This window comes from Perognathus longimembris, chromosome 11 (assembly GCF_023159225.1).
Source record: "Perognathus longimembris pacificus isolate PPM17 chromosome 11, ASM2315922v1, whole genome shotgun sequence".
Lineage (NCBI taxonomy): Eukaryota > Metazoa > Chordata > Mammalia > Rodentia > Heteromyidae > Perognathus > Perognathus longimembris.
Genome location: NC_063171.1, coordinates 59,900,085 through 60,043,949, shown reverse-complemented (window position 1 = coordinate 60,043,949; position 143,865 = coordinate 59,900,085). Strand labels below are relative to the sequence as shown.

The 143,865-nt window shown below is 48.0% G+C and overlaps 1 protein-coding gene, 1 long non-coding RNA gene and 1 pseudogene across 2 annotated transcripts; 2 read left to right on the top strand and 1 right to left on the bottom strand.

Moving 5' to 3' along the window:
• Positions 1-35,865: 35,865 nt before the first annotated feature.
• LOC125359473 lies at positions 35,866-65,310 on the top strand. Its single transcript, XR_007212560.1, has 5 exons — positions 35,866-35,877; positions 39,333-39,347; positions 44,420-44,423; positions 44,783-44,788; positions 64,941-65,310. It is a non-coding gene; the product is annotated as an uncharacterized LOC125359473 (long non-coding RNA).
• Positions 46,303-119,680, bottom strand: Kdm5b (lysine demethylase 5B). The gene is made up of 27 exons (XM_048357229.1): positions 119,285-119,680; positions 95,084-95,161; positions 93,141-93,263; positions 91,307-91,477; positions 86,563-86,697; positions 84,990-85,086; positions 82,706-82,815; positions 79,033-79,191; positions 77,730-77,849; positions 75,592-75,750; positions 73,426-73,607; positions 72,334-72,496; positions 69,653-69,772; positions 67,877-68,071; positions 65,878-66,059; positions 65,619-65,743; positions 64,312-64,462; positions 64,052-64,166; positions 63,293-63,648; positions 60,486-60,624; positions 58,606-58,785; positions 57,716-57,874; positions 53,460-53,945; positions 51,623-51,734; positions 49,392-49,546; positions 47,847-48,167; positions 46,303-47,338 (listed from the first exon to the last, which is right to left on the bottom strand). Exons 1-27 carry the CDS (start codon positions 119,486-119,488, stop codon positions 47,201-47,203), a joined length of 4,635 nt encoding a protein of 1,544 aa, XP_048213186.1. The 5' UTR covers positions 119,489-119,680; the 3' UTR covers positions 46,303-47,200.
• Positions 50,241-50,355, top strand: LOC125360298 (annotated as a pseudogene).
• Positions 119,681-143,865: the final 24,185 nt, after the last annotated feature.

Here is a 143,865-nt window from a genome sequence, read left to right as displayed (position 1 = left end):
GGCAAGAAGTCCAAGCTGGAGTTCGCCATCTACCCCGTCCCCCAGGTGTCCACAGCCCTACAGCTCCGTCCTCGCCACCCACACCACCCTGGAGCATTCTGATGCGCTTCCGTGGTGGACGATGAGGCCACCGATGACGCCACCGATGACACCTGTCGTCAAAACTTTGACATGGAGCGCCCAACCCACACTAGCCTGAACTGCTTTACCAGCCAGATCGTGTCTTCCATCACAGCTTCCCTGAGATTTGGTGGGGTCTGGGCTCCGCTGGACCACACGCGAGCCTTTGTCCACAGGTACATGGGTGAGGGGATGGAGGAAGGAGAGTCCTCGGAGGACATAGCTGCCCTAGAGAGGGATTACGAGGAGGTCGGAGCAGACAGCGCTGACGGGGAGGAGGAGGGCGGAGAGTACTAGCTGCTGCTGCTTTCCACTCCATGGCTTGTGATTGCGTGATTTCTGTCATTGTTTTACTTGTGTGTGACTTTTAATTCTGACCTGGCAATAAGACGTTTCCATAGAAAATGCACCCGCACTCCCTCTTCCTGCGGCCGCGTCCAGCGCCCACTGCTGACCGGTGGCCCCGCCATCTGACAGCCTGTCGCTGGCTCTCAGCCGCCCATCAGACCGCGCTTGCTGGGGTCCTCAGTGGCCTCCGGAGTGCCAAGGACCCATCTGCCTCTGCCCTGCCGGGTCACACGCACTGGACAAGAGTGGCGCCTCCCCTGGCCTCCCCGGCCTCCTGCGGTGGCTCCCCTCCCTCCAGCCCAGCCTTCTTCTTGCTGTCCTTTTATTACCAGCCCCGCTGCCTTTGTTACCCTCAGAACTCCGGGCCTGCTCTGCCTTTCCTCGGGCTCCTCTTCCCGCAACTCCCCAATAGGACAGCCTCGCCTTCTCTCTGCGCATCGGCCCCACAGCTGCAGGTGCTTACTGGTTAATTTCGATATAGACACTGCAAGAGTTTTATCCTCCAACGTGCCTGGGTTGGAAGCAATCCCCAGCGCAGACTCCGCCTGCATGAATGGGCTGATGGGGCTGCCAAGGGGTCGGGTTAGCCGTGGTGGGAGTGGGCTGTTCAGCCCCTTGGGCTCTCTTGCACTCAGCCTCCTCCCATCTTTCACCACAGGAAGCTGCAGCACAAAGGCCCTTACCACCTGCCTCCCTAGCCTCACAACTGTAAGCCAAATTGATTTCCATTCATTAGAAAGAACCCAGTCTCAGGTATTCTGTTACAGGAGTGGAAGCTGTCTGAAACAGCTGTCCCAGAGGCTCCTGGGCCTCGCCACACCCAGACGATACTCATTCTCATTACTCAGACTCCCCTCCTCCTCGTCCCTCTCTCGCTGACTGTGTCTGGCTCAGAGGCTTGGGAGCCAGCCCACTGCTTCCTTTTCCCTGGCCTCCCACTCATAATTGGTTACCACGTTTGGTGTGTGGTTCTTCCTAATTATCTCTCAGATGCAGACTCCATCCCCCAGGGGTCCAGGCCTTCATCATTTCTCACCTAGATTCCACAATTACCTCCGGACTGCTTCCCCACTGTCTGTGCCACTCCCCCCACCCCCCCACACTTCCCAACCAGGAGGGGCATCGCTGCTGGAGAAACTTCTAAAATGCACATCTGATCAGACCACAGCTCTGCTTTATAGCCCAAACCCCCTGCTCAACGTTCGAGATGCAGCCTCCAATGGCCTCCTCTTTTGGATCTAGCCCCGCCCAGCCCCTCCCAGGACCCATGCCCACCCACGCTTCTGTAAGTGCAATGTTGCGTCGTGCCCTGTATCCCTGGAATTTCCCGGGTCTCAAGTGATGGATAGTCCTGTGCAGGTCGCCACGCCCACTGTCTCCTCCCAAGCCCATCAGTCCTGGTCCTGCCTCCCGGCTACACACACACACACACACACACACACACACACACACACACACACACACACTGAATTTCCCCTCTCTATGTTGATTTTTGCCAGTCCTGGGGCTTGGACTCAGGGCCTGGGCATCGTCCCTGGCTTCTTTTTGCTCAAGGCTAGCACTCTGCCACTTGAGCCACAGCACCACTTCCAGCTTTTCTGTTTATGTGGTGCTGAGGAATCGAACCCAGGCCTTCATGCATGCTAGGCAAGCACTTTACCACTAGGCCACATTCCCAGACCCCCCTCTCTATGTTGAATTCACTTTCCCCAGGACGCCCACTTGGAGAACAGGGGCCATGGCTAGATGACTCTGCATTCCAGACCCCAGCGCCTGGCCTGCACTTGGCTGCAGCTAAACACACTTCCCGGGATCAAACCTGGAAATGCGGAGGCCCCACATCCATCTAGGACATTACACAACAGCCAGTCAGGGCAGGCAAGTCCATGAGACTCATTTCCAGGGAAGTAGCAAAAAGTCAGAAGTGGCTCAAGTGGCAGGGCACCAGCCTTGAGTAAAACAGCTACAAGACAGCACCCAGGCCCTGGGTACAAGCCCTAGTACTAGCATGCAAAGAAAGAAAACAGCCATCAGAGATGGGGCCCCAGCCTTGCTCTGGCACAGCTATCCAGCAGCAGTCCTGAAAGTGCACCAGGGCTGTGCAGGGGAAGGGAGGGCGGGCCCCAGCTCGCCCGAGCCTGGGGGTGATGCCCATGTCCCCACTGCCTGCTTTGGGCACTGGACACACAGGGCCGTGCTAAGCTGGAAGATGTCCTTATCAAAAGTGACGGTCTCCATGCCACTCGTGGGACCTGGGGGGTGAACACGGGCTGCCGGCCTCGGCACGGGGACCTGCTGAAGTCCTCACTCACGTGCCATCTGGATTCCGTCTTGGGGAAGTGCCAGACCCTGACCATTCAGCCTGCCTTCCATCTACATCCCACTTCTGTCCCAGCCAGGACACGGACTGCCCACCTTCCCCAAGGCCACTCAGCCCAACCCTGCTCGAAGGATGCCCAGGGATCCCCCCCACCCCCAGCCCCACGTGAGAGGCTGAAAGGAGAGGCGAGGGAGGAGTCCCCGGAGTGAAGGCCCGGGAAATGGTGGTGTGGAACTCCCCCGTGGCCCGCTGGTGTCTCGTCTTATTTAACTGGAGAATCCCCAGGGCAGGGTCCTTAACTCCTCCAGCCACGGCCAGCAGGCAGTGAGCACTCAGGAAACGTTAAGTGGAATCTCTAAGAGGCTTCCACAGAAAGCCCTTCATTCCCGGGCTGAGAGAAAGCTTTCAACCAAGCTCGGGATCTCCAGCCAGGAGGGGCAGGAGCCTGGGTTAGGCCTGGGCTCGGATGGGCAGAGGAGATGCACAGAGAGGGGACACCTCCAGAGTGAGGGCCGGCTGGGTGGAGCCAAGGGTGGCTCAGAGCATGAGATGCCAAAGGGATGGCCAAATACATCCACAGCAACAGGACTCACAACGGCCACGGTGTCACAGAACGGACGGATGGACTGAGGTGCACTGACTTCCATGAGAATCATTGATACGACTACAAGAAATGGCAAGGTGAGAATGTTGCGAGCACATTCGTCAGCTGGCCAAGAAGTCAGCCACATATACTGCGTGACCCCAGTTCAAAAACAGGCAAAACCAGGGCTGGGAATGTGGCTTAGCGGTAGAGTGCTTGCCTAGCATGCATGAAGCCCTGGGTTCGATTCCTCAGCACCACATAAACAGAAAAAGCTGGAAGTGGAGCTATGGCTCAAGTGGTAGAGTGCCAGCCTTGAGCAAAGAGAAGCCAGGGACAGTGCTCAGGCCCTGAGTCCCAAGCCCCAGGACTGGCAAGGAAAAAAAAAACAGGCAAAACCTACGGCCAGCGCTCTGTTCCCTGCTGGGGAACACTGCCCCTTCCTCACCCAAGGTCACTTTCTCCTTCTAGGGTGCTGGCGACCATGTTCTAGGTCCTGATCTGGCTGCAGGTGACACAAATGTGTGCAGTGGGTGACCATCCATCTCTTGGGGTTTTCTGTGCTTTTCTGTGTATGTTTTCAGTCATCTTTTAAAAACTCATCTTCACTGTATATATTTAAGATGTGCAGCATGGTGATTTGATAGACACCATGAACTGGTTACTCCAGTAAAGCAAATTATTGTATCCATCACCCCCGACAGTTAGCTCCTTAGGGGTGCAGTGGGAGCGCGTAAAAACTATCCTCTTCACAGAAGATCGGTCTACAGCAGAACGCCCGAATGATAGTTATCATGCTGTACATTAAACACCGGGACTTACTCCTCCTCACACCACCACTGTGGAGACCTATATCTCCCATTCCCTCCTCCCTCGTTCCTCATACCACTGGCCTACTATCTGTTCCTGAGTTTTCAGCTTGTTTTCGGGGGTGGGGGGGAGCCCAGATATGAAATAGTACTGTACAGAATTGCTCCCTCTGTATTCTGCATCATCTCTCTTAGCATAATGGCCTCCACACTTCACACGGTTGCAAATGGCAGTGTCTCCTTATTTCACAAGGGTGAATAATATCGCACTGCATATATATACATATATGTATATGTATATATGTACAACATCTAAATCAATTCACCTGTCAGTGAACACTTAGGATGATTCCACATCTTTATTATTGTAAATAGCACTTAAATGAACATGGGAGGGCAGATATCTCTAGTCATTAAAGATGGAACATTACTGGGCACCAGTGGCTCACACTTGTAATCCTAACTACTCTGAGTCTTTGGATCTGAGGGTCTGAGGATCACAGTTTGAATCCAGCCTAGGCAGGAAAGTCTGTGAGTCTCTTTTCTTCAATTAACCCCCCTCCCCCAAAAAAAGCCATTAGTCTTGAGCAAAAAAAGCTAAGGGACAGGGCCCAGGCCCTGAGTTCAAGCCTCAGAACCAGCAAACAAAAGAAGACAACACAGAAAGTCTGTGTAGGAATACAAACAGAGCCATGAGCTGGGGTGGATGGGGAAAGCCAGGGCACCCAGGACAAGAGCTGCTGACAAGGAGGTGAGCCCCCTGGGGAATCACAGCTCCTCAGGAGAGGAACAGAGCCTTTGTTGGGCTCTGGGAATTCAGTCCTGTCCTGGCAAATCAGCCTAGTGAGGAAATGATGCCTAAACAATGGTGCTTTTCCCTGCTAAGGAGAAAAACAAATGAAAACAGAGTCATTTCCCATTCACCTGGCTAGCGCTAAGCATTCTCTAGGGGAAAGTCTGTCGACAGATAATAGAAATCAACAGGGGATGGGATGGAGAAACCAGATCAGCTCCCTTCAGTCTGGCTCCCACCCAAACGCCACCCCTGCATGCGTCACCAGAATTCCATTAGCAGGATGGAGAATCGATGGAGTTTAATGATTCAAGTCAAGCTTTAGGGGCTTTAAATACACCCACTCTTCCTTCCACACTCCTAAATTCTCCCATGTTGTACAAACGTAAGGTCTGGGGTCTCCCTGTGTCTCTTCTGGCCAGTGGCCACCCTGGATCCATTGCTCCCTGGACCACCCCCACCCACTTCTTCCCCGGGGTTTTCCAGCATCTTTTCTCCTCAGCCCAGGAAGAGGCGCTTGGGTGAGGGAGAGGAGAAAGTTTTGGGGGTGGCACGCTCCTCTCAAAGGCTGGGGTCTGGGTGAGATGCTCACATGATTCCTCTTTGCTGTTCTGTTGCAAAATACACTGCATGTTTTATTTCGATCCATACCGAAGCATATTTCAGAGCAAATTTCCTATTGCCTGTCACAGCTCAGGGGAGAAATGAACGTACACTTCCCCGGCTCCATTAACTAGGGAAACAGGCTCACATTGCTAGCAGGCATGTTCTCTGCAAGCGAGATGAGGGATGAGGTCATCAGCAAACAGCCTCACAGGGTCCTGGGCATGCAGCCAGCAGGAGCAGAGAGATCCCACCTGCTACCCTCCCATGGGTGAGCGCAGGGGCCGGGGGCATAGGACACGGCCCCGGTGCCCTTGGGACTTTGGTCCACAGGTCCTCCCCACCTTCCCACCTCAGGCTGCCTCCTCCACGTCACCCCAAACTCCCATCCCAACCTTGGACAGACAGGAGGAAGCTCTCAGACAAATCCAGCTGGTGAGCTCCTGAGTTGGTGTCCGGCTGCCCGGGGCATTTAGAAATTCATGCCCTGCCCTAAGCTGGGCATGGACAAAGAACTAACTCCATCCTGACCAGTTCTATCTCCCGTCACCTCCTACAGCCATCCTCCTCATTCCAGATCTTTCCATCCTCCAAGCCATGCTCTGTGCCCTGAAAATACATCTCCTCCCACTCCCTTTCCTCTGCTCCTTCCCAGTGAACCAGACACTCCCGGGGCCTGGCCCTGCCCATCCCTGCCCCTCTGCTTTCCCTCCAGCCCTTCCAAGCAAAGCCTGCCCTGGCACCGCATGCCTCCGTCTTCGTTCTGGCGAATGCCTCTACTACATACAATTCTCTTCCCTTCGTCCATCTGGAAGGCACCTGCTCCTTCTCTGAGCATCAGCTCTACTTCCTTCCTGCCTAAGGCCCTGGAGCAGAACTGAGAGCTCCCCCCCACATCTCTGTACCCATACATCTGTCTTGCCAATGTGTGTGTGTGTGTGTGTGTGTGTGTGTGTGTGTGTGTGTGTGTGTGTGTGTGTGTGTGTGTGTGCTGTCCTGGAGCTTAAACTCAGGGCCAAGGCACTGTTCATTACCTTTTTTGCTCAGGACTGGCACTTGAGCCACAGCTCCACTTCCGGCTTTGTGTTGGTTAACTAGAGATAAGTCTAATGGACTTTCCTGCCCAGGCTGGTTTTAAACTGTGACCCTCAGATCTCAGCCTCCTGAGTGGCTAGGATGCCCAGCTTCATACAGTTGTCTTGGTATGTGTCCTACACTGAAATCATCCGCTAGTGCTTGCCCGTGAACTGATGGAAGGAGGGGCCATGCTGCACTTTCTCCCCCACTGCTCCTTGCTGTGGACTTGATACAATGCTTGCTATGATTAGAGGACCCTGGGAGGACAGACCTTGGATTAAGTGTCTCCTCTCTGAAGCTCCCTCAGCCCAGGCCTAGGTCTCCTTGCCCTTCCCTGAGGCAGGATTGTGTGGCCATCCCTTACCACCTCCCCATCTCCCTGTGAGTTTCTCCAAGCCTCAGTCATTGTCCAGGGGCAGAAAGGAGCTTTCCACTCGTGGCACAGCGCCCAGCACTGGGTTGGGGGTGCGCCTGTCCCTCTGCTGAGCTGGGTGGCTGAGTGGTTGACGGGCAGGAAAGAGAGCTCTGTGAGAAAGGAGCTCTTGACCAGATGCACGGCCTTGTGTCTGCCTGGCTGGTTCTAAGAATGAATCTGAGCTCAGACCTGTAATCCTAGCTACTCAGGTGGCTGAAATCTGAGGACCGTGGCTCAAAGCCAGCACAGGCAGGAACGTTCCTGAGACCCTTATCTCCGAATAATTATCAAAAAGCCAGAAGTGGAGCTGTGGCTCAAGGGGTAGAACACTATCCTTGAGCACAAAAGTTCAAAGACAGTGCCCAGGCCATGTGTTCAAGCCCCAGGACCAGCACAAAAAGGACAGATCTGGGCAGATCTGTGTAGTTGAGTATGGACTCTCTTCCAGAGGCTGGTGAAGGCCTGGCCCACTGATGATGGCATTATCAAGAAATGATACAGAGCATTGGGCCTCATCAGAAAAAGTAGATCACTAGAAGTGAGTGCATCCTAGAAAAGCATGTTGAGACCCCAGCCCCTTCCTTCCTCATGCTCCTCCAATTTCCTGGCTACCATGAGGAGACCAGTTTCCTCTGCCGCGTGGTCCCTAACACAACAAAACTGCCTCACTGCAGGCCCAAGACCACAGGGCCAAGCGGCCGTGGTTGGAAATGTCTGAGACCATGAGCCAAAACAAAGCTTTGCTTCAGGTATTTTGTCATAGTGACAGAAAGCTGACTAGCACATATGCCATTGCTTTTTCCTTGCATGAGACGTAAAATGCCACCCTTTTCTAACCTGTTTCTTCCTACCTGCCAAGTTCCTTGTACCTGACTGAACAACACTGAAATGAGCAAGACGTATAGGTCTTCTCAGTCAATTGCAACTCAGAAAACAGGGTCAGGTTGGGGTCCTTAGATGGCAGCATGGGCCTGGTCCACACCACAGCCCCCCCTCAGCCACAGCCCCTCCTGCTGCAGAGGCTGATCGCATCAAACCCCCACGGGAGTAAAGCCTGGTTTCCTGGTCACAGTTGCTCCTCAGGCAGAACCCAAAATAAGCATTCACACGCCATCCTGCGGGGTGGCAGGTCACTTAACTCTGAGTTTTAGTTTCCCCTTCTGTGAAATAGGATCCTATGGTGTCAGAGCTTCCTCAGACCTTCTCCTCCCCCACAAGCACAGGGGTAGAAGGAGAGGGTGTGGGGGGAGCTCCCTAAGGCCTTCCACATTGCTCATCATGGAGGCCCCTCACGGAAATCTCAGTCTGCCCCCGCAGGAAGGCATGGGCGGTCCAGACAGCGGCGCAGGTGGGGTCAGGCCGGGCTGTCCATGGCCAGCAGGCCCATGTTTCTCCCGCAGGCTGTCCTGATTCAGCACTCTGGACAGGGCCTGGGGATGGGAGCCGAGGAATGTGTCAAGTTGGAGATGAGAGATGGCTACAGAGGGAGTTGGCTCCAAACCCCAAATCCTGAATTGCATTTTCCTCCCCGTTAAGCCAGCATTACTCATCTGTCTCCCACACCCGCCGTGTTACATGAGACCTTGGAGGGAGAGATCTGCGGCCCAAAAAACAAAACGAAAGAATGTACTCGGCTGCAGCAGAAGGGCCTCCTATTAGACACCGGGGAGGCCTTGCTGCCGGTGGAAGGAACTTGGGGTGCTCAGAAGTTAGTTGGAGGATGGGCGGGAGAATCAGCTCTTCCAGGTGCCCTGCAGACCTGGCAAGAGGGGGCTGAGTTGTGGCGCTGGCCCCTCCAGGAGCTGTCCTCAGGTGGCTTCCTCCTCCACCTCCAACCTGGTGGAGACTAGCAGACAGGAGGGAGGATGGATGCACAGGTTCTACTTGTGGCCTGCTGCTCAGAGGAGCAGCTATGCAGGCCAAGCCCAGTAGGGGTGCAGGGGTGCAGGGTTAGGAACAGTAGGGGGGCAGGGGTGGGCATTTGGGCCCCTCCCCTCCCCTCTTTGATACCAGGAAGCTGGTCCCCACCTGTGGGGTCTGGCCAGGCCCCCTGGCCTGCAAGGCCAGGTCTAATCTCTCATTGTTCCCGTGATCAGCAGGAATGAGTGTGTTGGCACACTAGGAGTCTAGCTCTCACCCCCAGCACACCCAGGTGCAAGGGTGTGCCACATGTGCACACGCATAACCTTGTCCCTACCATCCCATCCCCCACCCCAGACGTGCCGGCCCTCCCAAGCACATGTCTGCTGTGGCTGTAATTCTATCCTGGGATCCCAGTGACATCATCTCCACAGGGGGAGGAGGGACAGGGGAGTGGGGCGGGGAGATGAGACCAAGGGACTATCTTTACACACACCACACGCAGAGGTGGAGGGGCCCCGCCGGAGGAGCTCAGCGCCAAGGCTGTCTAGCTGTGTGACCTCTCTGGGCACCACTTCCTCGAGAGCAGAGGCTGAGCCACAGGGTCTGACATACCCAAGGGGCAGCGCAGGATCCTCCAAGACTTGGTGGGAGGCACCGCCTCTTTGTTACCAGCAGGCGCTCCAGGCAGCCCCTCAACCTTCTGAATGTTGAGCAGTATGGATACCTCCTGAAAGCACCGCCCAGAAGCCGGGGACGAGCCTGCGCCCTTCTCACTCACGGGCACCCTGAGAATGCTGCCGCTCTCTGCACAGCCCTGCTCACATCTGGGGACAGGCCCCCCTCCTGCCCCGTGGCCCCGAGAGTCAGAGAAACCAGGAGCCCATGTCTACCAGGAGGGCAGCGCGAAACATCTGATTACACAGACCCGCCACGGTCCCTGCTGAATATTTCATACAGGAGCAACCTCCATTAATCACTATCAATTATTCATCCCGTCAGGGACAGAGCCAGTACATGGTAAGAGGGCAGCTGGAGCTGGGACTCACCTTCCTCTGCCCAGTCCCACCCAGCTAGGGTCTTCCCAGGTGTCCACTGCTGGAAAGGACGCACAGAGTCACACAGCTATCGCCCTGCTGGACAGATGGCCGGCTGGTCACAGGCCAGGCAGAGACTGGGGCACAGCCTCACGACAAGGACTTCCAAGAAAGGAGAAAGACACAAGTATGACAAGCATCTGTCTTGGTGACAGACTGAGACAGCAGAGGGACCGGGGCAGGAGTGGCTGGAATGTTCTTGGCCCCTTGCTTCCTAAGGAAGAAGAAAGGTCCAGCAGCAAAAAATCCACGCTGTGTGTCCTCTAGGGAGAAGCCTCCAGGGCTAACTTCCAGTCAGTTCCAGTACCTTCTTTCTTCAAAAGAGGTCACAGAAACATAGATTATTGGAGCTAGAGGGAATGAGCTCTCTGGACCAAGACTTCCCAAGTCCCACTTGCCACATAACAGCTGAGTGGCCACGCGGCCCATGTACAAAGAGCCCACACCCACAGGGGCAGCCACTGAGTCTGAACTGTTCTAATTCTTCAGCATTCACTCGGCAACCACTAACTGAACATCTACAAGACACTGGGTTTACAAGACACTCAGTTCTTGATGAAAGGGGTGACATGTTGAATTGAAATCCCTTTGTACAACTACTTAAAGATAATTGTTTTTAATTTTAAAGAAAGCCAGGCACCAGTGGCTCACACCTGTAATCCTAACTACTCAAGAGGCTGAGACCTGAGGATCATGGTTCAAAGACAGCCCAGGCAAGAAATTGCTTGAGATTCTTCTCTCCAAAGATCCACCAAAAAGCCAGAAGTGGAGCTGTGGCTCAAGTGGTTGAGTGCTAGCCTTGAGCACAAAAGCTCAAGAAGAGTCCAGGCCCTGATCAAGCCCCAGAACTGACAAAAAGAAAAAGAAAGAACAAACAATGAAACCTGTTGGAATTGCTTGAAGATGTCAGGGAGTGGGATAGGGAGCCTTGGGGGGGGGGGTGGGGATGATTGGCACACGTGGTTTGTAGGCCTGGAGGTATCATCATGAAATCCCCATTGTAAAACTGATCTATGCCAATAAAAAATAGAAACTAAAGAGAATAAATAAAAGATGAAGTTCATACCGTATCAGAATGTCTTTGCAAGAAGTTAGTCACCATCTCCAGGTAGTGTGTGCTCCCCGGGTCTGGGAGAGGGTCAGCCCTCCCATTCATGCTCTAACCGGCCTGGCCCTGCCGAGCTGCGGAGACCGGGCTTGCTCAGGGTGGCGTGGCTTGTGGATGAGGTGAGAAAACAATTCTCTTCATGACCCCCAAACCTTGGGCTCATGATAGTGAGACTGTGGGCCCCAGCTTGCTCCTCTCAGCTGGGCCTTGTCCCTTGAACTGCCCCCTGGTAATGATTCCCGGAGCTGGACCTGAGCAAGAGGCCACTCTGGTTTAAGTAATCTGCTCCCCTTCTCAAGGACACTGTGCCCATCCTTCCCACTGTGCCCATCCTGCCCACTGTACCCACGCTGCCGGGCATGGGTCTGCCTCCACCTTTCAGCCTCCACTCCATCCCCAAGTTTGGAGCGAGGTCAGCAGCAAGCCACCTGGTGCTGTAGATGACTTGGGGAAGCCCTGACAACCCCTACCATGCCCAAATCCCACCACTCCTGGGCCCCATGGGGGCGGCCTGACTGTCAGCTCCATGTATGGGCATCTTTTCCTGAGGAGGAGCAGAGGAGCAGCCTGAATCTGTGCCATGCCCTACAGAATAAGACACACCAGACTGTTGCCGGGCCTGGCAGGGGAAGAGGAAAAGCAAAGCACAGAGACAGCAGGTGCACTCACATCTCTGAGGGGAGCTCAAGGGCGGGAGCAGCAGTCCTGAGAGAGGCCTGGAGTTCTTTCTGGGGTTTGGTGGTGGTGGACCGGGGCAGGAGGGTGGCCAGAATCTCACTGGGCACTGAAGCATGGGCTGCCTTTCTTAGGCTAACAAGGGCCACGGGCTTGAATACTCAGTCTGGTGAGAGGTCTAGGGGTCACAGCAGAGATGTGGATGGAGAAGGGGAAGAGAAGGTCCTAGATGGTGGAGGAGAACCCCCCTCCCCCCACACACACACCATGGCATCCCGGGAGCAGAGTGAATCAGGAGCCCAGAAGCTTGCAGCCCTGCTCTAGGCACGTGGAAAAGCAACCAATGTGGCACTCGATCCTTTCCCTTCCCAAGGCCTGAGCCCTGGGGCTCTGCCAGTTCCTGCCCAGCCTGGCCCTGGTGTCTGGCCCGTGCCACTGAGTCAGCGTCCTTCCCCTCCTTCTCCTCCTCCCCCCGCAGCAGGTGGCCCCTCTGCACCCGGCTCTCACCAGGGCAGTGGGGTGGGGAGGGGCCCCTCTCTGCCAACATTGAGACCTGGGTCCTCCTTCCCCTTCCCCGAGGAGTTGCCCGCCCAGCACAGTCTCATTCTGGAGGCTGCATCGCACGGCCCTCCCCCTCATGCCAACCAAGGCTAGGTTTTGTCCATGGATGGAGTAGGCAAAGAGTGATCGGGTGTGTTTTCACAGGGGAGATGCGCTGCTCCCGACACTGGGGAAAGAAGCAAACCACTGGCTTTGGGAAACCACGGGCCTGAGGTCCTGTGTTCCTGACTCCTCTAGGTCACCTCCAAAATGGGAAGGAAGGACTTGTCTCTGTGTGAGGAAGGTGGTGCCAAACCTCCCATCCACCGCCTGGCAGGAGGCACCGGGCGAAAACGGATGACACAGCTGAGGGGCCATTTCTAAGAGAATCGACAGACACCCGGCAAGATGGCAAGACGGCAAGGAAGGACCCGTGCACCTTGCAGCCTGGCTGCGGGGTGAGCGCTGTCCGTGGTGCTGAACCTCAGTCCCCAGCTGCAAGGAAGGGCACCGCGCCCCTCACTTCCCCGTTGCTCTCACCAGGGCATGGACACGCAGCCCTAAGAAACTGAGACACAGACCCTAGTTAGCCAAAGGGGACATTTTCTTCAAAGGAAGCCGCTGGAAGGCAAGACCAAGAGGAATTTGGAGAACACATATACGACAGCATTGAGGTCTTGCACTGGAGCTGGAGTGCTGGTGTCCAGGGTCTACCCGAGACCCTTCTATGGGTACTTGGTGTCCAGTTGGGAAGATCACAAAAAATAAAAATAAAAATGTGCTGTCCATTCCTCCTCTATTGGAGGGAAATGGACTTCAGATGAGACTGATGCCCCTTGTCTCATCAGCCTTGAGACTGCCCTGGAAACATCTGGAATGACAGCAGAGTTAGGTTACAAGGGAAGGGGCTGAGTCTGTCCTGAGCCCCTCGCTGGAGTCCCAGCTGAATAAATCCAGAAGTTATATTATTCAGCAGCCCTGGGCTCTCCTCTCCCTCCCTTCAGGGGTGGGGATGAAGGGCTGGGGCTTGCTCGTCCAGCATGAGTGACCAGCACATGCAGAGGACTGAGGGAATGTGGACAGACACCCTACCCACAGAGGCAGGGTTCACTCTCACAGCTGAAGTGTCCTGACGCCTAAGGCACATGCATGCCGTACAATAACCTGACCCCAAAGATGACATCATGACAGATTAAAAAAAAAAAAAAGCTCTGCTATGGCTAGTAGCTTCCTCTTTCCTCTCTTCCCTTTCCCTTTGCACTCTCGTTTTCTTCCCCTCCCCTTTCCCCTCTTCCTCTCCTCTCCCTCCCCCATGTTCTACAGTCACTGGATAGAGGTGTGCAGCCAGCCATTCAACACTCCCTCCTATAAGCTCTGGTGTGGGAGGAATCGTGAAGGTCAGTTTACCCTCTCCCAGTGCGGACACCCTTCCACCTGCTTCGCCTTGTTACAATGCCTAGGTTTAGTGTGTGTAAATTCCTCGACATCTACCTGGGACCTTTCATGCTATAGGCTAACCCCATTGCCTTTCTGACAAGATGAATCTTTTTTTTTAATTTTTTGATTCAGGGTCTCACTACATAGTCCAAGCTGAGCTTGAACTCCTGATCCTCCTGCCTTAGCCTTTCCAGGGCTGGGATCATACAAGTGGATCACCCTAAACAGTTATTAGGATCCTCTCTGAAAGATTCATAGAGCCTTCTTCAGTGGAAATCAGGACCTTCCGTCACAAAAAAGACTCGTGCACAAGTGCAGTCCTCAGCCCTCCCGTGCACACGAAGGCCTGGAACCACAAACAACAGTAATAGCCCACGCCTGGCACCAGCGGCCCATGCCTATAACCCCAGCCTCTTAGGAGGCTAAGATCTGAGGATTGTGGTTTAGAGCCAACCTAGACAGGAAAGGTCTATGGAGACTTTTATCACCAATTAATGACCAAAATAGAAGTGTGGCTCAAGTGGTACAGCACTAGCCTTGAGAGAGAAAAAAAAAAGCTCAGGGACAGTGCCCAGACCCTGAATTCAAGCCCCAGGACCAGCACACGCACACAAAAGAACTCAATGGACCCTCAGGAGAGCATCTGCCCCTCCCTGGGCCCCGGGGCAGAAGCCTGCATGGACGGCCCAAAGAGCCCCTACTATCTTGTTTCTTGGTCTGAAACATGGAGCCCTCTGGCCCAGTGTCACCCCCAAACCTGGCCTCCTAGGTCCTGTATTGCCAGCAACTAATACACATCTCTGAAGCCATATTTCTATTCCAGCAGGACAAGGGAGCAAAGGCGTACCCAGACTCGCTTTGATTGAGTGTGCCATGTGTGTCACCGCGAGACACGAACTAGACATGGTTTATGCTCAGAAGCTCATTTCCAGGGGGACCTGACATCTTCCTCTCGCAGACCCAGACAGCGCTGACATCAGCAGCCGCTCGGGAGAGATTCATGGGCCAGTCTGAGGAAGGGACCTTGGGAGGTCCTTCCTCGCCCTGCGTCCTGGCAATCACCTCCCTCAGAAAATCCTTCTCTTCTTTTGTAGAACATCTATATAGATAGGACTCTCCCTCACACCCCTGGACACGCCAGATGTCTGGGTGCTAGGAGCAAGTACTGCCTCACAGCTAACCTAACCCCGCTTGCTTTCAGCCATTGCTGTAGTCCCTTCTTGGGCCACCCACCCTGATCCTAGCTGCTCTGGGCCACACTTGCCAGGCCCACTCCCGGGCTGTGCTGTCAGAGGGTGAGGAGCCTGACTCTGCTCTCTCCTCTCTGCCCTCTCCCCTGCTCACTGGGGTCTGTGGCTGAGGACTCTGCTCCACAATCTCTTTCTCAGGCCCTGGGAACCTTCTGCTGTTTATCTGGAGCTCTGAAGACCTCCGTCAGGGGTTTTACAGCCAGGCCTCTTCATCTTACAAAGGAAGGAACAGACCCAAAGAGAAGTGACAACTCAAGGTCACCTGGGAACTCCCAGCAGAGGCAGAAATCCCAGCCTTCTCTCCTACCCAGATCCTGTCGCCAAGCTCGGAACTCGTCTCACTGACACACACACACACACACACACACACACACACACGTCAAGTGGGTGTGTTACCTGTGTGTTGTGTGTCCCAGGTCACACACCCTGACTGGCTCCCATAAGAAGCTTCAGGGATGCCGGTGCCTCCCCCACCCCCACCCCCAATAAAGGAGAGGAGTGGGTGTCCCCCACTCCTAGTTCCGGCTGTAGTTCTAGTTCTGCTCTGAATTGTTGTCTCGAGAGAACTTTGGGTAAGGGCTGGGAATGTGGCCTAGTGGCAAGAGTGCTCACCTCGTATACATGAAGCCCTGGGTTCGATTCCTCAGCACCACCTATATAGAAAAAGCCAGAAGTGGCGCTGTGGCTCAAGTGGTAGTGTGCTAGCCTTGAGCAAAAAGAAGCCAGGGACAGTGCTCAGGCCCTGAGGCCCTGGGACTGATTGAAAAAAAAAAAAGAACTTTGGGTAAGAGAATCATAGCACTATGGATGGAGCAGAGGGTAGATGAGTCCCAAACACTGGAGACAGAATTCAGAGGCTACACACTTTCTCATCTGCCCTTCTGCCCATCCTCTCCACCTGTCTGCCACATTCTGGCTATGAGACACTGGCCAGGCCTCCCACACCCCCAGGGCTATGCCGACAGAGGCCCCATTCATTCACCACCTCACTCACTCATCCACCTAGTCCTCCACTCACGCCTTTCAGCACCCGGTGCAACCTCAGTGGAGAGGAAGACAGAGCAGATGGTCCCTGTCCTTCAAGAGAGGGCCACCTCGGCCACCGGCGGCTCACTCCTGTGATTCGGCTAGTCAGGAGGATGAAATCTGAGGACCAGAGCTTGAAACCAGTCTGGAGAGAAAAGTCTGCAAGACTCTATCTTGCAGACTCTATTTTGCAGGTTGATTACCTGCAAAAAAAAAAAAGTGTGGCTGGAGGTGTGACTCAGTGCTAGAGCCTGAAAAAGTCTAGACATTGAGCCAGGCACTGGTGAAAGGATGGAGAGAGAGGGGGAAAGAGACAGAGACAGACAGGCAGAGTCAGAGGGAGGAAGGGAAAGAGGGCAGGAAGGAGAGAGGGAAGGAGGGAGGGAGCCAACGTGGGCGCTCCTGGCTTTGTTCTCAAATGCTCTGTCTTTCACTCCCCCTCCAGCCCCCTGCTTCTGAGCACCACAGCCCGCATCAATTCTGCTTCCAGAAAATGCCACCAAGTGAGAGCAATGTCACTGAGAGCACTAGCTCCTGGCGGCTTGGGGGGTGGGGGGCGGGGGTCAGGACAGCAATGGCTTGAGGGGAGCCAGAAGTCCAGAGTCTATCACACACCTGTCACACACACACACACACACACACACACACACACACACACGCCTAGGAGCCCACAGGCGCTGTGCTGAGCAGAGAGGGAGAGTGCCCTGAGGACAGGGACGGGGCCATATGCCATCCGAAGAGGCTCTTGTCCACTGAGGGTGCGGCCTCAGGCCCCACTTATCCTGCCCATGGCACTCCGTGCGTGCGTGCGTGCGTGCATGCGTGCGTGCGTGCGTGTGTGTGTGTGAAGTTGGGAATCTTTTCCACTCTGAGCCAAACACTGGCACATCCGCACGCCGTGGAAACGCAAAACACGCAGAAGCCGCTGTCTGACTGGGTGGTCAGCCGGGCCACAGGAGCAGCTATGCAGCTATGCAACTTGATATACAGGATACCAACACCTACGCAGCTTGTTTTTGTTTTGTTTTTGTTAGGAGAGCTGAGTGCAAGAGGAGAATAATTGGTCTCATTTTTAACACTGGGTAGTTTATTCTTTCTAACCACTTAGATTAGTGCATATGCTTGTTGAGGAAGGGGAAAAGTCTTTTTTTTTTGGCCAGTCCTGGGGCTTGGACTCAGGGCCTGAGCACTGTCCCTGGCTTCTTCCCGCTCAAGGCTAGCACTCTGCCACTTGAGTCACAGCACCACTTCTGGCCATTTTCTGTATATGTGGTGCTGGGGAATTGAACCCAGGGCCTCATGAATACGAGGCAGGCACTCTAGCCACTAGGCCATATCCCCAGCCGATATATAGGATTTTTATTTCTCAATTATACCTAACGAAGATGGCAACGTTCTAGACATGGTGACACCTACCTAGCACCTCAGGGTTTGGGAGGTGGCAAGAGGATCATGAGTTCAAGGCCAGCTTAGGCTACATACTAAGAGAAACAAACAAAAAAAAAAAAAAGGATCAAACAGAGAAATGTATTCGTTTATTCATTTTGTGCCAGTATTGGGGCTTGAACTCAGGGCCTCATTCACACTCTTATTTAGCTTTTCTGCTCAAGGCTGACGCTCTACCACTGAGACAGATTTCCACTGACAGCTTTGTGGTGGTTGGGTGGAGCTGAGTCTCACAGAGTTTCCTGTCCAGGCTGGCTTCAATCCTCAATCCTCAGTCCTCACGCCTCAGCCTCCGAGTGGCTGGGCTTCCAGGCTTGAGCTGCTGGAGCCTGGCACCAGACCTTGCTTTCAGCCTGGGCTGGCTGGACTGCCGCCCTCCTGCTTTGCTTCCCTGTGCTGCCATACCTGGCCATTGGTTGAGATTGAGTCTTGTGAATTTTTATGCCCAGATGGGCCTTGAACCTCAGTCTCCTGCTCTGCCATCCAAGCAGCCAGGATTGTAGGCATTCGCCAGCATACCCAAGTGAGAGGGCTAACAGCCAGATGTCCAGGTAGACACAGGCCCCGATTCTGCATCCAGCGCTTGGCATTTCTCTCTGCTAGCTACACTGACCCCAGATTCTCCTGGCAGGACAGAAAGGGTGTACAAGAAGAGGAAATGAGGGGTTACACAGAAGGCTAGACACAAGGAAGGACTTCCTCAGCATAATGAGTAACCAGCATTAAGGATTGATTTTGCTTCTTGGATTCATGTCAATATGCAGCCTTGGGTCTCCCATAAGATAGGCTAAAGGAAGTGTGTGTGTGTGTGTGTGTGTGTGTGTGTGTCCGTCCCCGTTTCTACACGCTTCCTCCTGAGAGGGGCTGACAGTCTCAGGTTTCCTCAGTACCCACAGAGCTGTGTCCCCTACAGAAACAGTCCCCAAACCGGGCCAACACGACAAACTCCCGGCACGGTGGTGATCTGCCTCAATCTCCCTTCCCTGCAGGGTGCAGCTGGGACAGAGAGTGGCAGGGGGGATGAACTTGCTTCTGAATGTCATTCTGCTGCCTGCTAGCAGGATGACCTTGGGCTGGGAGAATGACCTTGAGGACATCTACTTTAGCTGCCTGCACCCCTTCTATTTCCCTCGGCGAGTGGGAGTAAAGCATCGCGCGCTTTAACCCTGCACTGGAGTAACGGCTGTTCCGCGCCGTAAATTCCCTAACCACCGTTGAGCTGAACGCTTCGAGTGGGGGTGATCGTACCACCTATAAGCTCCCCTCGCGAGAGCTCGGGCTGGTGCCTGTGTGAGGAGGAAGTCAGAGATGCGGGAGGCGTGTGCGTCTGTGTTGAGACGCTGGCTGGGTCCCACTGCACCAGCCATGGGCTCGCCCTGTGGGCGGAGCCTCGGACCACATCCACCTGTCGGGGGGGAGCATTTGTCCCCATCTCTGCAGAGCCCACTGCTTACCAGGGAACCTTTGAGAGATCAGCTTCCCTTTCTGGGTCTTGTTTTTATTGATTGTTTGTTTGGCTGTCTGTGTGGTTTGAAGGGAATGAGATTTGAACTCAGGACCTCCCACTTTCTAGCCAAATGTTCTGTAGCTGGACCCACGCAGTCAGTCTTTTAGCTTTCGTTGTTTTTTTTTTTCAGATAGAGACGCCTGCTTTTTTGTCCAGGCCACCTCAGGTTTGATCCTCCTAGCTCTGCCCCCTAAGTAGCTCCGATGACAGGTGGAATTTCAAACTAAATTCTTCAAATAGGAGATTAAGTAAATTCCCAATATTTAGAATCCCAATTTGCTAGACAGATAAAATCAACTCTGATAAAAGCAGAATTGCTTACCTATCTAGCAGATCAAAGTTGGGTTGGCTGAGAGAGGATTTCCTTGGATATCCTTCCCTCCCAGCCCCAATAAAAGCCCAGTGTGATGGCTCATGCCTGTAACCTTAGCGACTCAGGAGGCTAAGGAGGGGAGGATCACAGCTGGAGGCCAGCCAGCCAGCCAGGGCATATCATTAGAGAGAGGGCATCTCAGCCAATGAAAAGCTGAGTGTGATAGCACTTCCCTACTGTCCTGGTGACTTGGGAGATGCGTGTGTAAGCGGATCACAGTCCAGGCTAGCCCGGGCAAAAAGAAAGACATCATCTGAAAAATAATTCAAACTAAAAGGAGCTAAAAGTGTGGTTCAAGAAGAAGAGCAGCACAAGGCCCTGAGTACAAACCCAAGTTCTATGAGGAAAGAACCATACCCCTGGAAAGAGCCCCGGCCCCAGAGGCCGCCTCAGGCCGGCGGGCGACTCCCTGAGCACGGCTTGCATCCCCAGCCCACCAGGCAGCCAGGTGACGGTAGGCAGGTGGGACTCGGAGAATGCCCACCGCTTCCGCCCTGGGGTACCAAATACTGGGGTGCTTGGACCTCTGGGAGAGTGTCCCTCCCCCAAAAGACAGAGTCCGAGTACACTCCCAGCAGAGCCGGATCTCACCCAGGATGGTGGCTCTCACACCTTCCGCCCTGGTTAGCTGGTTGTTTAGGAAACTTCCAGAAGGATGTGCTTATGTAGGTTATGGTCACCGTATTTACCATATTAGAAAATGAAGCTGAAAAAAATCTAAACTATTAGTTTTAAAATGGATTCAATATATGCTAACACATTTCAATATTTCGAAGTAACCATGTTTCCCAAGAAGATAAATCTAGCAGACACACGTTCAGTAAGAAGGCCGGCCAGGCCCCTGTGGCTCACGCCTGTAATTCTAACTATGCAGGAGACTGAGATCCGAGGATCGCCCTTCAAAGTCAGCCCAGGCCAGGGAAACAAAAAAAGTCTATGAGATTCTTATCTCCAATTAACTACCAAAAAATCTGTTAGTGGAGCTGTGGCTCAAGTGGTAGAGCACCAGCCTTGAGCAAAAAAGCTCAGGGACAACGCGCAGAACCCTGAGTTCAAGCACCAGAACCATGGTTACGGGGTTGGAACTCTGGGCCTGGGCACTGTCCCTGAGCTCTTTTGCTCAAGGCTAGTGCTCTACCACTTTGAGCCACAGCGCCACTTCCGGTTTTCTGGGGGTTGATTGGCGATAAGAGACTCATGGGCTTTTCTGCCCAGGCTGGTGTCAAGCCACAATCCTCAGATCTCAGCCTCCTGTGTAGCAAGGATTACAGGCATGAGCCATTTGTGCCTGGCTTTTGTTTCTTATGCCTTATCTTTGTAAACCTCCCCGGGGCCTGGCTTCCTAGTCAGGAGCTGCATTCTCAGATGGCAACCTCGATGTTCTGTGTGTAATACTAAGTCACTTCATGTGAAGAAATATAATTGGGAGAACAAGGAATATTTAATAAAAACCGTCTCAGATCAGTGACTATTCTTTGATATGACAACCTAACACGTGTTCGCTTGTTTTCTTTATTTTTTTTCTAGCACCACAAATTGCACACGGAGTTTCACACTTGCTCAGCTTTTTTGTTCGTGGCGAGTGCTCTACCACTGGACTCATGCCTCCAATCCAGCATTTTGCAGCTTAATTGGAGACGGAGTCTCTCAGCCTTTCCTGCCTAGGCTGGCTTTGAGCTGCAGTCCTCCAAGACTCAATGTTCTGAGTAGCTAGGATTGCAGGCGTGAGCACTGGTGCCCAGGTCTGTTTCTTAAAGACTAACCACAGTAGGGAATCTGAAACACTGAGCTTGGAATGGATCTTTCTAAAGTCTCAGCATCATTTTATAACACCATACATTTATCATTTTGAAACATTTGTTTTGCTCAGTTGTGCAGATCTTTCAAATATTGACAAATTTCACTAATATGAACAAGTCCACATCCATTCATATTCTCACTGATAGGATCAGAAACTCACTGGTGTATTTTTCAAAATTCTTATTTTTGCTTACAAACTTAGATTTTTACCATCGACAACAAATTGATTGTTTTTTTCTTCAGGTGACAGCTCAGTTGGTTCATTCATTTTAGCAGCCATGCCTGCCCAACACTCCAGTCCCGCGAACAGAGCTCTGTCAGCGGTAGGCAAGCATAGCGCTGCATGGGAATGTGGCCAGTTCGGCTGGTAACTCAGACAAGCCCTGAGCCGCTGGTGTTTATCATTTTTAGTTTTTGACAGATGGCGTTTTAGAATACAACAGAAGTGCTTTGTGTGTGCTTCTAACTTCATCCCAGTGAGCATGAAAGAGACAGAGCACCCCATAGTCATCTGTTTTCATTTTGCTGAGACAGCCTGGCCCGGAACTCACTTTGTATCTAGGTAGCCTCAGCCTGGAACTCAGGATCCCCCTGCCTCCACCTTCCAAGTGCCGGGATTCCAGGAGTGTGCCACTGCGCTCAGCATAAAGTCAGAATCTTTGTTGCTTCCTCGAAAACATTCTTTGTGTAGGTGTGTGGGTGTGGGTGTGGGTGTGGGTGTGGGTGTGTGCTCATGCCAATCCTCGGGCTTGAACTCAGGGCTTCTCACTCCTGCTTTGTCTTTTCACTCGTGGCTAGCACTCGACAACTTTAGCCACAGCTCCACGTCCAGCTTTTTGGTTGGAGATAAAGAGTTTCACAGATTCTCCTGCTCTGACCGGCTTTGAACCGGGATCCTCAGATCTCAGCTTCTGGGGTAGCTAGGATGACAGATGGGAGCCACCAGCACCCAGCGCAAAGATACTCTTTAAAAAGCGCTGGGCACGTGCACCGGGGAAGGGTGCAATGACGGGTCGGCGCCCTGGTCCTGGCTTGCACGGAGGGCCCAGCCCTCTCATCCACGTGTAAAAGTGGCAACAACTACTCCAACATGAAATCTGTTTTGATCTTAGGGATCCCGCTGAGAAGTTCTTGGGGGTCTCCCGGGGACTGGTGAGCACACCTTATGAACTGCTATTACAGGACCCCCCTCCTCCAATCTTCACGGGGGCCCCATTTCCTGCGGGTTACTGCGGGCTCCATGTTCAGAGGAGGGCTCCGTGACACGGACAGCGTGTGCCATTGGTTTATCCCAGGCCACCTGACTCCCGGCTTCACACGTGCACCCCTCTAAATGTGCAACTAAGAGGCGAGGACCCCCGCCGGCCAGGCATCTCCTCCCTTCCCCGCTGCCTCTCCTCCTGGGGGCTCTGGGGTTCCTCACACCGAGGAGGGGCCTTGGTTCCCATTACTGCCACCCCCCCACCCCACCCCGCCGCCCCTCCAGCAGCAGGAGAGCAGCGGGGGCGGGGCCTGCCAGCCTCCCCCACGCGAGATCTAATGGGATTTCCCATCTGCGCTTCTCCCTTGCTCGTCTCCTGCAATGCCAGAATTGATTTGGATCCAGGGTCCCCTTCTTAGCCTTATTAATGTGATGTTTTGTCCTCCTCTGGGAGACTCACACTGGGAGAGGGGGCCACCCCCTCCCCACCACCCATTAACTCCTTATCCCCTAACACCAAGCGAGCCGCGAGCTGCCCTTGAGTTCCTCAGGATTTACCTCTAGCTCTTCTTGGCTCCCAACAGAAATGCTAAGCTTTCCATCCCAAGTCTGCTTCCCTGAAGAGCCAGAACACCCAACCACAGGTTCCGATTGTTTGAATTTGTGTGTGTGTGTGTGTGTGTGTGCATGCACATATGTATGCGCACATGCATGTGTGCGCTGGTACTAGGACTTGAACTCGGGACACGGGCACTGTCTCTGAGCTTTTGCATTCCGGCCTGACACCCTACCACCTGAGCCACATCTCTACTTCCAGCTTTTTTCTGGCTAACTGGAGAGAAGGGTCTCATGGATTTGTGTGCCCTGGGCTGGCTGTGAACCTCAATTCTCAGATCTCAGCCTCTTGAATAGATAGGATTGCAGGCGTGAGCCACCAGCATCTGGATTTTTTTTTTTTTTTTAGTTTTGAGACTGGTCTCAGGTTGACCTGGAACTCCAGATCCTCCTGCTTTGGGACTTACTTGGTAGGTAGGTACACCACTCCTGGCTTAGCAACACAATTCCTGTTTCCCGCCTACTGGCCTCCTGTCTCAGGCCTCATTACTGAACTGGGACTTCTGTCTATGGTAGTCGGCTCCCTGAGGGACCCATGGTTGGCAGTGAGCCCCGAGGAGGATGGGGGAGCCAGGGGTTGGTGGTTCACACCTGTAATCCTAGCGACTCAGGAGGCAGAGGTCTGAGGATCACAGTTCAAAGCCAGCCTGGACAGAACAGTCTGTGGTACTCTTGTATATGAGGTGAGCACTTTACCACTTGCCATATTCCCAGCCCCAGTCTTAATCAACCACCAGAAAACTGGAAGTGGCGCTGTGGCTCAAAGTAGTAAGAGTGCTAGCCTTGAGCAGAAGAGCTCAGAGACAGCCTCCAGGCCCTGAGTTCAAGTTCCATGACTGACAAACAATAAGGAGGCTGGAGGGAAAGAGCAGTGTGCTGGCAGCCGTGTGTAGTGGCTTACAGCTATAACTCTAGGTACCTGGGAATTGGGGCCTGCGAGAGTCAAAGTTCAAGATTCGAGGCCTCATCTCAGTTAATAAGCTGGATGCAGTAGCATCCAATAGCAATTAGCAGCTAATAAGAGGCCTGAGACCTAGGCCAGACCCAATCTAAAGAAAATAAAGCAAAAGAGAAGATGGTTCAAATGGTAGAGTATCGGTCTACCAAGCATGAAGCCCTGAGTTCAAGCCTCCTGTCACCTCATCCCTAGGAAGCTAAGGCATGGCAGGAGGAGGTCAGACGACACATCAGGAAGGACAGGCTCACGCCTGTAAGCCTAGCTACTCAGGAGGCTAAGACCTGAGGACTGCAGTTCAAAGCCAGCCCAGGCAGGAAAGGCCAGTGAGAGTCTTATCTCCAATTAACACCCCCCACTCCGCAAAAAAAACGGACTTCCTTTCTATAAATGTATGAAAGCTCTTTCCCCAATCACCCTTCAAAGCAGGAAGTACGGGCCCAAGATGTCCAGCCCATCATCCAGACCACGCAGCCCTGCCTGCCCCGTCGTCAGCGGAGCCCTGTGCCTGGCCCCGCCGCCCAGGAAGCTGCACCTGCCCTGGCTGAGGACAGACTGGCCCCATCCCTGGACTCTGACTTCACACGCGTCCCTACGGGGCGTGGCCACGTCCTGCCCCGTCCTGCCCCGTCCTGCCTCCACTCACTTCAGCAGAAACCAGACGAGGACTGGGAGAGAGACGGGAGAAGGAAAAGATGGAGAGAAAGGGGCAGAGGGAAGGGGAGATGAGGCACGGGAAGGTACGCATCCTCACTCACACACACGCGTGCACACACACACACGTACACTCACTACAGTTGGTCGTAACTCTTGTCTCTGTCACGGGCCACCTTTCTTCCCACAGCCTCTCCCTCCTGGCCATCACTCCCACCCTCAATCTCTGACAAGCGATTGAGCTGAGGAAGGTGAAGAAGGCCCGGGGGGAGGAGGGAGGGAGGACTCAGAACACAGAACACAGAGCGGTAAATATCCATCCGATATGCCCATTACCACAATCAGATCACTACATTCTACACACACACACACCACTTCAGCCCATAAATATATGCAATTGTCTTCTTTCAGTGTGTGTGTGTGTGTGTGTGTGTGTGTGTGTGTGTGTGCGCGTGTGTCAGCCCAGGGGCTTAAACTCAGGGCCTGGGCGCTCAGTTCTCGAGCTTTTGTGCTCAAGGCTAACATTCCAGCCCCAAAGCCACAGCTCCGCTTCTGGCTGTTTAGTGGTTAATTCGAGATAAGAGTCTCGTGGGCTCTCTTGCCTGGGATGGCTTTAAACCAGAATCCTCAGCCCTCAACCTCAGTTAATATTTTAAAACATAGGAGGCCCAGGTCTGGGTACGGTGATGCATGCCTGTAATCCCAGCACTCAGAAGGCCACAGTAGCAGGATCTCACATTCACACCAGCCTTGACTACATAGTAAGACCCTATGTACACACACACACACACACGCGCACGCACGCACACGCACGCACACGCACAAAGAGGAGGCAGAAGAGGAGGCATCCGATCATTCCTCGGACGGCTTGGGTGTGGCAAGGGTTAAGCTTCTCTCAGCCCCACCCTCCTCCCGGGGTCGGAGCCCCTCCCTTCACTCTGTCCCTTCATTCATTCCTGGGCGCCCATCGAGACAGCCACTCACCCTGGATATTAAGATGCATGCCGCAGTCATGGGTACGCTCCACCTCTAATTGCAGCGTTCCCTAATTGCCAAGTCCTACAGCCCCCACATCAACCTAATTACGGGAAGCCCTGCCAGGGCTCTCCACGGCCGGGACTCCGTGCCCACGCGGGGGCACCTGTCTTCATCCCTGCCCACGAAGAGCACGCCCCCCCCCCCGTCAGTGCTGCCCTGGGGCTTCCAGTGGGAGGACCTGGGAGGCTGGGGGAAGGGGAGGCGAGGAGGCCCGTCACCTCACACTGGCCATGACAAATGTTTCCTCTGAGTCCTGGGTGTCCCCAGGGGAGGACACCCCATTCCCTGCCCTGGGGGCCCCCACGTGTTAGAGGAACCGGGGTGATTCCCTCCACAGCCCTGTGCCTTTCAGAGAGCGTGACTCGGCCAGCTCAATGGAAAGCAGAGGAGAAAGAGAAGAGCAGGGGCGCCGGGAAGGACCAGGCCCCAGCCCCTGGGCTCCGGCTGTCCCTTCCGGCGAGGGCGGCCTTGGGGCGGAGCTGCACGGGGACCGGACTTCCCAGGATGGAAGCCAGAGGGGAAGCAGAGCTGACTAACTCCCACTCTCTCTGCCTCTGCGAGAAAGCTCCCCCCAGCCCACCCTGCGGTCCCTCACACGTACACGCGCACACGCATGCATGCACACGTGCACACACATACACACACAAACATTCTGCTATAGGGCTGCCCAGGACCATTTCATCACCCACTTGGGAACTTACACACACACACATTCTCGGCACTGAGGGCACTCATTACTGATAAGGCTGCGGGGGGCGGGGGGGCGGCAGGTTCAGATGGCCAGATGCCACCTCATTCACCCTAGTCTTCCCACCATACCCCCACTCCTCCTTCAGAGCCGACACCCCTGAAGAAGTTGCCGGAAGCCTTATGGAAACGCCTGAGGAAACCTTATATCCCAAAGGGGAGCTCGTTCAATTTCTCCAAGGGATCCGTGCCTAAGATATACTTTAAAAAAAAAAAAATGCTGCTTGATTTGGATCTTCCTTTCCCCACTCAAAGCGTTAGTGACCGCACCCCCAAGAGTCCCCCAGGACCCCCAATCACGTTCTGTATGTCCATGATACAGGCAAAGCTGGGGGGGGGGGAGAGAGTGGAGGGGAGGGAAAGTTACACACACACACACACACACACACACACACACACACACACACGTGCTGTCACTCCTCTGGCCTTTGCTTTTTTCCTGTACTGTGATTTGAACTCAGAGTCTCATGCTTGCTTGGGAAGCATGCTAACACTTGAGCCATACTTCTAGCCCTTCTTGCTTTCGTTATTTCGGGGATCGTTCTCTCATTTATGCCCAGGCTGGAGGAGATTGTGAGTCTCGTACCTCATATTTATTCTTCCCACGTAGCTGGGATCACAGACAGGAACCTAGCTATTGGTAGAGATGAGATCTCGCTAGCTTTTTGCCCAGGTTAACTTCAAACTGTGATTTTTGTTTTTCCTCCCTCACTCTCTACCTCCCAAGTAGCCGAGATTGCAGGCAGTACCCACCATGCCTGGCCTTTGCTATATTGTAAAAATGGGGCCAGAGCTAGCTGCTTTGAGGTCCCATAGGGGTAACAGAGGACTGCAGCAATGGCTGACGTGAAGTCCTTTCTGAACTGCTGTCTCATGGGGCGGGGGGGGGGGGGGGCGGGCACCTACCATCGATAACCTACCCTGGCTAGGCCTTTTCTTTCCTGCTGGTCAGTGATGCCAATGGCAAAAGCTGAAGTCCTGGAGCCCTCAGATAACACAGCCAGAGAAGGGCTTCTCCTGAGGGCAAGATAAATACCACCCCTCTTTCTCCTTCCCTCCCTTCCTTCTATTCTTCCTTCCTTTCTTCTTCCTTCTCTCCCTCCTTCCTCTCATTCTTGGCACTGGCCTCCTCAGATGCGGGGGCTGCTTGGAGGATCAAATATCCTGGGTTCCACGTTCCATTTTAATGGGGTCTGCAATGCACATCCTACTTTCCTAAGTGTACGGTTGGGAAGGGGCTCCAGTTTCCAGGCTCCTTATCCGGACACTAGATGGGGGTGGAGGGGGGGAACTCTGTCCTCCTTGGGAAAACAGCCAGGAAGGAAACTTCCACAGCCAGAGGGGAAACTTCCACAGCAGCTCCGGCTCACCCTGCCTTTGGGGAGCACACCCCAGTATTTGACCTTAGGGGCGGCCTCAAGGGGAACGGCTGGCAGGTGGGTGCTTGCAATCCTCACTCTCAAGACTGCTCAGGTCCCTCTGCCCGGTCCAGATTTCCCCCATCTGGCAACTTCTTTGAACTGTCTGTTCCTGGGATGAAGATGAAAGATTGCTGGGACAAAGCCTTCCCAGAAATGAAGCCTTGGCAGGAAATGGCTCATTAGGCATGGAGAAGCACCTGAAAGTTGGAGGCATGAAACACTGAAATGGTGGCCACGGTGGTTAGGGAAGCGCCTTCCTTTGGATTTTTAAGACTAACAGAGGCGGAACATGTTCCTTCCCGCCGGAGCCCAGCTGGAGCCCAGCAGGAGCTCTGCCTGCTGGCAGGCAGAGGCCGGTGAGGAGCCTGGACAGGACTAATTCTGCACAGGAACTAATTCACCTAATGAATGTCACCGACTGGAATTAGAGTTCTGTTCTACCTAGGGAAAGACTGAGACCCAAGAGTTGCTGATATGGAGTTGCCGAAAGTCCTATCAAGTGGCAGAACCAGGAGGAATTCAATATTTTCTTAGAAAAAAAAAATCTACGTACAGTATTTCTCCCCACGGAGCTATGTCACTGTCACAGGGTTGCCGGCCCAGCACCTGAGCAACCGGGACTGGTCAGCTGTACCGGACTCCACCCGGAGAATTTAGAGCTGCGTCTGTCCACTGAGCTGTGGACGATTTGAAAGACCACATTAGTAGCTGTTTGTACAACATCATCATCTTGTGAAGGAAGAATTGCTACTTCTTTTTCATAGAGGAAACTCTTCAGGTCTGGTCAGGCCAGGAACCCAACTGAATGTGTTCTCATCAGAATCTCTATCACCTGGTGTGGCTTTGGAGCATAGTAGACTGTCAAAAACGAATCGCTGAACCAGGAGATGGTAACTACCATCTGAAATCCTAGCTACTCAGGAGGCTGAGATCTAAGGATTGCAGTTCGAAGCCAGCTCAGGCAGAAAAGACTGTGAGATTCTTATCACAATTACACACACACACACACGTGCGCACGCATGCCAAAAGTGGAACTGAGCTGTGGCTTAAGTGGTAGAGCACTAGCCTTCAGCAAAAAGGTTAGGGACAGCGCCCAGGTCCTGAGTTCAAACCCCAGCACAGGCACAATCACAAAAAGTAGTAGATGAATAAATGTGAAGGAAAAAGAAATCAAGGATGGGAGGAGTGTGATTGCAGGACCTCATGCATATCTATAAAAATAGAACGATAAAAACCCATTTAAAGGAGAGTAAGAAAGAACAGAGGGAGTGAGCATAATCTAAGTACAGTATACGCATGTTAGGAAATAGCACAGTGAAACTCCTTTGTGCAATTAATATATGCATGCTAATAAAAACTGAAAGAAAAGAATGAATAAGGAAGCCAGTGGCCAGTCAGAGTGGCTAAGCGAGGAGCCCTGGTCCCTTGGGCAGGCAAATGCAGATCATCCAAGGTTGCAGTTGTGGGGTCCCCTTCTGCACCCACAGAGCCTACAACAGTGGCGACCAAAAAGTGCTTGCTAATAATTAGCAGTAATTAACAGTGTCACTCTGAGCGATTAGAACCCACGCTTGCCTGCCCTCAGCCTTTCTCCCATCCAAGTACTAACCAGGCCCGACCCTGCTTAGCTTCTGAGATCAGACGAGATCGGGCGCGCTCAGGGTGGTATGGCCGTAGGCTGCCCTCAGCCTTTCTGATTTGCTGTTTCTTGTCCCGGCCCCTCGCTGTGCAAAGGCCCTGCCATTCCTGTCCTTTGAGGACCCTCCACCCCCTGGACCATCTATGGTGTCTCACTCAAGACAAGCAAACCTGGCTCTGGCCAGAGCCTGCCCACATCGGGGAAAGTCCACACAGCAAACCCCAAAGCCACGTGCAACAGCGTTTCTACTCAGCCCCAGCCTTCCATCAGCCCTGAAGGGGGACATCTCAGTGCGGGGAAGGGCATTCCTCACCATCCTTCCAGCTACAGACCCAAGCTGCCCTCCCCAGCCCACCAGCCTTCCCCACCGCATGCTTCCAGCCCACCCACTGCCTCCCAGTCCACCCTCCCCGGAAACATCGCATGGGCTTCGCAAGGAAGAAAAAGGAGACCCAGCTGGGAGAGGCCACTCAAGGTCAGGCCTGCCCAGGTCTGGGAAGGACTAGGGAGGTGTGATGGCGAAGAGGCTCCTCCAGACATCCCAAAGCCCTCCCAGCCCCGCTCTGTGGTCCAGGACGGCTTGACCACACCTGCTGGGAGCTGTCTGAGGGTGACGGCCCCAGCTGCCCTGCGGCTGGGAGGCCCAGGCCCACCTCTAGCTCCGGAAAGGCCCACTGCTGGCCTTGCTGGTCTTGGGCACTTGCCTGTTTACCCAGGGATGACAGCAACGCCAGTCACAGACTCCCGGGCAGGCAAGGATCCCATCCACAAAAGCCAACCCCTTTCTCCTACCCTAGTGCCTGGTGATCAGGCCCCAAAAGCTAAAAGAACAAATGCGTTTGCCTAACCACATCAAAAAAAATTGTTTCAAGGACCCCAATGTGTTTGTGGATGGCTGGACAAAGCTGGCTCACCACGCTCCTCCAAGGGAGACGGGCAGGTCTGCAAGAAGCTGCAACTGGACCCCGTAGGGCTGCCTCCCCCCCCCCCCCCCTGGCTCCTCTGGAGGCCAGGTGCAGAGGGGACAGCCTAAGCGGTCCCCAGAAGAAGACGGGGCTCCTGGGGAATCCTAGAAGACGAGGCCGGGCAGAGGAGCGCAGCACATAATGGGGCACAGGCGATTCCTTGGGGCCACAGCGACCAAGGCCAGGGCCGCACCTCCTCGGCCTGCACCGTGGCCCTGAGGATGGTTCACCCCGGGATCTGACACAAGCTGCCACCGCGGGGCAGGAGGACGCTGGCCACGTCCTGCTGCATCAGCCACCCCGCCCCCTCCCACCTGCCCCGCTGGCCCAGCCTTAGGGCCCGGCTCTGTTTGGCAGCACCTCTGATGACCAGCAGGCTGGACTTAGACTACAGTGGGGAGATGGCTGAAGGGATCAGGGGTCACTCTGCCTCTCATTGTCCACCCCCCCCCCAAGAACCAAGAATGAGAGAGACTGAACTGCACCCAGAGGCGCCCCCTCCACAGGCCAGCAGCGGGGGGGGGGGGGGGGGTGCACACGCCAAGCCCCCTGGGGCTCCCACATGCTAAAGATGTCCTCCTCTCCACTGCGCACCCCACTCCCCCCCGCGGCTCCCCACCCCACCCCGTGGGCTCTGCCAGCTCCATACCGCAGCGGCCTCCCTGGCCCTGAGCCGCCCGTCCTTGGGCTGACTGCTTCCTCTCCTCTCCCTCCACAGGGAAGGGGAGACCCCCCCACACTCGGTGGGTGGGGGTCTGGGGCACCTGTGGAGTGGAACGAGGGGGAGCAGGAGGGACACCCCGCTCCGCGGGATGGAGAAAGGATTCAACTCCTCTTTTACTTAGAAGGGAACATCTGAGGGCCCCGGCCCAGCCCGCCCGAGGGAGGAGGAGGAGGAGGAAGGCCGGATGGAGGAGCCCGGAGCCTTCCAGTGGGGACACCTGGGGGCAGGGCTGAGGAGGGACAAGGCGTCCTCATCCTCGCCCGCCCGTGCTGAGTCATGAGATTTGGAGGGAGGCGAGGGGCGCTCCTCCCCGTCTGCATCGCGGGACCCCCACGTCCAGGCAGTCCCTGGGCTCTGCTCCCCACCCTCTCTCCAGTGTGTGTGTGTGGGGGGGGGAACGGAGAGATATGGGAATCCCAGCGCGGAAGGACCCTCCCCTCCCCTCCCCTCCCCTCCGCTCCCACGACGGCGGCACTGGGGGTCCCCGGGCTTCAGACGCGGGGGGGGGGGGGCGGGGAACCAGAAAGAGGGCGCGGGGCAGGGGCGCGGGACAGGGGGCGCGGGACAGGGGTGCGGGGCAGGGGTGTGGGGCAGGGGCGCGGGGCAGGGCAGGGGCACGGGGCAGGGCAGGGGCAGGGCAGGGGCGCGGGGCAGGGGCGCGGGGCAGGGGGTACGAGGCAGGGGGCGCGGGGCAGGAGGTACGAGGCAGGGGGCGCGGGGCAGGGCAGGGGCGCGGGGCAGGGGCGCGGGGCAGGGGTACGAGGCAGGGGGCGCGGGGCAGGGGGCACCTCATCGGCCTCCCACTCCTCCCGCGGAGACCGGGGAGGGGTCGCCCCGCCCGAGCCCCCTCCCCCGGAAGAACCCTCCTCCGGTCCGCAGGCCAACTCCGGCCGAGGACGGCGCGGGCTCCCGCGCCCCAAACTTCCCGCACCCCACCCGCGTCTCGGAGCCAGGGGCCCCCGCGAACCCCGGGCCGGGAAGGAGAAACTTTGGAGGGGGCGATCGGTGCCCCACGGGCGGGGATGCGGACTCACCCGGAGAGACCTGGCGCGGCCGGGGAGAGCCGGGGAGAGCCGGGGGCCCCGCGGCGAGGGGGCGCCGGGCTGCAGGGATGCGGCACTGGCGCGGATCCGAGGGGCGCGGAGTCCCCGCTCCGCCCCGGCCCCAACTCGGCTCCCAAGTGCGGTGCGGTGCCGCAAGACTTGCTGAGCTTAGCAGTCTGCGGCGCGGCGGAGGGCGGGGAAGGAGGGCGGGGGGGAGAGGAGATGGAGAGGGGAGGGGAGGGGGAGGGAGGGGAGGAGGGCGGGGGAGGGGGAGGGAGGAGGGCGGGGCTGACCGATGGGCGAGCGCCGCCCGCGCGCTGCAGTGAGGGGCGGAGACCGAGCGCGGAGGCGCGGGGGGGGGGGGCGGGGGGCCGCCCGGGACGGGGCCCCCAGAGGTGCGGGGGGAGGGGTCCCCGAGAAACCCGCAGCCCCCCACCCCCAAGGTCACCGCGAAGGCCGCCCCGGCGCGGGAAGGGCGGACGGGAGGGGCCGTGCTCCCCACCGGGCTGGCCCGCCTCCCCCCCCCATCTCCACCCGCCGCCCGCCGCAGAGCCCCGCGGTCCCGCCGGGCGCCTCCCCCGGCCGCCCGCCCGCACGTCGGGGGGGGGGAGCGGAGGGAGGGGGCCTCCGAGCCCGGAGGGTCCCCGGGGAGATGGAAGTGCCTGTGGACATTGTGGGGGGGGGGGGGGTGCCAGGTGACGGGATTCGCGCGAACCTCCGCCTCGGCGGCGGGGATGGCGGCGGCGGCGGCCGGTCTGCGGAACGGCCCGGGTCTCGGTGGGGCCCGCGGCCGCCGGGGCGCTCCCGCCCTCGCCCTCGCCCTCGCCCTCGCCCTCGCCCTCGCCCTCGCCCTCGCCCTCGCCCAGTTAACTTTGTGTCTCCGGCCCCCCTCCTGTCCTGCCGGTGCTCGGGAAGTGAGGCAGGGTGAACGTAACACGTGTGTGGGTGGGGGGGCCGGGGCCGGAGCTGGGGAGGGGGGGGCTCCCGGGTCCCTTTGCAGGTAAACCGGCTGCACCTGAAGCGCATCCCCAGCGTGCCGGCTGCAGTGGCTTCCGGGAAAGCAGTCATGAGCCCCCCTCCGTGTGTGTGTGTGTGCACACGCGCACGCACACACGTGCCAGTCCCGGGGTTTGCACTCAGGCCAAGGCTAGTGCTCTGCCTCAAGAGCTCCACTGCTGGCTGTTTCATGGTTAACCTGAACATAAGTGTCTAACGGACTCCCTGAGAAGCTAGGATCCCAAGGGTGAGCCCCCAGCGCCCACCCAGTCCCTTTGGGGGTCTTAAAGTGCATTAAAGCAATACCCCCCCACACACCCCATCTCCCCAGCAGCATCCGTAGAGGAGTCAAACGCCCGAGGTGCTCGAGGAGTTGCTGTGTACTCCCTCCCTCCTTCCCTGCACACACAGACAGCCGGGCCTACAGGACAAAGACACGGCCTGGAGGGCCAGCCTGGCCTAACGCACTCCAGCGCCCCTGCAGCAGCCGACCCAGCTGCCCACATCCGGTCTCGGCCTGTGTCAGCGATGCCCCAGCCTCTCCTAAGCATCCGGGAACCTCAGGTCCGAAGACTTCCCCGACTGTCAGGAGAGTCAATGCTGCCATCAATTTGGTTAAATGAAAACTGTGGTGTCCCTGGCTGCAGCCTTAATGTTCTTTTAATTCATCGGAACCAGCAGTGTCTGGGTTGTAAACCTAATCAGGAGCTTGGCATCCCTCTTGCTTATTTCCCTCGCCTTCAGGACCTGGAACAGACACTCTACACTCAGCCTAGTCGTGTGTGTGTGCATGCGTGCATGCACACGCACGGGGCTTGAACTCAGGGCCTGGGCACTGTTTTGTGCTCAAGGTTGGCACTAACCACCTGAGCCACAGCTCGACTTTCGGCTTTTTGGTGGTCAATTGGAGATACGAGCCGCACAGACTTTCCTACCCAGGCTGACTTCAAGTCTCAGTGCTCAGATCTCAGCCTCCTGAGTGGCGAGGATGACAGGTGAGAGCCCCCAGCACCTGACTGACCGGTTAGCCATTTTGGCTGTTTATAGAGCATCCCACCAAATGGCATGCATGTCTAGGGGCCCTCAGGGCGCTCTCTGCTTCTGTGTAAGATCACCACCGCCCGACACGGATCCGGGGAGAGTCTATCCATTCTCTATAGTGACTTGGACCTGTGACCACTACTTCCTTCCTGGAGGCTTCCTTCTCTGGGTTTTCCTAGGTAGGGGAGAGAAGACAGCAGAGCACTGCAGTGCCTTCCTTCCACACTGCTCGCCCTGAGGACCCAAGAGCCCCCGCGCCTCGCTCCTGCGGGCCACTCGAAGCCTGCGTTTTTGCACTTCCTCGGACAGCTTTCCCCTCTGTTCCAGGGAGGTTCTTATCCTCGTGCTGCTTTTCAAAGCCCTGTTGTTTTCTGTGCTTCCGGCACACAGAAAAAGACCCCCAGGAGGAGCAGGCTCCCCCCTGCAGGCCAGGCCAGCTCAGCTTTCCCGGCTTCTCTCCTCACCTTCAGGAACACAAACACTTCACAAGCAAACTGCAGCCCAGCCCTCCCACACCTGCACACAGATCCGTCCCTCTTCCTCTTGTGCCGGGGTTGGCATTGTTCCTGACAAATCAGCTCCAGCCAGGTGACCATCGAAAACATGCAATTCCTAATTGTCCCGCTTTTCTTCTTCTGACTTTTTTTTTTAGACATTCCAAGTTTAGATGTGTTTTATATTTGCTTTAAGACATTCATCTGATGAACTCATCAGCTGCAGGAGGGGAGATGTGGAAACGATTAAATTCAACATCGTACAATCCACATGGAGTCTTTGGTTTTATTTATTTTCGGTTGGTTGTAGGCCTTGAACCCAAGGCCTGGGTGCTGTCCCTGAGCTTTTTTTTTGCTCAAGGGCTAGCACTCTATCACTTTGAGCCACAATGCCACTTCCAGTTTTCTTGTGGTTACTCAGAAGTAAAGAGTCTCCGACTTTCCTGCCCAGGCTGGCTTTAAAGCACGACCCTCATATCTCAGCCTCCTGAGGAGCTAGGGTTATAGGTGTGAGCCACAAGCACCCAGCTTATTTTTCCTTTAAGTTTTGGTTAAAAATAAAAATTCTGTAGCTGGGAATGTGGCTTACTGGTAGAGTGCTTGCCTAACATACATGAAGCCTGGGTTCGATTCCTCAGTACCACCTAAACATAAAAAGCTGGAAGTGGCGCTGTGGCTCAAGTAGTAGAGTGCTAGCCGTGAGCAAAGGAAGCTCAGAGACAATGCTCAGGCCCTGAGTTCAAGCCCCAAGACTGGCTAAATAAATAAAATAAAAATTCTAACAGGTGGTAAAGGCTCTTCCAGGAGGCTGATTAAGTAGACTATAATTATGTATTCTCTGCACAGTGAATAAACAATGAAATCAACAACATCAAGCTCAAATAAAACTTCAATGAAACAAGATGAGGAGGGAGAACTGTATATCTGTTACTTTATGAGTCTTAAGGTGTCCAGAACTAAGCCAGATGCTGGTGGCTCGTGCCTGTAATCCTAACTAGGCAGGAGGCAGGGATAAGGATTGAGGTTTGAGGCCAACCAAGGTAGAAAAGTCCATGAGATTATTATCTCCAATTAGTCTCCAAAAAGCTAGACATGGAGCTGTGGCTCAAGTGCTAGAGCACCAGCCTTGACCAAAAAAGCTAAAGGACAGTAGCCAGGTCTAGAGTTCAATCCCCAGGATTGGAATGCACATGCACACGCATGCGCACAGGTGCACACACACACACACACTTGAGTTTTCAGAAGTACATCTTGCATATAAAGTTCAAACAATAGTGAAAATGTTTAATCCGATCCCAGGAAATAGAGAATGTCACAAGGTTTGGTCACTCCATATTTTTCAGCCCCCTGCAACTTGTGTCATAGTAAAAATGATTTGTTTTCCCTCCCAGATTCAAAAGAAATAACGCAGAATGCCAGAGCGCCCTCCCTCCTCAATGAAGTGCGGTCACCGGCCTTGATGCCCATGCTTGACTCTGTGCTGTGGTTTTCTCTGCCCTCATAGGCTCTGGATCATTCCACACCATGTCAAAACTGCCTCCTTAGTGGGTACTGGGGGCTCACGCCTGTAATCTTAGTGACTCAGGAGGCTGAAGTCTGAAGACTGAGGTTCAATGTCAGCCTGGGCAGACAAATCCATGAGATTCTAATTTCCATTTAACCAGCAAAAAGCCAGAAGTGGAGCTGTGGTTCAAGTGGGAGAGTACTAGCCCTAAACAGAAAAAGCTCAGGGATGGCGTCCAGGCCCTGAGTTCAAGCCCCAGTACTGGCACACACACGCGTGCATATGTGCACACACACTCGTGCCTCCTTGCCCAGCCATTCCCCGTAGCACTCATGAAGGATGGGAAAGGGCTAGCACACACAGGGAGGTGTGCACCGTCTGGAACGTGAAGAACAGCGGCTAGGACTCACCATCATGGATGATGTCTCCTGATTGCGGAGGGGAAGCCATGGGCGGTGAAGATGCCCATGGCAGAGACGAACAGCAAGCCAGCTGAGACACGGAATACTGAGCCCTGGCATCTTAATAACAGAGTGTCCATCAAACCCCTCCATAACCCGGGGTTTGCCTCCCAGAACTGCCCTTGGGAAGAGCCCTCAGAGAAGGCAAGCACCAGGAGCCACAGCTGTCGGTCCTGGGGTCCACCAGATCCAGGAGCCCCCCTCAGTGCTCCTTGGGAGCACCCATGGGGGTGAGCTCTGGCTTCATCTGCACGCTCATCGTCTGTGCGGCAGCCTGGGCTCCCCTCTGGGGATACTGTCTGTCGGGGGCCTTGCTGGAGCTGCACCCGTCCCGTTCACAAGCCTCCTGGAGGCAGGGGGTGCCCAGAAGGAAAAGAGAAGCCACTGGGGTGGGGGGGTGGGGCCTTGCCTTGTCTGATGGCAGGACTGCCCCGGGGAAGGACTGGATGTCCCAGCTGGTGGGAGGCTGCGGGGACGCCCGTGGGCACAGGGTCATGGCAGGATGAAAGTACATCCTGCGCACATCGGAGACCTGAGCACCGGAGCCAGAACGCCCGGTGGCCTCGGGCGCCTGCTTCCACCCCTCCGAAGCCTCCGTTTCCTTCTGGGTGCAGTGGACACTTCACCATCTCCCCCAAAGGACCCCGTAAAATGTTTGCCGACCCTTTGTAGGCCTGTAACAAAAGGTAGGTATGGCCGTGCACTGGTGGTCACACTTGTAATCCTAGCTACTTGGGAAGCTGAGATCTGAGGATCAGGGTTCAAAGCCAGCCCAGGCAGGAAAGTCCATGAGACTCCAGTTAACCACCAGAAAACCAGAAGCGGTGCTGTGGCTCCAAGTGGTAGATCACTAGCCTTGAACAAAAGAGCTCAGGGACAGGGCCCAGGACCTGAATTCAAGACCCAGGACTCACCTCCAGTTGGAGGTGAGTGCCCTGTCAGGCTGGAGTGCAGAGCGGGCTTGGGGCTGCAGTGGAAGGTCAGAGAAGCCAAGGCAAGCTCACACCGGGAGGCACAGAAATGGGTGGGCGGAGAGTGAACAGATGCAGCCGTGGGACTCACTGGACACTATGCTGAACATGAACTGTACAGCTTGGGGGGATGGGAGGGAAAAACCGGGAGAGAGCGAGGGAAGGGGTAACAGTATCCAAAAAGAAATGTGCTCTTTACCTGACCTGCGTAGCTGTAACCCCTCCGTACCTCACCTTTATAATAGCAATGCAAAAAAATGCTTAAAAAAGAAAAGGAAAAGCCACTCCCTTCTGGAGTTAGGCTGGAGGGCAGGAAGTCCCGTCCATCGTCCACCCTGCAGGACTGCGTCTGTGGCTTAGCAGGGCACCTGCCCACCGTGGGCCGGAAGCAGAGGGAAGAGTTGCAAAGCTGCAGCAGCGGTCCCTGGTTCGAATTCCGGAGCTGGCCGGCCTAGATTTGAATCTCATAGGCTGAGCCCTGGCGCTGGCCGGCCCGGGAGCCGCTGGGCTCCCAGGCCGGCACGCGCGGAGGAGGGGCCGTGGGCCTCGCAGGTCTAGCCACATCCCTACATCGCATCTCAGAGAAGCCAAGGGACTTTTCCCAGGGGAACCCAGCAAGTCTAGGAGCCAGGGATGGCTGCCTTCCTTCTCCTCCTCGATGGCTTGGCTGGTAGGAGGTTTGAAGAGGACTGAACGAGATCACTCACACTCAGGATGCTGTGTGGTGGACAGGCTTCCTTTTAGACAGCTCGCTCACTGTGTGTAGCTGAAACTCCTAAGCCCCACAGTCTTCCGGGTCTATGGCCTGGGTTTGGGGCCCTGAGTGTTCCCACCAGTCTGCAGATGCTGCAGGTCTCTGAGGCCTTCCTCGTTTCCTTGGGCTGACTCGCTCTCATCATGCCTGGCTCTGTCCCGCCCAGGGGACTTTGCTTGAGAATGGAGGTGTGCGCCGGACGTGGAATGCCGAAGTTAAGCTGCGACCCATCTGCCTGCAGGCCCCAGGGCAGAGACCCCCTCACGAAGCTACCCACCCCCCCAGGCAGGAGATTCCTGGGCCTTAGGTCGCTGGAGTGCATTTCCACTGCTGATTCACCTGCCGGGTTAGGGAGGGAACGTTCCCCTACTGGAGGCGTGGTTCAAATGGTAAAGTGCTTCCCTAGCAAGTTCGAGGACCTGAGTTCAAATCCCAGGACAAACAGAAAGACACACAGATAGTTGGATGGACGGGGCGCGGTAGGGTCGGGAAGCAGTTAACTAACATGCACAAAACTTTAAAAAAAAAAAAAAACTTAAAAAAATGGTAATGGTCTGATTCCAGCCTGGGAAGACAAATCTTAGAGACTCTTAGTTGGCACAAAGTAGAAGTAGACGCATGACCCAAGTGGTACAGAGACAGCCTTGAGTGAAAGAGCTAAGGGACAGCAACCCAGGCCTTGAGTTCAAGCCCCAGTATTGGTGCATGCATGCGTGTACATGCATACATGCGTGCGCGCGCGCGCGCGCGCACACACACACACACACACGCGAGCATGGCAGGTGGTGCCGGTGGCTCATACCCATAATCCAAGACACTATAAAATCCTATACCCAGGAGGCTGAGATCTGAGGATCATGGTTCAAGGCCAGCACAGGCAATAAAAGTTTCTCCAAAATAACCAGCAGAAGCAGGGCTGGAGAGGGTTGTGGCTCAAGTGGTAGAGCACCAGGTGAGCAAGCATCAAACCCTGGGTTCAAACCCCAGTCCCATTAAAAACCCCTTCACTTCTCTAAACTAAGGCTTTAAAGCTTTTATCAGCTACTGGGGGGTGGGGGAGACCACCACGGGCCTCAGCAGCTACCACTTTCCATGATCGTTTGGGGGAGACAATCTCGGGTGCTAGCCACAAGCAGTCAGGGACGTGCAGTCAGACTCTGGGCTTCTTCTGTCTTGCTTATTCCAGCCATTCCTGCAGGTGCTGAGCACCAACCCCCGGGGGCCATTTCTCTGGTTCTTATCTACCCACCAACGCAGAGTTTATACTCAGCCTCAATATCCAAGGGTTCTGCGGAGCCGAGGCCTGCCCCTACAACACATGGACTGCAGCCAATAACTCTGACAGACAGTGTTTACAGGGGACGCGCCAAGATTACAGGGGAAGGGGAAAGAGGCCAACGTGCCCCTAGGGATCTTGCACACCAGTCTGCCTTTAAGTGTGCCAGGCCACCATTCTCTGCAAGGCCACACAGACTGGCAATGACCTAGTTCAAGTCGCAATTCAAATTTCTCCCTCTGAAGCCTGCTCTTCCTTCTAGTTCCATTATAGCTATGCTTGCCCAGTGGAACGAGAAACGGACGAGAGCTAGTGGCATGGTCCCTCCTAGGCTACACCGTGTGCTCCCAGGATACAGCGTGGGTGCTCTGCAGGCCCATGGAGCAATAAAAGAATGGAGGACCGGTGTGCTCCGTGTGCCGGGGGCATGAGCAGGATCACCATTTGTTTAGGAACTGCTCTCCATCAGCCAATAGGGAATGAGGTCTTGAGCTTTTTGTCTTAAGCTTACGTCCCTCCCAAGCAGAAGTTTCACGATGAACTGGCATCGGCATAGGGCAAAGGAACTGAGTGTCTGGAGTGTCCTGGGTCTCTTCCTAATCCAGCCTCCCCCGGGGAGCCCAGCCTGGCTTTGAGACCTAGAACTGATCCCTGGCTCTCCGCTGCCCTCTTCTGTTACTTTTTAGAAGTACCCAGGCCAGTACCCACTCTTCTGGATTATCCCACCCTGTCTACCCCACCCCAAGGCTCCAGTGCATGAGATTATAATTAGAAGCAAAAAAAAAAAAAAAAAAAAAACCAAAACAGTAACTGTGATTGCCACTAACACATACCTGGAAACACCCCCCCCCCTGAGCAAAAAGCAGTAGCCCTGGGCAGAGCCTTCACTTTGTGGCGAAGGCCGGGACAGGGATGGAGAGATGAGGTAGGGTCACTGATCTCAGGGATAATAGTCTTGATTTGAATTTATTTAAAACTCTAAACCAAAAAGGTGGCTTATGTCTATAATCCTAACCTACTTAGGAAATTGGGATCTGAGGATTACAATTCCAAGCCAGCCAGGGCAGACAGATTTTCAACACTCCTATCTCTAACTAACTACTGGAGTCAGAAGTAGAAGTATAGCTCCAGTGATAAAGCCACAGACTGGAGCAAAAAGTTGAGAAAGAATGGGAGGCCCTGAGTTCAAGTCCCAGTACTGGGACATGCACTCCACCTTTGTCCACAAGGAAGTGTTACCTTGTTCTGGGAGAATTGTGTACATAAAGTCCTAAAATAATATTTGGCAGTTAGTGCTACAAAATCGTTTGGGCAGAGTGGAAAGACACAAAGGAGAAGGCAGTATGGGGACGTGGGCTTGGGGCCTGGCTCTGCCATTGGCTTAATGCCCTACACACAACCTACCTATGGCCCAGTTCCACTCACTCATCCTCTGTGACTCTGAGCTCAGTCTGCAGGCAGAGAATCCTGACCACTTCCAGTCTGCTTCTCTGAGACCTAGCCATTCTGGGGGCTGGGAATATGGCCTAGTGGTAGAGTGCTTGCTTCATATACATGAAGCCCTGGGTTCGATTCCTCAGCACCACATATATAGAAAAGGCCAGAGGTGGCACTGTGGCTCAAGTGGCAGAGTGCTAGCCTTAAGCAAAAAAAAGCCAAGGACAGTGCTCAGCCCCTGAGTCCAAGCCCCAGCACTGGCCAAAAAAAAAAAAAAAGTGAGACCTAGCCATTCTGGACCAGCAGGAAACCTTCCCTAGTTTCTGCCCCCAGACCTTCTCCTAGCTCTGAGGGAATTAACAAACCTCTGGCCAGGGATAGCTTGTTCCTATAGTCAACTCTTAAATTATAATGGCTGCACCAAAGGGCCTGTCTTTTCTATATTCCTTTGACTCTGTAAATAAATCCACTTAAAGACTGAAGTAAGTGGAAGACTATGTACAAGCACCCAAGGGCTTTCTCGTCCAGCAAGGACCAGAAGTTTTAACTCCTTAATAATTTTGTTGAAATTTTCCTAAAATCAATCTGTGGCCCTAGTTCTGGCAAACTTGAATAGGATGGTTGAACCTATATGAATTTATCAAGATCCATAGGCACTTTATGGAATGTGAATGGTGCCACCTGGCGTCTGAGGCTGGAATGGCAGCCAGAGTTCCCTTAAGCCTAGTTCAGAGGCGCGCTGAATAAAATGCATGGCGCAGACTGCTGAGCCCAGGACTTGGAAGTCTACAAGGCCTTATTCCTTCTCCAATTCCTCTTCAGCTTTGCCTTCAAAACATTATGCTTCTTTGACTTAACAGTGAGTTCACTTTTGCTCTTTGAAGTTTCTGTGGGTTCAGTAGAGCGCAGTGGACAAGTGGAACCCCAAAAGCAAACTGCAGGCCTCACATCCACCCTGATCTGTGCTGGTCTTCCAAGCAAGACCAAGACCAGAAGCCTGTGCCCAGGACCTGCTTCTGCTAAGCTGCTAAGCTGCACGATACAGAGGTCCGACCGGCATCGCCGTGGAACACAGAACCGCACTGGCGGCGTGCCCTGCCTCAGTAGGGAAGAGGGCGCTGATTGCTGAGGTATCTTGCCCACTGAGGGGTGGCCATCAACCCTAAGATTTCAAGGGCTCTCTAAAAAAAATAAAAGCATCTATATAACCAGGGCCAGACAACTGACTGGTGAGGGAAGGTTAAATCCTGGGCCACGTTCACTCATCCTAGTCTCTGCAGCCAGGAATCAAGGGGATGGGTGAGTGGGGAACAGAGGTGAAGCAGGTGCACCCACCTCGGGGGCAGTGCTGTTAGTTGTGAAGCCTGTAGAAACCCCCAACAGAGCAGCAGCTCCTTAGAATAAGGCCGATGCTCAGCTCACTCATGCCTAGTTCACCTCTTCCAGCACCAGCAAGCTATACCCTGGCTCTTTTTATTTGCTGTTTGTGTAGTGATTTGCTTCAGTCGTACTGGTCACAGGAGTGGCTCCCTCAGCACTGGAACACAACTCCAACTGGGCCACAACTGGCCGAGGATCAGGACAGTGCCGGTTTTGCCTCACTGAGTGGTACTGAGGTTCGAACTGGGGGCTTTGAACTTGCTAGGCAGGGACTCCACTGCTTCAGCCATGTTTCCAGCCCATGTCTCATCTTCTCCTGGGAGCTTAGAACACCTTCCAGCTAGACCACGTGGCCTTAAGCAGTAGACACTCCCTTACCTTACCCACCTCTGCCTGCCTTCCTAAGGATGTGCTTGTGAGCCCCACTGCTGAGCAAGTGTGTGCAGGGCTTGCTCTTGCCCTGCACCTGAGCCGTGAATACACAGGATGGAGGGCAAAGCCAAGGGGTTCTTCCAGATCACCCGTGCCCGTCATGCAAAGGAGCCAAGTGTGATACACCAACCATGGTTGGTGGGAAAGCAGCAGGCCAGGCAGGAAGCCCACCACTTGAAATGCTCTTCAGCTTGCCAAGCAGTACAATATTTGTTCTACTTTAAATAGGGCAAATAACACTTCCTCAGAAAGGTCATTTTAAAATTTGTTCCCACCAAAGGGAAAGTAGAAATAAGAGCCCAGGCCTTATTCAATGCCCAGATCACGGGATCTCACCATTCCATTCCTCCATGGCAAGGCAGGTTTAGCCACTACCAGCTTGCAGCCCAGCAGCCTGGGCAATTAGCCTAGAACCCGCGCAGGGAGCGGGCACTATTGTTGACTGGTTCAGAATGTCCCATTTACACTGATAAAAATGTAAAGGCATGTTTCCATGCAAGCATTTTTTTGGTTTTGGTCAGTTGTGGGGCTTGAACTCTGGGCTTGGGTGCTGCTCCTGAGCTTCTTTGGCTCAAGGTTGGCTCTACCACTTGAGCCACAGCACCACTTCCGGTTTTCTGGTGGTTAATTGGAATCTCACTTTCCTGCCCAGGCTGTCTTCCAAGTGTGGTCCTCAGATCTCAGCCTCTTACTGAGCAGCCAAATTACAGGTGTGAGCCATCCTGGCTTGTTCACATAAGTTTGGAGCAAGTGAACTATACATCCCACAAGTGAATTCTTTATGCCCTAAAGGAGAGTGTTACACAGTTACTCTTGAGGCAGCTTTTCGGTATCCTTACACATGAAGCCCCAGAGGAAGAAGCGGAGAAGACCTCGTGCAGAGGGCGGCCTTGGGGAAGGCGTTCCTCTGGGGCTTTGCAGCCAGTCGTTGAGGCAGAACCCTGCCCCTCGGGTCAGATCAGGTGAGATCACACAGGCCAACAGCGGCTCTTCACCGCTTTCCCCAGCTCTTCTAGCAGGCGCTTTCTTCAGATTCCATGTTTCTGCAGGGCTGCAAGAAATGCCCCTTTCTTTTTCTTCTGGCACTGCCAAGAGTTGAATTCAGGACTCCATGGTGCTAGGCAAGTGCTATACACCACTGAGCCCCATCCTCAGAGACGCATCTAGCACAGGCTAGCACATGCCTGTCGGCTATGGTTGACCAGATCTGGCTTAGTTTGTGGCAATAAGTTAATGTTCAATTTTACCCATGTCATATGTATTATATGTAGGCACCTGTGGTCCACCCCAGTCTGTTATATGGTGAGAAGGCCAGATGGGATTGAGCCCAGGAATCACCCATGGACAATAAATATATATCAAGGCCAAACACCCATCAGAACTACGGCGGGGGGGGGGGGGGTGCAGAGGCAGAAACCTCTGCAAAGGGAGTACCTTGCTTTCAGAGTATCACCCTATCAGGTGCTAAGGAAGCGGCTATCTAGTCCTGTCCAGATCTACTTACCAACAACTAATGCTCAATAAGCACACTGTGTCTCGTTTATTCACTCATCCATTAGCATTTAGAGATGTGGGAGTGTCACTGTATCTCAGGCTCAGCCTTCCCAGTGCTGGGATTACAGGCATACATGGCCAGCCTGGCTTTAGCTGATGGAGAATACTCAAAAGTACTGGGGGCTGAACTAATGCTTCAAGCATACTGGGCCAATGTCCTACCACTACTTGAGCTATGCCACCAGCCATTTTACTTTGGAGACAGGTTCTATTGTCTTTTTTGTTTTTTAACCTAGGCTGGACTCAAACTTAAGACCCACCTATCTTAAGTCCCCCAGATGTTGGGATTACAGGTGTAAGTCACCATACCCAGATCACATTGCTATTTATGGTGAGTAAAATGGCAAACTACATGCATCTCGGCCAATTCTGCCAATGTAGATCCAAAGCCTCAAGATCTCATTTTGTTTTTTTAAGCTCTATGTGACAGAAAAATCCAGAGTGAGTTATGTTTGTACCAACCTCCACCACAAGTGGCACTTCTGCTTGAGGTTCACCTTTAAATGTTAAAATGAGTTCCAATTTCCAGGATGTGACATTGATGCTACGAACATGTCAAGCTCCTTTACAGCTAGTGGAAGTCGCACAATCTTTCCCCTGCCTAGTGGCCAGGTACAGGAAAGCCAAAGTCTATGTATGAAGCCCTCGTCTGATCTGGAAGGAAACACAACAGTCCTCAGAGAGGACTGACTGCAAGCCGGCCGCAGCTAGCTGCAGGGCCGTGACGTGGAAACCCAAGTGGGATTCTGTGGGGCTCATCTGTTCCCACACTTCACAGCTCACACAACGAGATGCCATTTTTGGTCAACTACATAGGTCTACAGACATGGCTACCAAACAGACCTAAGATGGACAGCAAATGTTATTTGTTCATTTGCACTCGACTGTGTACAAGGGTAGGATGAGTCCAGAAGAAATGGAATAAAAAACCTAGGCTTTGTCATTCACCAGCACTGTAATTTTGAGCAACTCACTTCAACCCCAGCATCAACCCATGTAGAAAGGTGAGTACTTCCCAGCCAGGGAGGAGACGGTTCAAACGTGCACCTACCCGCTCCTGTCCCCTTGTGCTGCTACAACCAGGGACGAGGCACAACTCATGCAGGGAGGGGGAAAGCTGGGGTGGAGGAGAGGTTCTCACACTAGACAGGTGAGCTGAACATGCGCAATGGTGAGCTGCACCCACAGTCCCAAGGGGCCCCTTTCAAGCCTACGGAGGCTTCTGGATTTTTAAAGGCTTGCTTGTGCAAAGATAGTTCTTTTTCATCTGACCCCAGAGCCCCGATCAGCCAGGGCAAGATACCCCAACTACCACAGGTAGAAAGGACCTGACCTTGCAGCGCCCTCGTGAACCGCATGGGAAGGGGCTGCACAGTGAGGCTCTGGCACACCACTCCACTACTGTGTGTTGTTCGCTCTCCCACTGTCTGGGTTACAGCTGCAGAGTAAGCCTAGGAGCAAGTCTTCAGTCACCAAGACGGCTCCGCTGTGGAGCTGAAGAAAAGGAGGCAGCGCTCCTCCACAGCTCCATGGCTGTCCTCCAGCACTGGGTAAGGACGAGTTGGAGAGGCAGAGCCTGGAGCGGCTCCCGAGTTCTCCCTCACCCCAGACACTAAAACTGACCCCATGAAGAAGAAAGTGCCTCATAAACCAAGTTTCCTGGCATTTCAAAATGCAGGAATCACATCCACAGGACTGGCTGCAGGACCAGCAGAGATCGTGGTTCTAAGGCAGGCTCTCGGCTCTGAGCCCAGCGGGCCTTCCTCGGTGCGGCCCGTGGAAGGGCAGGCCTCAGAAGAACCGAGCCCTGGCCCCTGCGGCGCGTCCGCAGCCTGCCTGGGCAGAGGCAGGCCGGAAGTGACGAGGGCAGGGCAGCTGTGGTTTCTGGCTCTAAATAACCAACATTTAGTATTATATTAGGACCAAGGATTTATTCCACAATATAAATGCAACATTTGATACAAGCTACCAAAAAAGTAGGAGAGGAAGAAATGGGCAGGGCAAAAGCCAAAATACAGCCGTGGCCATTACTTACAGCGCAGTCCGTCCTCTTTGAGGTCACAGTGCGTCAGTGACACCAGAAACTAGACATCTGCTTTCTGTACATGAACCCATGCTAAAGCACCAACACACTGTTTGGGAGTTTGTTTTGTTTTTGTTTTAATTCCAGCCACTGAAACCAACATAGAAGTTATTGCTCAGATAAATAAACCTAAGTCTACCAGAGAAAAGAAAAGTGGATAAAGAAACAAACAAAACCCCCAAAAGTGAACAACTTAAAATCCCCCGATGTAGTAACAGAGTAAATGAGAAAGATTCCTCCAACGAGGGGTTACTGGAATTTCTGGGGCCCCTCTGGCGAGGTGGACTCGTGGGCCGGGGAGTCCCGGACGGAGGCACCCGTCAGCGCTGTACAGGAAAAGGTGCCAGCTCCAATGCCTTCCCAACTGGCGAGACCCTCCAAAAACACCTGCATCGCAACCTCAACACCACAAACAGCTCTCAAGGAAAAAAATACAAAAAGTGTCAAAAAATTTTTTAGTTGTTTTTTTCTTTTTTTCAAAGAGTTCTGGAAAAATGATCCCGTAGGAATAGAAATAGCACCGAATACAGGCTGGCCTGGCACCAGTCCTGTAGCTTTGCTGAGATTTGAGGAGATCTTCCTGGTTGGAGTCCTGAATTACAGACACTGGGGGGCATTTGTTTTGTTTTTACTTTCGGCTTGGGGCGTCCTTCCCAGTGCAGCGCGCACACACGTAGTCTTCCTTCTCTGCCATCTCTGGAGAAACACCAACACAGACCTGATGAAACCACTGATTGCAGCTGCCATCACACTGGACCCAGTCCACCTGGTTACAAAGAGCAGGGAGATGGGGGGTTCAGAGGAAACAATGCCATTCACACGTGGGCAGGCCGTTTGCCACTGCCGGCCGCGGGCCCACCTCTGGGAGCTCGGGCACTGCAGCTAGGCCACAGGAGCGTGGCTGGCCCACCAGCCAAAGCAGCCGAGTCAAAGTCATTCTTCAAGTCGCGACTGCTTTGGGCTGAGAGCTGCACAGTCAGCGGCAGTACGAAAACGGGCACTGCATCCGCATCCCTCCCACCTTCATAGCGCCGGGACGGTGAAAGCTGGAGGAGCAAGAGAAGGAAAAAGGGGAGAACGAGAGTTTCTTCAAGAGAAGGGATGAGACCCAGGAACGATGGTTAAGAGCAGAGACCAGTGGGGGGAGGCTGAGCAATCCGCTCAGATCGGCTCAAAGCAGACAAGCAGAAGAGAAAGACCCAGCGAGGTGAGGCCTAGCTTACAGGGTGTCAGTTAAGGGAAAGCATGTCCTCTACGGCCCAAACCTCACTGACCTCGTCTCCTTCTGGCTGCAGGCAGCTCTCGGCTGGGCAGATGGCATCTTCGTCCTCAGAGTCCTCCTGCTCAGAATAGGATGTGTCTGAGGGCAGGGAATGAGTTTCGGTAGAACGGACTAATTCATAACTACGCTCTCTCTCTAATTTGAAATTGTTCATGTCCTTGGGGTGGCTCAGTTTCATTTTCTTCTTTTTGGGGGTCCGCATTTTTTTAACTCGCTCCCAGGGCTCACTGGAGAGATCTTCTCTTTCCAGGCGTCTCTTCAGTTTCCTCTCGAGACTGGTGGTTCCCTCACGTTTCCCTCGGCAGCAGTCATTCTGGGGGGAAGATGAACAAACTCCATGTCAGCCTAGTGTTTGCCTCCTGCTAACCTAGCCAAACTAAAGAAATTCTGTCAATGAGAAGAGGCCCACAGTGCCAACAACCCTGCCCCCAGGTACTACAACTACAGGCAAGTGTAACCAACTCTCCTGAGATTCACCGACCAGCACATGAAACATGCTTAGAGATCTTCTCACGATATCTGTGAGTAAATGCAGAGTTTCAACCTAACTGTTTATGTCTCTCTGCAACCTAGAGTCCTGTGCTACGATGCTCCTTATAGGATGCCCAGCCACTACTCTGTAGAAGTATGTTGCTGAACACAGGTACAGTCAGTCGCCTCCTGCATGATACCATTTGGGATTGCAACGGAAAACATTGTAAATGCTGTACCACCTTTCGTGAGCATTTTCTCTGACATGGCTTCAGCCTTTTTTCTAGAGTTCTATCCTGGCTATATATTCTCAGGGGTGTTCAAGGGGATGGATGGGTAGCTCATTAGGAGGAGGTGGGCCCAGTACCCTTAGCTGTGCTAAGGACTTGTACATAGCACCCATCAATAAGATCAGCTTTAAGACAGGCATTCTCAACCCTTACACACACTGGCTGTCCTCTTCTTAGGTGCAGAATAACATGCACTTATTTGCTCAATATAGAGTATGTTCAATTTTTTTTAACATTTTTTTTGACATTTGTTTTTTAACAATAGAAGGTCCTTTCAGATAAAATTATATTTTTTCTTTTAGATATACGAAGGTTTTAATTCAGGGCTAATGCTCTGCTAATTGAGCCACACTTCCAACCCCGCCCTGGTTCTGCTGGTTACTTGTGAGATATGAGTTCACAAGCTCATCTACCCAGACTGGCCTCAAAGTTCAATCCTTCTGCTCTGAGCCTTCCAAGTAGTTAGAACTATAGGCATGAAGCACCAGCAAGCATCCAGCTATTATTTTCATCTGCTCAGTGTTTCTCTTACAGACACAACTAATACTGCATCTCACTATTATCCTGTGGGAATGTGAAGTCTACCTGGCTAACCAAAAAACAAAGAAAAATCCATGTAACAGGACTCAAACCCAGGCTATGAACCCAACCTTCTGCAGTGATGTCCAATTTGGCACCTTTGTGGATTAAGGACACCAAACCACTGAGATGAAGGACACGGCAAAGTCTGGCCCAGCCGCAGGCTCCGCCTCCTCCCAAACCTGGGGGCCACTCACCTTCTCATTGCTGGATCGAACAGGTGAGCTGCGGTCAGCTTGCTGAGCAGGGCTTGGCTTTGCAAGTAAAGTCTGGTAAAGTTCCTGAATTTCAGGAAGGGATACCTGGAGTAGCTGGGCTTCCATCAACAGCTCATTCACTTCTGGACTGATGCCTGTAGAAGAGCAGACCCATCAAAGTGTTTCCACATGCACATCAGTGTGTGAAATGCCTGGGGCACACACAGAAGGAGTGCCCCTCAGACCACTTCCACCCAGTCCTTCTTAAACTGTGCTCAGTTCAAGTTAGGTTCATTCAATGTGCCTAGAGCCACAATACAACCCATACACCCAAACTGCAACTCCTAAGACCCCTGGTTACTGGGGAGGTATTTACTGCAGCAGAATTTCTCCCTGCATGTTGTTAGTGCAGGAGAGCGCGCCTGCTGCCATGACAACTTTTACTTGAATACACAGAATGAGGCTGGCAGCCCAGGCAGGAGTTCTGACCATATGGGTAGGGCCAGGCTGAGAGGGAATGCTTGAGGATCAGGCATGTTGAAGCTTTAGGCAAAATTCAGAGTGTCGTTTACTGCTGAGAAAAAAGGAGGTAGGCTTCAAATGTGGATGATCGCCAAAGTCCTTTACAAGACTCTTGTTTTGTGTGTTTTTGGTAGCACTGGGGGGGTTGAACTCAGGGCTTGGTGCTTGGCTGGGCAGATGCTTCACCAGTTAAGCGATTCCCCAGCCCTTTCTATCTTCATTTTAAAAATAGGATCTCAAGTGTATGTCTAGGTGGGCCTGGTCATGGTCCACCAATTTATACTTCCTACGTAGCCAGGAAAAATGCCACTTAAAAACTGAAACAACAGTCTTTGCTTAGTTTTCTAACAAAATCTTACAGACAAGTGCAAACAGTATATCCTCTTTTGCAACACAGAACTCATTGTTGAATGAGATTCTGGTACATGTAAGAAGGAATATGATTCCTACAACAGTTGGCTATGTTGGGGTTTGTTAACTCACACAGGTTGGCTTTATGAATAAAGCTATTAAAAAAAAAAAAACCCGGGCTGGGGATATAGCCTAGTGGCAAGAGTGCCTGCCTCGGATACACGAGGCCCTAGGTTCGATTCCCCAGCACCACATATACAGAAAACGGCCAGAAGCGGCGCTGTGGCTCAAGTGGCAGAGTGCTAGCCTTGAGCGGGAAGAAGCCAGGGACAGTGCTCAGGCCCTGAGTCCAAGGCCCAGGACTGGCCAAAAAAAAAACCCGAAGGGCTGGGAATATGGCCTAGTGGCAAAAGTGCTTGCCACGTATACATGAAGTCCTAGGTTTGATTCCTCAGCACCCATATATAGAAAATGGCCAGAAGTGGCGCTGTGGCTCAAGTGGCAGAGTGCTAGCCTTGAGCAAAAAGAAGCCAGGGACAGTGCTCAGGCCCTGAGTCCAAGACCCAGGACTGAAGGAAGGAAGGAAGGAAGGAAGGAAGGAAGGAAGGAAGGAAGGAAGGAAGGAAGGAAGGAAGGAAGGAAGGAAAGAAGGAAAGAAGGAAAGAAGGAAAGAAGGAAAGAAGGAAAGAAGGAAAGAAGGAAAGAAGGAAGGAAAGAAGGAAAGAAGGAAAGAAGGAAAGAAGGAAAGAAGGAAAGAAAGAAGGAAAGAAGGAAAGAAGGAAAGAAAGAAAGAAAGAAAGAAAGAAAGAAAGAAAGAAAGAAAGAAAGAAAGAAAGAAAGAAAGAAAGAAAGAAAGAAGGAAGTCAGGCACCAATAGTCGATAGCTGTAATCCTAGCTATTTGGGAAGCCGAGATCTGAAGATTCTGGTTCACAGCCAGCCTAGGCAGGAAAGTCCCAGGACTCTATCTCCAACTAACCACAAAAAAAGCCAGAAGTGAATTTGTGGCTCAAGTGGTACTTGAGCAAAAAAGCTCAGCAGAGACAGTGCCAGGCCCTGAGTTCAAGAGCCAGGACTGCCACCAAAAACAGGAAGAAAAATTGGAACAAGGGAGCCCATGACTTAGTATCAGACTAGATATACAGTGTTCATTAGTTGCCATAGATGACTCCTCTCATCCCTGAAAGCAATGGACAAGGCTTTCCTCTTTTCTTTTGCATTTGCAAACCTTCAAATATGACCACAAGTACCACTGTACAGCAAGTGCACAGTGACCCATGTCCTGCCTTTAAGGATAAAGGACAGAGATAACCTGTGTCTACCTGGCCCTCAAGACAGCAGTACTGATGAAATACAAACCGTGGAGGGGGACACAACTCTGACCAGTGGAGAAGGGAGAGTGTAAGTATGAGGTTCTGTTGTCCCAATCTTCAGGCAAGGAAAAGGATGTTGTGCCAGGAGGTTGAGAAACCTAATGGAAAAAAAAAAAAAAAGCACATTTTCTAACAAGGCTATTTTTTTTAAAGGACTGAACAGGCTCCTTGACAGCCCACCAAAAGTAATTTATCTAACAAGCAACTAGAAAATAGATACTTGCTTTCCCCAATGGAAGTAAGTCCCCTGGCATCTGAGAACTGGCCCAATTTACACCAAGCTTTTAATCCTCCCAAGCTTTACTTGGATTGACTTCAGAGAGACCACTAAGAAATGAGCCATTTTTCTTTGAGTGCTAACAGATCACAACCTTTTCATCCTTATTGAAGATTATGAGGTTCCAGGTAGGTACCCCTTTGAGTAAACCAAACAAGAAGCTATCAGAAATCATACAAACTCCTCCCACCCATTTCCTTGGTGTTTTATTAAAGGAAGCAGAGGCATACTTCTCTGACCCTGAATTGTTTAATTGTATCCTTTCCCTTTATTTATAAGGTTTCCCTGGGTAAAGATGATAATGACTTGGTGTCATCTGCCCAAATAGCCACAGCTCATCTATGCAGTAAATATTTAGTTGATCACCTGAAAAGCATTCTATTTCCACAAGCCTGACAGGAAATGTGACAGAGGCCACTGCTTGGTCCTTTTCTCTAATCTGCTGAACATTTAATTCCTATGTCTGTGTTCATATGGCACAAGAGCTGTGATTCTGTTTCTCCCCCCCCCCCACCCCTTTCTAAATAGGGCTGTTTAGAACAAGGGGCACATACTAGTTAAGTGTGCTCCCACTGAAGTAAATATCCAGGGCTTGTCTTTTGTTTTGTTTTGTTTGCCAGTCCTGAGGCTTGAACTCAGGGCCTGAGCACTGTCCCTGGCTTCTTTTTGCTCAAGGCTAGCACTCTGCCACTTGAACCGCAGCGCCACTTCTGGCTTTTTCTCTATATATGTGGTGCTGAGAAATCGAACCCAGGGCTTCATGTATATGAGGCGAGCACTTTACTACGAGGCCATGTTCCCAGCCCCTTGTCTTTACTTTTGAGATAGATCTTCTTCTGTGATGACCAGCCTAAGCTCAAGTGATCCTACTACCAATGCCTCCTGTGTTGCTGGGACTATAGATGTGGTAGAATGTTAGCCCTGAGCAGAAAAGCAGGCAGCAGCACCCATGTCCTGAGTTCAAACTTCAGGTCTGGAAAACAACAACTGAGTATCAATATAAAAAGACTGAGTATTCCATTCTCAATGTGCTTGCTTCACATCCATTTCCCACAGCCATGGACAGAAGACACAAACGCTGCTGTCCCAGCAGTAGGACCACAGATGGCTTTGGAACCCAAACTCTTTGCTCTGAAGAAACACAGGACTTCAATGCCCACAAAGACTATTCTTCTCCAAAGGCTAAAAACACAGAAGGCAAGAAGCTGTGTCCCTTTAGTAACTTACACGAGAGCAAAAAAGGGAAAAAGAGGTTCCGTTCAGTGTAACTTTAAAAGACATATATAGTATAACACACATATAAGTGAAAAAATTATCGGTATACATCAAAAGCTGAGCATGTGCTCTGTAGAGGCAGAACCTAAGGAACTGCTCCTGACTACCAGGAGCAAAGGAAGGTAACGAGGCCATGACAGCTATACACGGCTGCAGGCGGGAAGTGAGACAGGTGATGGGGTCATCAGCAGTACCACCCAGGGAACAGCTACAGGTCAAGAGAAAGGCTCAGAGCTGTGCAGGCGCCAAGGGCGGCCAAGTCCAGGCTCACCTTGTTGGTCTCTGATCCCTGTCCTGCGGAGGCCTGCCATCTGCTGTACAACAGTCCTGAGCCCGCGCGGTCGGGCACAAATCTGAGATTCCCTGACGAGAGCAGCTGCTGGGCTCTGCGCTGCCAGTTCACGGTTCTTTCAATCATGTACCGGAGTGCATCTCCCTCCGGGAGGCGGACTCGGATGCGCTGCAGGGAGGCCAGCAGGGGCAGGATTTTCTCTAACGGGGGCTTCTCGGACCTCCGACAGTGGGGACAAAGCCAGATGCGGGGGCTTTGCAGGATGCTGGACGCTGCCACACAACTTGTGTGGAAAGCATCTCGGCAGAGTTCACACTGGATCATTGGAGTGGCCGGGGCCTTCTGACACAGACACACTTTCACCTCCACGTCTTGGACGGGCGAGAGCAGTTTCCCTTCGTTGGCAAGCCTGAGCGACTGCAGAGCTTCCATTTCCTTCAGGCGAGCTTCGCCGAGTGCTGCCATCTAGAAGAGAGGTGACCATCAAGAACTGTGCCACGGAGATCTCAGCTTCCCCCAAACTCGGAGCCAGTGCTTCAGATCCAGCTCCCGCTCACACTAAGCTGTGCGGGTAAACCACAGCTAAATCTCCACATGCACACACCAGAGCATGCACTGCGAGGCCTACCATGACAACCAACGAGGCAGAGGCAGAACTCGCTCTGCCTGGCTCAGGAACAGTGTGAGTGCCTGCCTGGCCTACACCCCTGCACACACAGTCAGCTCCTAGCTAGGAAATTTACAGGCATTTTGTACTTTGCTTTTGCCTCTCCACTTGTTTTCAGTTCCATTAGCATCTGCATTCTTCTACAAAGTATTTGAGATAGAAAAGGTATTTCTCTTAAGAGTAGGCTCCTGGTGTGCTGCAAGCACATGTGCATGCCTTAAGGCCTGGAATTCATGCTCCAGTACCCTCTCCCTCTCCCCTCTCCCCCCCCCCCCCCATTCACACACAATAGGACCATTAGTGCAAAGGCAAAGAGGCAAATCCTCTTCTGGGCGGCCTTCCTGTGCACAGCTGCAATGTACTCATAGATAAAAGCATTTATTTCTTCTTCATTAAAGACAGACAAGTCCCGGGAAAGTACTGAGCTCAGTAACCTGTACAAATAACTTGAAAACACCTATAGATACCCATAAGCAGAATCAAGAATGTAGTTGTAATCTTGAGTGATACTGAACTTATTTCTCTAGACACCATTTGCAAACAGTGCACAAATGGAACTTTGACAGAGAAGACTAAGCACCTACTACTGCCCGTACAAGACAGGCAGTAAACAAGCAGGCCAACATTTCTTTCTTATTCACTATGTGCCATGAAGTAGAAGTATTTTAAAGGTGGCAGTACTCTAAAGCCCTGTCAGAGATGGCCTTGACCACCTAAACTTAATACCCAGTGCAACTGGACATCCAGCAAAGAGCTGGACCAATAAAGCCTTCCTAACATATGTCACTGAGAGGAGGAGGAAACAGATTTTTCAGAATTGTTTTCTCCAAAAATAAACATTACAGGTTTGTAGAACTTCTTTTCCTTTTCTAAATGCTCAAAACATTAATTTGCCAGTTTTAAAAAATAGACAGGTGCTGGGAATATGGCCTAGTGGTAGAGTGCTTGTCTCGTATACATGAAGCCCTGGGTTCGATTCCTCAGCACCACATATGTAGAAAAAAGCCAGAAGTGGCACTGTGGCTCAAGTGGTAGAGTGCTAGCCTTGAGCAAAAAGAAGCCAGGGACAGTGCTCAGGCCCTGAGTTTGAGTCCCAGAACTGGCAAAAAAAAAAAACAAAAAACACCCCAATCAATCATATTTGCCACCTTCAGAACCACTTTACCCTGTGTTAAGGCCAAAATGAATTTTCCATTATCTGTTTGTTTGTTTTTAATTGGGGGAGAAAAATGTATAAATAAGGGATTTGAAAACAACCAGAAAGATCTACAAGTAAATCAGTAACAAATCTTTGGTACATTAAAATAAAATATACTGGTTTCTAGTAGATGACTATCATCTTCAGTAATATATAGGTTGTTGATAACAAGACTTCCCCATAGCTTAGAAATAGAAAACAAATAACAGACCTACGACTGTTTATGGTTCTACCATAATCAAGGTCAAGTTCTTAAACCAGAGGTCCATGAACTAAGTGGGCATAGACTAGAACCTATGAAAGATATGACATGCAAGGTTTCAGACAGACATATGTGTATTTTTTTTTTTTTTGTCAGTCCTAGGCCTTGAACTCAGGGCCTGAGCACTGTCCCTGGCTTCCTTTTTGCTCAAGGCTAACACTCTGCCACTTGAGCCACAGCGCCACTTCTGGCCATTTTCTATATATGGGTTCTGAGGAATCAAACCTAGGACTTCATGTATATATGACAAGCACTTTTGCCACTAGGCCATATTCCCAGCCCTTTGGGTTTTTTTTTTTAATAGCTTTATTCATAAAGCCAACCTGTGTGAGTTAACAAACCCCAACATAGCCAATTGTTGTAGGAATCATATTCCTTCTTACATGTACCAGAATCTAAGGGAAAGTATAACTCACAATTTGTCTTTACAAAAGTGAGCCACAGATACAGTAATAAACTAAAATCGATACATTAAAAATTCCAGAATGAAGCCAGGCACACCTGTAATCCTAGCTACTCAGGAGGCTGAGATCTGAGGCTTTCAATTCAAAGCCAGACTTGCCAGGAAAGTCCATGAGGCTCTTAACCTCCAATTAACCACCAAAAAGCCAGAAGTAGAGCTGTAACTCAAGTGGCAGAGAGCTAGTTTTGAGCACAAAAGCTCAGGGGAAGGCTATCCAGGCTCCAAGTTCAAGCCCCAGGACCAGCACAAAAAAATAATTAAAAAAAAAAATCCCCAAATGATGTACACCTCAGCTAGAGATATACAAATGTACTTCAAAAGGGACCAAAAAAGTTACAAATACATGCATAAATCAAAGCAAGTCCATGTCAATGACAAGAGGGCAGGCAGCTGTAAAAGAACAGATGGGGGAAAGGTACCCAGCCCAAGAGTGAAACCATTCACTCTAGTTCTCCTCACGGGCATGTATTGTGTTTTGACATTCTGGACAAACTACCCACAGGCACATACTGTGCTATGACATCCTGGCCAACAACAGATCAGGCATACAACTACCATTGTGTTGGGATTACACCATCTACTATGCTGTGTCCCTGTCAACTGTGCAAGTGCATTCCATGATGCTGGTATGGGCTTATCCTGTCATTACATACCACAGACTGCATTCTTACTCTACAACAAGCAACAATTTGTGTCATTAAAAACATTCAAGGGGCTGGGGATATAGCCTAGTGGCAAGAGCGCCTGCCTCGGATACACGAGGCCCTAGGTTCGATTCCCCAGCACCACATATACAGAAAATGGCCAGAAGCGGCGCTGTGGCTCAAGAGGCAGAGTGCTAGCCTCGAGCGGGAAGAAGCCAGGGACAGTGCTCAGGCCCTGAGTCCAAGGCCCAGAACTGGCCAAAAAAAAAAACATTCAAAACTGGGCTGGGAATATGGCCTAGTGGTAGAGTGCTTGCCTCATATACATGAAGCCCTGGGTTCGATTCCCCAGCACCACATATATAGGAAAAGGCCAGAAGTGACGCTGTGGCTCAAGTGGTAGAGTACTAGCCTTAAGCAAAAAGAAGCCAGGGACAGTGCTCAGGCCCTGAGTCCAAAGACCAGGACTAGCCAAAAAAAAAAAAAATCTAAGTACATAACAATTGCTGTTATTATCTTCCCTGACACTGCTCACTAAGGCATTAGCTACATGCCTCACTTCTGGAACATGGTACATTCAAACAACAGTGTTACCACTCATAAGAATCAGTATACTTACAGGGCTTTTCTGCTTGTATTTTGGTGGAACCCCCCTTTTACCCCTGTATAAAGTCTCACATTATAACCTCCTGCTGAAGACTCCAAGCACTTGGGATTATAGATGTGTGCCACCACATCCAGTACTAAGGGTATCATTCATTCGTTTCAATTTCGCAATGCTGGAGACTGAACCCAGGGCCCAAGGGCCTTATGAATGCAATTCAAGTGTTCTTTCTATACCACTGCGCTACACACCCCACTAGTTCTAGCATCTCTCATTTAGATCTATTACACTGTCAAAAGCTATTCTATTTTCCTTTTCATTATATCTGTAAAGCCAAAGGATTAGAAATTCTTCCCCAACAAAAGAGAAATGAGAAGAAAAACTTCCTACTACGCACAGCTGAAGCAGTCTCTTTGCTTTCAGTTAAAGCTCTCTCCAGGTCACTCAAACTCTCTAATTTGGTGCTTTTCTTCTTCCCATTTGGCAAGGGCTCTTTCAACTTTCTCTGCTTCCTTTTCAATCCCAAAAAGCCAATATCACAACGAGGACACAGCACCTAATGTGGGGCAAAGCACAACCATTAGTAAAGTCAATTTCAGATAAAACAGAACAAAAGCCTAAGGGCAGGACAGATGTATGTGTCTGAACAACTGTTTTTCTAAAACACGCAGCCTTGAGGCCAGAAGACTTGGAAGGAGGGTGGAAGGAAAAGAGGAAGGATGGAAAGCCAGCAGGCATAGTTTCCAGTGATAAAAATGCTTAAGAACCAACTTTGTTTATAGGAAAGACAAAAAGTGCAGAGTTGCTATAATAGTGCAGGCCTGTAATCCTAGATATGGAGGAGGCAAGAACATGAGACTACTTGGAAAACCTAAAGCAAAAAGGGCTGAGATTGTGGCTCAACGGATAGAATGATTGCCTAGCAAGTACACAAGGCCTGACTTCAAACCCCAGTACCACAACGGCCCACACACACACACAAGAAAAGGTACAGCTAAAGCATTTTATCAAAGGTGGGTGGGACCTTGTATCAATCAGGCTAAATTCTGGTAGTGAAACAGGGATAAGCATTAATACAATTTTAATAGAAAACTTCACCCAATAGGAAAGTTTTTTTCTTTCAATAGTGTATGTATCCTGAAATGTATCAAGCAAACATTTAAAGGTTGCTGTAACAACTCACAGAACATGGAAAGACCCAGCAAGATACCACCTGCGTGATGATGGCCTACACGTTTCCAAGCTAGGAGATCTAACTTCTTGCAGAAGAGCTGGTGGTAAACTTACCTCTAAGAGAGAATATGGAGAATTCTCAGTCAAGAATGTATTCACAGCACATTCTTTCCAAACCTGGACTTCAGCTACCAATAATTCCAGCCTTGGTAGAGAATTCAGATGTACTGGGATTGCTCGGCCTCTTGCAACTAGTTCCACGAGTGTATCTAGCACTGGCACTCGTCCTCCAGCCTGAAAAATTAAACCATTTAGAATAAAAATAATTCCATGAGCAATGGATCAATTCAGATTGCAAAATTGTTCCCCTTACAGCAAGAAAGCCTGGTCCTCTTAGACTCACAAGGTACGTATGCTATGGTCCATAAATCCATTCATCACACTCATAAAAAATCCCAGAAGCTAAGGCAGGAGGACCAAAAGGTCTAGAACATGTGGAACTACATATCAAGCTCCCATCTCCTCCCACCAAAAGATTGCTTTTACTCCAGCACGTTCATCAATAAAAAAATAACAGTATAAGTTATTCAGGAGACTGAACTGAGAAAACTCAGTGGTCCTTAAGGTTAACCACACTGAAGAACCACCCAAAAAGCTTTAAAACAGTTCCCAGGTTCTATCTTCAGATACTCTGATTCAGTAGGTCAGGGAACCGGTCCATAAATGTACAACTTGTACTAAGGGGAGGTCATCCAGAACTGTCTCCAGAGTGTGATGCGGTCACAAAGTAAACAATACTGCCCAACACTTAGATCTATATTCATCCACATATGAATCCACTACGAACTACTGAATTCATGTTTTTTTTTAAGTTTTTATTATATAACTGATGTACAGAGAGGTTACAGTTTCACACGTTAGGCATTGGATACATTTCTTGTACTGTTTGTTACCTTGTCCCTCATACCCACCTCCCCCCTGAATTCATGTTTAACTACTGAATCTAACTATTGAAATCAATGCGAGAAACTCTAACCAGACAATCTCAAAAGGTAGAACATAGAAGGAGGAAAAGAGAAGAGCAGTTTAAGAGACTTTTTAAAGATATACTAATTATATACTAGATTAGAAAAACAACTAAGGGTGGGGGGACTGGAGGCTTGCACCTATAATCCTAGCTAGCTATTTAGGAGTCTGAGATCTAAGGATCCTGGTTCGAAGCCAGCCCCAACCAGAAAAGTCCATGAGACTTTTTATCTCCAATTAACCACCAAACAAAAAGCCAGAACTAGAGCTATGGCTCAACTGGCAGAGTGTCAGCCTTGAGTGAAAAAGCTAAGGGACAACACACTAACGCCGAGTTCAAGGCCCAGTACCAACATTTTAAAAAAGAAGACTTTCTCTAAATAATGCTACAAGTAAATTTAATTCTCTTTCTAAACTTATATGCAGGTCAGTAAGTATAACATCAGGCAAAAGGCCACAAATATTGCATGACAAATCACACTGGATATTATTATAAAACTTGCTAAGTTTCATTTTCTTATACAGTTGGGAGGTTGCTTTTAGGTCACAAACTTAATGAAAAGCCTGGGACTTGTATAAGGCCTGGTGTAGCCATGTTATCACACAATGGGATTTACTATGTCTACTACTCTTGATTTGACCTCCAATGCCAATCTACCAACAAAAAACAAAGAATCAAATTTTTAAAAGTACACCTTCTCTTACAACTTCAATTTTGGCTATTTTGCTCCAATGTGCAAACAAGACCTGCTTGCTATGGAAGAAAGGGAATGCTCAATGATCTACTGCTTTTAAATATCTGGGAAGCTGGTTAGGATACAGTTTCCAAGTATATCCAAAAGGCCAAAGAGATTAGTAACCTGGTCAACTCCAAAAAGACTAGATCTGTATGGTGAGATGAGAGCCACCGTAATACCCTTGCAGCTCTCCAATTCCTGCTTCACATTCAGGGCATCTTTGAAACCAACCTGCAGCGCCTCAACGTCCTGCAGCCAGTCTCGGGCCTTCTGTACTGAATCCTTCAAGGCTGCCCCATTGGGGAGGTAGGCGGGGATCTCCTCGATCTCCTTTACTGCTGTGGCAAGGCTGCTCAGTGAGTGCCGGGGTCTATGCAAACCAAACACAAAACCTGTCAGCATGTGAGAGCTCATTTCTTTTTTTTTTTTTCCAGAAACATCGTTGCTGCTTTCTTTATAATACTAGGAAGAGAATATAGGACATAACACAGGCTAGGCAAATTATCTACCAATGATAATGCCACAAAATATTACTTTAAAATAAATACATTTCAACTGATACTTAAAATGTAAAATTTATACAATGGAACTAATGTGATCTTTTTTTTTTTTTTTTACATATTTTTGTCAAAGTGTGATACAGAGGGGTTATAGATTCATATGAAAGGCAGTGGGTACATTTCTTGTTCTACTTGTTACCTCCTCCCTCATTCCTCCCCCCACCCCTCCCCCTTTTCCTCTCCCCCTAAGAGTTGTGCCGTTGGTTTACACCAAATGGTTTCTAAGTGTTGCTTTTTTAATGGTTTGTCTTTTTGTTCTTTGTGTGAGAGCTCATTTTCTCAGTGATTAAATAAACCATTTCAAAATAAGTTCAATCTGAGCTGGGCACCAGTGGCTCACCCCTCTCTGTAATTGCAGCTAGGGCCAAGGTTCAAAGCCAGCCAGGGCAGGAAAGTCCATGAGACTCTTATCTCCAATTAACCACCAGAAAACTCCAAGTAGAGATGTGCTTCAGGTGGTAGAGCTCTAGACTTGAGCAAGAGCTCAGGGACAGCACCCATGACTGACCAAAAAGAATTTTTTAATTCAGTATGGGAAGTGAGCCTTTTTACATAGGAAATTAAGTAATTTCATTGCTGAGATTTAAAAAGCAAATAAAAATGATTCAAGAAAACTTAAGTTCTACTTGTGCCTGACTTTATCATGGTCTAAGCACAAACTTTCATGTGTAAGGTAGTTATTTCTTCCATGTTAACACGCTCAAAGCACAGCATCAGGTTTTTGCCATGGCCAGGATTGTTCAACAACCATTATTTTAGGATTACAAATGAATGTCTGTAATCTAGGATTAAATGTCGACCAGATCAAAAAGATCTGTCACATCCAGAGACTGAGATCTGGGGTTTCCTGGCAAATCTGTGGAACTCATCTCCAATTAACGAGCAAAATGCTGAAAGTGGAAATGTAGCTCAAGACTGAGCAAAAAAGCCTTGTGTGTTTAGATCACTAATCACTAAACTAAATCACTAAAGTTTGAGCTCTCTCACCTACATCAAGTCAAACTACAAATAATCATGAACATAAAAAACACTAAGAACTTGCATCACCACAACTTAAAGTCCCTGGGTTCCCCTGAGTCTCTTCTGGTAGCTGTCACAGCCCCCCGCCCCCATTTGTCACCCCCATTCAGCAAGAAGTAGCCAGAACAGAGCTGGACACACTCAACAGCAATCAGTTAAAAATCAGAGAGGAAATGAAGGAAAACATCAGACAACTGGTCCAGGACAGTGTGCTGCCCACCCCCAACCCCCATCCTAATCTGGTGGTCACCACCAGGGGAGCGTCTGGCTTGTTCCAAACAAATCACCATCTCACAAATTGCCAAGTGGGGGCGGGGGCAAAGGGTGGGGAGGGACAGACAATACAAAACAGCAGGTCCCTGACCATGTGGTCCCACTGCTCACTCTCCTAAGTAGCCTTTACTTTCTCTTTACTAAATAAAGTCTAAAGTGTGAGGGCCCAGTTCCACTACAAAAATTAATAAATATATTAATTACTGTCACAGTAAGTAAATTAGGGAGGGACTCTACTTCAGATGGCCAGTCTGAGTCCTATTAATTTCTCAAATATAAAGTCTACTTACTGACTAAGCAACAGTATAAATATATAGGCCAGTCTATATTGAAAAAATCTGCCTGGTCTCCATTTTACAGAACAATGCATGTAAGTTCAACCGTTTCTCTTTAAGATTCATTAGCTCTTACCTATTAAACCTATTAGGTATGGGTTTTTTTGGTCGGTCATGGGGCTTGCTCTCAGGACCTGGGCCTGTCCTGAGCTTCATCACTCAAAGCTAGTACACCCCATCACTTTGAGCCACAGCTCCATTTCCTGTTTTCTGGTGTTTAATTGGAGATAAGAGTCTCAGAGATTTTCCTGCACTGGCTGGCTTTGAACCCTGATCCTCAGATCTTAGCCTCCTGAGCTAGGATTATAAGCCTGAGCCATTGGTACTTGGATAAGAAGAAGGTTTAAACAGTTTCACTTATTTGTAATCTTCTCTCATTTCATATCTCATCCCCAGAAAAATCATGTCTACTTAACTCATAATCAGTAAAACAAGAAACAATATATTTTGGGGGGTAAGGGTTTCCCGGGACTTGAACTCAAGGGTCTAACAGCTATCCCTGAGCTTTTTTTGCTCAAGGCTGGTTGGTGATCTACCACTTGGGCCTCAGCTCCACTTCTGGGTTTTTTGGTGGTTAGTTGGAGATAAGAGTCTCATAGACTTTCCTGCCCAGGCTGGCTTCAAACTGGGCTCTTCAGATCTCAGCCTTCTGAGTAGCTAGGATTACCAGGTGTGAACCACTGGTACATGACCCAAAAAAAAACCCAAACCTTTACCAAAGTTCCAAAGCAAGACCATATAACTAAGTTTTTTTTTAAATCTATTCTAAATGTGTGATTACAGCAAATGAACACTTGTCAAATGCCAATGCAACCTTCCACAAGGGAAAAATGCAAGGGTGCTTTGCTACCTGGCCTTGAGAAGACTCTTGGCTTTGTCGTCCCAGTGCTCTGACACAGTAAGCAGCTCTTGCAGCCGGGCCATAGCTTTTTCCACTGCTGAATAGGGGGCCAGACCCACCCCCAGGTCTATGAGACGTCTCATATCATCCAAAGTAAGAGAGCTGGGGTCTAGGCAAGCTTGCTGCACCTCTTCTAGCCATCGAGCCTGTTCCAGACGGACACGCAACTCAGCAAGCTGTGGAAGTTCAACATCAAACTCAAAGCTGATGTCTAGCAAGTCCTGCAGCTCAGCGGCACTGGGCATTTCCTCCAAGAGGAGCTTCTGACTGTGCTGTTGGAAATCTTCTACACGGTTTAACAGATCCTAAGAGAAAACAAATGAGCAAAGCCAAAAGACAACTTAGTAATTTCAATAACTACCTTCTTTCTTTCAGACTTAGAGCCTTAATTTCATATCCCATGCAATGCCCAACCATCCACTTGGTTTTACATGATCACATGGTTGATGACATGACTTGATGTCATCTGATAAAAAAGAGTGACAATCACATACCTGATAGAGACTGCAAGTACTAAGCTGATCACTTTCATAGGAAAATTTCCAACTTTATCTGTCAGCCTATTTCTTCTACACATATGTACTACTCAACACGTTATGTAAAACAATTTGCAAACGAATATAACAAGTATCTACCTGAAGATCACCAAGTAATTAATGTTTACAAAGACTGATTGCCACAGTGCTTTTCACATACCCTTTTGCTCACCTTTAGCAATGGTGTCTGACTGAGGACACATGGAAGAGCATATAACTGAGTCACAAACTGTCGGAGTTCATTCACTGTCAGCTGATTGGGGGATTTTCCTCCACCAGATCTGTATCTACAAAGAGAGCAGCCCAAGGAAACTGAATGAGGACATGCATGTTCATCACCCACAAGTCCCCACATCACAGGAAGGGAAAGCCAGTCACAACAGATTCAGCTGCTACAGAGCCAAACCTAAGGTGGTCAGTCATAGCACCTACCTCGTTTGCCTTTTGCCATTAAGCAACTGCTGGGCAACAGAGGCACACTTTTCTGCATCCTGTGTGACCAAGCGAAGGTGACGCAGTAGGTCGTTATCTGGAAATTTCTTCATCTCTGACTCTTCAATTAAAGCCTTAAAGCTGACCAGGCCTAACAAGAAAGGAAAATAGTCACCTTTGCTGCCATCATCATTTCTATTATTACTGGTATGGAACAGAGAGGGGAAGTATGCATGTCAGCCCTGATCCACAAATGTATTAAAAATTATGACAACGTTTTAGCCCTTCACTAGATTTGTTTTTGAGGAGTGTCGGGGCAAGAAATTCTTAAGTGTCTAAAGTTGATGTTGAAGAAAGAATTTTTAAGATTTGATAGGTTAAAATACACATGCACACATGCATGCACACAAAGTAGGCAGAGACTATATATTGTGGCCACTTTGTTCTCCTATGTTTCATTCTGTTGTTATCAAGTAACTCAAGTACTAAAGGCAGGTATATTGCCTTTCCTACATCGGAGAAAGAAAGTTACCTGCTCTACTACAGAAAGAAAAGTAAGTGAAACGTCCTGGGAAAAACTCTGGTTAAGTTGTGATTTCTAGTGGTATGACAGTATCCTAGCTACTCAGGCTGAGATCTTAAGGATTCTATTTGAAACCAGTTTAAAAAAAAAAAAGGCTGGAGACATGGATCAACTGTTATGAGCACTCAGCTGAACAAGGAAAGCTAAGTAACCATGAGGTAGGTCTTGAATTCATAAACCCCAGTACCACCACAAGTTCTAGGGACCTTAACTATTGTTAGAACAAACAAGTCATAAGCCAGCATTTCAAAGATGCCCAAATTTCCTGTCATCCTGCCTTTCCATTTTTTAAAATGAAACACATATAGGTTATTCTGTTTTCTAACAGTAAGGTTTTTGTTAAATAGACCATCTTTCAATTTTTTTGGGGGGGAGGGTCAGTCCTGGGGCTTGGACTCAGGGCCTGTGCATTGTCCCTGGCTTCTTTTTGCTCTAGGCTAGCACTCTACCACTTGAGCCACAGTGCCACTACCAGCTTTTTCTATATATGTGGTGCTGGGGAATCGAACCCAGGGCTTCATGTATACAAGGCAAGCACTCTACCACTAGGCCATATTCCCAGCCCTCTTTCAAATTTTTTGCAGTAACACTTCCACTTTGATGTACGGACATTCTTGACTATAAAATCTCTGCCAAAGATCTGTAAGAGCAACTTGTTCTGTTGTTAGCTTCAAACTCAGCCCCAACTTGCTGCTTAGACAGTGACATTTTCTAGACCACATACTTTTCTTCTTGTTGATCTTGGCCTCTAGAGCTTCATTCACATTCAAGGCCCATTCATTGTAAGATTCAGCTCGAAGCTTCAATGCATTCATCATGGGGTAGAGATCGTCCAGAGTGTATCTGTACCTGGAAAGACAATGCCAAACAACTCTGACACACCTGGCTCTGGAAAAGTTACATGTGTTATACTTGACATCTCTGAGCTCTTAGTAAGGATTTGGTGCTCTCTATAAGAGGGACAAAACATTCTTTGCACTTACCTCAGTTTATATTTATAAGGAGGACAGGAACATAATTCTTTTACATGATGCAGGCAAACAAGCAAGCCAGGTTTGCAAGAACAGGAGATAGCAGACATGAAGCAAGTCGTTTTGCATTTTATACACTGTCGCTCATCATCTGGCAGTAGCTCAAAGTCCATTCTTTCTGAATCAATTACTCCCTAGAATAAAGTGTTCTTTAGAGATTTGCAAAAAAAAAAGTATAATCCACTAGCTCAAGAGACAAATAAAGTAGGTTAGTTTTTTCACAATTTAAAAACATAGAAAAAAAAAGCACCTTACAAAAAGACACATGTGTGATTTAAAATGCATAGAATACAAACTAATACACAAAGGCTTAGCAAATATGAGCACATAGTTCTATTTATCTATGGACAATCCCTTTTCAAAAAATTAGGTTTAGCTATTCTGATCTGGATATGGGAATGTTTTATTTTATTTGCCAGTCTTAAGGTTTGAACTCGGGGCCTGGGCACTGTCCCTGAGCTTCTTTTGCTCAAGGCCAGCATTCTACCACATGAGCCACAGTGCCACTTCTGGCTTTTTCTGTTTATGTGGTACTGAGGAATCAAACCCAGGGCTTCATGCATGCTAGGCAAGCACTCTACCACTAAGCCACATTTCCAGCTGGGAATGTTTTAAATTAAGACTGTATCATTGAGATTTGCTGTCTATCCTTCCACAAATTGGCCCTGTCCATATTTGGTAAATAAATAAGTGCTTTTCCACTGCTGAAAAATATTGCACGGGGTTTAAGAGTAACACTGTGGGAAAAGCTATGGAAAGCATACAAATATGCCACATGTGGTGGTACATGCCTATAATCTCAGCCTTTTGGCAGCCTGACACAAGATGAGGTAAGCCACCGGGAGCTCCACACGAGCTCCACAGGCCAACCTAGGGTATACAGTATACAGTAAATGTAGGTAAGTAGGATAAATGACCACACAGGAAGACCAACTCCACCCAGGAGTTGTCTACTGAATGGTCTCCTAGGTCTTCTACATGAGAAGTCCTCTAATAAAAGAGAATCATTACCTACTTAATAGGGTAGAAATAGGAGAGACTGAAGTCATAAAAAAGCATTTCCTAAATGAAAGACTGTCAAGGAACTTAATGTCTTAGGCCAATGAGCTTCAACTAGCTTCCAGAGGCTTTTCTAGGATATGTATTTTTCATTGCAAGGCAAACTTTTACTATCTATACTCTTTAGCTTCCTTCAACTGGACCCAAATCCAACCTTCAAAATGGCAGTGCTGGTCAAAAGTCACTCTATGAACCACAACTACACCAAGCTCCTTTGTTTTTTAATATTTCTCTTCTAACCATTCCACTTCGGACAATTATATGAACCAATCAAAGAACAGAAGAGTAAGGAAAATGACAATGAATGGATTCTTCATTTTAATCTAAAAGTGATTAAAAGAAGGCTTTGTGTGGGGCTGGGAATATGGCCTAGTGGCAAGAGTGCTTGCCTCGTATACATGAGGCCCTGGGTTCGATTCCTCAGCACCACATATACAGAAAATAGCCAGAAGTGGCGCTATGGCTCAAGTGGCAGAGTGCTAGCCTTGAGCAAAAAAGAAGCCAGGGACAGTGCTCAGGCTCTGAGCTCACGGCCTAGGACTGGCCAAAAAAAAAAAAAAGAAGGCTTTGTGGTTGGGCACAAGTAGCTCATACATGAAACCCTAGCTACTCTGGAAGCTGAGATCCCAGGATCAAGGTTCAAGACCACCCTGGACAAGAAATTCCATGAGACTTTTATCTCCAGTTAAGCACACCCCCACCCCCACCCCCCAAGAAACAAAAGCTGGAAGTAGATCTGTGACTCAAGTAGTAAAGTGCTAACCTTGAACAGCAAGCAAAACATTTTAGGGACAGTGCTCTGGCCCTGTTAAGAACAGTGTGTGCACGTGTGTGCGTATGTGCACGCACACACACACATTTTATAAGCATAATGATATACAAGAAGGCTTACCAATTTCCGGACAGTTTCTCGCAAAGCTTTCTCGTCCTCAATCATAATGGCCATGTCTTTCTGAACGGTTGAAGCCACGACAACATCGAGCACATCAGCCTTGGAAGCCATCTTGCATATCATCTCATCATGGGAGAACACGCAGTAGCGGTGGAGCAGGCGATAGTGCTCCACACACTGCCGACCCAGTGGCAGCTGTGCGGAGACAGAAGAAGACACGATGCTCATCTTTCTTCCATTTCCCCAGGTCCTGATGCACCATTACACACTCAAGTATTGCAACCTGGGTCAAAAGACGTCACTTTTCGCCCTAAAACCAGACTCCAAAGATCCAAAGATATGCCAGGTGCCAATGGTGGCTCATACTTGTAATCCTAGCTACTCAGGAGGCTGAGATCTGATGATCACGGTTCAAAGCCAGCCCAGACAAGCAAGTCTATGAGACTGTTATCTCCAATTAACCACTGGAAAACAAGTGGCACTGTGGCTCAAGTGGTAGAGCGCTAGCCTTTAGTTAAAGAGCTCAGGGACAGTGCCCAGGCCCTGAGTTCAAGCCACATGACTGCCCCCCGCCCCAAAAAAGAGTGTTAACAATTAATGAATGTGCATAATGATGTGAAACTAATTAGAAATATAAATTTACACACTTCCTGAAAGAAATGTACTCAACATGTTTAGCCTGTTTCAGGGATACAACAGTAAAATCTGTATGATGGAAAATAGACAGAGATCCTAGTTCTATTAGTTAGAGGTACCAGAACCAAGTTAGGAGTTACATTTAATACCATACATACTTATTCTACATGGTTCTCTCTTCAGGTCAATGAAATTTCAGCTATGTAACTACTGGAAACCAAATGTGCCAGTAAATGGCTGTGTTGTGAATAATGTAAGTCAGTCCATATAAACTTTTAAACTGCAACTCTTTGGTACCAGTCCATAGAAAGTTTCAGCCAGAACATAAAACAACTTTTTTGTCATCAAAAAAGCCTTGCTACAAGCGAGGTTACTCTAGAGGCTGAGGCGAAAAGATGCATCATACCCATGAATTTGGGATCTGGCTAAGGAATAAAACAACACCTCAAAAAATAAAAAATAAAAAGACAAAAAAAAAAAATCTAACTACCGGGGCTGGGGATATGGCCTAGTGGCAAGAGTGCCTGCCTCGGATACATGAGGCCCTAGGTTCGATTCCCCAGCACCACATATACAGAAAACGGCCAGAAGCGGCGCTGTGGCTCAAGTGGCAGAGTGCTAGCCTTGAGCGGGAAGAAGCCAGGGACAGTGCTCAGGCCCTGAGTCCAAGGCCCAGGACTGGCCAAAAAAAAAAATCTACCTACCGGGGCTGGGGATATGGCCTAGTGGCAAGAGTGCCTGCCTCATATACATATACATGAGGCCCTGGGTTCGATTCCCCAGCACCACATATACAGAAAATGTCCAGAAGTGGCACTGTGGCTCAAGTGGCAGAGTGCTAGCCTTGAGCAAAAAGAAGCCAGGGACAGTGCTCAGGCCCTGAGTCCAAGCCCCAGGACTGGCCAAAAAAAAAAAAAATCTAACTACCAAAACAATAAAAAACAAAGTCTTGGTTAACAAGCAGTGTGGCACCAAGTGTCTTATTCACTGTGGACTGGCCAGCTAGGCAGCAATGGGTTGAGCAACAATTCTACAATGGGTTGAAAAACAATTCTACACAGGACAGTGTTTAAAAGCATTATACATATTTCCACAGGAAAACAGTAATCTGAAAAAGCCCACAAACTTGCAATTACATACCCAATCAACAGTGCAGAAGTTAACAGCCTCAGCAAAATTAAATCCCTGGTTAAAGCCACTGTGATAAGCTCTTGGAAATGTAATCACAAACTCCCCTGCACACTGATTGGTTCGATAAACCTAGAGAGAGAAATTGTGGAGATTTTTAAGATTCTTATAAACATTCTCCTTAAATACAATTTGGACAATACTAAAACTATGCATCTTCTACAAATTAAAAATAATTAAGCTGGTCTCAGATCTTCAGTGTTCACTGGTAAATTTCTAACAGTGTATTTGTGTAAAGTTTGTTATTTCATATTCCATACACTACAGTTGCCATCACTGATCCTCCGTTTTGCTGACTTTGAAGCTACTTCATCAAAAATCCTGCTTCCTTAAGACATAGAGAGTTAATGAGCATCTCAAGCTTTTTCTTTTCCTTTTTAATGATGCCTGCACTATTCTAGTATTCTCTCTTTCATTTGGCATATAATCATGCACAACCTTTTTATTTCGTTGAGGTGGGAGTATATTTTTATTTCCTAAATGCCATACAATAAAGATCAAATTAAGTGTGTTTGTGCAGCTCAAAAATAAAAGATATATTAAGGGAGGGGGAAACACTGGTCTAGGTGCAAGGCACACTTGAAGCAAGTTTTATGTTTGGTTGTATTTTCTTTGTATATTATAAACATTTATTTAAACTTGTTGCAGTTTGAAGTAAATTTCCAAAATGTATGCTCAACAATAATCATTAAAATGTTTGCAGCGTACAAAACTGTGTCATGTGACTATTTCACTGCAGTCATCAGGCTCAGAGCTTAAGATACTTTTCATTTTGAATTACTCAAATTTAGTTTTCTGATATTATGAAATAAAAATGTTTTTGATAGTAAATACTAAAATTAAAGGACTAGAAGAAATAAATATTCACATACCTGTGATGCAAAAAAAAAATAATAATAATTAAGCTGGGTGCTGGTGCCTCACGTCTCTAATCCTAATTACTCAGGAAAGGAAGCTGATCTGAGGATCATGGTTCCAAGTCAGCCCTGGTAGGGAAGTCTTTGAGACTCATCTCCAATTAACCACCAAAAAAGCGGAAGTGGAGCTGTGGCCCAAGTGGTAGAGTGCTAGCCTTGAGCAAAAAAAGCAAAGGACAGTGCCTAGGCCCTGAGTTCAAGCCCAAGGCTTGGCGCGAAAGAGTGCATGTACACCCTGGTGCACAGGCACACAGGATGGGTGTGATCAATGAAAAATTACTGTAGTAGGGGTACCACCCTACTTTTGGTGACAAGATGGAACAGTATCTGAATAGAAAATAAAGCTTAAAACATGAGCCTTACTTATAGCTGGTCATGTCTAGGATTATGATACAGCTTTCTAAATACCACTACAATTAAGAACGTTCTCGTGTAATTTAACTATCCCAAAATAAGATCATCTATCATCAATTTAAGAAATCCTACTCCAAAAAAATCTCATGGGGTTGGGAATGTGGCCTAGTGGTAGAGTGCTTGCCTAGCATACATGAAGCCCTGGGTTTGATTCCTCAGCACCACATATACAGAAAAAGACAGAAGTGGCACTGTGGCTCAAGTGGTAGAGTGCAAGCCTTCAGGAAAAGAAGGCAGGTACTGAGTTCAAGCCCTAGGACTGGCAAAAGAAAGACTCAAAGATTCTGTCTGACCCCACTGAGCAGCCTGTTAAGTCCCAAAGCATAAAAAGTGTGGGACATAGCAAGATTAAGAGCTTTACTTTAATACTGGTAGTCTACCATCTCTCTTTAGCTAATTAGAACTGACTGTATTTCAATGTGTCTTCCCAGAACATCTTTTAGCATTTTCGTTTTTGTTTTGTTTTGTTTGCCAGTCCTGGGGCTTGAACTCAGGGCCTAAGCACTGTCCCTGGCTTCTTTTTGCTCAAGGCACTCCTACCTCTTGAACCACATCACCACTTCCAGGTTCTTCTACATATGTGGTACTGAGAAATCGAACCCAGGGCTTCATGTATACGAGACGAGCACTTTACCACTAGGCCATATTGCCAGCCACCTTTAGCATTTTCTAAAAGCAAAAAAAAAGCTTTGTGTGTCACATCATACAATAGCAACCTCGCTAGAAAAGGGCATCAATAGCACCTTGCAGTCTTCATCAAGGACCCTGAAATCTAAAGACAAGACTTCAAACTGTCACTTAAAATAAGCTTAATAAGGAGCATAAGTGTAAAATAACTAAGTTCTAATCAAGCATGTCATTTTGGTTCATTATTCAAAATCAAAATCAAATCAAATACAATTTAGAAAAGGAAAAAGCATAAAAGATCCTGACACCAAGACTTAGACTTGACTGTAGCAAAATCTAGTCTTGCTTTTTTTCAGAAAACCTATTTATACTGATTATTAAAAGCTTTAATTTTGTTGACAAAAAAATACATATCGTTCAGAAAGCACTAATAACCTGTGAAGTGAACACTTGTTTTTTTATTTGCAGAGCGAGACAGTTCAGTAATTTAGGTGTTGGTGCTGCAATTACTTTTTATGGTGTCTGAGGATCTAGGCCCATAGGTTAAGGATAGATAGTAGCAAGCTGTACCCAGCAGTGCTGTCAGTGATACTGTAGAAAACAGAACCAAACCAAAGTCAAGGAGTAGAAAGAGAAGGGGTGAACTGAGTGGCAGAGGACTGACGCAAAACCTACAGGCACTTCGTGAGTCATCAGTGTGTTAGGGTTCATGATGGTCACCAGCTGGTGGAGGAGATCTGGCTGGGACACGAAAAGCTCTGGAGCTAGCTTCTTCATCACATTTTCCAGCTGCTCCGCAGCATACCCTGGGACTCCATACCAGGTTTTCGGTTCACCCCTGAAAAACAGATTTATAAAAATAAGTCAACCTGAAGGGGTGACATTGTCCAAAAAGAAATGTACTCTTTAGCCAACTTATGTAACTGTAACCTCTATGAATCAACAATAAAACATTTTTAAAAATCAATCTGCAACACCACACCAGCAAAATGGCTAACCAGTTCAAAGCTTTCACACTTTGCTCTGTAGAGCTAAGGAACAAGACATGTTCAAATCAAAGTATCATTAGAAACGTGAGCTGAATATATGGAATGCATTTCTCTAAGTAGGAGTAGAGTGCTTTAAGTAAGTAGAGTGCTACCTAGCCTTGAGCAAAAAGGAAGCCAGGAACAGTGTTCAGGCCCGGACCCAAGCCCCAAGACTGGCAAAAAAAATAAAATAAAGCAAAAACAAAAACAAACGAAAAAACACAGGCTCACTCCCACTTCTCCTTGTGGGGATTTCTAAAAGGGAGGGAAAAAAAAGGAGCTATAAAGAAGTGACCTTAGTTGAAAAGTTTCATTAGTAAAACCCATTATCTGTACTCACATATGCGTGTCACACACAAATGAGGAGCACTTCACTGTGTCATTATGGCAAAAACCAGCCAACAGAAAGAAAGCTGGCATTCCAGGGACCTGGAAGACAGCAGGTACCGCTCCCCAAAGCAGAACCTAAGCCACCCCCACCACCATGGTGAAAGCAAAGCTTATGCTTTCAATCATTTCTTTATTGGAGCTAAAAATGTCACCATGGGCCCAGAAACATGCTACACCTGTAAAATAATGTGTATGCAATTTAAGAAGACTCAAAGAGACCTTCTAGAAAAGTTCTGGAATCCACTGATTTAAGTTGACAGGATGCCTGGCTAGCAGCAGTGAAAGCAAAAGGGAGAAGAGGGGAAGCTGGCTCCCATTTCTATTCATAGCTCTATGTGGAATTTCTCACCAGTGCAGGTAGTTGATTGAATAGCTCCAGTGGTCTTCAATGTGCCAACAGAAAGAAGAAAAGCACATTCCCACATACAACCAAGGGAGTTTCATGCCACATATATCAGCAGTGATGTGGGCAAGGACAGACTGCTCCATCACAGGCATGTTGTTCAAATTCCAGCCACTATCAAGATATTCCTAAAATCAAGAGGACAAAAGAAGACAGGGTTCAGCTACATTGTGCTGATAGCTTAGAGCTCTGTTTTCAAGAGCTGTCTCTAAACAGATTCCATGTAAACAAAAGAAGCCCATTAGGGGAAGCAGAGGGCCCCATGCCAACATCAGAAATGACCATGAACTCATTTTGTCTGGTTTGGGCTCTGTGTAAATGAACACGTACTGTGTATATTGTCTTATTTTCTTTTGTGGAACATACAGGAACATAAACCATAAGACTACTTATATAATGTTGGAAAATATGAAAACCACTCTATGGCGTGAAAATGTGTGGTATCAGTAGTTTTCCTGCAGGGACAATGGCTGTTTGGAAAGAGGGAGAGTATAAAGACTGGGCAGGCAGCTGCTGGGGTTCTTGTCCTAGAGCTACTTCAGAGGTTGTAGTTGGTGAAAATCTATCAAGCAGTACACATCAGTACACTTTTCTGTGTATTAATTAGATTTTTTTTAAACTTTAATCTGCCCTCCTGACAAGATAGGAATAAAAATCTTCTTAGCTGGGGATATGGCCTAGTGGCAAGAATGCTTGCCTTTTATACATGAAGCCCTGGGTTCAATTCCCCAGCACCACATATATAGAAAAAGCCAGAGGTGGCACTGGGGCTCAAGTGGCAGAGTGCTAGCCTTGAGCAAAAAGAAGCCAGGGACAGTGCTCAGGCCCTGAGTCCAAGCCCCAGGACTGGCCAAAAAAAAAGTCTTCTGATATGGAAAACAATAGACTCAAACACAAAAACTTCAAAGCCAGCCAGGTGCTGGTAGCTCCTGCTATAATTCTAGCTATTCAGGAAGCAGAGATCTAAGGACCAAGTTTGAAGCCAGCCCAGACAGGAAAGTCTGTGAGACTTTAACCTGTGACTAGAAAAAAAAAGCCAAAAGTAGAGCCATTGCTCAAGTGGTAGATCACAGTTAAAACGACCAAGCTGGGCACAGGTGGTTCATGTTTTAAGCAAAAGAAGCTCAGGCCCTGGGTTCAATTCCTCAGCACCACATATATAGAAAAAACCAGAAGTGGTGCTATCACTCAAGTGGTAGAGTGCTTGCCTTGGGCAAAAAGAAGCCAGAGACAGTGCTCAGGCTGGCCCCAAGTTCAAGCCCCAGGCTTCACTGACAAAGGGAGGGAGGGAGGGAGGGAGGGAGGGAGGGAGGGAGGGAACAAAAAACCCAGGTCCTGAGTTCAATCCCCAAGAAAAAAATTTTTTTCTTAAAATCAAAGCCAAGTATGGTCTCCAGCTCTCAGATTTCTTCAAGAGAAATGGGATTATAAAATTTGAAGGCAGGGCTGGGATGGTAGCTCAGTGGCAAAGCATTTGCCTAGCAAGTACAATGTCCTGGGTTCGATCCCCAGTACCAAAAAAGAAAAGATCAAAATATAAAAATTAAGGGCTGGGGATATAGCCTAGTGGCAAGAGTGCCTGCCTCGGATACACGAGGCCCTAGGTTTGATTCCCCAGCACCACATATGCAGAAAACGGCCAGAAGCGGCGCTGTGGCTCAAGTGGCAGAGTGCTAGCCTTGAGCAAAAAGAAGCCAGGGACAGTGCTCAGGCCCTGAGTCCAAGGCCCAGGACTGGCCAAAAATATATATATATAAATAAATAAATAAATAAATAAATAAATAAATAAATAAATAAATAAATAAAAATTAAAGTCTGGCACAAAGGTGGGGCAACTAACTCCCCAGTCACCAGGGCACTAGCACAATGATAGGAATCTGGAGGAACTCCCAACTTTCTGGAATCATTATGAAACCTAGTAATGAAGGGTTAATTGCTCAAACTAATGACAAATCACTTCAAGCTGACCAAACAAAATTTCAACAAATAACTCCATTTCCAAGGGACTATATTAACTCAGCATTACTCCTTGAGGTCAAGAATAGGCTCAATGATTGGCTTCAAATGAAGAGCTTCACTTCAAGATAAAAGTGCCTCATGGCACAGGCCTACCTCTTCCTCGGGGGAAATTTTGATTTTCCCATCTCGGACAGGAAAGCCACTGCCAAACTCCTTTGAAGCAATATCAGCTCCATATTCCACTGTGACATCCTCTTCAATGGTGCTTACCAGCCGCCAAAACTCTTTTTCAACCAGTTCTGTGGGAACCATCTAGAATAGGAGAAAAAGGGGATAAAATTGAGTTCTTATTCACAACTGTTTGATGACTAGGCAAAGTGACAGGAAACACTAAGGATAAATTTGGCTCCATTACTGATTCCAAGCAATGCAAGCAACAATTCTATTTTCCTTTTTTTGATGCCAGTCTTGGGGCTTGAACTCAGGGTCTGGGCACTATCCCTGAGCTGCTTTTTGCTCAAGGCTAGAGCTTTACCACTGGAGCCATAGCTCCACTTCTGGCTTTTGGCAATAAGAGTCTCATGGATTTTCCTGCCTAGGCTTGGCTTCAAACCATGATCCTCAGAGGTCAACCTCCTAACCAGTGTCTATTTTCTAAAAGGAATTTTAACTGTATTTTGTTGTCTTTTTTTTTTTCTTTTTTGGTACTGGGGACATTGCACTTGCTAGGCAAGCAATTTACCACTAAGCTACATCCCAGTCCCTAAAAAGTTTTTTATAAGAAGCATATGAATTAAGAATTCAAGTTTTAAGGCTAACAAGAAGAGAAAATTCAGCTTATGAGGGTGGGAGTGTAAATATAGTAAACTGTCAGCAAGTAAGAAACTTGTTGAAATTGTGTTAGGAAGCATAGAGAGGGTTATGGGAGTAATAGGTGGGTAGACTGATTGATCATAGTTCAAAGCCAGCCCAGGCAGGAAAGTCCTGGTGAGACTCTTATCTCTAACCACTAAAAATCCTGAAGTGGAGCTGTGGCTCAAAGTGGTAGAGCACTATCCTTAAGCTAAAGAGCTTGTGGACATGACCCAGTCCCTACAATCAACAACAACAACAACCAAAAAAAAAAAAAACCCACTTTTGTTGGGTATAGGTACATGGGATTAAACTCCGGGTCTCATGCTCTCACTTGGCTTTCTTGTTCACAACTAGAGCTCTACCATTTTAGCCATACTGCTAGTCCAACATTTTGCTGGCTAACTGGAAATGGAGTCTCCCAGTTTTTTCCATGTGGGCTGACTTTGAACCAGGATACTAAATGATCATAACCTTCCGAGTAAGCCAGGATTGTAGGCATGAGCCATGAGTACCTGATAGAAAATACTAAATTTTGCTGTCCTCATTTGATGGAACATTAAATGATGAGTAAAACATGCTTATATGTCTAAGTAAACACTGGAGAAATAAATGTGGAATGGTATTAAGTAGTTTACACTATTAACTTATAATTATACAGCACATGTGTGTTTTTAGAACATAACTTGGCACATAGTTACAATTCAATCTTGAAGTTTTATTTAACACGTTGCATTAAAAGAATTGGTGATTTCCACCATTGATATTGTTCCTGTTGCCATACGATTTGTGTGAAAGAGATGTCTATTTCCCAATCAGCAAACCAAGTTTTGTGGAACTTTTAAGCCATTAAATACTAAAAGTTAAAGCTGGGCACTGGTGGCTCACACACATAATCCTAGCTACTCAAGAGCCTGAGACCTAAGGATTATAGTTCAAAGCCAACATTAGCAGAGAAGTCACAAAATGTCAGAAGTAGAACTGTGTCTCAAGTGACAGTGTGCCAGCCTTGAGTGAAAAAACTAAGTAAGCACACCAAGATCTCCAACAAAAAAGTCAAAAGCTAAGTTGTGGTTCAAGTGGTAGAGCTCTAGTTTTGAGCTCAGAGATAGCACCCAGGCACTGGGTGCAAGTCCTAGGACCAGTGCACATGTGTGCTTGCTATAAATATTAATACCCTACATAATAGCTATCAAGAGTAAAGCCTCACTCTAGTTTCAAGTATACTTTCCTCAAAAGCCATCAAAAATCTTAAGTCAAAGCAAAACATGTACCTGACCCAGGGAAGGGAAAGAAAAACAGGGTGTAAGATATCACAAGAAATGTACACACTGCCCTACTATGTAACTGTACCCTTTTTGCAAAACACCTTGTCAAAAAATTTGTGTTTAATTAATAAATTACAAAAAAAAAAGCAGAACATGTGTGCGTGTACATACATGAACTGGCATGTTGAAATAATCAGATTTGAATGCATCTGCCATTTCCCCAAATGTCCGAAGAGTATAGTCCCTGGCTGCTTGCTCAAAGCCAAATGCTTCTTGTGGCTTACTGCATTCCTGCAAATGAAAAGGAAAACTCGTGTTCTAGGTGAAACTCCAAAATGCAAAGAAATTAAAATTCAGTCACTTTTCAAATAGGCAGATAAAAAACAAGATCTCAATTACTTATTTTACATCTATATGAAGCCTACACATTAGAAAAATTAAACTCTGTAACAAAGTTGTGCTAATGAGTTAAATAATCATGTTTGTTTTATTGAGAAAATACAATTTAAATAATCACAACTTGCAGTGATTTAAATATTTATAAAAACTCAGCCTAAAACTCTGACTTCCTATAGGATCAAAGTTTTCAACACAGAGGAATAATGTCCATAAAGAGCTAAAACTATAAAATAAACACAGAAAAGATCAAAATAGAGGTAAAACACTTGAAGGAAACAAATGGCTGTCAGACTAGCAATATTTCATTATAAACTACTAAATGTCATCTAAACCAAAACCAGAACACTAAAGGTTCACAGGATGGTCACAGTGACAGATGGATTTGAACATCTCAGACATGTTGGTAAGACCATGCCTATCAAGGAATTACACATCTAATATATCTAACATCCATCCATGCTCTCTTGTACTGGCCCAGGCCTAATATTTTCTCCTCCATGTTATATCATGGCTTTATGGAAAAGAACTAAAATCTTGAGATCCAATATAGAATGCAAACTGCCTCATGATTGCATTTTTAACTAACTCTAACACAAAGCAATAATTCAATTGACTGCTTTATAGTAAAAAATAATCTTCATAAAGATGACAATTTTCAGATTTTATTTTTAAAAAATCAATAATCACAGTACTATAGGAAAATACTTAAAGTAGATTACCAAAATCATGTATGTAATTCCATTTGCTTGAAACAGAAAAAAAAAACCTGTAGAAATATATGCCAAGACACCAACAGGGATTACCTAAACATGTAGTAAGAAATTTATTTTAAGCTACCCACCATTCAGAAATTCTTACCAAGAAGATGTGATGTTTTTCAGAATAGTATTACTTTTATAAAGTTTTAACTATTTAAAAACATTTTGCAAACAAACATTTTCTTCATCAGCTGCCTGCATATACTTTAAAACTAGGACCTTTTCCCCATTCAGGCTCAGCACAGTTTTGTTCACAGGCTTTGTGATTACCCATGGACAAACTGCAAACATAAAGTGTTGTAAAGCTTCATTCTTACCTGAGCCAAACACTTAGGACACCTCCAGTCTCCCTTGGGAACATCGTGAAGCGGTGGGATCAAGCAAAAGGTGTGGTAGCTGTCATCACAGCCGTCACACAAGAGAAGCCGGTCCTCATCATTGCCGCTGCCACACAGGAGGCAGACATATAGGTCCACCTGCAGCAACCCAAACAAGGAGAGAAAAGAACATGATGTTCATTGACTTGGAAAATTCTAGAGAAGGAAATGAATCGGAGACACTATCTAGTCTCACCCTCCTGCTTCAAATGAAATCTCTAAAAGGGATATATATTCAACTTGGTTTTTTGCAGTAATTATGGATCAAAGCCATAGACTGCCTGTTAGGCCAGCACCCAACTACTGGGCTACATCTCCAGCTCACAGATAATTCTAAACAAATATTATATCATTTGGGCACTGGTGGCTCATTCCTATAATAATACCTACTCAGGAGGCTGAGATTTGAGGTTCAAATTGAGGTTCAAAGCTAGTAGGTCAGGCAAATCTAAATTATTTAACTTAGCCAATTAACCAGAAAAAAAAAAAAAGCCAGAAATACAGGCAATGTTGTAGAGTGCCAGCCATGAGTAAAAAAGATCAGAAGGCAGGAGGCTCTGAGTTCAAGGTCAGTAGTGGCACATGAATAAACATAAAAGCTCTTTGAATTTTATTTGTGGGGTCCTAGTTAATAAGTTTCCCCAAATTTTCAGTGATAAACATGTTTGTTTACATGTTTTACATAGGCTGAATTCTAGTCCTTGGAAATCATGTTGGAGTTCTAACCCTAGTGTCTCACCTCACATGGTGACTGACTGTATCAGGAAGACAGGGACTTTAAGGAAGTGATAGATAAAACTAAGTCACATCGGATGGGTCCAACTCAGCTGAATAAAAAAATAAATAAATAATTTAAAAAAAAAGAGACCAGCACACAGACATGCAAAAAAAAAAAAACAGGAAAAGACAGCCAACTATAGCCAAGCAGAAAAGCCTCAGAAGAAACCAACCCAGTGTTACATTTTGATCTCAGACATCTCCGACCCAGTGGCATTCCAGCAAAATACACTACCCACTCACTAACAGAGAGAAGAGAAGTCAGCTAATAGGGAAGGTCGTTTTTGCAGTCTACTTAAGGTAGGAAATAAAACTCTGGGTTTTGTCAACTGTCTGGTTGTGTTTTTGTACAGCGGGAGAGACCTTTATGGAGAGAACAATAGGTTGGAATGATGTTTAACTCTCAGGTGACAGGCATGGTTGCCAGTAGCATGCACCCCTCCTGGGGCGTTTAAGTCAGGGACTGGGCACCATCACCTGAGCTTTTTGTGCTCAAGGCTAGCATTCTACCACTTGAGCTACAGCTCTATTTCCAGCTTTTTTTCTGGTTCACTGAGGTAAGAATCTCACAATGGCTCCCTGCTCCCAATGGCTTCAAACGGCTTCAAACCATGATTCTCAGATCTCAGCCTCTTGAGTAGCTAGGTTTACAAGCAAGAATCACCAGTGCCCAGCGCAGATCCTTTTAATGGGTCAAAGTCTAACCAATTTCTCCATTCTGCTGTGGCCTCCCCCACTAGCACCAAGCTCATTTTCTTCTCTTTCCTTCCCTTCCTCTTGCTCACTGAAATACAATCAGCTTGATCCCTAAGGGGATTAGGTGTAAAGCTTGCTAGGTCCATGCTCTACCACTGAGCCTGCTGCCTCTGGTAGTTACGGACTGGTTATTTCTGAAATACAGACCTACTTCTGGCCCAGACCTGGGCCATGCTATGCCTATTTTCGGCTTCCCATCATGACTGTGCTAATACAGGTTGAGAAAGGGTCTTAGTCTTAAATCATGACTCTCCCATTCTTTGTCTCCCAAGTAGCTAGGATTATAGGTATGAATCACTAGCACCTGGCTAGCAATCTGACTCCTCATCTACCCTTCAGGTAATCTGGAAGTAGGTTGATGATTTATGAAGAATTCCGTGGATGGCACTACTCATTAATTTTCAATGCAAATTTAATGTACACCAGAAAAAAAAAAGTCCATCAATGCTGACAATAGTACTGCTGTCTTCTTAAGATGGTTACCTCATTTTTATACTGGTACTATTATAAACTGACTAGAAAAAAGATGTTTCCATTGTCAGATACTAGGTCAACCTATCTTGACAAGACACACAAATGTAAGCTTGGGTAAGGGGGTTTAAAAAAGGAAAGGGCAGGCTGGAAATGTGGCTTAGTAGTATGGTAGAGTGCTTGACTAGCATGCATGAAGCCCTGGGTTTGATTCCTCAGCACCACATACACAGAAAAAGCCAGAAGTGGTGCTGTGGCTCAAGAGGTAGAGTGTTAGCCTTGAGCAAAAAGAAGCCAGGAAAAATGCTCAGATGCTGAGTCTCAAGCCCCAGGACTGGCCAAAAAAAAGAAGTAAATCAAGGAAAAGGTTAAATGCCCATGGCTCAACATCTGTAATCTTAGTTACTCTGGAGGCTGAGATCTGCAGATCATTGTTCACAAGTCAGCCCATGCAACAAAGTCCAGGAGACTCTTACATCCAACTAATTAGCCAAAAAACCAAACAACAACAAAAAGCACACAGAAATGGAGCTGTGGCTCAAATGGTAAGAGTGCTACAGTAGAACACAAAAGTTCAGGACAGCACCCAGCACCCAGGCCTTGAGTTAAAGCCTCAGGACTGACACACAGACACACAGACAGAAACAGACAAACACACACACACACACACACACACACACACACACACGAATGCTGTTTTTAATGTTGTTTCTCTAAAATGTTTTCTTTTCAGAAGAAAACATTGATGGTAATTTTTTTAATGGTGCCAGGTACAATAGGAACCGAAGTTTTGCTGTTTTCTGAGGTTTTGTTGTTGTTGTTTTTTGTCGGTCTTGAGAGTTGAACTCAGGTGCTGTCCCTGAGCTCTTTTGCTCAAGGGTTACGCTTTCCACTTTTGAGTCATAGTGCCACTTTCAGTTTTCTAGTGGGTCATTGGAGATAGTCTCATGGACTTTCCTGCCTAGACTGGCTTCAAACCTCAATCCACAGATAGCAGCCTCCTGAATAGCTAGGAGCCTCCTGAATAGTTAGGATTACAGGGATGAGCTACTAGCACCTGGCTCTTTCCTTCTTTTTTGAGTGTTCAGCCTTCACAAACTCAGATTACAGAACCTAGAAAAGTAGTTGATGCTACTGATGCAAACATACTGCTACAGAGGTTCTTTATATACATATAGCCATCACATACACATACATATATGCCAAAGGCATACACACACACAATCTCTGCTGTAAACTTTGGGAGAAAGTATCCCAGTTTACCATGTTGAGTTGACATTGAACAGAAGTTAATAGCTATACCAGTTTAAAAAACATTAAACTTAATTTTTTATATTTACAGGGATAAGTCAATGTGCTAAATATTGTGTGTAAGGTCTTATCTATGTGGGTTTGGTAACAAGAAACTAATGAAGTATTTTCTTAAAAAATAGAGACATGTAAGAAATGAAGGAGCAAAGGGGAGGAGGAAAGGGGAGGGCATGTCTGTCAAGCCAGCTACTCCAGAGGCTGAGGGAACAGGATGTGAGGTCAGCCAGAGTAACGCATCGACACTTCAAAGGGAGGAAAGGAACGGGACAGAAACGGGAGAAAGGGGATGATGACTCACAGCATTGGTGGTTTTTTTAGATCGACTCTTCGGCTTTTCCTTCTCACTCTCTAAAATATAGTCTTTCTTCTCAATGGGTTCTTGCTTGATGTTGCTTTTCATTTCTTTGTCTGCAAGGAACAATCAAAAGTTACCTTCTGTCCCATGTTCCATCATCTGCTCCCTGCTTCACTCTCATTACCAGCCCTCCATCCTCCTCTTCCTCCCAGAGCACACACCGTATACAAAAGTAACTTCCTGTTTTCAACTTTGCAGCAATAGCAGCCAGTGTTACCGTATTCAAGGCCATACTTCCAAGCCCCTGTAATCAACTTTCTCTTGATTATGACTGGTTGATTAAATCCACCAAGTTGACTACTTCTATGTTATATATTATCTCCTTGTGATCTAAGATAATTTCCTGTGGTCAACTTCCTAGTCTCCAACACCCTTAGTCCCAATAACTGAGAATTTTACTAAAAACTAAGCTATTATTATTTTTTTTTTTTGGCAAGTCCTGGGCCTTGGACTCAGGGCCTGAGCACTGTCCCTGGCTTCTTCCCGCTCAAGGCTAGCACTCTGCCACTTGAGCCACAGCGCCGCTTCTGGCCGTTTTCTGTATATGTGGTGCTGGGGAATCGAACCTAGGGCCTCGTGTATCCGAGGCAGGCACTCTTGCCACTAGGCCATATCCCCAGCCCCAAAACTAAGCTATTATTGAACTATCTTGTGGTAGGCATTGTCCTAAATGCATTCCATAAATTTACTCCTTCAAAGATAAGAAAATCAACACTAGGGCTGGGGATATGGCCTAGTGGCAAGAGAGCTTGCCTCGAATACATGAGGCCCTGGGTTCAATTCCTCAGCACCACATATACAGAAAATGGCCAGAAGTGGCGCTGTGGCTCAAGTGGCAGAGTGCTAGCCTTGAGCAAAAAGAAGCCAGGGACGGTGCTCAGGCCCTGAGTCCACGGCCTAGGACTGGCCAAAAAAACAAACAAAAAAAAAAAAAAAAAAAAAAAAGAAAAGAAAATCAACACTAAACGAAGATATTATCTCACCAGGCACAGACTGTTCACATCTGTAATCTCAACTACTTGGGGGCTGAGAAATGAGGATCACAGTCCAAAGCCAGCTGGGCAGAAAAACCACAATAACCAAAAAACCAGAAGTGGAGCTGTGACTCAAGTGGTAGAGTGCCTTGAACACAAAGCTCAAGGACAGTGCCCAAGCACTGAGTTTTAAGCCCCAGGGCTGACAAATGCAAGCACATGTGCATGCCTTAAGGCCTGGACTTCAATCTCCAGTACCCTCTCCCTCTCCATCCCCCCCACACTCACTCACACACACTCACACACACACACACACACACACACACACACACACACACACAGAGATACTATCTCTAAAGTCAAACAACTATTCAATGGTTGGGCCTGGATTCATGTTCATGTTGTTTTTACCATACCATACTGCCTTCCACTAACTCACTGATCCCTAAGAACTAATCGTAGTAATTTTGTCATTTGTTATGTGCCCTGTGAGCATAAAAACCTGTCATTGACTTACATGAAGTAACTAACAACCAGGCCAGCAAGGACTACTAAAATTCACTTACTTAGAAAATGTCTGTCTGCCTTGCCTTGAAATGACAGTCAAAGGCACCAATGCTTTTTGCAAATTGGGGGGGGGGGGGGGAAGAGGAGAAGAAAGGGGGAAGAATACAAACAAAGAAAGGGGAAGGGGAGAGAGGAGGGAAGAGAGAAATGGGGGAGAGGAGGCGAGAGAAGGAAAGGGGAATGGGGAGAGAGGGGAGGAAAGAGAGGAGAGGGCAGGGGAGGGAGAGGGAGAGAACTGGAGCTTAAACTCAGGGCCTCAAGCTCTTTCTTGGCTTTTGCACTCACAGCTGGTGAGCCACATCTCCACTTCTGGCTTCTTGTTGGCTAATTGGACATGAGAGTCTGGAGGTTTTATCTGCCTCAACTGGCCCTGAACCTGATCTGATTTTCAGATCCCAGTATCTAGGCCTATTTGTATGAGATACTGACACCAACTCTCAAATCATTTAAATGCACTGAATTAAATTTCAAGGCAGCAAGTAGCTGCATCGAGTCTCAGCAACTAGCAACATTATTAATATTCATATATTTCTCTGTCTCTTACTGGACAGGTAATTATGAGAATAAAGGCATAGATATATTGAGACTTCATCAAGTACTAGGATGTAACAACTGCTCTAGTGTGTGCTTAATTGACAAAAATTTTCATTTGTTTGCTTCCATCTTCTTCACAGATAACCCCTTACCACTATCACACTTCGGAGCTGAACAACCCATCCGGCGTCTCAGATTATGAGTCCGGGATTCTGTTGTCTCTTCTGGCTCTATTTTAATATTCATGGCCTAAAACATAAAAAACAATGTTGTATACATAAATACATAGAAAGAAATCTTTAAAAATCCAAGTGGAATCTCAAGGTGATGACAGCCTTAATTTATCTATTATTGCTTCAGGGAATTCAAAGCATACTTCTTTCTCCATTGAGGAGATCTCACCTTTAGAACTATTCGTTTAAGGTATGGAATCTTGGAAGCTAGAAGAACATTCTCTGGTATCATATTGAAAATTAGAAGGAAAAAAATACCCACAATAAATTATGAAAAGTGTTACTACTCAAATGGAGAACAACTCCAGAAGCATCTCAGTTCTAAATGTTTTTTATTACATTTTCACTAAGTCAAACCACCAAGCAGTTATGTAAAATACCACAATTTTATTAGCTTCTAAGATTTTGCTGACTGCTTACAAGTTTACCACTTTTCAGAAACCATTATTATAATCTACATCTCTAACATTACCGCATTCTTAGGCCTCCCTCCTCAGTGAAGGATAAGCCAGTCTATTCCTGTGTCTGGCGCATACTGGTAAAGCCATTTTAATGGTCTGCATAATAAAGTGTGTGGGGAGCATACTGTATTACTCTCTCATGGTCACAGTCCATTACCATCAGGTATCATCAAGGAGACCAGGCATCCAGATGGCCAGTCTAACATATACATGGAAAGGTTAAGGGTGTATTCAAAATCAACTCATTCTTAGACTAATGAATTTTAAACATGATTACTGGCTTAGTTCTATTTATTTCTTCTGCAAAACACAGAATGGGAATCTCTGCCAATGATTCTTAAGGATCCAGAGACCCACTTGGAAGCACGATCACTACAATTAGGCTTCTCAGCTCGAAATCCTTCTGTGTGCCTTTGCTGAGGTCCTAAAACTTGCAGGAAGTCCTTCACACCTCTATGTGTGAACAAGGTAAGTGAGAAAAGATTCCTCTTTTCTCATGGGAAACCTCCAAGCAGAATTTTTAAAAAATCTTCCACCAAATGAGCTTATCAGTTTTTCAGACCTGATTTTCTTTCTTGTCACTTTTATTTCATCTTATTTAATACCACTTCATGTTTCTCAATTCTTCTCTCTCTTAGCATTTACTTTTTACCAATTTCAGCCTTCTCAGTAAATCTAAGAAACATGGCTTTCACTATCATTTCTAACTGCTCTGATATTAAAAAAAAAAAAAAAGTACCAAGCAATCCAAATAGAGGCACGGGGCAGCACTTAATTCTTCCTGAGGCTCTGACTAGTAACAGCTCAGCAGCTATCTGCCCAGGCAGCACAAAACCAGAGAGCTCTTCAATTCCGTTGCCTTTGTGGGTGCAAACCCCTCCTCCCCATGTAAAAGCTGGACAACACAAAGCAACCCTTTGTAAGATCAGCAAGGCTCAAAACTACAAAGACCACACATGTGAGAGAAAGCATGCTGGACAACCACTACCGCTATGGCTCAGGAGTTCCTTGACATCAGTCTCGAGTCTTACCTCTGCTCTCATGCGTTTTGCTCGTCGGGCTGGAGGACAGGTTTCAGAGGGCTGCACAGACTGCCTCTGGGGAATATCGTGGGGCTTGTATTCCTTGTCCTTGGTGTCTGTGCTCAGATTGGGCTTCTGCAGACACTGGAAATAAACACAACTGTACAGGTGAATTTCCTTTCTTAAGAAATGAATCTTAGAAAAAATTGGTACAGTGGCTCATTCCTATAATCCCAGCCACTGAAGAGAACAGCAGCCTAGAGTGGTGTAAATATGTTAAGAGAAGGGAAAGGGAACAGAAGGAAGGTAGGTGAGTTTCTAAGTGTAACCTCCTGAGACATGTTACATCATGTATATTTGGAATTAAACATAGCAACTAACCAACTTTTGGCTGAGCAAGAGGCTCAGTGGTAGCACTGTGCTTGCCTACCACACACAGGCTTATTTCCCCAGGTCTCCACGGCTCCACCATCTTCAGGGCTTTAGAGACTAACTCAGCAGCATTTTAGAATATAAATGAAAATCTTGATTTTGTTCTTTATTATTTTTTTACTTTTTTGGGCAGTCCTGGGCTTGGACTCAGGGCCTGAGCACTGTCCCTGGCCTCTTTGCTCAAGGCTAGCACTCTGCCCACTTGAGCCACAGCGCCACTTCTGGCCATTTTCTATATATGTGGTGCTGAGGAATCGAACCTAGGGCTTCATGTACATGAGGCAAGCACTCTTGCCACTAAGGCCATATTCCCAGCCCCTTGATTTTGTTCTTGACCACTACACATGCCTGAGTGGTATCATATGCAGACTCTACTCTTAACCTTTACTTGAGAAATGGAGCATAGAGGTGATCAGTATGATCATACCATCATTACACCATCCCAGGGGTCCCTTAAGACTTTAGAAAATAGGCTGATGCAAAGCCGAGGCCTGGGATCCCTTTGCAGTACACCAGGGTCTGTGTCCTTCCAGCTTCCCACACCTAGGCCCTTGCCACTTGGTTCTTCAGCAACAATTCCTTCAGTGTAGACCCACATTCTTTATTTTTTAACTATATGTTTCCAACTCTTCTGTTGTTGTTTTTTTTTTTTTGTTTTGGCCAGTCCTAGGCCGTGAACTCAGGGCCTGAGCACTGTCCCTGGCTTCTTTTTGCTCAAGGCTAGCACTCTGCCACTTGAGCCACAGCGCCACTTCTGGCCGTTTTCTATATATGTGGTGCTGGGGAATTGAACCCAGGGCTTCATGTGTAGGAGGCAAGCACTCTTGCCACTAGGCCATATCCCCAGCCCTGTTTCCAACTCTTCTTTACCCTAAAAACTAACTTCAAAAGTCAGAAGTGGACAGAGGCTTGGCATATTAGCTCAATGGTACAGTATGTCTTCTGATCTGTAGTCAGGTATGTTGTTATATTATGTCAGGAAGTACAAGGCCCTGGGTGGTTCCATCCCCAGCACCACAAATAAGCAGGGTGGGGGAGCACGACCAGAAGTTCCAACAACAGGAGACATCAAACAAGGTCTGGCTATAAAAACTTTCAATAATAGCAAATTTTTGCATGTTGAGCTGGGATGGGGATCAGGGGGGCACCACACTGTATTCAAAGAGTACACGGACACTTTATTATGCATGTGCCAAAAACAGCTTTCAGAGAAATGGCAGGTTGCTAGGGTTACGGGGATTTTGTTTTGTTTTGCTTTTTTTTTTTAAATTAAATTTTATTGACAAGGTGATGTACAGACGGGGTACACAGTTACATAATGAGGTAGTGAGTACATTTCTTGTCATATTTGTTACACCGTCCCTCATTTTCCTTTCCCTTCCCTCACATAAACATATATACAACATCCAGTGTACCAAAATCATAAACAGTAACCACATGGGGTATGCCAAAGGAAATTCACCTAGTACCGTAAATGTAACGACAACAATAAAATCCTCCTGTTTCCTTCTCCTGGAGTTCATTTTGCTTAGCCTCATCTTCTATAATCATATGTACATAGCTGTTGAGCTATTGTGATCCTCTGATAAGGGCTATCCTAGACCTTTTTATGTTTGTTTAGTAAGGTTTGGGATACATAATGTAAGGTCGCTGACCCAAACATATGGAAATGCCATTTGAAAAGACATCTGTTATTTTGTAGACCTGGTCTCTACTGTTCTCTCCCCCCTACCCCCTCTTAAGGGGATTTTGTTTTCACCATACTTTCTACAGTGAATCTGCACTAGTGTCTATAACATACCTGCCACATAGTAGATCCCTCAACAAATATTTACCTGTGTTAAAAATGCAATGTTGGGGCTGGGAATATGGACTAGTGGCAAGAGTGTTTGCCTCATATACATGAAGCCCTAGGTTCGATTCCTCAGCACCACATATACAGAAAAGGCCAGAAGTGGTGCTGTGGCTCAAGTGGCAGAGTGCTAGCCTTGAGCAAAAAGAAGCCAGGGACAGTGCTCGGGGAGGCCTGAGTCCAAGCCCCAGGACTAGCAAAAAATAAAAAAATAAAGTAAAATAAAGATGCAATGTTTGCAGAGGGTATTAAATTAGCATACATGTAGACTATGGGGGAGGTTTCACAGATTTAACTCTATACATGTATACAAACCACTGTGATCATAAACATCTTCTTTCTCCCTGCTTATTAGCCCTCAGGATTTCCAACAATCCAACCCCACCCTCATTCCCCACCTCACCCCCAAAAAAGGAGCCTGTTTTACTTTCCTGATATTTTTCTTAAGTGTGTTTTAATTGTACCAAGAACTTTTCAATTTCAGATGTGCACATATTACATTTTTTCTGGGTAAAATCCTCTATTGCCGGGGCTGGGAATATGGCCTAGTGGTAGAATGCTCGCCTCATAGACATGAAGCCCTGGGTTCGATTCCTCAGCACCACATATATAGAAAAAGCCGGAAGTGGCGCTGTGGCTCAAGTGGCAGAGTGCTAGCCTTGAGCAAAAAGAAGCCAGGAACAGTGCTCAGGCCCTGAGTCCAAGCCCCAGGACTGGCAACAAAACAAAAAAAAATCCTGTATTGCCTTCTCTTCTCCCTCCCTTCTAAATCCCTATGATCAGCAGCTTCCCTTGGAAGTTCCTTGTGCTGTCTTCATACATTATAATAATAGAATTTGGGGGCTGGGAATATGGCCTAGTGGTAAAGTGCTTGCCTCCTAAACATGAAGCCCTGGGTTGATTCCTCAGCACCACATATGTAGAAAAGGCTGGAAGTGGTGCTGTGGCTAAAGAACTAGAGTGCTAGCCTTGAACAGAAAGAAGCCAGGGACAGTGCTCAGGCCCTGAGTTCAAGCCCCAGGACTGGCAATAATAATAATAATAGAATTTTGAAATTATCCCTCTTCCACCTCAAAAAGATCATCTCTAAATATCAAGTCTTTTCAGGTTATTTGCTGTGTAAATGTTCAACTGCTATTTCATTGGAGGGGGCAGATCTTGGAATATGAACTCAAGAGTCTGTACTTGCAAGACAAGCAAGCAGAGATACTCTACCACTGAGTGACAGCTCCAGCTCTTTTTGCCTTCACTGATTTTTTAGGTAAGGCCTCATGACTTATTTTCCCCAGATTAGCGTAGCAATGCAATGCTTCTGTATGTGGCTGGGATTACACACATAATCACTGGCTCTCTAACAATACGGATACATGCTTCTAAAATGCTGCAACTCAGAGCAGGAAAGACTCTCTCCCTTTATTCACTGTAATCTCACTTAGATAGGAAGAGTTAGGTCTGATGTTGGCACATGCCTGTGAAAAAAGAGGCACAAAGGTTCTGCCCTAAGTCTTCTACTGGATTCACAGGCCATTAATACATACAGGTGAGTTGGGGTTTTTGAACTCAGGGTCTTTCACTTGCTAGGCAGGCACTTTACCATTTGAGTAAATCTAACTATTGTACATTGAAAAACAAATAGAGGGCTGGGAACATGGCTTAATGGTAAGAGTGCTAGCCTAGCATGCATGAAGCCCTGGGTTCAATTCCTCAATATCACATAAATAGAAAAGGCTGGAAGTGGTACTGTGGCTCAAGTAGTAGAGCGCTAGCCTCGAGCAAAAGAAACTCAGGGACAGTGTCCAGGCCCTCAGTTCAAGCCCCAGGACTGGCAAGAAAATTTAAAATTATTTTAAAAACAAATAGAAAACCTGTGGGGTGGAGGTGTAGAGTTCAGTAGTGAAACACTTATCTAGTGCAAGTGCGAGGGATTAGGTTTGAATCCAGCACTGCAAAGCAAACATATACATACACACACACATATATATACGCACACACACACTTTCTGAATAGCATTTTTTTCTAGGCTAAAAAGGAAGATAAAAAAATTCCTATCATCTGATAATACAAAATAATATTTATCAAAATGTATTTCAGGAAATGAAATCAAGAGGGTTTTCTTTTTTGCTGCTTTTGTTTTCTTTCCTTTTTTGTTCTGATAGGTTTTTGGTTTTTTTTTTTTCTTTTTTGCCAGTCCTAGGGCTTGAACTCAGGGCCTAAGCACTGTCCCTGGCTTCTTTGCTCAAAGCTAGCACTCTATCACTTGAACCATAGCACCACTTCTGTTTTTTTCTATATATGTGATGCTGAGGAATCAAACCCAGGGCTTCAGATATGCAAGGTAAGTAAGCACTCTACCTACCACTAGGCCATATTCCCAGCCCCCAATTAGTTAATTTATCTGTCTTTGGGAGTGTATAGGGAGGCACAGAAATGGAGGGACAAAGGATGAACAAATGCAGCAATGGTACTCACCCTCAAACTGTCCCCAGACAGGAATAAGTTGTAGGGGTTAAGGATTCGCTCATAATGTCCTCTGATGTGTGAGCCCACAGCTTTTCCAGGAGCAAACCCCATCTTGGTAGCAATTTTGGTCCACTTTCTATCCTTGCAAACAACTGCAAATCCACCTTCTTCTGCAACTAACTGTGAAAATATCAAGAAGAAATGAATGATTAGAAACACATAAATGGAAATCATTTCTAACTACTTCACATTTAAGTATTAAGTTCCTAGATGTGGTTATCTAAGAAAAACAAAAAATACATAAGCTGTTAACTTGAAGCTGGAAAACCTAACATTGCTTTATTTTTATGTTTTTATTGTTGTTATAAAGATGATATACAGAATGGCTACAGTTACATAAGTAGAGTACATTTCTTTTTGGACAATGTTACCTCTTCCCTTGCTCTCTCCCAGTTTTTCCCTCCTAAAAGCACTTTTTTTTTTTTTTTTTTTTTTTTTTTTTGCCAGTCCTGGGCCTTGGACTCAGGGCCTGAGCACTGTCCCTGGCTTCTTTTTGCTCAAGGCTAGCACTCTACCACTTGAGCCACAGCGCCACTTCTGGCCATTTTCTATATATGTGGTGCTGGGGAATCGAACCTAGGGCTTCATGTATATGAGGCAAGCCCTCTTGCCACTAGGCTATGGTCCCAGCCCTCCTAAAAGCACTTTTGACAGCATAATCTGTGAATACTTTGTCCCCAATAAGGCTACCTCTCACTTCCCAAAACAGTCACCCTAGTAAAGCCAGGTTCAGATTAACAACTAAATCTCTACTACAAGTCTCTTACACAGCATTTGGTCCTACCCTATAACCCCTTAGATTATAGGGTAAGATGTCTATAGGATGTCTATAAACAAAAGGGTGGAAAGCCTGTTACTATGTTTGCTGGAAAGAATGATGCCTTCACAATTAGGAAGAACATCAGACTTCTCTGCTTCATTAATTAAAAAAAAAAATCTGTCTTCTTCTTTATCTGACCTAAAATGGAAGGAATCCCTCACAGAATTACTGTGAAGTTTCAAAATGATTTAAAAACAAAAAACAGGGCTGGGGATATGGCCTAGTGGCAAGAGTGTTTGCCTCGTATACATGAAGCCCTGGGTTCGGTTCCCCAACACCACATATACAGAAAATGGTCAGAAGTGGCGCTGTGGCTCAAGTGGCAGAGTGCTAGCCTTGAGCAAAAAGAAGCCAGGGACAGTGCTCAGGCCCTGAGTCCAAGCCCCAGGACTGGCAAAAAACAAAAAACAAAAAACAGGTGACAGAGATGGGTGCCAGTGGCTCGTATCTATAATCCAAGCTATTCAGGAGGCTGAGATCTGAGGATTGCATTCAAAGCCATCCCAGGCGGGAAAAGTTCGTGAAATTTTTCTTTTGTTATTTATTAAAATGTTATTTTATATTATTGTAAGGGTGATGTACAGAGAGGGGTTACAGATACTTAAGGTATTGAGTACATTAATGAGTACATTCCAAACTCATTACTGTGAGATTTTTATCTCCAATCAATCAGCAAAAAGCTGGAAGTTGATCAAGTTGCAGAGTACTAGACTTAAACACAAAATCTCAGGACAGTACCCAAGGCCCTGAGTTCAAACCCCAGGACCAGTCCAAAAAAACAGATGGCAGGAAAAATATTCTATAAGGTCTCCAGATGATAGGGACAGCCTCATCTATATTACTCAACACAACTGAAAAATCTCATTTTATCTATTTCAGACAGCAAGCACTTTTAAGAGAAAAAAAGAACAAATATGCTGTCAGAACAGTATTAAAGGAGTACAATGAGCATTAGTCCTTTACCTTATTTAGCTGGAACAAGTCCAAGATCTTCCTCTCCACATGTGGAATTTTCAGAGTGCTCCCCTGTAACTCCCAGTACTTTGCAATCTGGTCCAGGAAATTCAACTTTACACGAGTTTGAGCCTAAATGACAAAGAACTACATTTAACCACCAACTTTTTCTTTTTTTTTCTCTTCTGTGGCAGAGTCTAGGTTGGCCTTGATCTGCCAGACTCAATCAATCCTCCTAACTCACCCTCCTCCCAAGAAGCTGAGACTACAGGAAGATGCTACTGCTAAATGTGGCACCCACCTAGATTCTTTTAAAGCTCCTTCCTGTACCCTCTTCATATAGATATCATTCTTAGAATATTTAATGCAAAGCCACTTTCTAAATAAAACGGAGGAAATAGTCCAAAGTATATGACTAATCATATATTAACAAAATATATTCATGTACCAGGCAGAGTTAAATGCTCTTCAAGCCTTAACATAACATTTAGAACTGCTTTAAGCATAACTTCATGATATTGCTTAAGATTATGACAAATAAGCTTCTATATGCTAGGTTAGTCTCCTTGCAGCTGGATGGTCTAAAGGTCCTTTCAGAGTGGAAATTTTCTTATTTCTTCAAACAAGTCTAAAAACAGACTTGTAATGGTATTTCTACATACATTAATAAGCCCTGACTATTCTCCATGGGCCATTTTTCCTTCCTAACCTGATAAAATATTAAGCCAGGCAGTTTGAAGAACTTTATCTTGCAAACCAGACCAAAAGATCAATGTTTAGATCAATGTTCAGATGTTCACAACCATATCTAAGAACTCTAATACATACCAGCTATTTTCAAGCTTAACTTGAAATCTGAACATACACTGTAGAGCTCTTAAAAATATAAATATTAGGGCTGGGAATGTGGCTCAGTGGTACAGGGCTTGCCTAGCATGCATGAAGGCCCGGGTTTGATTCCTCAGCACCACATACACAGAAAAAAGCCAGAAGTGGTGCTGCATCTCAAGGGGTAGAGTGCTAGCCTTGAGCATAAAGAAGCCAGGGACAGTGCTCAGGCCCTGAGTGAGTACCAATCCCCAGGACTGGCAAAAAGTAAACAAATAAATATCATACACACACACACACACACACACACACACACACACACACACACACATAACGTGTGATCATCAATGTCTACAGAATTCCATTTGTTCTATTTCACTTAAAAAATATTTGATTCAAGCCAGGCACTGGTGGCTCACACCTGTAATCCTAACTACCCAGGAGGCTGAGATCTGAAGATTGTGTTTGAAGCCAGCCCGGGCAGGGAAGTCCTTGAGACTTTTATCTCCAAATAACCACCAGAAAACTGGAAGTGGTGCTAAAGTAGTGGCTCAAAGTAGTAGAACACTAGCCTTGACCAAAAAAGCTCTGGGACAGTGCCCATGCCCTGACAAAAAGAAAAAAAAAGTTTGGTTCAGTGTAGGAACACACAATAAAGGCTCAATATTGAAATTGGATCCCATTTGTAAACAATAATGCAAGCAATCCGAATCTGTTATCAACCCCCCCAAATTTTTATCTACCCTACATTTTAAAGCTTTCTGTATGGTACCCCTCCCTGTATTCCTCATTCTTCCTTGGCAAACAAATATTATTTAAATCTAAGTTATGTACTTAAAGAATATCAAGGCTGATAATCTATCTTATAACTTTCAAAGTAGAATCTCTACAAAGCCTACATTGTAGTGATTACTATCTAAATGTAGAATGATTTAGGGTATACCAATTCATAGTCCAAAAACTAGAGTTTTTAATGAAATGTGCTCTCCAATGTTCCAACTATCATTGTTTTATCATGATTAGTCATCATCCCTATTTTCTCACTAAAATTAGATAGGTGATGAAGTCTCTTCCAAGAGAAAACCTCTAGAATACGGACGACCAAACCCCAGCAAGGGCATTACCTCCAATTCATTCAGCCTCTGGATACGTGGAGTAAAATGAAGTTTATCAACATCACATGCAAACGGTGGCTGCCAATCCTAGAAGAGACCAAGAGCTCCCATCAGAAGAATTTATAATTGACACTCATAATTATTACAATCAAGTTCGTGTACACCTATCTCTTAACCAGTCAAAATTTAAAACCTGTGTCCACCACATCAATAAGTAGAAAATGCACCATCCCCTTCCCTAATGAATGATAGCTATATCTCACATACACCACTCTCTTCCCTGGCCCAACAATGTCACTGAGCCCAATCCTCTGCTGAAAAGTCAAAAAGTTAAGGGGGCCAGGCACTGAAGGCCTGTTATCTTAGGTACTCAGAAGGCTGAGATCTGAGGATTGCAGCTGAAAGCCAACCCAAAAAAGTCAGATTCATCATCAAAAAGCTCGAAGTGGAGATGTGGCTCAATTGGAAGAACACTGGCCTAGAGTGAAAGACCAGGAAGAACTCAAAGTCCTGAGTTCAAGCCTTGGTATCAGCACCAGAAAAAAGAGGGAAGAAAGAAGTGACAGTCAAAAACCAATCCCTTTTTTGGAGGGGACTCATGACTTCAATATCCACCACTCAACTACTTGAGATACAGCCCCACTCTCAAATCAATTTTTAGAATCACTCTGTTCTCTAGAGAATCCCATTATCATGGAAGAACTGCTGTCATGAGGGAATGAGCAATTAAGCAGAAAAATACATACACATTATTACCTAAATATGGAGGAAACGTGAAACAATTGCTCATAATAGGTAGAGGCACACTCAGGAATGAAAGTGCCTGCCTCACAAGTGGAAGGCTCAAGGTCACACTCCAGTACTGCATTCATAACTACCCACAATATGGATATAGTTGAAGGTATAAAAAGCATGCATTTTTTCACAAGTTTCAGGTGGGAAAATGAAACACTGGAGATGTATAGTGGCTATGTTGAAGAGGAATGTGAACATATTCAGAACTCCCTGCACTTAAAATGCTTACAATGATAAATTTTACATTATGTGTATCTTAATATCTGACACAATGAAAAAAGAAAAAGCAATCACTCTAGTATGATCTCTACTTGATGACATGGGAAGCTTATAGGGGATTTTGTGTCTTTATGCATTTTAAATAAAATCTAATATACATTATTTAGTAAATAATGTTACAGAACATGAGAAGGATAAATCACTTCATATCTAGAAAATTATTCTAGCCAGGTCAGTTGCTCACACCTGCAATCCTAACTAGTCAGAAGGCTGAGTTCTGAGGGTCCTGATTCAAAGGCCAGGCAAGAAAGTCCATGAGATTATAATCTCCAATTAAACACCAAAAGTGCCAGAAGTACTGGGCACTGGTGGCTCATGCCTGTAATCCTAGCTACTCAGGAGGCAGAGATGTGAGGATTGTGGTTCAAAGCCAACCCAGGCAGAAAAGTCCCCGTAAGACTCTAAATGACTCAAACCTGGAAGTGGAGCTGTAGCTCAAAGTGGTACAATACCAGTCTTGCAGGAGCAAGGGGGGTGGCTCAAGGATAATGCCCAAGCCCTGAGTTCAAGATCCAGAATTGGGCGGGGGGAGGGGTAGTGTCAAGAGTGAATTGTTCTTAAATAAATTGCTAGCACCAAACAATACATGCACAAAATTAACTGTAATATTATTAGGAAGATATGATTTGTTATCTTGTAGTACAGCATGTGCTTAGAATGCCGGAGGCCCTGGGTTCATCTCTAAAATAACAAAAAGTTAGGCTAGAAACATGGCTCACGTGGTATAGTTCCAGCTATAAGCAAGAAGGCCAGATGGGAGCATGAGGCTCTGACTTCCCGCCCAGAATTAGGACACACACACCATACACAAACACAAAAGAACGTTTGCTCAAAGTCCTAGATTAAAAACCATCAGTAACAAACAAAAAAGGCTGAGTTACAAAGCAGTAGTTACAAACCTACTCACTATCGTACTAAAAATAAAAGAATGAATGAAAAGTGACAGAACTGTTTAAGGCAATCAAAGGTAGTTTTGAAGTGTTTCAGCTAATTTTTAAATGGCAGTTAATGACAGGCTACACTTCATTAGTTAAATATCCTCCATAATAGAACACCTGGGATCCAAAGACAGGATTATCAGTTCTAAGTCCCTGACTCAAGGGAAAAAAAAAACACAAAAAAACCACCACAGTAGGGACCCTGGGGTTTGTTTGGTAGCAGTAATACCCGGGCTTGAACTTAGGGCCTCTGTTTGCTTGGCTGGTGCTCTATCACATGAGCAATTCCTCAAGCTCTATTTTATGCTAGTTATTTTTGAAGCTGGGTTTTCTAAACTTCTTTCTGCCCACATTTTCACTCTCAGCCAAGAGTAGGTCATTCTTGTAAGTTTGATTTGTCTTTAGATCAACAACTAAAGATAAAGTAAAATGTTTACTTGTGTGGAACAGAACACAGTACAAAGAAACCACATCCCTTCTTAACAATCTATAGCAGGTTTATGAGAACTTTATAATAAGCAGAATTTTGCTTGCTCATTCTTTACAAATGCTGTTCAGAAGTGAGCTGATCTGCTCCAGGCACTGGTGGCTGCAATCCTGCTACTCAGGGGCTGAGATCTGGAAGGTGGTAATTCAAGGCCAACAAAGACAAAAAAGTTCACAAATGTAACTTGAAGGTAGGGATGAGGGGATGGGTGGAGCAATGGAAGGGGTGACACTGATCAACATGCATCTTATTCATAATCTGACTTGTAGAATTGTAACCTCTTTGTACAGCTACTTAATAACTGAAAAAAATAATTAACCTTAAAATTGAAAAGAAGAAAAGTCCACAAGACTATCTCCAAGATAAACAGCTGAAAAGCAGGCCTAGAGGTGTGGAAAGGGGACAGCACCAGCCTAACAAGTACAAAGCCCTGTTCAAACCCCAGTATGGCAGGAGGAAAGAGGGGTAGAAGAAAGGGAGGGGGAGGAGGCAAAGGAAATGATCTTGGGGGAAGGTGAGATCAAAACCATTTAATGGGGCTGGGGATATGGCCTAGTGGCAAGAGTGCTTGCCTCATATACATGAGGCCCTGGGTTCAATTCCCCAGCACCACATATACAGAAAATGGCCAGAAGTGGCGCTGTGGCTCAAGTGGCAGAGTGCTATCCTTGAGCAAAAAGAAGCCAGGGACAGTGCTCAGGCACTGAGTCCAAGCCCAGGACTGGCCAAAAAAACAAACAAACAAACAAACAAACAAAACCATTTAAAAGAGCTGGACCTTGTGGTGCATTCTTGCAACCCCAGCTACTCAAAAGGTAGAGGAGCAAGAAGATGCATTTGAGGGCCAGGCTGAGCAGTTAAGGAGACTGGAAAACTAAAAGCAAAACAATGTGGCTCAACTGGTAGAACACCTAACTAAACAAGCACAAGGCCCTGGGTTCAGTTCCCAGTAAAGCAAAGATGCAAACAAGTTTTAGGATGGGTGCCAGTAGCACGTGCTTGCTGTAATCCTTCCTCCTCAGGAGTTTGAGACCGGGAAACTTGTGGTTCAAAGTTAGCCTGGGCAGAAAAGATAGCAACATACCATCTCCAAAATAATTCCAAGATAACCAGCAGAAGAAAGCCAGACAGGAGTAGTGGATCAAATGACAGGGCCTCAGCTTTGAGCAAACAAGCAAGCAGAACAAGCACCAAACCCTCAGGTTCAAACCCCAGTACTGGTGAAATCACCATCATCATCATCATCATCAACCAAGACAGTATGTTATGTGATGTGATTCCTGGATTGATGACTGATAAATAGCTGTTACTTTAAAATTCACAGTAACTTTAATATTTTAATATTAAAGAAATCGTTTCACAAGTTCTTTTATGGGGCTGGAAATCTGGCTTAGTGGTAAAGTGCTCACCTCATAAAAAAATGAAGCCCTGGGTTTGATTCCTCAGCACCACATAAACAGAAAAGGCAGGAAGTGGTCCTGTGGCTCAAGAGGTAGAGTGCTAGCCTTGAGCAAAAAGAAGCCAGGGACAGTGCTCAGACCCTGAGTTCAAGCCCCAGGACTGGCAAAAAACAACAAAACAAAACAAACAGAAGTTCTTTTATTATTATTAACACAGATCACTGAAAAGTTTGTTTACTCTTCAGGTAACGAAGAATGAGTAAAAACTGAGATAAAAATTAATGCCATTCTGCTTTGGGACTTGTCAGCACAAAGCTGTACTGCTAGTACCAGAATGCCATGCCATTACTGCCTTAGGAAATGAAAAGGTCCCTGGCAAAGTCTAGCCTCATTGTGTCCTGAGGGGTTGTGAATGTGTATGCTAATCCTTGGAATTGAATTGAACTCAGGGCCTAGGCATTATCCCTGAGCTTCTTTTGCTCAAGGTCACAAGTTGGGCCACAGCTCCACTTCTGGCTTTTTACAGTTGTGAGAGCCACCAGTGCCTGGTCTGTGTTTTAACACTCAGAGGGTGAAAAAGGGATGAACCACACTGGCATTGAATGAACCATGATGGGCACTGGTGGATCACACCTGTCATCCTAGCTACTCTACTCAGGAGGCAGAGATCTAAGGATCATGGTTTGAAGCCAGCCAGGGCAAGAAAGTCTGCGAGACTATAATCTCCAAATAATTAATTCCAGTATTCAGGAGAGGATCACAAGTTTGAGGCCAACCAGTGCTACAGAGTGATATCCTACGGGAAAAAAAAAAAAGAATTATTTTCCTTAGTACTCCTTGGGAAGGCAATTAAGAGAAAGCTGAAACTGCAAAGTCCTCAGAGAGGCTAAGAAACATCAGGTAAATGTTTGTCTCAGTCCCAGCACTAACCTGGCAACAATGACTTAAAGCATGTTTAACCAAACTGTTTAAAAAATAAAATTCATCAGTGTGAGACTAACATTCAATTCACTAAATGCAATGAAAACTCCCTCTGTAGATGATCTAGTGTATTTGCACCCATATATCAAACATACTAGAATAATAATCTTTTAATCTTTCTAATTATAGAGAAGCTGCCATCATTTTTCAGATCTGATCATCAGCAAATGAGAAAGTATTCTCTTACAGAATGAAGCTACACAAGTTGGTTTTCTGACTCCCTGAAGACAAACCAATTAACAATCAATGTCAAAAGCACATTCATGTTAGTTTACAATGAACAACATTAACTAAGGATCAAAGCATTTTTCTAATTGCGTATGTTCTGGGAAAGCCAGTCATCAGAATAAATATACTCATAGGATTTCAACCAATGTCATCAAAGGTAAGAGCTGTCTGTAATTATCAAAATTAACACAAAAAAACCTCAGTGCAAAGTTTTAAGGATCCAAACCCCCCCCCAAAAAAAAAAATCTGTCTTGATAATTGAGCCAACTTTACAATCAGTTGAGAATGCCAAGAAGTATAACCTTACTAATGATTTCTCACACACACACACACACACACTCTAAAGAATCACATCTCATCAAGTCGGTAGCTCTAAGTCCGTATTATATCCTTAAAATGTGTAAATGTGTGCACAGATTTAAGAGGTAAAACCTGGTACACTGTAGCCACTAAAAATTCCTTACAAAAAACCAAGTAGAGTTCATACTGATGAATCCAACGAGACCAACTGCAGACCTTTGGGAAGAAACGCATTCAATGTCTGCCAAACAGAACAAAAGCCCATTAGATAACACTTACTCCTCTCCTGCTTCTTCCTTCCTTCAGGGTAGGCTTGGCACCAACCTGCTTTAATTAGCCACCCATTTGTACAAGGCTGCTTAAAACTTCCCATCTTTGGTGAGCCTCTAAACACACTTATATTTGGAAGACTTTCTTCTGTGACTTTGAAACCACTTCTATCATTTAAGTCAGAGGCTCTAAAATTCTATGTAGAATCAAATGTGTGAGGCCAGGCAGGCACTGCTGGCTCACAACTATCTTAGATACTCAGGATGCTGAGATCTAGGATTGTGTGGTTCAAAGCCATTCCAGGAAGAAAAGTCCCACGAGACTACAATTAACTAAGCAAAAAAGCTTGGTTGAAGGAATGGTTCAAGTGGCAGAGCACCAACTGTAAGCAAAAAATCTGAGTAAGAGCTTGAGGCACTGACTTCAAGTCTTTGTACATGCACCAACCCCCCCCCCCCCCCCCCGCCGCCAAAAAAAAAAAAAACCCACTACAGAATAAAAGAACCTAAGGCTCCTCCTCACCTGGGGTGTACCTCTTGCACTTGGCTGGAGGGCACCTGCTGAGTACATGTAAGGCCCTGAGTTTGAGTTCCAGCACCAAAACAAAACCCCTGGGCTTCTAATTTCTAGAAAAAAGCCTTTTTTCTAAGATACGTTCTTCAAAGGACATCTGGGGGGAGGAGGGGCTGGGAATATGGCCTAGTGGCTAGAGTGCTTGCCTTGTATACATGAAGCCCTGGGTTCAAATCCTCAGCACCACATATATAGAAAAAGCCCAAGGTGGCACTGTGGCTCAAGTGGCAGAGTGCTAGCCTTGAGCAAAAAGAAGCCAGGGACAGTGCTCAGGCCCTGAGTCCAAGGCCCAGGACTGGGGGGGGGGGGGGGCAGGGGGGGCGGGGAGAAGGACATCTTTGGAAAAATGAGCTGGGTAAAAAAAATAATTATAATAACTAGAATATCCAGTATTTGAGTATTTGCAAAAGACTCATGTCCAGTGAGCTGTACTGAAGGTGTGGCTCGAGCAGTAGAGCGACTGCTTTGTGTGTTGTATGCTGGGCTGCCCAGGAGATGCCAGTTGCCCTGTGCCAAGTTCCACATTTCATGTCAGCATTAACCCTTCCTCCTCCTTCCTGGCACTCCCACACCTTCCCAAGTTATAACTGTATTAACTATCAGCAGGTTGGACATTTTTGAGACAGTTCCTCAACAAAGCTTTGCATGAATGATCCTGGGGCTCCAGGTCTATCAAGACAGTGACCTGCTGACTCCCATTGTCAAACAGTGGCAGTGGCCGCTCTGAAGGGAGCCCAGCAGTGGTGTCACCCTAGGGATGGTGGGAACTCAGGTTGTTTGTCCAAAGGAGTGCTGGCCCTTGGACACCCCTGAATCTCAGGCTCATTATGCAACTCTTTTTGGATGTTAATTGGTTTAATCAATGTGTAACCCGTCACATGAAACAGTCTTAGATTAATTGATTGTGATTCAGATACTGAAAGCACTAGATATTTTATGCTGCAAAAACCTAATCCCACAATTTCCCAATCACTACCTAGAGTAACCTCAACCTCTCTGCTCTTCATTTTCATTTTGCTCAAAGATTCTCTCTTACCTTTTCCTCAAAGAACCAACCAACTGTACCTAAACCGTGTATATTTTACCTGAAGGGGCTTTAAATAGTTTCCTATGCAAGATACATTGTAGCACATAAATTATACAAAAGTTGCAGTAAATTTTGCTTAGATTTTTTAAAAGAGCTGTGGTTTATTCTGAATCCATATAAACACTAGTTGCATACAAATGTGGAAATGGTTTTAATAGAGATTCAAAATTCTCTTTGCCTTCATAGAACATTGTCAATCAATATGTTAATACTATTATGGAACAAATAAAAATACTGATGGTTCACACCTATAATACTAGCTACACAGGAGAGTAAAATCCAGAAGATTGAGGCTCAAAGCCAGCCTGGTCAGAAAAATCTGCAAGTCTCATCTCCAAAGTAAACAATGCAAAGCAAGACTGGAGGCATGACTCAAGTGGTAGAATACTATCTAAGCAAGCAAGCCAATCTAAGAATAAGACCTTGAGTTCAACTCCTAGTACTGAAAGAAAAAAAAAAAAGTTGAAAGTAAAAATCCTATCATAGGGGCTGGGAATATGGCTTAGTGGCAAGAGTGCTTGCCTCACATACATGAAAGCCCTGGGTTCGATTCCTCAGCACCACATATATAGAAAAGGCCAGAAGTGGCACTGTGGCTCAAGTGGCAGAGTGCTAGCCTTGAGCAAGAAGAAGCCAGGGACAGTGCTCAGGCCCTGATTTCAAGCCCCAGGACTGGGGAAAAAATGTACTTACAACTATGAAAATAACCAAAAAGGCCTACTTTGATATCCTTTGGTACTCCCACTGTTTGAGTCATATGGGGACCCTAGCAGTCAATGCCTATCTCATTTCACAGAGGCAAATGCTAGGTGAAGAGATGTGATGGGGTTTGAGTGAACCCTCTATTGGTTTTGTCTCAGGCCCTTCAAAGGACCTGCACAGAGAAAAACAGACAGTGGAAATCAACTGCTCACAGATCTATTCATTCCTGCATGCAAACTCAAACTTCCCTTTCAACACTGCAGCAACAACTCCAATTATGGGCTGAAGAATCCCCTTGAAATCTTTAAATGGAAGGTCACAAAGAGCATTCGTTTATATGTGAGCTGCATCCACTCATTTCTATCACATTAAAACATATTTTGTGGGCTGGGGATATGGCCTAATGGTAAAGAGTGCCTGCCTCATACACATGAGGCCCTGGGTTCGATTCCCCAGCACCACATACACAGAAAATGGCCAGAAGTAGCGCTGTGGCTCAAGTGGTAGAGTGCTAGCCTTGAGCAAAAAGAAGCCAGGGACAGTGCTCAGGCCCAGAGTCCAAGCCCCAGGACTGGCCAAAAAAAAACAAAAAAACATATTTGTGTGTGTGACAGTCCTGGACACCAACCCTATAGACCATCCCATCCACATCCAGTCTCTCCCTCCAATGAACTTCCCTTTCAGATTTTAAAATCAACCTTTTAATTTTTTCCATCCACTAACAATTTTTAAACCAATAATTTATTTTTAGCCCATTATGACCTCAACTGCAGTCTTCTTGCCTCTGCCTCTTGAGTGCTGGGATTACAGAACTGTGCCATCTTGCCCCTCAAATTTATCACTTAAAGAACTTGTCTCAAAGAATATATGACTTTCTAAATATTAAGTATTTGAAAAAATAAAGCACTGTTTCTGTGTTCCTCTATTGTTAAATATAAAATGGTATTTAATGGCATGACACCTGGAGCTCACACCTGTAATCCTAGCTACTCAGGAGGCTGAGATCCGAGGATTGTGGTTCAAAGCCAGCCCTGGCAGGAAAGTCCATGAAGCGCTTATCTCCAATTAACCACCAGAAAACCAGAAGTAGTCCTGTGACTCAAGTAGTAGAGTGCTAGCCTTGAGCTGAAGAGCTCAGAGACAGCACCCAGGCCCAGAGTTCAAGCGCCAGGACCAACAAAAAATAAACACAGGGCTGGGGATATAGCCTAGTGGCAAGAGTGCCTGCCTCGGTATACCCGAGGCCCTAGGTTCGATTCCCCAGTACCACATATACAGAAAACGGCCAGAAGCGGCGCTGTGGCTCAAGTGGCAGAGTGCTAGCCTTGAGCGGGAAGAAGCCAGGGACAGTGCTTAGGCCCTGAGTCCAAGGCCCAGGACTGGCCAAAAAAATAAATAAATAAAAAAAAAAAAATAAAAAAAAAATAAACACAAATAAGGGGCATGACACAGTATTTCTTTTTCATTTTGGGGTTTTTTTGTTGTTGTTTTAGCCAATACTGTGGTTTGAACTCAGGGCTTCATAGCTGCAGTAGGAAAAGCACTTGCCTAACACATGCAAGACCAATACACAAAACAAACATGGAAGATATATACGTGTACATGCATGTCTATGCAAATGCATGCATGTGTGCATATATACATAAACTGATAATGACCTGTATTTATAATTTCTCTAAATGCTTCAAATTTATTGTCACCAAAGCTACTTAGTAACTGAAGATCAGGCTTACTGCAAGTCAATGCCTGGGCCAAAAAAGCAAGTGACTCATCTCAACCACAAAACAAACAAACAAAAAACCTGAGTAAGATATAGAAAGATTATGGAACCAGGTGCCACTGGCTCACATTTGTAACCCTAGATCAGAGAATCTTGGCTCAAAGCCAGCAGGCAGAAAAGTCCATAAGACTCTTATCTCCAATTAACTAACAGAAAACTGGAAGTGGAGCTGTGGCTCAAATTGGTAGAGCACTAGCCTTGAGCTCAGGGACAGTGCCCAGGCCTCAAGTTCAAGCCCCAGGACCAGCATTAAATAAATAAATAAAGAAAGAAAGAAAGAAGAAGAAGGACGAAGAAAAGCCATCTTCCATCCAAATGGGTGATACCATGATGTGGGCTTAACCGTGAAACATTAACAAGTCACAGAGAGAAATGACATGTATCACATGAATGAGACCAGGGAATTTCCAGAACCTTGCCCTGTGTGATGACAAGCACTAGACTATTCTCTAGTGTGCTTACACTCAGATGTCTTACTATCACAGAGCTACCTACAATGTCACAGCTATGTAGTAAGTTGTTTTGATTTCTCTCATGTAATCACAACGAAAAAAAAAGGTTACGACAGAAAATTCAAGCTTCCAATATAAAGAACAGAAAGATTGGGGCTGGGAATGTGGCTTAGCGGTAGAGTGCTTGCCTAGCATGCATGAAGCCCTGGGTTCCTTAGCACCACATAAACAGAAAAGGCTGAAAGTGGCACTGTGACTCAAGAGGTAGGCACTAGCCTTGAGCATAAAGAAGCCAGGGACAGTGCTCAGGCCCTGGGTCCCAAGCCCCAGGGCTGGCAGAAAAACAAAAACAAAAACAAAAAAAAACATAAAGATTACAAAAATGACTTGTTTCTAAGGGAAAAAGGTTTAGAGAACAGGCTGGACTCTGCCCCCTTAACCTTCCCTAAACAACACCCAAAACTACCTGGGCACCAGGGGCAGGGAAAGTTAAACATCACACACCCTAACGTTAAGGCCTTTTTAGACTATAAATGCAACTCCTACCTTTGGTCCTTTACAAACTGGGCACTCAGATATTCCAAAGTCAGGGTCAGGAAAGAGACCAAAAAAAAAAAAAAAAAATTCAGCCTGATGCTAACACAGCAGTACAGATCTGTAATGCCACCAAGAGTAGGATTACGAATTTGAAGACAGCCCAGACTACACTAAAATACTGAAAAACCTTTGCTGTGCTTTTTTATTTTGAGGTATTTACACTGTATTGTCAACCAAAAGGCAAACAATAAAGCTATTTATTTCACTGGATACAAATACTTACTAGATCTTTAACACTGCTACAATTTAGTTACATCGCTGTAAGCTACCACTGGAAATGTTAATAATTTTAGCTACAAAGTATCTGGTCCCTAATAGCTGTCTTTAGTAAAAATTGTGAACTTGAACCTGAACTAGAATTGCCTAGGAAATTGCTCAGCTGACCCCACTCATCATTTACCACTTACACAAGAAATGGTTGCCAATCTATTCCATATTATAATTCTGACCAAAATAGAATGTCAGTGCCCTTCCAACAATCACTAATGTGATGATATTAAGTGGTGGGGGTTGCTGATAATGAAAACAGAACCCTCATTAATGGGATTTAGCAAATTTATTAAAAGGACTGGAAGGAACTAACCTAGGCCACTTTAACCCTCCCAGCAAAGGCCAGCAAAGGAGGTCATAGCATTCAAGATTTCTTTCTTTCTTTTTTTTTTTTGGGTGGGGGGTGTCGGTGGTAAGGCTTGAACTCTGGGCTAGACCCGGTTCCAGAGCTCTTCAGCTCAAGGCTAGCACTCTACCATTTGAGCCATAGCATCACTTCCGGTTTTCTGGTGGTTTACTGGAGGTAAGAGTCTCATGGACTTTCCTGCCAGGGCTGTCTTTGAACCATGATCCTCAGATCTCAGCCTCCTGTGTAGCTAGCTAGGCCTACAGGTATGAGCCACCAGCTCCCGGCTCAAGATACCTTTATTCTAGAAGCAGAGACCCTATATAGCACAGCCTGAATCTTAGGACTTGTCAGTATCCAGAACTATGGAAAATAAACTTTTATGACTTACAAATTATCCTGTGTCCAACATTTTGTTATAAAACAGCATGAACAGGTTGAGACACTAACCAAGCTTCAAGGCTATGGGTCCTGTTTTGTTTTGTTCTTTTTGTTTTATGTAAAGGGTCCTTCTAGATAGCTCGATCTTTAGCCTCAAATTTTATCACCTTGCCTCAACCTCCCAATTGTTAGCATTATGGGTGTGCCCCACTAGCCTGGCTAGATCTTCTGATTTGTCATTAATCTATTTGAAAGAGGAAAAGATAATAACAAGTATGTTCAGTCAGACTACCTGTTATTACATTACAAAAATTTGATCTAATAGGTAACTCAATTTAGCCTAAAATTTAAGGACAGGTATTGCAGTCAGATATACTAGCCCTCATTTTAATGGCTGCTTGGTGTCAATGGACCACACTCTATAAAACAGCAGTTACCTGTGTTTTTTCTAGGTTTTAGGCCAGCCTGGTGGTACACACATAAAACTCCAGAATTCGGTGGCTGAGGCAGGATTGTTAGTTTAAGGCCAGCCTTAAAGGGCAACATTGTGAGACTCAGTCTCACACAAACAAAAACAGAAGGAGCAGGTGGCTCATGACTATAATCCAAGCTATTCAACAGGCTGAGATCTGAGGATCATGGTTCAAAGCCAGCCTGGGCAGGAAAGTCCTTGAGATTCTTATCTCCAATTAACCACCAGAAGACAGGAAGTGGTTCTGTGGCTCAAATGCTAAGGCACTAGCCTTGAGCTGAAGAGCTCAGGGACATGGCCCAGGTCCAGAGTTCAAACCCCACAACTGCCCCCCCCCCAAAAAAAAACAGTTATAGAGAAAGATTTGTCATCAAGTACCTTTTTTTTTTTTTGTGGCCAGTCCTGGGGCTTGAACTCAAGGCCTGAGCACTGTCCCTGGCTTTTTTTTTTTTTTTTTTTGCTCAAGGCTAGCACTATACCCCTTGAACCGCAGCACCACTTCCAGCTTTTTTTGTTTATGTGGTGCTGAGGAATTGAACCCAAGGCTTGCTTCATGCATGCTAGGCAAGTACTCCACTACTAGGTCACATCCCCAGCCCCATCAAGTACCTTTTTTTTTTTTTTGGCCAGTCCTGGGCTTGGACTCAGGGCCTGAGCACTGTCCCTGGCTTCTTTTTGCTCAAGGCTAGCACTCTGCCACTTGAGCCACAGCGCCACTTCTGGCTGTTTTCTATATATGTGGTGCTGGGGAATTGAACCCAGGGCTTCAGGTATAGGAGGCAAGCACTGTTGCCACTAGGCCATATTCCCAGCCCTCAAGTACCATTTTTAACAACCTCAAACCCATAACCCTCACAAAATCCCTGATGCCAACCTCCCACTGGAAAATCTGGTAGCTCTTCTCAATTGTGCAAAACTCATCCTAATACTGGATGAGAACCTCTGTGAGAGGAGAGACCCAAACACCTGAAACTTTATTACAGGATGTACTCAAACATTGTCTACACACTGCTCACCACCACCCCCCCCCCATGCCAGAGTACAAATCTTAACATTGCCTACCTTCTTTACCATCTCTTTTCCAAGTTAAGGCCTGGCCAACACATTGCCATCTGGTTTAAATATCACCAAATGACGAGTTGCTATAACCACACAGAAAATTGAGAGGATCTTGCCTTAAGGACCTTGCAATTCAGTAGATTTGATAGGGATTTCTTCTTTGTTTTTGCAGTTAGGAGAGTAAACTGGTTATGTTTCAGTATCTGTAGCCTGTGGCACACCAGCAGTGCCTTATAGGAATATGTGCTTAATAAAAAGCCGCCACCAAGAGCTCTAAACACATTAGGCGCTTACACGATAGATCTCTCTATATTCTAGCTTGGCCAAGCTGGCAAGATGGCAAGAATTAGCCCAGGAATGAACAATAATCTGGCAGAGCTGGGAAGACACCTTGGCCTAACCATCTGAAGACTTAACACTTATTCTATGTATCATTGGGGAGTACATCAATACATCTAGAAAGCATTTTAATCAAATAGGTGGCTGATGACTTAAGACCTGCACATGCATTAAAGTCATATTAAACACAAAGTATATATAATAGATCCACCTAATCGACCATGTTCAGAGGTTAGAGTAAATTAACATTTTAATGACTGTATGCTTCTTATTAGATTTACTAATAAGAATTTTGTTTAAGTCTTAGTAAAGAATAAAATGTAGGGCTGGGTGTATGGCCTAGTGGCAAGAGTGCCTGCCTCATATACATGAGGCCCTGGGTTCGATTCCCCAGCACCACATACACAGAAAATGGGCAGAAGTGGCGCTGTGGCTCAAGTGGCAGAGTGCTAGCCTTGAGCAAAAGGAAGCCAGGGACAGTGCTCAGGCCCTGAGTCCACGTCCCAGGACTGGCCAAAAAAAAAAAAAAAAAGAATAAAATGTAGTCTGGCTCTAGCCAGAGGTGTTTCTTGGAAAGATCAAAGTAAACATTTTTCTCCCAACTCTAATTGAGACAGATGAAGAAATATTAGACTCAAGTCTACCGGTCCTACATATATACATCTGCTGAGACTGCTGAAATTGTGTGCTACCTATACACAGCTTCGTTCTACATGACTTCACTGCACCAGTCCCCCATCCTAGGTGTCATGGCTCCCCAAGCTCAAACACAAACTCCTGCCTGCATATGCACCCTACACATATGTACCCACAAAGTTTCTGCCACAATCTGTAATCACTATACCTAAAAGAAAAAACCCAAAAACCTGTCCTCCTTTCAAAAAAGGATCCAAGTAGAGTAAAATTTTTGTGTTGTTTTGTGATATACATATATACATGTAATGTATAAATATATAAATATAAATAAAACACAAGCAAGTCTTAAACTCTTGATCCTCTTGCCTCAATCTTCCTAATGCTGAGATTACAGGCACATATCACCATACCCAACTACCCAACTATGTTCTAGTTTTGGTGCTAGGCTTTAAGTGGCACTTAAAAGGAGGAAATCGGGGATATATATTTGGCACTAAGCTCTGTCTCCCAAAAACCTGTCTGTCCCCAGATTCCATGTAGCAATGGGCAAATAAAGCTTTGGGATTTAAGATCCCTGCAATCCATCACTTAATTAATGTAGACAGCAGCCTAGGTCAGTGTCAGATCCCCTTAGAGCGGATGAGAAGACATGCGCTGGTAAATCGACTTTGTTCAAGGTCAGGATGGAATTAGATTCAAAACTCTACCCACCTGTTTTTTAAAATCTACAAATAGCTGGCACTGATGGCTCATGCTTGTAATCCTAGCTACACAGAGATCTGAGATTGTGGTTCTAAACTCAGACAGAAAGGCTTGTGAGACTATCTCCAATTGACCACCAAAAAGCCAGAAGTGGAGCTGCAGCCCATAGTAGTAGGGCACTAGCCTTGAGCACAAAAGCTGAAGGACAACACCCAGGCTCTGAATTCAAATTCCAGTACACACACACACACACACACACACACACACACACTCACATGAGCGCACATGCAATATCCCTATTGTGTGTGTGTGTGTGCGTGTGTGTGTGTCTCCAACTGTCACTCGGCTTGCTTGTCTCTCTACTACTTGAGTCATGCTTCCAGTCTGATGTTTTATTGGTTATTGTGAAGATAGTGTTCTTGTACTTTTCTACCCAAACTAGCTTTGTTTGTTTTGTGCCAGTCCTGGGGCTTGGACTCAGGGCCTGAGCACTGTCCCTGGCTTCTTTTTGCTCATTTGAGCCACAGGGCCATTTCTGGCTTTTTCTATATGTATGGTGCTGAGGAATCGAACCCAAGGCTTTATGTATATGAGGCGAGCACTTTACCACTAGGCCACATTCTCAGCCCTACTCAAGCTAGCTTTGAACCATGATCCTCCAGGTTTCAGCCTCCCAAGTAGCTAGGGGTACAGGTATGAGGCACCAGCACCAAGTTCAAGCTCCCATTGTAAAGAAAATAGAAATGAGCTGAACTTGTGCTGAGTCAGCTGCTGCTGCTGCTGCACCAGTGGCCCAGGTTCACTGCCATGGTGCATGGGAAGTAAACCCAACACCACCCAAACTTCTACTCACATCTTCCCTAAAAAACCCCTTTCCACAGAGGAACTCTATTCTGTTCCTTGATTACTCCTAACTCCCAACTCTGACAGGTGAAATACCCACTCCGACTGCAGGCTCTGTCCTAACAGGGAAATTGAGATAAAGTCTGGTGCATTACAAACATGTGTAGAGAGCAGAGAGCACCCTCCACTCATTACTTGTGCCTCCATGAGCCAGGAGTCAGTCGGCCTGAAAACGGTCAAGTTGTCTCCCAGATTCCAAAATTGACACACAGCACTAAGCCACTAGCTAACACTGGGAAATACAATCTGCACACTAATGGGGCAAAGTGACCATCATTCATTACAGGCTGGAAAACTTATTCTGATTTGCCCAAATGTCACCCTACAACTGGAAAAGGTTTTATATTTCTGCTTCTATAGTCAGAAAAATAACCAATTGGGCTATTTTCTATTCTTTTGCATATGCCTGAAATTTTCTACAATAAAAAAATAATAATTTCTACCCTAGTACTGATGTCTCTGGCAGAACAATTTTGCCTTTATATACAGAAAGAAAGCATAGTTTTTAAATAATTTTTAAGAAAGGAATGCCCTGGGGCTGGGAATATGGCCTAGTGGCAAGAGTGCCTGCCTCGTATACCTGAAGCCCTGGGTTCGATTCCCCAGCACCACATATATATAAAACGGCCAGAAGTGGCACTGTGGCTCAAGTGGTAGAGTTGCTAGCCTTGAGCAAAAAAAAGAAGCCAGGGACAGTGCTCAGGCCCTGAGTCCAAGGCCCAGAACTGGCAAAAGAAAAGAAAGAAAGGAATGCCCTAGGCAGTGGGTAAAGGAATATAGCGGTAGTGCTTCAGGAGGAATGGTCTCTGAATGGGTAGAGTGAGGGCACCTCTAGTGCCAGCTATCCTAAGACTAAGGCAGAGACTCACTTGAACCCAGGAGTTCAAGGCCAGCCTGTGCAACCCCCACCCATCTGGGAGAAGGGGTAAAACCTCTAGGTGAGTATTAGGAGAGATATACTTAGTCAAATTCCACAGATTTGTTCCAAATATCTTAGAATTATGGGACTGAAATGCTTCACTGCCCTGGAGACAGCTTTTCTTCATTAGTCTACTCTAGTTCATAAACATGATTTAAAAAACAACAACAAAGATCATCTTTTTTTTCACATTTTCACATGGCATGTTGATAATTATAATAACAGTGGTATAACTCTTGTTTCTGTAACATGGAGATCATTTCACTTGGCATCATTTTATATAATCATATGGGTGTAGCTATTGGGGCATTTTGATCTTCTACCATGACTAGCCTAATCATGTACTAGCTATTCCCTATGAGGGACCCCATAGGGCTTATGTTTCTTTGGGTCTGGTCTGCGTCACTTCACTTAAATCCCACACAAGGACACAGCAGTCAATAAATACTTAAGAAATCCTTACTAGGTTCATATAATTTTCATATTGTGAATAAGTTTTCCACAACTCAAGGGGGGGGGGTTGTTGCTTTTTTTCCAATCCTGGGTCTTGAACTCAGGGCCTGAGCTCCCTGGCTTCTTTTTGCTCAGCACTCTGCCACTTGAGCTCATAGCGCCACTTCTGGCCATTTTCTATATATGTGGTGCTGAGGAATCGAACCCAGGGCTTCATGTATACGAGGTGAGCACTCTTACCACTAGGCCGTATTGCCAGCCCACAACTCAAGATCTTTTTTAAAGCAGTTATTAGTTCCTCAAACTAAAAATGGTTGATGGTTATAGAGGCCCAGGAATATGGCTTTTCCAAGGCATCTATTATTCCACTCACCCACTCCATTTTCTCCAAGGCACCCTAGCCTAATAGAAATTTCATTCAGCAAGTACAGCCCTCCAGTCCCCAACATTCACTCCACTTCACTTTTGTTATCTGTGATTGGCAACAATCTTCTGCAACTTGAGCAGGCAGAAGATAACCATAATGACCATGAAAATACATATTTTTCCTCTTAAAAACCTGATGAGAATAACTTTGGCATAATCCATGCTGAAAAACTACACAGGGAGGAAAGCAAGGTCTTCCTCCCCCAGCTTAGGGGCTTCAGACGCCAGGCAGGCCCAGCACTTTGATTTTGCTATCGCCAGTTTCCCTAATCCTTCTTCCACAGCCAGCCTTACCAGGACCAGTTAAGGCAGTAACAAAAGGATCCCATGACTGCAGAAATCAGCTTGTATTTTTTTTTTTTTTTTTTTTTTTTTTTTTTTGGCCAGTCCTGGGCCTTGGACTCAGGGCCTGAGCACTGTCCCTGGCTTCCTTTTGCTCAAGGCTAGCACTTTGCCACTTGAGCCATAGCACCACTTCTGGCTGTTTTCTGTATATGTGGTGCTGGGGAATCGAACCCAGGGCCTCATGTATACGAGGCAAGCTCTCTTGCCACTAGGCCATATCCCCAGCCCTCAGCTTGTATTTTTAATCAAATAGTTTACAATATTTTTAACCTTTCAAAGAAAAAATTCTTTCACTGGCTGACTTCCTGCCTGCCTATATTCAAGTACTGCAATCATCTTGGACTTTGTTATTATCCCTCATATTAAATAAAACAAGTTTATCACTAACCTATCAGTGAGAAGTACTGTATCTATACCTAGACCAGTAATCATAAAGAAAATTAAATACCTCAGAGACAAAGAATGAAATTAAGGACTCAATAGTTATGTTTTGCCCATTTCTAAATGAAAGAATTCAAATCCTGGCTTTGATACAGAACTCTCATTAACACTTTTCAAAAGCAACCTCTCCACTCCTTTTGTTCTTTAAAAGATTGGACTGTATCTTTAAAACCATATCCTATAATCATTTTTCCAAGGAAGAAGGGGAACAAACATTAGCTGACTCATGGAATTATAATTTCATTCCCAATCCACTTTAAAGTTTGACTAGTGCTGATTAGTTCCTAAGAGTTACAACTGGATGGCCCGTCATATTCCCCATCTGACTAACCACTAGAAAGTCAACTGCAGGTAACTACCCATCCAAAGCCCTCGACAAATGACCTAGAATTGATTTAATCCAAAATTTAGTCCCAGAGTTAGGTCTAAAAGACACTGGGATATGAAAAATTACACAGGATTCTAGATAAACACACACAGTGCCTCTTCATATTTATGTAAAATAATACACATACTGAAACAAACTACAAAGACATGGAAATAAGACTTTTTAATTTTTTTCTGATGATTTTGTTTTCTTTGCCTTATATATGGTATATGCACATGCATACTGCAGGGTGGGGGGGAAGAGACACTGAATCTGAAAAAAAAAGGGTGAAAAGGGGCAGCAGTAGAGCGCACTGAATGAACACTGATCAAAGTGAACTATACAACTGGTGGGTGGAGATGGGAGGGAGGGACTGGGAGAGAGTGAGGGAACAGAAGACACAGTACAAAAGGAAATGTACTCATTACTTGACATAGTAAATGTAATCCATCATCAGTATATCACCTCTATAATCACAATTTTTCTCTTTTGGCCAGTCCTGGGGGTTGGACTCAGGGCCTGAGCACTGTCCCTGGCTTCTTTTTTGCTCAAGGCTAGCACTCTGACACTTGAGCCACAGTGCCACTTCTGGCCATTTTCTGTATATGTGGTGCTGAGGAATCGAACCCAGGGCCTCATGTATACGAGGCAAGCACTCTTGCCACTAGGCCATATTCCCAGCCCAGATTTTTGTGGGGATTTTTTTTTGTTGTTTTTGTTTTTGCCAGTCCTGGTGCTTCTTTTTGCTTAAGGCTAGCACTCTGCCACTTGAGCCACAATGCCACTTCTGGTCATTTTCTATATATGTGGTGCTGGGGAATTGAACCCAGGGCTTCATGTATGGGAGGCAAGCACTCTTGCCACTAGGCCATATTCCCAGCCTGACATCTCCATACTAGTTTTTTTTTAAATGCAGTGAAAGTTGTTACAAGTTTCTTCTTTCAGAAGGGATGAAAATCTTCTGAAATTTGTGATAGTCATTGTATAACTGTGTGAAAGTACTACACAAACCTCTATCTGAATATGTACTCTACATTGATAAATTGTATGGTATGACTTTTATTTCAAGAAAGCTATTAGTTGTGCCTATCATGGGGCTTGAACTCAGTGCCTGGGTGCTGTCCCTGGGCTTTTCTGCTCTAAGACTAGTCTAGTGCTTTACCATTTGAGCCACAGCTTTCTGGTAGTTAATTGCAGTTAAGGGTCTCACAGACTTTCCTGCCCAGGCTTGCTCTTTGGGGTCCTCAAATCTCAGCCTTCTGAGTAGCTAGAATTACAAACATGATCAACCAGCACCAGCTAAGAAAGCTAAGCAGCCTGGGCAGGAAATTCTGTGAGACTCTAAACACCAAAAAAAAAAAAGCCTGAAGTGGAGCTGTGGTTCCAGTGATTGAGTACTAATTTTTTTTTTTTTTTGTCAGTCCTGGGGCTTGAACTCAAAGCCTGGACACTGTCCCTAAGCTTCTTTTGCTCAAGGCTAGCACTCGACCACTTGGTTACAGCACCACTTCAGGCTTTTTCCGTTTATGTGGTACTGAGGAATCGAACCCAGCGGTTCATGCATGCTAGGCAAGCACTCTACCACTAAGCCACATTCCCAGCCCTGGAATGGTAATCTTGAGCAAAAACAAGAAGCTCAGGACAGCAACCAGTCCTGAGTTCAAGTCCCAACACTAGCACCCAAAAAAAAAATCATGAACAGTATGTTTTAATGATAAGCGTCCAAATGTTAAAGATTTCAAATGGCCAAAGAATATTGAAACATGGAGAATTATGACACTAACAATATTAAAAGACTACCACGGAGAATGCCAAGGGAGAGACTGACAGGCAAGATGACAGGCAGAAATAAGGTCCAAATCACCAATTCTCCACTACATACAGAAAAGAGTTTATGTTTCTCCCTGTTCCCTAAGGATGAACCCAAACCAATAAGCTACTCAAAGATGCTGATTGTATTAAACCCTTTTACACTTGGGTCATAAGGATGAAGGGATCAAGGAAGTTTAGGCTGACAAAAAAAGTACCATCTGTGGTTTGATTTAAATCTTTCATGTTTGAATATAGTGTCAAAGAAATCTGTTTACCTGTAGTCAAATGTTAGGATGTTTGAAGGCAGGAAAGTTATTAAAGCCTATGCATGTGATAGAAATATATATATATTATTTCTATCAAACTCAGGAAACTCAAGTTACTGAGCAATGAATTCTTTTCTTTTCTTTTTTTTTTTTTTTTTGGCCTAGTAGTTACATCCCTAAAATTTCCCAATGCCACAAAGTGATAAGGAGATCGCCATTTGTCCTTCAATAGTATCTAAAATGTCAAGGAGGAAATTAAAGGTAACAAAAAAAACAGATTAAATTTACAAGTCTCAGTTCAGAAAATTGCATGCTTATCCTATATACTTCATGAACTTTGAAACAAAGGCTTATTAACTCTTTAACTTTGAGGTTTAGTTTTCCTGACTCCTTACTTTACTATATTTCCACAATTTTCCATGAATATATCATTTACAGTCACGTAAACATCCTAAGTTTTCCCAAGCAGCCTCACAGCTATAAACTGAAGCTAAAGATACAAAGGTAAGAACAATAGAAAACAGAAGTGTTTGTTTTATAATTCTCCCCCTTACTACCAAGTAAAAATACCATAAGCCCCAATTCCCCCTTTCAATACAGCCACTGGTGTTCCAAAAACTCAATGAACAAAAATCACCTAGAAACAGGCATAATAAAGCTATCCTACCATGGAAAACACTTCACACCTCTTAAAGGGGTTTATTTGTTGCTATATATTTCAACTTTATGAAACCACTTGTTCACAGATTTCCTAAAAAGAAACAGTTTCTAAAACAAAGACTGTTTACATCTTCTAAGGAGCCTTTGTTCCAAGGCCCCTCTCTTCAAGAGCTACAACTTCTGGAAAGATTTCCCTTTTTGTGGCTCTATCAACAGCAAATACTCTCCAACTCTTTCCATTTGGCACAGGACTTTGTTAAACAAAGGAGGAAGCAAGCCCCCTCCACACAAAGGAGGTCTCCAAAACAGAGCCAGGTTCGATCTCTAGACTGTTTGCTCCTCTTTGCCCCCTTCCTCGGGCTGTAGTATGGAGTATTCTCAATACAAAATGGTGGCCATCATGTCTGTCTGACAGAGTGGGAAAAGGCAACACAACCGGGCATTTTGCGAGCCCCCACTAACCTGCTAGCCCAGAGGAGGAAATGTGTGGCCAAACCGAGTTAAGAGCCCCGCTATCTTTGGGGGGGGGGGAAGGGGGCTCTCCTAAAGGGCAGGGGGAAGCCAAATAAGGGGTTACCCCCAGCTCTTGTCTACACCACAATACCGACATGGAGGACAACTCCCAGGGACCTAACTCCTCCTTATTTTGGTCACCAAGAACTTCCTCCAGCACCTAATTTCTTCACAGAATCCCAGTCGACGCAGGCGTCCGGGTGTCCACAGCCACCGTGCCTGGCTTAGCATGGGTTGGAAAGCTGCTGCTGCGGGGCTGGAAGGGAGACCTGTTTTATTCTTCACCAGCGCCAGCCCTGGCTGCCCGCAGCTCTAACTTCTGCAGGCCTCTCTACCCTCTCCCGTGCGCTCGCTCCCCGGGAAGAACAACGATCCACCTTGTCCCCTGCCCCCCCCACCCCCCCCCCGCCGCCAGCCGGGGCCTGCTCGCCGGCTCGCCAGCCGCCCCCGCCCCCGCCGGCCCTCAAACTTGTCCACCAACAAACACTCCCGAGTGGGGTCGGCGTCCTTGCCCGGCGCGGTGGAGCCGGGGCCGGGGCCGGCTTATTCAGGGCTTCCCTTCACCGCAGCTCTCCACGGGGGCCCGGTGAGCGGGGGGGGGGAGACCCGGTCCCCAACAACTCCGCACGTCACTTACAAAGAGCAAGTTTAAGGCCGCGGCGGGGCGGCGGGGGGGGGGGTCCTTCTCCCACTCGGGAGGGGGAGGGGGAGGGGAGCGGCGGTTCAACGTCCTCCCAACCGTCCCGGCCCGGCCAACCGTCCGCCAGGCCCCCTCAGACTCAGCGCGTCCCCGGAGGTGGGCAGAGCCCGGGGTGGGGGGGGGGAGCGGGGAGGGGGGGGGGCGTCCGGGATCTCGGACCGGGCCGTCGAGCCGGAGTGTGGGGGGGGGGGGTGGAAGACAGGGCAGGCAGGAGTCGGCTCGCGACCCCCCCCCCAGCCCCCCAGGAAACGTTGGGGCCGTTGCAAACCGTTTCCCCCTCTCCCACATTCCCTCCCTCCCTCCCTTCCTCCCTCCCTCCCTCTCAGCCCCCCGCCCCGGGCGCTCGCTCCAGCCCCGCCGCGGCCCCGGGGCTGAGGGGGTGACTGCGGTCCGGCCCCGGGAGGCTGAGGGGAGGGGGTGCAGCGGGGTGCCATCCTCGCGGGTCCCGGCGTGACATCTCCTCGACGCGGTGTCTCCGGGTCCCCCACAGCCCGGGCGGGCCTCCTGAGGGAGCTGCCTGGCCCCCGAGTGGAGACGGCGGCCTAGGCCGCCGCGGACAGACCTCGGGGCCCGCCGGCCCCCAAAGTGCCCCCCAAAACCTCCGCGCCCCCCACTTCTGCACCACCACCACCACCACCCCCCCCCTCAGCAACACATCCTCTTGCTCCAGGCCCGACCCCGCGGCTCCTCCCCGCCCCCCGGGCAGCGCCGGGAGCCCCCTCGCGGGCCCCGGCGCAAGGGGACCCCCGCGGGCCGGGGCACCGCGGGGTGGGGGGCGCCCCGGTCCGGAGGGTGGGGCGCCCAGGTGAGGGCCGCTCCGGGCCGCCGCCGCCGCCACACAAAGGACCAGGGGCTCCCGCCGCCATATTGAAAACTTTGCTCCTCGCACGACAACTCGCAAGTCCCCCACCCCCACCCGTCACACACCCCCGCACCCCGGGGGCGGCGGCCGCGGCGGGGCGGCCCGGAGCCCCGCGGGCCCGCCGCCCCGCGGCCCCCGCCCGGCCGACCGACCGGCCCGCTCGGGAGGAGACCCGCGCCCACCGGGCCGGCCCGGTCCCCCGGAGCCGAGCCCCCGCCGCCCGGCCCGGCCCGGCCGCGGGGTGCCTCCGGGGCGCCCGCCCCCCCCCCCCACGCTCCTCACGGCCCACCCGGACGAGCGCCCCCACCCCTCCCCGCCGGCCGCGGCCCCGACCCCGGCGCCCCCGACAGCCCCAAACTTGGGAGGCCGCGGGGCGACATCCCCCGCGCCGGCCTCGGGGCGCCGCGCGTCCCTCCCCCCCCCCCGCCCCCCGCACCCCGCGAGCAACCGGGGCGCTGTGGTGACTCACCGGCGGCGGCCGCACCTTGCAGATCCCGGTCTGCTCGGCGATGGGCCGGATCTTGTGGATGAAGGCGAAGGGGTCGGCGAACTCCTCCCAGCTGGGCTCGAAGACCGGACACTCGGGGGGCGGCAGGAACTCGCCCAGCGGGCCGGGGCCCCCGAGGGGCAGCGCCGGGCGCGGGCCCGGGGCCGGCGCGGTGGTCGGCTCCATCTCCGCGGGGCGGGCGGGGGCGGAGGCGGCGGCGGCGGCGGCGGCGGCGGCGGGCGAGCGAGCCCCGAGCCCCGAGCTCCGACCCGGACCCCGGCAAACGCGCGACGCGGCGGGCCACCAGTCCGACTCGAACCAGCAACGGCAGCACCTGAGGCTTTTTCTGCCTTCCGACAACGACGTCTCGCCACTGCCCCACGCTGTGCGCCTCCGCCGCCACGGCGAGGAAAAAGAGTCCCACCCCACCCCCACCCCACCCCCGCGCCCGACTCCCCGCCCTCCAGTCGGGAGGGGCCGGGGCCTTCAGCCCCCGGGGATGGAGTTATCCCCACACGTGGATTGACCCTTGCAGGGTGGGAGCACCGTCCTCCAGAAGTTAATAAGTCTGGTAAAGGATTAGACCCATAAGACAATCAATTTAATCCTGTCAGTACCCTGGGCCACACAGAAGCGGGAGGAGCAGGGGAGGGTTTTGCAGGTAGACGGGAACGGGTGAGTGCAGGGTGACAGACACTTTGGAAGCACTTGGCTTGCCTACTTGGTGTACTAAGTGCTTTGCAAGATTAGCCTTCACGACCACCCTGCGAGGTGGGAACTCACCAGCGCCAAGCACTGCCCAAATCCACACTGCTAAGGGATGGAGACTAGTTTGGGTGCTGCAAGGAAAAGCGTCCTCCTCAAGCCATTGACAAGGCTGGATTGGAGAAAAGCAAAAGACTTGAGACGATCCTCATGAAAAACGACGAGGCCTAGATCCAAGCCCACGGGCGCTGATGACTGGAAGGATGCAAATGTGGGAAATACAATTAGGAAAGGGACCCATTGGGAAAGGGCCAGGGAGAGACTAGGAATGAGTCAAGGTGGTCTGGTCCATTGGCATTGCCGGGGCAGAAGTCATCCTGCTGGTGGCTCACATCTGTAATCCCAGTTACTCAAGAGGCTGAGATTTTGAGGATCACAGTTCAAAGCCTGGCTGGAACAGATAAATTCAAGAGACTCTCATCTCCAGTTAACCAGCAAAAAAAAAAAAAAGCCCGAAGTAGAGGCTTGGCTCAAGTGGTAGTGTACCAGCATTGAGCAAAAAGAGCCAAGAGAGAGTACAAGGCCCTGAAGTCAAGCCCCAATACTGGCACATGCACGCACACATGGTCATGGGAGGGGGCTGAGAATGTAGCTTACTGGTAGAGTGCTTGCCTAGCACGCATGAAACCCTGGGTTGGATTCCTCAGTACCACATACACAGAAAAAGCCAGGAAGTGGCTCTGTGGCTCAAGCGGTAGAGTGCCAACCTTGAGCAAAAGCAGCTTTGGGACAGTGCCCAAGGCCCCAAGTTCAAGCCCCACAACCGACAAAAAAAAGTCATCCTAGGGAAGAAAATAATGTACTGTTTTCACTTCCACATGAGGGGTCTCTGGTACATACAGCTAGAGATCCTCAAGGCATTGAAAAGTATTCATCTGAAGAAGTATCAGAACTGAAAATAGAAATGGGGCCGTAGTTAGAATATGAGTGATGCCCACTACTTATGCGGTGTTATTGTGTATAAGGCACACTTCAAATGTTTTGTGTCTAGGTACATCTTCAACATTGAAAAGACTTCTTTGATTCTGAAAGCAGCCAAACCCATGGAAAGATTGTCAGAGTCTCTGTAAGGAGGGGTCAATGGCACTCTAGCCTAGCTTTCAGATCCACCTAGAGGAAGAAAGTCTCTTATCCTTAAGGACTCAACAATTGAAAGAGAAGGGAAAGGGGGAGAAAGGGAGGGGGAGAGGAGAGAAGGAAAACATCGCTTCAATCGGCTTCCCAAAGGTACTTGGCCTCCAAAGGTTTGACAGTGGTCCTTGGAGAAGGTATGCCTTTTCCAAAGCTCTCCAGGGCTTTGGGACCTGGATAAGCCTTTTCCTGCTTCCCACTGCAGCAAAGCTGTCAGCCTATTAGAAATATATATATATATATATATATATATATATATATATACATACATACATATATTTGTATATATATATACATCTATATATGCCTGATCCGATAGGGGAGATACAGCAAGTCACAATACGGTATTAAAAACCTAGGTAGCCTGTATCATTTGTTGTAAAATTTCGCTTCACTGAAAATATTGTTCTCCTATGGACAGTGTGGAGAAGTCTGTCCCTCTTGGACCTGGGCATTGTTGTGTTTGAGTCTCGCTGGGGTCGATTCTCTTGCGAAAGCATTTTCGCCCTTGCTGTTGGGCATCTCACAGACCAGGCAGATACCCCACTTTGAGGAGAATTGTAGACATTCATAGATTGTGACTTGTTTAACTGAAAGGCACAAGAGGGGCCAGCCTCTGAAAAACCTCAGTTCCTAGGTATGTGCTGGGAAGCCTTCTGCCTTGTGAGGTCTCCCAGTCACATCTCCCCCATCTCGGGCAGTTACTCTAAGGGGACCAGACACTGTGGCCCCCCCAGGCCAGGCAGCAGCGGCCGGGCCCTACGTGACTTCGAGAAGCCCGGCCCGTAGGCTCTCTCCACCCCCCCCCGCCCCCCCCCACCACCTCGGAAGACGTTTCCCTGCCCTTTATGATGTGTGTTTACATGGGCGGAGGGATCCTTCCCAGCTGACAGCCACACCGCGCCGGCCCTTCTTTTTTTAAAGAGCCTGGCCACGGGCGGCGATTGGCCGCGTCAGGCTGGGGGCGGGGCCGGGGGCGGGGCCCGGGCCGCATTGTCTGGTCAGGGGCTCGGCCCGGCGCCCCGGAGGCCGGACCCGGGTTCTCCCCCGGGCCGGAGGTGCCGGCGGGGGGAGCTCGGGTCCTGGGGAGCCGGCCAGCAAGGCCTGTGGCAGCGCCGCGGCCAGGGCTCCCCCCCCCCCCCCGGGAAGAGCGGAGCTGCAGCCGCGGCGGCCCGGACGGAACCCTGCCGGGCTCCGAGTGCCACGTCTTCAGGAACCCCCCCCCCTCCTTCCTCACTCTTGGACAACACTCCGCCCCCGCCCGGGCCTCCGTCCCCCCCAAACCACCCCCACCGTGAGGCTCCGGGCCCAGTGGACACACTCGTGGGGGGCCCGCGCAGCCCGCCAGCCCACGCCCTCTGACCTGCACCCCCCCGCCCACCCCCCAATCTGCAGCCTCCCCGCGCCCCTCTCGGGCACCGCGCTGGGAAGACCACCGTCGTGGGGTCCACCCAGGGCGCCGCGGGGCCGGCGGGCAGGCCAGGACCCCCCTCCCCCCCGCCGCGGCGGCCGGGGAGGGGGCGGCGGCCCGCGCCGCACGTAGCGCACGTGTAGGTCCCGCGCTCCCCCCCCCCACCCCACCCCCGACGCCCTCCGCGCCGCCGCCCTGGAGACTGCGCGGTCCCCGGGGTCCCGCGTTCGCCTCCCCGGGGCGCGGGCGCGGGCTCGGGCGCGCCCCTCCGCCTAGCGCCCTTCCTCTCAGCTTAGCCACCCCTGGTCAGCCAAACCCACCCGAACACACCGGACTTGTGCGGTCACCTCAGGTGGCTACCCCTTGCTACTGCGCTTACAGCTCGGCATTTGTCGTTCCCACCCGGGGTCCCCGTCCTCCTCCTCCTCCCTGCACCCCATCCTCCATGCTGAGCCCCTAGAGGGAAGGAGTCCCCTAACCCTCGCGCCAGGCACGTGGCTGGACGCTCCAGGAGATGGCCTGGGGCGGCCCCAGTGGGCTGAGGTTGGAGTCTGGGGCTGGACCACGGCGGGGCAGGAGGGGGGAATGGGGGGGACCTGCTTGCCCGCGAGCATCCCGAAGCAAGCGGAGGTGGTTGCTGAAGGTCCACGGAGTGGACCCAGATAAACGCGATGAAACCTCCCCATCTCCACTGGACCCTCTACTTGGCGCTCATGCTTAGGAGGTTCATAGCGCTCCCCGGCACCCTATCCCCGGCTGGGGGCTGCAGCTGACGCCAGAAGGGTGACATGGGATGTCTTTGGGAAGCTAGGTCTGGTTCTTGGGAAGGCACTTGGTAACTAGATTACCTCTTCTCTCCATCTCCTCTTCATGTCTGGCCCTGGCAGTTACCACACACACACACACACACACACACACACACACACACACACACACACAGCTGGGAATAGAACCCGGGGCCTCCCGCACTGTACCAGAACGACACCCCCAGCCCCTTCTCTAGTCCTTGAATCCCTTCTCTGCTGACTCAGCTGTGAGTGCACCGACAGCTCTCTGCTTCGACTTAGCTGGGTGTGGGGCCCAAAGGGCCAGACCCTGGTGTAGGTCAGGCACTGGCAAGTGGGGATGGTCGTTCCCACGGTGCTGCTGCTGGTCTTGCCCATAGGGGTTGGGAGGAGCAGAGTAACCCACACTAGGCTCCGGGGCATCTTTCTTCCCAGTCCGGTTGGTCCACTTTACAGGCCCAGGACTCCCAAGGAGCAGTCTTGGGTGTGCATGCTATGGAGAGAAGTTGAGAGGGAAGTCACTGTTCCTGCTCATCCTGACACTGCCCACCAGGACCCCAACTCAGGCCTCTGGGCCCAGGAGCCCCTCCCAGCAGATCCCATGGCCTTGGATAACTAGGATGTTTGGAAAGGTTTTAACAGGGTGGCAACATGAAAATGAGTGGAACGGCATATCAGAACCTCCTAGAGCACACCATCTACCATGCCTATTTAAAATTCTGCATCTATACCTGTCACTGGTGGCTCACACCAGGAGGCTCAAGATTTGAAGCCAACTGTATATGTTCTTGATACATTGTATATTGCATATATGTCTACCTGACCTAGAGAAGGGAAAGAAAAACAGGGCGTAAGATATCACAAGGAATGTACACACTGCCCAACTATGTAACTGTACCCTTTTTGCACAACACCTTGTCAAAAAATTTGTGTTCAATTAATAAATAAATAAATTAAATTTTAAAAAAAAGATTTGAAGCCAGTCCTGGAAGGCAAGTCTGTGAGACTCTTATTTATAATTAACCACCAGAAATCTGGAAGTGACACTGTGGCTCTAAGTGGTTGAGAGCTACCCTAGAGAGAAGTAGCTCAGGGAGCGCACCCGGGCTCTGACCTGCCACCAACATAAATAAAATTCTGCATCTAACCAAATCACACAGCACCCAGCACTAAATGTCAAGTGCTGTTTTTCCTTTTTCTCTTCCTTTGTGGGAAGGAGAGAGAAGGGAATGATGGGAATTGCTGTTCTAACATGACTAACACAGGACAACTAGCTGGAAGTGATTCATAGTTTACTAAACACATCAACCCTATGAATATGGAGAAATTGACAGTCCCAGGTTTATCAGCTAAAAACCACACAGGTAATAATAGCAGAGCCAGGACTAGAATGACAGTTCTACAGCCTGCCTTTCATCTTCCTCAAATACTATGCTGACTTCTTAGAGCTCAGGAACAGACTAGAAGCCTCACTGCTAATCTACCACCAGTGGCCCCTTTACCTGCCAACACCCATCCACTGTCACCTCTCTAGGCCTAGAGTCTTCAAACTTTGCATTTTGTTTCATATGTGTGTGTGTGTGTGTGTGTGTGTTGTGCAAGAATCTAAAAGGGTGTATATATATATATATATATATATATATATATATATATACACATATATATCATTACTTACCTTCTACAATGATGTATCTATATACTGGTTGAACCCATTAAGTTGATTTTGTAACCCCTAGAGGACTGTGCCTCTGAATTTTGAAAGACGATAGTTTCAAGGTTGGTTTGTTTTTCCTGCTGCTTGAGCAGTTGTCATAAAGCTATACATAAGGACCGGGGCTAAGGCTCAACTGATAGAGTGCTTGCCTAGCAGGTTCAAGGCCCTGAGTTTAAGCCCCAGTAATGCCAGAGGCAGCGGTGCGGGGCGGGGGGGGGGGGGAGGGAGGGGAGGGTGTGTATACATAGATAGAGAGAAAAAAAAAAACAGGTGAAAATACTAGAAGATACTCATCTAACAAACCATAGAGTCCTGGGTGGGAGGAAATCTCCGTACACCTTGATCTTGAACTTCCTATTTCCAGAATCATGAGAAATTGAACCAATTCCTTCAAGTTTCTCTTCTCCAGAAGATACAGGATATAGCTAATCATGTATGGATAGGATAGAGACACACAGAGACACTTACCAGTTCCATTTCTCTGAAGAACTCTGAGTTTTCCCTACTGTCCCATCTAATCTCAAACTTCAGCCATTATTCTATGCCCTATTGTCTACATGATATACTACAAAATAATTGCCACCAGGCACTGGCGGCTCACCCCTGTAATCCTAGCTTACTCAAGAGGCCAAGATCTGGAGGATCTTGATTTGAAGCCAGCTCGGGCAGAAAAGCCCATGACACTGTATCCCTCAAATAATCAGCAAAGGGTATAACCAGCAGGAGGTGTGGCTCATGTGGCAGACTGCCAGCCACATACTCCAGCTGGGCAAGCCGGAGGCCTTGAGTTCAAACCCCAGGACCAGAAAATCATTGTATCTTGGCTCATGTTTCACTGTTTATTATTTGACTTGCCAGAATTCTACTTCTTTTGTTCCTACCTCTGCCCACAGCCCCCTAAATCCAAGAGCCACTTTCTATCTCATCATTTTAGTAGTTTGTGCTAAACTGATGCCAGTCATAAAACCAGGACCCAGCACTGAGTGTTCAACTTTTCTGAGACATGACTTAGAGCAGTTTATTTTTGTTTTTGCCAGTCCTGGGCCTTGGACTCAGGGCCTAAGCACTGTCCCTGGATTCATGCCTGTAATTCTAGCTACTCAGGAGGCTGAGGTCTGAGGACCATGGTTTTGAAGCCAACCCAGGCAGGAAAGTCTATAAGATTCTCATCTCCAGTTAACCACTAGAAAACTGGAAGTGGAGCTGTGGCTCAAGGTGGTAAAGCAAGTGCTAGCCTTGAGCACAAAAGTTCAGCGACAGTACCCAGGCCCTGAGTTCAAGCCCCAAGACTGCCAAAAAAAGAAGAGAAAAAATAACAAAACACTGAAATGTAGGTAGTAGTTCACACTTATAATTCTAGCTACTTGGGAGGCTGAAATCTGAGGATCACAGTTCAAAATCAGCCAGGCAGACAGAGTAGTAGAGTTGTAACTCAAGTGGTAGAACATCAGCCTTCAGTGAATATGCCAAAAGAGAGCAAGCGCCCAGGCCTTTCGTTCAAGCCTCAGTACCAACACAAAAACAAAAATCTCAAATGCAAACAGGGAGTGGTGGTGTAATCCTATAATCCAAGCACATGAAAGCTGAGAATAGTAGGATCATGAGTTCAAGAACAGCCTAGGTTATATGAGGAGGTCCTGTCTCAAACAGAAAAACAAAGATGAGAACACCTCAATTGCCTACAGGGACTAAACAGGGAAATAAGTGAAGTCAATCAGATTGAGTCGGCGCAGAGGAGAATGAGCCTCCAGCAACGGCAACCATCACTGCTTGGACCAGGGTTGAAGCAAGTTCCAATCTTTCAGGACAAGCCAAGTACTCAGACTGTTATATAAAACCTCCCATTTTGTTTAAATGTCCAGTCTGAAGTCACAGTGTGTGCATGTGTGTGGTACTGAGAATCTAGGGCCACACCACTTGAGCGAGGCCCCACACCCCGGTTGTATTTTTCAAGCACAGTATGAAGGCCAATCAAGTACGGCGATGGCCGATTGTGTGTGTGTGTGTGTGTGTGTGTGTGTATGTGTGTGTGTGCACGTGCTCCCCCCCAGGCTCCCACAGCACCTGCAGGAGAGGCAGTGGGTAATGAGCTTGCAGCTCCTCAGAGGAACATGGTTGCCGAGGGAGCATCAGCTGTCTCCCCCAGGAGCAGGGCTGGAGCAGAGGTCATGCCTCCCCTTCTCTGCCCTGTAGGCCCAGCTCCTGCTGCCAGGTTTAGGAACCCTGGCCCCAAACGAGCAGTGCTAACAAGCCTCTGTTGGTAAGGAACCTGGAGGAGACATTAGGCCTTCTAACTGTTTTCTCCTCTCCCTGTGTGTTTGTTTTATGTTTGCCTTCTCCAAATCCCTCAGAGATTTGTGAAAGGTTCTTAGAGTATTGTGCAAGAATGCAAAAGTACAATTGGGAGGGAGGGAGGAATTGTAGACCTCTCACACAGAGATAAAGAAGGCAGTGCTGGTCACCATGGCTGAAGATGTCGACTCTTCCTTCATACAGGAAAGCTAACACCGAGTCGTTTGCACTGTGCCAGGCATTTTTGTGCAGAATGCTTTTAGTTCTCATGAAACTCTAGTGGGTAGCTGTCATTGTTATAGCTTTGCCTGATAGATGAGGAACTGAGGTTCAGAGAGGCTGAGTCATCAGGCCAAGGTCACATGAACAGTGGGTTTAACAGAACCAGATTCTGCCCCAGGCTGTCTGACTCCAGAATACAAAGCTTTTCAAGCATCCCACAAACTCATCCCCTCTCTGAGTCCTGCCCGGGCTTCCTGACACTTCTGTACCCCAGCACCTCATACTGCGTTTGCTCAAGAAACCGATGATTTCTTAATTCTATTACAGCATCCCCAGTAATCAGTGAATAAATAAATACTTGTTGGGCATGCTTCTCTGAATCAGTTGTGATGTTAAGTGCCTTCATATAGCACTGAATAACAAAGTCTCTACCCTTAGGGCCTTATAGTTCAAGCCCAGTAGATAGAATCTGACAATAAACACATAAATCAACAATAATATACAATAAATAATCAATTCTCTGGGACAAAGGCTGAACCCAGTGGTGTGTATCTGTCATCCCAACTACAATGGGGAACTTAAATAGGAGGACCAAGGTCCAGGCTGGATGGGTAGGGTGAGACCCTATTTTTTAAATGAAAACAAAAAGGGCTAGGGACATAGCTCAAGTGGAGATGCTCCAACAGGGGCCTACCGCTTGCGTTATGCCTTCAGCCTGAAAATGTAATTAATAAGTTAAGCCAGGTGTTGGTGACTCACACCTATAATCCTAGCTATTCAGAAGGCTAAGATCTGAAGATTGCAGTTCCAATCCAGCCCAGGTCAGGAAAGTCTGGGAGACTTTTATCTCCAATTAACCATTTCAAAACCAGAAGTAGAGTTGTGGCTCAAAGTGTTAAAGTGCTAGCCTTGAGCACAAAAGCATAGAGACTGTACCCAGGCCCTGAGTTCAAGCCCCTTGACTTACTAACTGATCATATACATACATACAGGCACTGGTCGCTCATACCTGCAATCCTTGATACTCAGGAGGCCGAGATTTGAGGATTACAGTTAAAAGGCAGCCAGGGCAGGAAAGTCCATAAGATTCTTATCTCCAGTTCACCACTAAAAAAGCCAGAAGTAGGGGCTGGGAATATGGCTTAGCAGTAGAGAGCTTGCCTAGTGTGCATGAAGACATTGGTTCAATTCCTCAGTACCACATAAACAGATAAAGCCAGAAGTGGCTCTGTGGCTCAAGTGGTAGCATGCTAACCTTGAGCCAGGGACAGTGCTCAGGCCCTGAGTTCAAGCATCAGGACTGGCAAAAAGGCACGGGGGGGGGGGGAGATGGGAGGTGGGCTGAGAAGGTGGCTTAGTGGTAGACTGCTTGCCTAGCATGCATGAAGTCCTGGGTTCAATTCCTCAGTACCACATACACAGAAAAAAACAGAAGTGGCACTGTGGCTCAAGTAGTAGAGTACTAGCCTTGAGCTAGCTCAGGGACAGTGCCCAGGCCCTGAGTTCAAGCCCCAGGACTGGCAAAAAAAAAAAAAAAGCCAGAAGTAGAGCTGTGGTTGTGGTTGAAGTAATAGAGTGTCAGCCCTGAGCAAAAAAGCATCCAGGTCCCAAGTTCAAGCCCCAGTACTGGCACAAACAAACATCTAAACTCAGATTTGAGTGTTGTTTCCTGGAGAGAGAAAGAAAGAGACAGAGATTGTTACTGCAGATAGAACTCAGAGCGTGTGCATGCTGGGAAAGCACTCCATCACTTGAGCCTTGCCCCTGGCCAGAGGAAAGGTCTCCGAAGAGTAACAGCAAAGCTGGGTGTCAGTGGCTCACACCTGTAATCCTAGCTACTCAGGAGGATCGTGGTTCAAAGCCAGCCCAGGCAGGAAAGTCCATGAGACTCTTATCTACCATTAACTACCAAAAAGCTGGAAATGGCGCTGTGGTTCAGAGTGGTAGTGCACTAGTCTTGAGCACAAAAGCTCAGGGACAGTGACCAGGACCTAAATTCAAGTCCCAAGACTAGTGTGAGTGTGTGCGCATGCGCGCGCGCGCACACACACACACACACACACACACACACACACACGAAGAGTAACAGCGAAGACTCTGAATGAAGAAACGTTTGGTATGTCCAAAGGACACTCTCCCTGAGAAAAACAGTTCCCTTGAGGCTGGAAGAGATCAAGGAGATGTCAAGCAAGGCAGACCCCTCCATGGGCAGAGCCCCCTGAAGGCCATGGTCATGAGTCTGGGTTTCATCTTACTCGCAGTGAGTGGGAAGCTGCTGGTAGACAAGGAAGGGAAATCAGTTGGCTTGACTTCTCAAAGGTCTCTCTGATTGCCATGTGGAGAAGCCATTGCTGGAGAACAAGAATAGAGACGAGACACAAACCAGAGATTGGCTGCAACAGTCCAGGCAGATGACATAACACTGGATCAAACTGGACTGAATGTGGATGTGGAGGAAGAGCAGAGGACGGAAGGGCAGAGGGTGGCACCTGGGGACACCCATGGTTGTTGACAAGGTGGGAAGGGGGTGAACCAGGGAAGGAGGCTGGTCCTCAGTCAGCGGGGTAAGACAGGTATCAGGGAAGAACAGGGCTGCCCCGGGGGGCAATAGCCAACCTCTCAGAGCTGCAGAGATGCTGAGATGGACACAGTGAGAGAGAACATGAAAAGGAATGGATGAGTTAATAAAGGCACTTTTAAGAATTTATGCGCAGGGGCTGGGAATGTGGCTTAGGGGTAGAGTGCTTGCCTAGCATGCATGAAGCCCTGGGTTCGATTTCTCAGCACCACATACACAGAAAAAGCTGGAAGTAGCCCTGTGGCTCAAGTGGTAGAGTGCTAGCCTTGATCAAAAGAAGCTCAGGGTCAGTGCTCAGTCCGAGTTCAAGCCCCACGACTTACAAAACAACAACAACAAAATTTATGCTGTACAGAGTTGCAGAGATGAGCCGAGGGACAGAACCTGACACCCTAATTCAGGGGGGAATTCTGCTCTTTGCCTTTTCCCACTGGGCCACAACACATCAGCTTTTCATAGTGATGGAAATGGTCCAGGAGAGAGGGAGAAGAGATTGTTCAGTGAAAGGAGAAACAAGAGGGTGCAGGATGGGGAATGTGAGAGGCAACGGGGATCCAGGCATAGGAATCAGTGGAGCCAAGAGGAGGGAGGAGAGAATGGGGAGAAGGGGTGGGGGGGCAGAACGGCTTGGCAGTGCTCCATGTCTCTCTCTGATAAAAGGAACTTCCCTGCCGCTGGTCTGTAGGGTAAATGATAATTACTGGCCCCTCCATGTAAAGCATGCTCTTTACCTACATGTGCATTTCTCTGATGCTGGAGGTATGGGTAGCTGGGACACCAGGGTGATATCACAGAGGGAGCTGAGCTCTGGGACTGGAACCTGAGGCCCTTAGATTGCTGTGCCAGGCTCGGCCTCGCCCTGTTCATGCTAGGGTGACTGACCCTCAACGGCCCAGCAACACGCTCGCTTCTCTCCCCACCTTCTCTTCTTGAGGGCCTTCAAACTCAGAGGCTTTATGAGAGTAGGCCTCAGTGACACAGGAGGGACAGAAGAGGGGACAGAGCTGGGCCTGGGTTGTAGTCCTTGTGCAATCGTGAAGCTTTTCCCTGCTGGGTGTGCATTCCATGTGTTTGTGGTCTAGAGATCTTTTACTTTCCCATAGAGATTTGCCCTTCCATTGCCTAAGTGAATGGAAGTCTTTTCTTAAAGAAAAATATATATAACCTCTAAGTCTTATTTCTATGTATAACTATTATTTTTTTCTAACAAAAAACAACAACAAGTATTTGGCCAAGGGAGAGAAGCATGAACACTACCAAACCACTCCTGTGCGATGCCTTCCCGGCAATGGAGATTGCAGCGCGTGCCGCTCCAAGGGCCAGAATGCATTGGCGGCAACTTCTGAGCACGTATGGAAAGAATGGAAGTCAGGTGACAAGGCACACGAAAGCCTTTCCTCTGATAACCCAGGAGCAATCAGAGACTCCCTTTTTCATGTTGGAGGCAGAGCCAGCCTGAACTCCAAGAACCCAATACTTGTGAAAAAGATCATTTTAGTCTAAGTTAACAGAATCATACACTAGTCAAAGGTCTGTGGATACATTAAGGATTGGAATCCGGGGCTGGGGATATGGCCTAGTGGCAAGAGTGCTCGCCTCGTATACATGAAGCCCTGGGTTCGATTCCTCAGCACCACATATATAGAAAATGGCCAGAAGGGCTGGGGATATGGCCTAGTGGCGAGAGAGCTCGCCTCGTATACATGAGGCCCTGGGTTCAATTCCCCAGCACCACATATACAGAAAACGGCCAGAAGTGGCGCTGTGGCTCAAGTGGCAGAGTGCTAGCCTTGAGCAAGAAGAAGCCAGGGACAGTGCTCAGGCTCTGAGTTCACGACCCAGGACTGGCCAAAAAAAAAAAAGAAAATGGCCAGAAGTGGTGCTGTGGCTCAAGTTGGCAGAGTGCTAGCCTTGAGCAAAAAGAAGCCAGGGACAGTGCTCAGGCCCTGAGTTCAAGCCCCAGGACTGGCAACAACAACAAAAAAAGAATTGGAATCCATTGAGGCTATCTTTCATCTAAAAAGCAAGAATCAGGAGCTGGGAACATGGCCTGGTGGTAGAGTGCTTGCCTTGTGAAGAGCAAGAATGAGGAACAGTCATTCATGCCTGTAACCCTTGCTACTCACAAGGATCAAGATTCAAGACAAGCCCAGGGGAAAAGTGACTGAGCTCCTCATCTAAACAAAGTAAGCCATGATTGCTCATGCCCATAATCCCAGCTATACAAGAGGCAGGGGCAGGAGGACCTCATCTGAAGCCTGCCAACGCAAAAGTATGAGACTGTGAAAAATTAAAAGCAGAAAGATTGGGAATGTGGCTTACATGGTAGAGTGTCTGTCAAACAAGCACGAGGACTTGAGTTCAAATTCCAGTACAACCAAGGGGAAACAAAAAAGGCAAGAAAGGTACCAATTTAGCATGGAATTTAGCATCACTTCAAACTCAATAATAGTTTGGCTTATGTTTAAAGTAGTCTAGGGTGGGGCACCAGTGGCTCACACCTGTAATCCTAGCTACTCAGGAGGCTGAGATTTGAAGATCCTGGCTCAAAGCCAATTAACTACCAGAAAATTGGAAGTAGAGCTGTGGCTCAAAGTGGTAGAGTGCTAACCTTTAGCAAAAAGAGCTCAGGGACAGTGCCCAGGCCCTGTGGTCAAGCCTCCTGACCTAGCCCCTTGAGCCACAGCTCTCAACTTCTGGCTTTTGGAGGGTTGTTTGGAGATAAGAGCCTCAAGGATGTTCCTGCCTAGGCTGACTTTGAACAAGGATCCTCAGATCTCAGCCTCCTGAGTAGCAAGAAATACAAGTGTGAGCCACTGGCTCACTATATAGTCCAGGCTGACCTTGAACTAGTGATCATCCTGCCCCAACACTGTAAAACAGAATTCTGACACAGAAAAAAGATGCCTTCTTCAAAGGAGACCTCTGGGAACATGAGCCAGATAAAATGAAAAGGACTTGTAATAACTACAGTAATAGCTGGTATTGAGTACTTAAACTGTAGGCCTCAAAGTTTGAGGTTCAAAGATTCAGAGGGTCCCAGAGGGACTCAACAGCAACAAGCTCAGTACCCTAATGTGCACACCAGTCACTGGGTGGTATTAAAAACACAGCATCTTTGGAGCACAAGGGAGCTCAGCCTGTAATGCTAGCTACTCTCGAGGCTGAAATCTGAGGATCGTGGTGAGTCTTCTCTCCAATTAACTACCCAAAAGCTGGAAGTGGAGCTGTGCCTCAAGTGGCCTTGAACATAAAATCTCAGGGACAGCACCCAGGCCTGAGTTCACGCTCTGGGAAGGGCACAAAACAAATGAAAACAATGCAGATTCTAGAAAGGGGTGGGATTCTGCATGTCTAATAAGCTTGCACCTGAGGCTAACGTGGCTAGACACCTACCTACAGAGCTTAGAGTAGTAAAGAAGTACAGTCCCTGGCAAAGGAGGAACTGGAGAGGGAATAGGGAATGTGCCACATCCTAGCCACCCCCCCCCCCACTAGTCCTTATTTATTGTTACTTAGGGTCTGGTTTTGTTTTTCGTGATTCTCCCACCTTCCCTTCCCAAGGGCTAGAATTAAAAGTGAGACTAAAACTGGCACCAGTGGCGCGCACCTGTAACCCTAGCTACTCAGGAGGCTGAGATCTGAGGATTACAATTCAAAGCCAGCTCAGGCAGAGAAGTCCATGAGACTCTTATCTCCAATGAACCACCAGAAAACCAGAAGTGGCTGGAGCTGTGGCTCAAGTAGTAGAACGCTAGCCTTGAGCTGAAGAGCTCAGGGACAGTGCCCAGGCCCAGAGTTCAAGTCCCACAACCAACCAGAAAAAAGAAAAAGTGAGACCCACCGTGCCCTGCCCCTGACACTAATCCTTTTGACAACCCTCCAACAGTGCACATTGATGATAGTCCCTATTTTACTTGTCCTTGGCACAGCTGATGTGAGAATTGCAGCCTCTTGACGGGATTGAAGTGGCCTCTACTTTACTGTGCCCTCCTTATACCAGAGCTCCTCTGTGGCTGAGCTGAAATGTCTCCTGATCATGGTTCTTCTGGAAGCTCAAAAAAAAAAAAAAAAACAACAACAACCAGGGGCTGGGGATATGGTCTAGTGGCAAGAGTGCTTGCCTCATATACATGAGGCCCTGGGTTCGATTCCTCAGCACCACATATACAGGAAACGGCCAGAAGTGGCGCTGTGGCTCAAGTGGCAGAGTGCTAGCAGGAAGAAGCCAGGGACAGTGCTCAGGCCCTGAGTCCAAGGCCCAGGACTGGCCAAAAAAAAAAAAAAAAACCAAAAAACTGCTGTCCATATTTATTTTCTTTTCTCTTTTAGGTGCTAGTCTTGGGGCTTGAACTCAGGGCCTAGGCACTGTCACTCAGCATTTTTGCTTAAGGCTCTTGAGCCACAGATCCACTTCTGGCTTTTTTTGGTTACTTGGAGTTGAGTTTCGTGGACCTTTTTGCCAAGCCTCACTTCAAAATGCAATCCTCAGATCTCGGCCTTCTGAGAAGCTGGGATTTCAGGTATGAGCCACTGGAAGCTGATCATCACTTATCTTTTTAAGGCTGGCACTCTACCACTTGAGCCATACCTCCACTTCTGGATTTTTGCTGGTTAATTGGATACAAGGATCTCATGGACTTTTCTGCCCAGGATAGCTTTGAAACACAATCCTCAGATCTCAGCCTCCTGAGTAGCTAGGTTTATAGAAGTAAGCCACTGGTGCTCGGCTGTTACTTCTATCTGAAGCCTCTACCACTCACAGATGTTAGCAGGGCAGTAGCTGCTGACCCAGACCCCACCTGATGCCTCCTCCACTGAGAATGGCAGCCAGGGTGAGACCTCGTGAGCAGGACACAGATCAGACCCAAGACCTCGCTCTTTCCTTCCCATTCTTAGAAGACAGTATGTATGCTTTGTGCTCCCAGCCTTGTGACTCACATTCCTTGGAAGGTGACCACCATGAAGCTCAACCATGCTCCCGGAGTTCACATGGGCTTCCGGGCAAATCTTCCAGTGAGGCCCTTTCTACTTTTGGCCCATTTCCTCCTCCTCTTCCACAAGAAGAAAGTCCTTTATTTCCATCCTCTGCTGGTCCAGAAAAATCCAATCTTCTTCTGCCCCAGGTGCTCCAGCCCCAGCTCTGACGACAAGGAGGCTGCAATGGCCACAGGTGAAGGACCCCCTGGTGCCTCCCTGGTGTTTTTGCACATGTGAAGGCTTCTGATGTTCATTTCTCCCTAGAGGTCTACACGCGGATTGCTCGTTTCTCTGGACATCCACTGTCAACCTAGGAAACCACTCGACAGTGCCTGTGAACCTTTCAATAAGCCTCAGAAGTGTGTCAGTGCTACAGACGCCATCACGGATGTGAAGTTCACTGTCACAAGGGGACCGTGGAGCGCTAGGACCTCGAGGGGACGCCTCAACCCTGTGTCAGCTTTGCCCTGCTGGGTTGTGTGATGCAAGGCCAGATGGTTGCATCAGGAGAGACTTCTGAAGTACATGGGAAGCTGCAGGAGCGGAGCAAGGCTGGAGGTTTAGCCAATCAGCTTATAGGGCCTGGTGAACAGGCCTATCTACCTCTGGGAGGAAAATGCCAATTTGAGTTGATGATATCTCAGAAAAATTAATAAATGTGGAGCTATTTCTTTCTATCCTATAAGAGTGGAACAGGGGGCTGGGGATATGGCCTAGTGGCAAGAGCGCTTGCCTGGTATACATGAGGCCCTGGGTTCGATTCCCCAGCACCACATATACAGAAAACGGCCAGAAGTAGCGCTGTGGCTCAAGTGGCAGAGTGCTAGCCTTGAGCAAAAAGAAGCCAGGGACAGTGCTCAGGCCCTGAGTTCAAGGCCCAGGACTGGCCAAAAAAAAAGAGTGGAACAGGGGAGGTACAAAGGATGGGAGGCAGAAAGGAAAAGCCTCCCCCCTCCCTTTGGTTCCACCAAGATGTTAGCAGAGGTCTTCCTTTTTCCACCTAGATTAGTGTTTGTAACATTATTATTATTATTTGTGTGTATGTGTGTGTACGTACATGCATGGCATGCTGATGTTAGAACTCAGGGCTCTGTGCTCATGTATGGTTTTTCTACCCAAGGCTGGTACTCTACCACTTGAGTCAAAACTACACTTCAGGCTTTCTGCTGGTTAATTGGAAATAAGAGTCTCATTAACTTTTCTACCTGGGCTGGCTTCAAACAGTATACTCAGATCTCGGTTTCTTGAGTAGCCAGGTCTAACATGCTTCTTTGGTTTTTTTTTTGTTTGTTTGTTTTGTTTTTGCCAGTCCTGGGGCTTGAACTCAGAGCCTGAGCCCCGTCCCTGGCTTCTTTTTGCTCAAGGTTAGCACTCCACCTCTTGAGCCACAGCCCCACTTCTGGCTTTTTCTGTGTATGCAGTGCTGAGAAATTGAACCCAGGGGTTCATGCATGCTAGGTGAGCACTCTGCCACTAAGCCACATTTCCAGCTTTAACACGATCTTTTTCTGGGGCCTGAGTTGGTTACGGTCATACTCTCCCGTGCTTGAATCTGCACACACATTGTGTGTGTACATGTGTATTTGTAGTCCATACAGAGGTGAGGTGTGTTATTATAGTTAGAGGGAGGAAATCATAGGGAATCTTTATTTTTAGTGCCAAGGATTAAACTCAGAGCCTCACACATGCTAGGCAAGTACTGTGCCATGAGCCACACCCTCAACCCATAATAGTCTAGAATTGACATGCCAAGAAGCCAAGAAAGAGACTCTTTCTCTCTCTTCTTTTTTGAGGCAGAGTCTCACTATGTAGCCCAGGACAACCTTACACTTACAATCCTCCTGCTTCAGCCTCCCAATGTTGGGATTATAGGCATGACAAAAAGTGACAAAAAATAAAACCACATATGTGATGTATAAATATCATATGTGTATGAGAGATAAGATTGCTACAATCTAGATCTAGTCTGAGGCCAATGGTTCCTGTTCCACGGCCTCAAGCAACCAGAAGCTAAGCATCACAGAGACTCCAGACAGCCCAAAGAGGTAGCTTCTGGGAAACCTTGCCCGAATCACCAAGCTGCCAGCAGTGTCCAGCCCTTTCCCTGGTCATGATCACCACCCGTACATCCCTACCTTTGACAAGCCTTCCAAGTCAATGGATGCCAGATAGCCCAACACCCAGGCCCTCCCACACCACCTGCCTTTATAGGGCTGTGGCTTTCCCTCATCCGGAGGAAAGACTGAGACAATCAGCAAGTTGACCCTGATTAATTTGAATAGCAGGGATCGTGGAAGTGGGAAAAAAAAGTGGGAGCACAACGCCCCCACCCCCCACCCGCCATCCTCCTGCACCCTCATCTAGTAGCCACCGTGGATCCTTCTGATCCTTCCCTTCTGATCTCTCTCTCTTTGTGCGGGACACATCCTTCCTTTAGCAAAAGCAAGTACTTCATGAAATGGCTCTTAGGGTGTGGCATGGGTGTCTCTCGGGAGCCAGTTTGTGTTGAGAAAGGTGTTGGTCAGGTGGGACAGGCTCTGGGGCAAGCTCGGGTAAGACTGGAGTGGCTGGACAGTGTCAGTGCTAATGTCACTTGGACAGTGGCCGGGACAGACCATTCTCAGAGATGGGGAAGCCCACAGGGCTCGCAGGAGCCGCAACGGTGACCCCGAGCCTCTGCCAGTTCCTAAGACTCTGCACTAATGCTCCTTCCTTTCTTGCTTTCCTTCCCATTCCTCCCTGCCCTCCTTCCCTCCCTTCCTTTTCTTTTTTTGGCTGGTACTATGGCTTGAATTCAAGGCCTTACACTTGATTGGGTATTTTGCCACTTGAGCCATACTTATGATACTGCTTTCTGCTGATTACTTTGGAGATTGAGTATTTTCCACTTTTCTGCCTAGATTGGTTGCAAATCATGATCTTCTGTTACAGACATGAGCCACTGGCATCTTGCTTTCTTTTCCTGAGACAGGGTCTCACTTGGTAGCCCAGGCAGATATAATCCGTGTGTGTGTGTGTGTGTGTGTGTGTGTGTGTGTGTATGTGTGTGCGCACGCACGCGAGTGCGCACAGTCTGAGAGCTTGAACTCGGGGGGCCTGGGCTCTGTCCCTGAAACTCTCTCTGCTCTAGCTAGCACTCTACCACTTGAGCCACAGCACCACTTCCAGCTTTTTCTGTGTATGTGGTACTGAGGAATTGAACTCAGGGCTTCATGCATGCTAGGCAAGCACTCTACCAACCACTAAGCCACCTTCCCAGCCCCATGTCCCTGAGCTTTTTCACTCAAGGTTTTAGTGCTCTATAACTTGAGCCACAGCTCCACTTCCTGTGGTTAATTGGAGATGAGTCCTATGGACTTTCCAACCAATCTGGCTTCAAACCGAGATCCTCAGTTCTCAGCCTCCTGAGTAGCTAGCATTATAGGCGTGAGCTATAGGGGCCTGGCACTTCCAGGCCTTTTATGCACCCAAACCACTGAGTTCCTACAGAACGCCAGACATCTAGGAGAGGGTCTCAGTGCTAATGTCGCCTCTTCCATGAAACCCTGAGGCTCTGAGGAGTAAGGAGGCTCTTCTTTTGGTTACTGAGGTACAAGGAGAAGTACAAAGACCTGGCACCCCTCAAACACTAGCTTCAATCACGACTCTAGTGAGTAGAGCTGGAAGATCTTAAAATGTTACTGAACTTCTCCAAGTGAGTTTCTGCAGCTTGAAAACAAGGCTTGCAGGTGCAATCGACCCAGGGCGGCATGTGAATGGACGGATACTCTACAGGGCAGGGAGAAGGTAGACACGAAGAGGGTATTGCTCAAGCCCTGTGTTCTCCGAGTGTGGCACCCCACTCCCACCCCCTACCTCCTAGAGAGGACCACAAGCTTCCGTCCTCCACTCCAGGAGCCCCTCTGGCTTGCTGCTCTTACCTCTGTGGGGCTCTTGGACTACTGCATCCAGCCCTGGGCCTCGGGCTGTTCTGGGAGTCTGCTCATTGGCTGTGAAGAAAGAACCACAGGCAGGCCCAGGCAGGTAGGGCATCACCACTGTTGCCAGCCCTGCCCCAGGTGCATGGGGAGGGACAGACTTTTCCCACCGTCAGATCTCAGGTCATGACTCTCCCCTTTCTGGTTGGGCTACATTTAGGAGGCCTGGGCATGCAAGGAGCAATACTGTCACCAACAGGGCTAAGAGACAGGACAGAGAATGATAGGCTCTCAGCCCATACAGGCATGGGCGGCATCTACCCAGATGTGTGAGCTCAGCCTCTTGCCCTCCAGGACTCCAGATGTTCTTTTTTTTTTTTTTTTTTTTTTTTTTGCTCAAGGCTAGCACTCTGCCACTTGAGCCACAGCGCCACTTCTGGCCATTTTCTATATATGTGGTGCTGGGGAATTGAACCCAGGGCTTCATGTATACGAGGCAAACTCTCTTGCCACTAGGCAATATCCCCAGCCCCTCCAGATGTTCTTATCACAAGCCTGAGACTAAGTGTTCACAGGGTCACTGTGGCAGCAGAAGGAGGTCAAGGTGGGAAAAATACCTCACATTGGGTGCTGGTGGATCACATCTGTAATCCTAGCTACTCAGGAGGCTGAGAGCTGAGGATTGCATTTTAAAGCCAGCCCAGGCAAAACAAAGTCCATGAGACGCTTGTCTCCAATTAATTACCAAAAAAGCTCAAAGTAGAGCTGTGGTTCAAGTGGTAGAGCACCAGCCTTGAGTGAAAAAGCTAAGGACGAGCACCCAGACTCTGAGTTCAAACCAACACTAAATAAAAAAAATCCTTTGGTGTTGAGGTTAAAAATCTTCTTTTTTGTCAGTTGTGGGGCTTGAACTCTGGTTTTGGGCACTGTCCCTGAGCTCTTCAGCTCAAGGCTAGATCCCTATTACTTGAGCCACTGCACTACTTGTGGTTTTCTGGTGGTTAATTGGAGATAAGAGTCTCATGGACTTTCCTGCCCCAGCTAGTTTTGAACCGTAATCCTCAGATCTCAGCCTTTTGAGTAGCTAGGATTACAGGCCTGAGCCACTGGCACCTGGCTAGGGTTAAAATATTCTTAAAAAAATTATTTATTGGGCTGGGGATATAGCCTAGTGGCAAGAGTGCCTGCCTCGGATACATGAGGCCCTAGGTTCGATTCCCCAGCACCACGTATACAGAAAACGGCCAGAAGCGGCGCTGTGGCTCAAGTGGCGGAGTGCTAGCCTTGAGCAAAAAGAAGCCAGGGACAGTGCTCAGGCCCTGAGTCCAAGGCCCAGGACTGGCCAAAAAAAAAAAAAAATTTATTTATTTTTACCAGTCTTGGGGCTTGAACTCAGGGCCTGAGCACTGTCCCTGGTTTCTTTTTGCTCAAGGTTAGCGCTCTGCCACCTGAGTCACAGCGCCACTTCTGGCCATTTTCTGTTTATGTGGTGCTGAGGAATTGAAGCCAGGGCTTCATGTATACGAGGCAAGCAGTCTTGCCACTAGGCCATATTCCCAGCCCCTAAAATATTCTTAACACAGTCTTTGGTCATCTTACTAACCTTGTCACCTACTTGTGTGAGCCACATGGTTTGTGCAGGTCCTTGGGGCCAGGCCTGCCCTGGCTCTTTTGCATGTGCTGTTTTCTGGCTTGGTCCTTCTGCATCTGGCTAACCCACGGTCCTCGGCTTCTCTCGTGTGTCTTCCGCTTTGCACACCTCTCCTGGGGTTATGTGGCGTCAAGTCCCAACAGCCCTCTCCCAGCCCTTCAGCTGGACTTCCTAAGGACAGCAAGGAGCGTGTCCATGTCCTTCATCATCGTTCCCCCAGGCCTGGCAGCCAGCACAGCACACAGTGAGCTTTTTTCATGCTGGGAAGGAAAAACAAAAACCAACAACCCGAGTCAGAGGCACCCCTTAGCCTGCAGTCTGAGGCGGCCTCCATCCTCTAGCATCTCACCCCAGATTCTCAGCTCCAGCACCTGCTCTATCCACCAGAAACATCTGGAGAGCTGTTCGGACTTTGAGTTCCAAAACTGTTTGTCTCCGCCATCTTCCCTCATAGTTCCCTTCTGTGACCCTGGGGGCTGGGCCTCTTTAACATGTTGTCTTAGTTTCAGGCTTGGGCTGTTCTGTGGACTTAAAGTTCACCTGTCAGCAAACCTCAGGCCGACTGTTCCCCTGCCTGCCTGTTAGACCGGGGGCAGCCCTTCCCACTCCCGGGTCCAGCTGTCAGACTGTGGACACATTTATGTACCACTTTCCTCATCTGTCACATAGGGTACTATTTTGCAAAATGGTGGAAATCATGAGGTACACAAATTACCAGCTGTGTCAGACGCTGTGCTAAGCACTTCTGGACCTTCCTCTAAACAGCTTCGTGCCATAGGTTTACCTCATTTTACCTCTGAGGTATAATTGGAGGGGGGAGGGGGGAGGGCACGGCACGCTCACGCTGCTATTAAGCTGTGTGAACTTGAACAAGCTCCGATCAGAGCCCCAGCCCTCTCCCAGCAGCCCAACTCGTTCCCGTTCCCTTCCTGCCCGTCAGGGGTGGGGTAAGTGATCAGAAGGCTGAGATTGCCTCCTGAGATTCCAGTGCAGCCGGAAGGCTGTTGGGGGGGGGGTCCCCGAAGCTGGCTTAAAGCTTGTGAATGGTGTTTGCGATGACAGGACGAGAAGCAATTATAGGACTGGGGATGTGGTTCAGGAGCAGAGTGCTGGCCGGGCACAAACAGAGCCCTGATCCCCAGTGCTAAAAACACAATGCAAAAATGACACTACTCGGGGCTGGGGATATGGCCTAGTGGTAAAGTGCTCGCCTCGTATACATGAAGCCCTGGGTTCGATTCCTCAGCACCACATATATAGAAAAAAGCCAGAAGTGGTGCTGTGGCTCAAGAGGTAGAGTGCTAGCCTTGAGCAAAAAGAAGCCAGGGACAGTGCTCAGGCCCTGAGTTCATGGCCCAGGACTGGCAACAAAAACAAAAAACACGGGGCTGGGGATATGGCCTAGTGGCAAGAGAGCTTGTCTCGTATACATGAGGCCCTGGGTTCGATTCCCCAGCACCACATATACAGAAAACAGCCGGAAGTGGCGCTGTGGCTCAAGTGGCAGAGTGCTAGCCTTGAGCAAAAGGAAGCCAGGGACAGTGCTCAGGCCCTGAGTCCAAGGCCCAGGACTGGCCAAAAAAAAAAAAAAAAAATGACAATACTCGGTGAACTCAAATTCCTTAGCCTCAATAAGTTAGACAACAAATTTTGTCATTGGTGGTGGTGGTGATTGTTGGGCTTGAACTCAGGACCTGGATGCTATCCCTGAGCTTTTCCAGTCAAGGCTAGCACTCGACCACTTGAGCCACAGCTCTACTTCCAGTTGTCTGGTCGTTAGTTGGAGAAAAGTCTTGCAGACTTTTCTGCCCAAGCTGGCTTCAAACTGCCATCCTCAGATCTCAGCCTCCTGAGTAGCTAGGATGACAGACAGGAGCCACTGGTGTGCAGCAATTGTTTGCTTTTTAAAAAGCTATATTTTGACCCTCTTTTTTTTCCTTCTCATCTCTCTTTGCATGTCTCCATCTCACGGGTGCTAGCAGTTTGCTCTTTTCCCAACCAACTCTTTTCTGCCTTTAAAAAAAAAAAAAAGCTATATTTTGGGCTGAGCATGTAGCTTAGTGGCAGAGCACTTGCCTAGCATGAACAAAGCCCTGGGTTCAATTCCTCAGTACCACATAAACGATAAAGCCAGGGAGGAGCTGTGGCTCAAGTGGTAGAGTGCTAGTCTTGAGCAAAAAAGCTGAGGGACAGTGCCCAGGCCCTAAGTTCAAGCCCCAGGACTGGCAAAAAAAAATTAAAATAATAAAAAGCTATACTTTTGTTGCATGCCAGTGGCTCACCCCTGTAATACTAGCTACTCAGGAGGCTGAGGTCTGAGGATCATGGATCAACACCAGCTCAGACAGGAAAGTCCATGAGACTCTTATCTCTAATTGACCACCAAAAACCTGGAAGTGTCCAGGTACTGGTAGCTCAGGACTATAATCCTAGCTACTCAGGAGGCTGAGATCTGAAATTGAGGTTCGAAGCCAGCCCTGGCAGAAAAAGTCCGTGAGATTCTTATCTCCAAGTAATCACCAAAAAGCTGAAAATGGCGCTGTGACTCAAGTGGTAGAGTGCTAGCCTTGAGCAAATAAAGCTCAGTGCCCAGACTGAGTTCAAGCCTTAGGACCACTACACTCTCTGTTGTCTCTCTTTCTCTCACATACAGCTTTATTTTTTTGATCAGGCACTAGTGGCTCACACTTCTAATCCTAGCTACTCAGAAGGCTGAGATCTGAGAATTGTGATTTGATACCAGCCTTGGCAGACAAATCTGCGGACTTTTTTTTTGCCAGTCCTGGAGCTTGAACTCAGGGCCTGAGCACTGTCCCTGGCTTCTTTGTGCTCAAGGCTAGCACTCTACCACTTGAGCCACAGCGCCACTTCTGGCCATTTTCTGTATATGTGGTGCTGGGGAATCGAACCCAGGGCTCCATGTATACGAGGCGAGCACTCTTGCCACTAGGCCATATTCCCAGCCCATCTGTGGACTCTTATCTCCAATTAACTAGCAACATGCCAGAAGTAGAGGTATGACTCAAGTGTCTGTAGAGCACCAGCTTTGAGCAGAAAGAGCCAAAGCCAGAGTGCAAGGTCTGGAGTCCTAGGCCCCAGTACTCACAAAAATAAAAT

Coding starts and splice junctions, on each gene's coding strand:
- Kdm5b (XM_048357229.1), bottom strand. CDS start 119,488: ATGGAGCCGACCACCGCGCCGGCCCCGGGCCCGCGCCCGGCGCTGCCC. Junction 57,875..58,605: donor CTCCATATTCTCTCTTAGAG/GTAAGTTTACCA, acceptor GCCCCACATTAG/GTGCTGTGTCCTCGTTGTGA. Junction 48,168..49,391: donor TTCGATCCAGCAATGAGAAG/GTGAGTGGCCCC, acceptor TCTTCCCCCCAG/AATGACTGCTGCCGAGGGAA.